Source organism: Homalodisca vitripennis, chromosome 4 (genome assembly GCF_021130785.1).
Source record: "Homalodisca vitripennis isolate AUS2020 chromosome 4, UT_GWSS_2.1, whole genome shotgun sequence".
Lineage (NCBI taxonomy): Eukaryota > Metazoa > Arthropoda > Insecta > Hemiptera > Cicadellidae > Homalodisca > Homalodisca vitripennis.
In genome coordinates, this window is record NC_060210.1 from 19,800,216 (window position 1) to 19,944,394 (window position 144,179).

The 144,179-nt window shown below is 34.1% G+C and overlaps 3 protein-coding genes across 3 annotated transcripts; all 3 read left to right on the forward strand.

The window, feature by feature from the left end:
* Positions 1–48,877: 48,877 nt before the first annotated feature.
* Positions 48,878–95,364, forward strand: LOC124359011. The gene is made up of 19 exons (XM_046811342.1): positions 48,878–48,964; positions 52,119–52,230; positions 53,143–53,237; positions 54,275–54,389; positions 54,507–54,604; positions 57,976–58,087; positions 60,342–60,436; positions 62,124–62,235; positions 63,400–63,503; positions 64,519–64,630; positions 67,393–67,484; positions 69,064–69,175; positions 73,201–73,316; positions 75,705–75,816; positions 77,419–77,537; positions 79,262–79,373; positions 82,534–82,661; positions 92,766–92,880; positions 94,645–95,364. Exons 1-19 carry the CDS (start codon positions 48,895–48,897, stop codon positions 94,988–94,990), a joined length of 2,277 nt encoding a protein of 758 aa, XP_046667298.1. The 5' UTR covers positions 48,878–48,894; the 3' UTR covers positions 94,991–95,364.
* Positions 95,365–103,214: 7,850 nt separating this feature from the next.
* Positions 103,215–115,186, forward strand: LOC124359012. Its single transcript, XM_046811343.1, has 5 exons — positions 103,215–103,362; positions 104,806–104,917; positions 107,696–107,820; positions 110,022–110,136; positions 115,032–115,186. Exons 1-5 carry the CDS (start codon positions 103,299–103,301, stop codon positions 115,135–115,137), a joined length of 522 nt encoding a protein of 173 aa, XP_046667299.1. The 5' UTR covers positions 103,215–103,298; the 3' UTR covers positions 115,138–115,186.
* Positions 115,187–135,293: 20,107 nt separating this feature from the next.
* LOC124361414 lies at positions 135,294–142,545 on the forward strand. Its single transcript, XM_046815464.1, has 4 exons — positions 135,294–135,456; positions 139,444–139,705; positions 140,639–140,763; positions 142,459–142,545. Coding segments are annotated over exons 1-4 (459 nt in total). The 5' UTR covers positions 135,294–135,386; the 3' UTR covers positions 142,461–142,545.
* Positions 142,546–144,179: the final 1,634 nt, after the last annotated feature.

Genomic DNA, 144,179 nt, shown 5'->3' on the forward strand with positions numbered 1-144,179 from the left:
TTATTGGTGTATAATGCTCAAGACAGAAAATTGGGAGGGAAAAGACTAAACAATATCAAAATAATCAGAGGATATCGTAATAACGTCTAAATACAATTTATGTTTGGTAAACAAAGTATTAGCAGTAATTAGTTTACAAATTTAAAATAAATTTAATGTGTTTTATATTATGTATAAGTACATGTATGTTTAAACATTATTTTAAAGTTTCACCCGGCCATATTTGGTATATAATTCTAAAGCTATGTTGGTATAAAACGAAAACCGCAATAAAAGATAAAATAGTAAATCCAACACAACATATAAAGACTGAATACGAAGAGATTGGTTACCGCAAACCACATGTTTGTTTTAAAACAAAGCCAATGTAACTCTTGGTGGTTTTCTCCGAACAAATATTTTCATATTACTCAAATAACTGCAACTTTCATTTACACACAAAACATTTTGTTTGTATAAGGCACTGAGGGGACAGTTAGTTTAAATAGTTATATATACTGTGTACACTATTTGGTGATAACTAGTTTTCAAAACATTTAAAGATATTTCAACCATATCTTTATTTGCTTATTATGTATACACTATTTTATGTAAACTAATTATTTTGGCACGTCATTTTAAACATTTTACTACATTTCCATATGTATATTGTATTTTGGTCCAATAAAAATGTAATTGAATGATTCTTAAATATTGCGATAATGCTTGTATGGGAATTTGTACTATAAAAATGTGATCGTATCAAATTAGGTAAAGGATAGCTAGTACTTTTTATACCTCAGATTTTCTTTTCAATCCCTGTTTTCTTTTATTTAGCAAGTCTTCCCTGCACCCCTTTATCTTCCTGCCACTATATGCTCCAACCATTACAAAAGTAGACGAAATGCTACCCAATGAGAAACAGGGATCAGGGAAAGTAGAGATTGTAAAGATGTACTGCTCATAGTTGGGTCTTGTTTCTATGAAAATCAACGTCAATCAAAATCCACTTAGTACCTGCAATATTACGTTTTACGCAGAATAGCGAAATAATTCTTATTAAACTGGGAGAATATTCTATGTTATGTGATAAATCAATCAGACAATTCTTTATACGTAAAAGACTCATTCAAAACCGGACTTTGAGACTGGGGCCACCGGTTCTTAAAAGTTTGGCAAAGCAGTGTTGAATAATATAGAACAGTCCAATAAAGGTTCAATACACGTACCATAAAAATTACCTATGAAAAAGGAATCTCGGTGTATATTCAGTCAAATCTTTATGTATCGTAATTTTATTAATACCGGGTGAGTTTTTTCAAGTGATCCAATAGCTAACTTTTTAATTACACGACTTAGCACCACACTTTAAATTTGGAACTTGCTCAATTTTAAGTTTCACTCAGGAATACACTTTCAAATTTTTTTAACACTTTCAATTTCATTTTTTCCAATATAGCAGCCAACTGTAAAATCTTTTATGGAACACCCTGTATTTTATGTTGTTTTTAGATTCTACTCTACAAAATAAGACATTTTTGCTTTTGAGAGTTTTTCAATATCTCTAATGGTTCAGGAGGTACATGGACTGGAAATTTTCGGATTTTTACGCACTGATGATGAAAACTTCCAGTTCACGTAGCTCCTGAACCATCAGAGATATAAGTAAAACGGTATATCTGCCAATTCAATTGCTTTATATATTTTAGTTTAACCTGTACATAACGCAGTACAATCGGTATTTGTTTCAGAACAATCTGTAAATGTCTCAATATAAACTATATACGTCACAGTACAATCGGAATATTTTAGTTTAATCTATATGAGAATTAGTAAATCGGGTATATTTCCCAGTATAACCTGTATATATCTTATTGTAATCGGTATATTTCCCAGTACAATAGGTACATAAAGGGGAGTTGACTCATATTTGTTATTTCCTCCACACTAAAAACTTAAGCATAAGTTTTATTTTATAATTGGAAACCATATTCTCATACACAACTCTTTAATTATCAATGGTTTTCATAGTATTAATCATCAAAATTAACAGGAATGACTAAATGATTAGCACTACACTAATACACATTTCATTCTACCAAATTGTGTAGAACGTGTAAATCTCGTACGTCCCAGTACAATATGTGTATACAACAGTATAATTGATATAGGTTCCAATACAATGGATGTTTCAAAGTATACTTTACTCATTGTTCTAGTTTCCTTCACACATACAAACACTAAATATTTGTGCTTATTTTATTTCATAACTAGAAACGATATTCTGAAACCGTTACATCGCCGCTCGCACACCCACAGCAAACCAACAGGGAAGCGCGCGCCCCATGGTGGCGGGCGCGAACGGGATGCCGGATCAAAACTAAACTAGGTTAAAAAAAAAGAACACCAGTGGTCAGCATACTCAGGTTCATTTACTAAGGACACAACATAGGCCTATCTAGTCAATATAAATATATAAGTATAGATTACTATAAATAAAAAAAAAATAAAAAATAAATAAAAAGTGCCTGCAGTAGTATATTCCTCAAACAATCCTTAATCAGGTGCACCTGCATACAAAAAATTAGAAACGCCATAATTTTGAAACAAGAAATGCCAATTCCACCCGGTATCCTTCGGCTAAGGGGGGCGGGCTCCTAATGAAATCCAAGAAATAACTAAATAATATCTAAAACTAACTTAAAATTAAATAACAAAATATAAAAACTATATAAATGGCAACAATAACAATAACAAATAAATAAAGAATATGAGCAGGGTATCACAGATTTGACTAGTAGCAATGTCCAATCATGGTGGCCGTCCTTCAGCAGAGCGCAAAAGCGAAGGTTCTCTGCGACCCACGCATGATGGAGAGATGACAGCAGAAAAATCAACTCATCTCCTGGACCTCATCAGTGAGGGGCCGTAAACTTAGCCGCACATGTCAGAAGGAAAACAGCTCAGCAAAACTAACAAAAACACTTAATTAAACAAAATTTTTTAAGCTGGAGCTACTCCTAACTTGTTACACCACGGCTCGGGAGTCTTTGCCACTCTACCGGAAAAAGCCAAACGCCTTCAAATGGTCAGTGGCCTCTGCAGCCAATAAACCACACACACATACACCTATATAAAACACACATGAGCCGGGGGAGATATAGGTATTGAACCGCTCAGACTCCCCCCCCCAAAAGGAGGAACTCCCCTCTGTTAATTTCTTCAAAATGAAGAACCAAACGAAATGCCTCTCCCCCCAATGGTTGAAGAATTATAAACCGGAAACCCTGAAGTCTGCAGAAGGTAAAACCAAGAAAATCCAGTTGGAGGCAAGAAATTCCCTCCAAGAGTTGCGTGGGTACAAAGAAGAAAACAGGAACCTTGATCAGGAAGAAGGAGCAGAGGTGATCAGGCCTCTGGACCTAAAACCCTCCCGCACAGACTAAAGAGAAATCACGGATGACTCCGGCAAGGCTTCAGATGGGATATGTGCGCCTTCCTGAAAATCTTCCCGGACTGAGGATCTCCCAGTCGGGCAGTCACCGGAGTCAGAAACTTCAAGATGCGGTGGGGACCAGTCCACCTGTAGCAAAGTTTAGCAGCTCTTCTATCCACAGCCGAACTGACTGGGTGAGCCTTGCAGTAAACTAGATCCCCCACCTGGAAGGGATTGGCAATACGACCTCGGTTGTACTTCCTCCTTACTAACTCCCTAGCCCGAATGAGATTCCGCCTGGCTGCCTCCCAAGTGGCTTTCACATTGGGAGTACCAGGAGGTGGCAGAAGATCGCTAATTTTCCAAAGGTTCGCCAAAGGGTTGTTTGGCGGAAAGCCAAATAATAACTCGAAAGGTACCGCCTTGTGACTTTCATGCTGGGCCGTATTAAAGGCAAATTGGATCCAAGGTAGTTGTTGATCCAGGTGGTCTGATTTTCCGCATGAAAGGCAATGAGAGCAGATCGAAGATTGCGATTAAACCGTTCGGCGTGAGAAGGCTGAGGATAGAAAGGGGAAGTAGTAGTCACATGGCGGATTCCGTGCCCAAAGCACATTCTTTTAAAGATATTGGAGACAAACTGTGAACCATTATCGGAAACTAAGGTGGCGGGGATTCCAAAGTGTTGAAAAAAAATGGTTACGAAGTGCTTGCACCGTGAGCTGCGCGGTAGCACTCCGCAATGGGAACAACCAAACAAACTTTGGAGAAGGCATCCACACAAACAAGTAGGAACTTATTTCCGGACTTGCTACGCGGGAGAGGCCCAACATAGTCAATGAAAACCTTCTCCAAAGGTTTTTCCGCCACCTCAGATGACAAAAGACCCAACTTGGTATTTTGAGCGGGTTTGCTTAGCGAGCACAGTTCACAAGAACGTACTCGAGCTGCAATATCCCGGTCCATACCTTTCCAGATGAACTGATCCCTAATCTTCGCGATGGTCTTATGAATTCCTAGATGTCCGCCCACAGGAGAAGAATGAAAAAAATACTGAAAGACCATCGGTTACAAGGAAAGCTTGGCAGCACTAACTTAGGTTTTCTCCGCTGCTTGTCACGGCAGCATAGAGCACCTCGGTACAGAAAATAAGGAGGGTGGGCACCTCCGTTTTTAAAGCTCATTGATGATAGCAGTCAGCTCGGGATCCTTAAGTTGGTGTGGAACAAGGTCCGAAAATGCCAGAGGAAAGTCTAGGAGCACGCCACAACATGGCGGCTCTGATAAATTCTGGTGGTCGTTGGGTAAGTGATACATGCGTGACAGAGTGTCCGCTATGATATTTTGGGTGCCTCGCACGTGCTGCACTGTGAACTTAAGGGCAGAAATTTGGACTACCCAGCGACCAATCTTCCCGAGCTGACGGGAGTGGGCAAGGAGTCAAGAAAGTGCCTGGTTGTCGGTTTCCAACAAAAATTCTTTATGTTTAGGTAACGCCTGAACTTATTAATTCCAAACACGACAGCCAAACATTCCAGCTCATAAACAGAACAACTCTTCTTCTCACAAGGGGTTAACGTGCGTGAAGCATAAGCTATGGGCTGCCGGATACCATCTACTTCTTGCGATAAAAACAGCAGCAACGGCTAAGGAGGAAGCATCAGTTTTGCAAGACGAACTTACGACTGAAATCAGGCATAGCCAAGGACTGGAGGCTGCATCACTGCCTCTTTCAGCTGCTCAAAAGCAGTCTGTTGCGCTTCACACCCCACTCAAACTTGGCACCCTTTTTCCTAAGAGAGTTCAGAGGGGCCGCCACTTCAGCAAACATTGGGGATGAAACGACGATAAAAATTTATCATTCCCACAAAACGGGCAATCCCTTGGCATCCTTAGGAGGAGGAAACTCCCTGATTGCCTGGGTTTCTCTCTGGATCAATACAAACACCTCGAGAAGAGACAAGATGACCCAGAAAACGATTATTTCAGGCTGAGCAAAACTCACCTTTTCAGGATTGACGGTAAGGCCAGACTCTTGCAGCCTAGTTAGAACTTCCTCTAGCGATGAGTCAAGTGCTCCTCATCATAACTCTCACTGTACACAAGCAGGTCATCCAGATAGTTGAACACGAACTTAAATTTGACATCATTGAAAGATAGAATCCAGAGTCTGGTGAGTGTCTGGGCCCCCACAGCCAAGCCCATTGGCACTCGGGTGAACTGGTACAAATTCCAAGGCACACAAAAGGCAGTGAGAGGTCGAGACTCGTGTTTTAGAGGAATCTGATGATATGCCTGATTAAGATCAAAAATGGAGAAATACTTGGCCTTACCAAACCAGTCGAAAAGCAGAATGCCAAATCGGGGAGAGGCACGGAGTCAATTTCTATATCTGAGCATTGAGCTTTCGATAATCCAGGACCAATCTGGACTTCCCCATTAGGTTTCGGCACTAGAAACGCTGGACTGGAAAAATTTGAGCAAGACGGCTCGATTACCCCACTCTTAAGTAAATCATCAATCATATTTCTCAGAATTTCCATCTTGGGCGGAGCAAGCTTATATGGATGGGAACGTACAGGACGGGTGTCTGTAAGACGAATCTCGTATTCAAGAGATTGGTCGTGTGCCCAGTTCGTCAGTTAGGACTTCAGGAAAACTGGAACAAATCTGCCTTATGTCCTCAGCCTCTTTCGGCGTAAGATGTCCTAGTTGGTCAGGAGGAGTCAAGCTCTTATCTTCCATCTCTAAGGCAGCAGTCCCACGAGACTCGACATCTGAAAAGGGAACGAGCACCCGCCTGGCGAAAGCAAAGAAAACATGACTGGAGGCCAAATCCAAAATCATGCCAGTTTTTCCGATAAAATCTGCTCCCAAGATGAAAAGGAAAAGTCAGGTCCTTAGCCACCAAAAAGCTCCAATCCCAAGAGAAATAATTAATTTTGATGGAATCTGGGCACTACAGATAATAGGTAAAGGTCGTGTGCGTGAAGCAGTCCAGCAGATAAGTGAACTAGGCTCAACCTGCCGTATTAGCCCAGAGGATTTTTAGATCTTCAAAAAACGACAAAGAAATCAGGCTTGCGTGCTGACCCAGAATCTCAACCAGGGCCTTCTGCACCACATTTCCCCACAAGTACATCCAGTTGTGGGCAGGTTGAGCGGGCAGCCCTTACTCCCTGCGCAGCCAGAGCAGCAACCTCCCTCTCGGCCAACGATGATAACTGTCCCCAAGCCTATTTCTTTCTGTTTCTGCATTAAACCAGCTACCCCTTTTACCATCAAAATCAGGTACATATTTGCCCTCAAAATTTACTTTATGGCACGAGGTCGGGCTTACTCGTCCGCAAGCTTAACTAGTTTTTTTTATTAAGTGGACAAAACGGTCTAATATGTCCCACTTGCTTGCAGCCATAACAGGTTAGGAGGCTGCCTACGGAAAGGAGCAGCTGCTGGCTCAGACTGCACCGGAGCATGGACCGGCCCCGGCAGGCAAGTGAGGAAGATGCCTCGACATGGCGTCCCTTTGATCATCCGCATCCTGAACCCCTCTAGAGATGATGGAGAGGCGGTCCAAATCCGCAAAAGATGCGGGACGGCTACAAAAAATCAAACGGGAGCGTTCTTCAGGTATAAATGCCCTCCAAAATAAGGCTCACCAACTCCGTTTCGCTCAAGCTCAAGCGCAAACACCCGGGCTACATCCCGTATCTCCCCGAACAAAAAATGGGCTCAACGTCTCGTCTGGTGCCTGAGGACGATAAACGGCGTTCTCCACCCGCAAGCGCTCCCTAACCCGAGCAGGTACAAAGAACTCCAAGATCTCGGCGTGGAACTGGTCAAAGGTGGCACCTCTCTTAAGGCAGTCTAGAAGACGATCAAAAAGCGGCCTTAAGGAAAACTGCGCTATAAAATCTGCATAAGCATGGCATCTGTCATACCAGGAAATTCTCTTAGCTTAAAAACTTCCAGAAGGAAATGGATAAGTAAATTAGTGTCAAGCCCATCAACTCTGGAGGAAGTGTTGTAAAACACTCCCCAAAGGATGGGACAGTTTGCCAAAGCTAGAAAAGGAAGGCACAACTATAGATGATGCCTCACCAGCCGCTTCTGGAGGGCCACTACCCATCGGAGACATAGTAACTCTGGGAGGCTCGAAAGAAAGAGCCGGAGGATGGTTAGCAAAAGTAATGGTAGTGGGAACCTCCGTTGGAGTGACAGCGGTAAATAGTACCACCATCTCTTTCACCGAGCGCACCTCACTCAAACCATCTAAGGCTTGTTTTAATTTGTTACTGGCCGAAAAGCCCAACTTTTAATATCAGAGTCTAAAACTAGGTGAGCTGACATAAGTAACACTATTCTGTCACGCCAAATGTAAAAGCTGAGATGCCAATCTAGCCTTTGCTGACCCGGACATGGGAAGTGACTCAAAATTAATATCGTCTTCTAATTCCTCCATTCGGGTTTTTACAAACTCAAATTCTGTGTTAATTTTGGAACTCTGCATTCCAGCTGCGGTCCAACGCTATACAAAGCCCGTAAATTGAGCCCTTAATGCCCTCCACATCTCCCTCGGGCTTCTGTCCTCTCGCCAGGACCTCAAAAACCAACTCGGGCTTTGCGTAGATGTTCAGGCACCAGGGAAAACGCCATACCAAACAATTAAGACAAATAAATACAACAATAAACAACAAAGCGTACGCAACAATTACTTAGTAACCTAAGTGGACTCAACTCACAAAAGGCTTACACTGACGAGGTCCAAGTGAAGAACTTAATTAACTGCTACCTAATAGAAGAATACCCTGCAAATATACACTAACCACAACCTACAAACACAGAAGCAATAAATATAACAAAACAACACATTGATAGGGGAGAAGTAGAGTACAGTTAGATAAATTTAGCGGTTTTTAAGCAAGCAATTTAGAGTCCCTTGCTCCCTGCAAAGGGTAAGTCTGCAGGAAGGCAAGACACTAAACCAATTCCACCCGGTATCCTGTGCTAGGGCGAGCTCCTAATGAAAAAAAAGTTGTGTACTCTAACCTCCCCCATAACCTAACACTAACCTACACCAACAAACAAAACCAGAACTGAGAGACAGCTGAGAGAGCAGCTAACCACGCTCTGCTACCATTGAAACCGTTACATCGCCGCTCGCACACCCACAGCAAACCAACAGGGAAGCGCGCGCCCATGGTGGCGAACGGGATGCCGGATCAAAAACTAAACTAGGTAAAAAAAAAGAACACCGTGGTCAGCATACTCAGGTTCATTTACTAAGACACAACATAGGCCTATCTAGTCAATATAAAATATAAGTATAGATACTATAAATTAAAAAAAAAAAAATAAATAAATAAAAAGTGCCTGCAGTATAGTATATTCCTCAAACAATCCTTATCAGGTGCACCTGCATACAAAAATTAGAAACGCCATAATTTGAAACAAGAAATGCCAATTCCACCCGGTATCCTTCGGCTAAGGGCGGGCTTCCTAATGAAATCCAAGAAAATAACTAAATAATATCTAAAACTAACTTAAAATTAAATAACAAAATATAAACTATATAAATGGCAACAATTAAACAATAACAAATTAAATAAAGAATATGAGCATGGTATCACAGATGTTGACTAGTAGCAATGTCCATCATGGTGGCCGTCCTTCAGCAGAGCCGCAAAGCGAAGGTTTTCTCTGCGACCACGCATGATGGAGAGATGACAGGAGAAAATCAACTCATCTCCTGGACCTCATCAGTGAGGGGCCGTAAACTTAGCCGCACATGTCAGAAGGAAAACAGCTCAGCAAAACTAACACAAAAACACTTAATTAAAACAAAATTTTAAGCTGGAGCTACTCCTAACTTGTACACCACGGCTCGGAGTCTTTTGCCACTCTACCGGAAAAGCCAAACGCCTTCAAATGGTCAGTGGCCTCTGCAGCCAATAAACCACTCACACCATACACTATTATAAAACACACATGGAGCCGGGGAGATATAGGTATTGAACCGGCTCAATTCTCAAACACAACTTTTTAACAATCAATGTTTACCATAGTGTTTCGTTGATTAACAGGAATGTCCAAGTTATTAAAACTACATTAAAAGAAATAACACTGCATAAAATATCAGTGGAAAGCAAGAGCTAATATAGCACTAAAAATTAAACCAGACATACGGAATATAATAAATCATTACGCTGTGAGCCGGAGAATTAGCCCTTGGAGAGAAATGAGTTGATTTATTTGCCTTTGCTGTTTGCTAAAACAGCAGCATGTTTCTGTCTTAGATAGTTATGTTAGTTTCAACCATGAATAAGTTATATTAAAATCCATCTCAATACGCGATAATTATAACACTTCTACTTTCTTATGTCGATTTTACGTAACGCATTTTTAATATTAGTGGTTTTATCGAATAAAAAATTATATTGCATTATATAACTCCTTTTTAAATTTTCAATCATATTGAATTTTCAACCCTCTAAAAATTGAATATATGAAAACTGCAATTATTACTTGAAATACTAGTATCATAGATATAAAAATACTAATATACTAATACTAAATAGGAATAACATTTTATATTTACTAATACTATTAGGAAGAAAAATTGAATTCAATCTTAAAACTATTGGAAACTTAAAAAATACTATAAAGCCTTATAAGAATCTGAATACAAAAAATATGTTCATTTCCAGAATTACAATGTTTGGTGTTGTAGGGATAATCTTTAATATTTTGTGAGTCCAAAAGTGACAGAAGGAGCTTTTATGATATTCTCAATGTTTTATTAAATATGAGACTCGAGAAATAATACATAACTTGTCAAATTCCAAGCTTTATGGGACCCATAAATGAGTGTAAATGTGCTCCGTGTGCAGGTAAGGATGGCTGTTGACGCGCCAAGGCCCCAAACTCAAGGTCAAATGCAGCAAGCGCGGATGAAGCTCGACAGTATCTATTCCACTTTATGACTACTGTCTGCAGCATTGATTAACTTATTTCTACTTTAATAACATGATTCGTGAGTATATTTTTAAATAAACGTTAACAAAACGTTTTCCAGGGCATTACAGTGTAGTTTACGTCAGTTATTTTACAAAATAATCTTAGTTTATTGTTAGGAATATATAATCTTAGTTTATTTTACTGTTAGGAATAAAATACTTTCGTATGATGTTTTTATTATATTAGGGCGTCATTATTTTGTATACATTCCAAGTTTAAATTAGGGTTTTCATTTAAAATCCTAAAAAACTGGAAGGTGAAACAAAATTTGATCACGAAATTGATCAAAACATCAAAAATATTGAAATGTATATAGGAAATGTATTTTTAGAGCTGCAATTGTTCTATAACTTACTATTTATTATGTGTGCATATTCGATCAAGAAAAATATACATTCTCAATCACTGGCATGAAACACAAATTCTTTCAATTGTTTTTATTGAATTCAACTACATTCTCTTAAAGCAAACCTTCTTTTAGAATTGCAATAATGTCATTTGCTCTCTTTGGAGTTTATAATTATATGGTGCAAATAATTTTCCTAACAAATCTATACAGCTTGCACTAACAGAGAAGTGTTTGTAACAATTATACCTAGGAAAACTAACCAAATTATTCGATAAGATTCATGAAACCCTTGGTCAATTCTTGAATCGTGAAGTTAACGGCAAAAATTAGAATATGTTACTTAATTATGAAAATGAAGAGCTTAAGATACCATAAATGTATTTTTAAAGAAAAGCTTTTGCTCCGGAGAGACACATCCTTGTCAGAGACGACTGACTGTTAATTAGAACAAGTAAAGGTAGACAGACGTCTGTGGAGACTTAAGTTTTCTGTAAAATTAAGATATGACATTCATCATTCATTAGTTTAGTATCTCATTACCGAGGACTTATATACGCTTTGTTAACGTATAACTGGATAAGTAACAGAGATCGGGATGTTTGATCTGTTGTGCTCAATAAATACGAGTATACTTATATAATTGTATTTATACAAATATACTAATACTTACAAGGTAGGATTACGCTCACCATGCTTTTAACTGGCTTCGTTGAGGTTATTTGCAAAATTTAAAATCCATAACTTGTTTCATTTTCGTTATATCCTGCGGGCAGATAGACAGACATGCAATCATACAGAAGAGAAATGTACAAAAAAAACTATGATCAGCCTAATTCCACGGTTGGAACCTTGTCTATGTATAAATAACATTTAAAGTCTCGATATATTTTGCAATCCGATACATTCACTGTTTGGTCATTGATTTAGTTTTTATAGCAGCGTTCAAATGATTGAAGTTCCATTTATGAGGATACTACAGTATAACGCAATTGTGTTCTGAAATAAAAATGATCACATAGCTTTAACATTGATTTTCCACTCTATTATTTTTTTATTTTTATTCTATGAGTAAATTTGTCATATTCCAACATCTCTTATGATTTGTACTCAGTTTGCTTCCATATTCCAATACTCAGATTGTACTGTGATTGGTTTCTACTTACGTTCTGACACAAAAAGATTTGATTTGAAAATTCTTTATAATTTTGAATTGATTATTTTAAATAATAGTACTTATTAACACAAAAGTAGGTTTTCAAATGGAACTGGAATGTAACTTATTATTATACATAAGGAAAATATATTAAATTGAAAACATTACAAACTGGAGCGTTATAAACAGTTAGGAATTGGAGTGTGAAAAATCCTATTCCGTCATAATGACTCCATCAGTATTACAGTATTTAAATGACAAAGTAAGCCTGATGTGTTGCAGATAGAACCAATAAACGAAAAATATGATCACTACCGACTATGTATTTATATGACAGTCTATATTGGTAGATCAATTACTTTATATTATATCACTACAATTTAAAGCCAAATGACAGCCCTTCTGTCTGTTCGTCTGTCCGTTTGTGTAATAATACTTGATACACGACCGTAGACACCTGAAACATGATACATAGTTTGCTGGTGGTACAAGGAAGAATCTCTTGATTTTAAGATCTAAAGGCAGTTATCTCTCGTCTACCCGTCTCTCTGTTCATCTGTCTGTCCGTCTGTCTGTCCGTCCTTCTGTCTGTCAGTAAGTCATTCTGTCCGTCCGTCTATTTGTCCGTCTGTATGTATGTCTATCTATCCGTCCTTCTGCCTGTCAGTTCGTCCTTCTGTACGTCCGTCTATTTGTCCGTCTGTACGTCTATCTATCTACCCGTCCTTCTGCCTGTCAGTACGTCCTTCTGTCCGTCCGTCTGTACGTCTGTCTATATATCCGTCCTTCTGCCTGTCAGTACGCCCTTCTGTCCGTCCGTCTATTTGTCCGTCTGTACGTCTATCTATCTACCCGTCCTTCTGCCTGTCAGTACGCCCTTCTGTCCGTCCGTCTGTACGTCTGTCTATATATCCGTCCTTCTGCCTGTCGGTACGCCCTTCTGTCCGTCCGTCTATTTGTCCGTCTGTACGTGTGCCTATCTATCCGTCCTTCTGCCTGTTATTAAGTCCTTCTGTCCGTCTGTCTATTTGTCCGTCTGTACGTCTGTCTATCTATCCGTCCTTCTGCCTGTCAGTACGTCCTTCTGTCCGTCCGTCTATTTGTGCGTCTGTACGTTTGTCTGTCTATCCGTCCTTCTGCCTGTCAGTTCGTCCTTCTGTCCGTCTGTCTATTTGTCCGTCTGTACGTTTGTCTATCTATCCGTACTTCTGTCTGTCAGTACGTCCTTCTGTCCGTCCGTCTGTACGTCTGTCTGTACGTCTATCTATCTATCCGTCCTTCTGCCTGTCAGTACGTCCTTCTGTCCGTACGTCTATTTGTCCGTCTGTACCTTTGTCTATCTATCCGTCCTTCTGTCTGTCATTACGTCCTTCTGTCCGTCCGTCTATTTGTCCGTCTGTACGTTTGTCTATCTATCCGTACTTCTGTCTGTCAGTACGTCCTTCTGTCCGTCCGTCTGTACGTCTGTCTGTACGTCTATCTATCTATCCGTCCCTCTGCCTGTTATTAAGTCATTCTGTCCGTACGTCTATTTGTCCGTCTGTACCTTTGTCTATCTATCCGTCCTTCTGTCTGTCATTACGTCCTTCTGTCCGCCCGTCTATTTGTCCGTCTGTCCGTCCGTATGTCCGTTTATGCGATAACACTTTATATAAACCATTTTACTGCGCTATTTTATAAAGCAAATCTTTTTTTTTATATGTCTAAAGTTTAAAACTTTATATAAGGGGTTAAATCTTTTACTAAACCGATTTACGTGTGCAATTAATACACAATAAGAGAATACATCTATAATCACAAACCAAACAAAAATACTGACACTAAAAATATTCAATGGATAAGTAACACAGATATGATATGACTGACACTGATAGCATTAACCCTCTAAGTGACAAGGCTTCGTGTCAGGTTGATACATCGACATTAGAGTACTTTAAACTCTTCAACGTCTGTTCACATTGAAATTAGTAAACGCGTCGATATCAGACTTTTAGATCACACTGTATTCATACTAAATAAATATGCACGTTGTATAAGCATGTGTAATACTAGCAGTAACCCACCACTTCACACGCTATTATTGAAATCCATGAGCGTAACCTACTTAATGAAAGCACTTATGATTTAATATTCTGGAGCATTGTAATATTTTTCAAACAGATTTAGAAATATATCAGGTATATATTATTTTAATATCAATGATTACTATATTATACAGCTAAATTCAGTTTTGTTTCTTTTTTAGGGTTTGTTGCATGGCAAGATTTATACAAATACGTTTAGAAACCTAATTCGACCAAAAACCGTTAACTTTTCGTTTTTATAAATTCCCTTTCTGTCTAAAATATTTCTAATGCGATAGTTGATATTTCCTTGGTGTCCGATAAAAAAAAATATATACCAATAAAAATAAACTTTGATCAAAAAGCTTCCATTTTCCGCTCTTTAAATTTACTTCATTTTTACAATATTTGAGGGTTATGGTTAGTTATAGTTTTCTATTTATTCCCAATGGTTTTATCTGTTATATTCTAGTCGAATATAAATTATATCATTTACTAGGATGTACCCTTGGCTTCGCCCGCAATTGCAACATTCCGTGTTTGATTAGGTTGAATAGCTCCCATAATATCAATAACACTTGATTACATGTAGATCAATGTAGGGGAACTCTAAAGACGAAGTTCATAGCTCTCTTAGCGAAAGCGCTTTGGTGCAATACGATAGGGCCCTATGATATTTTAAAATGAAATTAATCATATATCAAGATACAGGTAGGTGCCCATTTTTCATTGTTCATTATTAAGAGGGTCGGTGATTGTGAATAATTCTTATTTCGGATAATTTACTCATAAATCCAATGAATACTATTTCCAAAGAAACTTTGAGGTTGCTATTTTGTCCCAAGAATAAATTCAAGAATTATATATATATATATATATATATATATATATATATATATATATATAATTTAAATAAACATTGAATCACAAAAAGTAGCATATTCACCCGGCAAGTGAGAGATCCGGGTTCGACTCCCGGCGGAGCAAGTACTTTTTGTGATTCAATGTTTATTGAAATTAAATAAGGCAATTGCCATTTATACAATACAATTTAATATATATATATATACCTATATATATAGTTTTGTAACGATATTGGATTCAAAAGAGTACAGTTTTCTAAATTGAATGGATTTAAATATGTTAATCTAATTTATGTTGATGAAATAAAATTAAAATCAATATAAATAATACTAACACATTTTAATACCTACATTATAACAGTTGTAATCCATATATAAATGGCATACAATACATTACGTGTTATTGCTTCCTAATCCATGTTTTCAATATCATACTATTTCCTCGGTCCAGACTAGGAATGATATCAGTATATACATATATACCTAATCGGTATCGTATACCTTATCAGAGAAATAAATGCGATGTACCTCGACGAAAAATTGGCTATTTGTGTCTGAACACAATATTACTACGGACGTGTGGAATAAAGTTAATGAGCACAAATTTGACTAAATACGCAATCATAATTACTATATTTCACAAAATCTTTAAAAATTACTAATAAAATAATTAATAATAAATAAAAAGGTAGCGTGGAATTTTCAAACTAATACTTATTATTGAAGGAGGAGCTCTTCTTATTGGAATGCACTATTTATATTGTTTCAAATTGTTGACTCACACCTGACGATAGTATCTTTGATGTCATCCCAACAATAAGAAAGAGCTTTGTCTGGTACACGGATGGCTCGCTTATTAAGGGTAGAACTGGATATGGAGTGTTTAGTCAATCCCCTAGAACTGCCCTTTGCGGCAGTTTGGGTCGGAACTGCTCCATATTTCAAGCCGAAATCTATGGTATCCTAGCCTGTGCCAACCTAGGCCTCACCAGAGGGTACCAGGGAATGAACATCTGTATAATGTCAGACAGTCAGGCAGCTCTTAAAGCTGTTGACTCCAACAGCATTGGATCCAGGCTTGTGTGGGAGTGCTTTAACACTCTCTGCAAGCTTGGATCACGCAACTGTGTGCGTCTTGGTTGGGTACCGGGCCACACAGGCATAGGTGGCAACGAATGCGCCGACAGGCTTGCCAAAAGCGGAGCAAGCATGCCATACACCGGTCCAGAACCGAGTTGTGGTATAAGCAAGTCAGCCGCTTACCAAAGTATAAACAAATGGTCCAGGAAGACACACCGCTTGCGGTGGCAGAGTCACCAAGGACAAGCACTCGGCAAAAGACTGCTTGCCGATTCTAGCTCCGGCTTCACCAGATGGCTGATGGGGCTGGGCAGGGATCGGGTTAAGCAAGTGATTGCCTTGATCACTGGACACGGCCACTTCAGGAAACACCTAAACACTCTAGGTTTACGAAATGAGGACTCGGAGTGTAGACTCTGCAATAAGTCTGAAGAGACTGCAAAACACATAATACTGGACTGTGAGAGACTGGGAGCAAGGAGAAGGGCTCTTTTCGGTGATAAACAACCAGGCGACGAACCAGATGCTAGTATCGGGGAAAAGCTTCTTAGCCTAATTAAGGGCACAAAGATAGGCTTACCCCTCTAACATCAAAGGGGCACACAATAAGCTCAGGTTGACGTGTGAGGATCTATGAATCCACCCCAATATCCCAAAGCAAAAAAAAAAAATCTTTGATGTCGAAAGGCCTCGTGTATAAAAATAAAATTATCGGATAAATTTGACTTTTAGTTGATCAATTAATAGAACATAATACTTATTACTTTTTAATTCATTATTATTGTACACTGGTTTATTTATTTGTAACACGCATGTCTGTATAATATTTGAAGATAATATTTTCTAGTAGTTATTATATAAGTTGGTATCTTACGTACTACTGTTTAAAGCAATTAATATATTTAACTAAACTAATTTAAGTAAAATCTTTTTAAGGTGATATTAATTACTAAACTAATCGTATAAGCAAAGTTGTTGTTAGGTTATATGTTTCAAACAATTTATGATATGACCTAAAATATCATTATTATATTTACCGATCCACGTTTGTGTGAAAGAGAGCTTACTAAAATTCTCTAGAAACCGTAGGGGCGCGAAGGTTGTGGTTGCCTACAAAATGACAGTATCCAACATTAAACGGGACTTGAGATAAGCTTCCTACTGGAACCAACTTTGTCCTGTGAAACGTAACACAGAAGAGCAGCGTATATTGTTCAACCCCACTATGTCCTGTGAAACTTAACACAGAAGAGCAGCGTATATTGTTCAACCCCACTTTGTCCTGTGCAACGTAACACAGAAGAGCAGCGTATATTGTTCAACCCCACTTTGTCCTGTGAAACTTAACACAGAAGAGCAGCGTATATTGTTCAACCCCACTTTGTCCTGTGCAACGTAACACAGAAGAGCAGCGTATATTGTTCAACCCCACTTTGTCCTGTGAAACTTAACACAGAAGAGCAGCGTATATTGTTCAACCCCACTTTGTCCTGTGAAACGTAACACAGAAGAGCAGCGTATATTGTTCAACCCCACTTTTTCCTGTGAAACGTAACACAGAAGAGCAGCGTATATTGTTCAACCCCACTTTGTCCTGTGAAACGTAACACAGAAGAGCAGCGTATATTGTTCAACCCCACTTTGTCCTGTGAAACGTAACACAGAAGAGCAGCGTATATTGTTCAACCCCACTTTGTCCTGTGAAACGTAACACAGAAGAGCAGCGTATATTGTTCAACCCCACTTTGTCCTGTGAAACGTAACACAGAAGAGCAGCGTATATTGTTCAACCCCACTTTGTCCTGTGAAACGTAACACAGAAGAGCAGCGTATATTGTTCAACCCCACTTTGTCCTGTGAAACGTAACACAGAAGAGCAGCGTATATTGTTCAACCCCACTTTGTCCTGTGAAACGTAACACAGAAGAGCAGCGTATATTGTTCAACCCCACTTTGTCCTGTTAAACGTAACACAGAAGAGCAGCGTATATTGTTCAACCCCACTTTGTCTGTGAAACGTAACACAGAAGAGCAGAGTATATTGTTCAACCCCACTTTGTCCTGTGAAACGTAACACAGAAGAGTAGCGTATATTGTTCAACCCCACTTTGTCCTGTGAAACGTAACACAGAAGAGCAGCGTATATTGTTCAACCCCACTTTGTCCTGTGAAACGTAACACAGAAGAGCAGCGTATATTGTTCAACCCCTCCTCACCAACTGCATAAAACAAATGAGAGAGGATGGATGAAATGAGAAACACACGTCCTTTGTGGAGTCTAACTGTACGAGTGTTCAGTAAATGTTTGTGTGTGAGTCTTTTTGAACAAGTAACGTTTGAAGTCAACGTTCCTAGTCATGTAGAACCCCGTAATTACCTTTCTCAAGATGTTATAGCCTTATTACGTGCGGTACAAAGAACCTTTTCTAATTGTAAGGCTAATGACAAAGTATTACAGTTTTGAATATTGTGGAAAATAATTTAGTAGTTTGTAAATTTGGTGTTATCAATTGCATTCCAAATCCTATGGAACGTTTTAATGCCATAATAACAACACAATTTAAATATTAGTAATTAAATTATAACACGAGTAATATCCAAAATGCACTTGACACACCATAAGTTGGAATAATCAACCATCAAGGGAAACAATTTGAGTAAGGCAGTAGATTCGATCCTTGACGATTGCGGAGAGCAAATACCTTTGAAATTTAAAACATTTGTTCCTAAATGCGTTTTAGTAAATTAAATATGCCATTTTGGTTTATTTTATGTAAAATTTTTTATTTACGTAATTAAAACAAATTCTTTTAAACATGAAAATAATATGCACATGTGTTATTCAATTAAAAGGTACAATCACTGAGTTGAAGAGTTTAAAGTCAGGTAAAATAAGGAAGAGTTAACTTACTGGTAATGTGTTAATCTTGACAAATAAGTATGTGTTGCTCAGTGCGCAAGTTTCTTTCGTTTGTTTAGTACTAACTTATTGTTGAGTTTTTGTTTAATTTTTTGTAATAAAGTTTTTATTAAAAAACAATGTACAATCGAACCGAAACAGCGTAGCTTTGTGCGATGAGATACTGAATATGTAAAGATATTATAAAGGAGTGTAGTACAGGTTTTCGACCTTTATGTGGGGATATATTTAGTTGCCAAAGTAAACTGTATGAATAAACTCACTAAATGTCTCAAAATTAGACTTCACATTGTACAAAAAACTGAGATACAATACTTACACTAATATAAACAACAAAGAATGAATAGAAGAATTCCTATATATTCTATAAATACATATATACAGTCTAATATACCCATATAGGATAATCAAAATAACAATGAACACCTACTTGTCGTCAGAACTTTTCTGACAGTAACATAAGTACAATTAACCCTTGTAACCAAGAAAATAATAGGGTTGTCTCTTGGATCTAAAGGAATCTGTGTAAAAGCTTTCTAGGACTACCACAAGTTATGGCTCACAGTTATAGCTCAGACTGTCAGATAATTGTACGCAGGACCTGTCAGGTTCTTAGCAATAACAAGAATGGAGTTCAGACCTCTGTGTGAACAGATATTACATTTCCAAGGTAACACTCGGTAATCAGCTCACCTACAGCTATAATGCAGACTGACAGGCGGAATTTCAGACGATTGTAGAAAGGACCAGTCAATGTTTTAGCAGTAACAAGAATGGAGTTCAGGTTTGAGACCTCTGTGTGAACAGATATTACGTTTCCAAGGTAACACTCGGTAATCAACTCACCAACAGTTATAATGCAGACTGACAGGCGGAATGTCAGACAATTGTAGAAAGGACCAGTCAGGGTTTTAGCAATAACAAGAATGGAGTTCAGGTTTGAGACCTCTGTGTGAACAGATATTACGTTTCCAAGGTAACACTCGGTCACTCGGTAATCAACTCACCGACAGTTATAATGCAGACTGACAGGCGGAATGTCAGACAATTGTAGAAAGGACCAGTCAGGGTTTTAGCAATAGCAAGAATGGAGTTCAGGTTTGAGACCTCTGTGTGAACAGATATTACGTTTCCAAGGTAACACTCGGTAATCAACTCACCAACAGTTATAATGCAGACTGACAGGCGGAATGTCAGACAATTGTAGAAAGGACCAGTCAGGGTTTTAGCAATAACAAGAATGGAGTTCAGGTTTGAGACCTCTGTGTGAACAGATATTACGTTTCCAAGGTAACGCTCGGTCACTCGGTAATCAACTCACCGACAGTTATAATGCAGACTGACAGGCGGAATGTCAGACAATTGTAGAAAGGACCAGTCAGGGTTTTAGCAATAACAAGAATGGAGTTCAGGTTTGAGACCTCTGTGTGAACAGATATTACGTTTCCAAGGTAACACTCGGTAATCAGCTCACCTACAGCTATAATGCAGACTGACAGGCGGAATTTCAGACAATTGTAGAAAGGACCAGTCAGGGTTTTAGCAGTAACAAGAATGGAGTTCAGGTTTGAGACCTCTGTATGAACAGATATTACGTTTCCAAGGTAACACTCGGTAATCAACTCACCGACAGTTATAATGCAGACTGACAGGCGGAATGTCAGACAATTGTAGAAAGGACCAGTCAGGGTTTTAGCAGTAACAAGAATGGAGTTCAGGTTTGAGACCTCTGTGTTAACAGATATTACGTTTCCAAGGTAGCACTCGGTAATCAACTCACCGACAGCTATAATGCAGACTGACAGAGGCGAAATGTCAGACGATTGTAGGAAGGACCAGTCAGGGTTTTAGCAGTAACAAGAATGGAGTTCAGGTTTGAGACCTCTGTGTTAACAGATATTACGTTTCCAAGGTAACACTCGGTAATCAGCTCACCTACAGCTATAATGCAGACTGACAGGCGAAATGTCAGACGATTGTAGGAAGGACCAGTCAGGGTTTTAGCAGTAACAAGAATGGAGTTCAGGTTTGAGCCCTGTGTGTACAGATATTACGTTTCCAAGGTAACACTCGGTAATCGGTAATCAACTCACCGACAGTTATAATGCAGACTGACAGGCGGAATGTCAGACAATTGTAGAAAGGACCAGTCAGGGTTTTAGCAATAGCAAGAATGGAGTTCAGGTTTGAGACCTCTGTGTGAACAGATATTACGTTTCCAAGGTAACACTCGGTAATCAACTCACCAACAGTTATAATGCAGACTGACAGGCGGAATGTCAGACAATTGTAGAAAGGACCAGTCAGGGTTTTAGCAATAACAAGAATGGAGTTCAGGTTTGAGACCTCTGTGTGAACAGATATTACGTTTCCAAGGTAACGCTCGGTCACTCGGTAATCAACTCACCGACAGTTATAATGCAGACTGACAGGCGGAATGTCAGACAATTGTAGAAAGGACCAGTCAGGGTTTTAGCAAGTAACAAGAATGGAGTTCAGGTTTGAGACCTCTGTGTGAACAGATATTACGTTTCCAAGGTAACACTCGGTAATCAGCTCACCTACAGCTATAATGCAAACTGACAGGCGGAATTTCAGACAATTGTAGAAAGGACCAGTCAGGGTTTTAGCAGTAACAAGAATTGAGTTCAGGTTTGAGACCTCTGTATGAACAGATATTACGTTTCCAAGGTAACACTCGGTAATCAAACTCACCGACAGTTATAATGCAGACTGACAGGCGGAATGTCAGACAATTGTAGAAAGGACCAGTCAGGGTTTTAGCAGTAACAAGAATGGAGTTCAGGTTTGAGACCTCTGTGTTAACAGATATTACGTTTCCAAGGTAGCACTCGGTAATCAGCTCACCTACTCAGACTGACAGACAAGGCGTGAAATGTCAGACGATTGTAGGAAGGACCAGTCAGGGTTTTAGCAGTAACAAGAATGGAGTTCAGGTTTGAGACCTCTGTGTTAACAGATATTACGTTTCCAAGGTAGCACTCGGTAATCAGCTCACCTACAGCTATAATGCAGACTGACAGGCGGAATGTCAGACAATTGTAGAAAGGACCAGTCAGGGTTTTAGCAGTAACAAGAATGGAGTTCAGGTTTGAGACCTCTGTTTTAACAGATATTACGTTTCCAAGGTAACACTCGGTAATCAGCTCACCTACAGCTATAATGCAGACTGACAGGCGGAATGTCAGACAATTGTAGAAAGGACCAGTTAGGGTTTTAGCAGTAACAAGAATAGAGTTCAGGTTTGAGACCTCTGTTTTAACAGATATTACGTGTCCAAGGTAACACTCGGTAATCAACTCACCGACAGTTATAATGCAGACTGACAGGCGAAATGTCAGACGATTGTAGGAAGGACCAGTCAGGGTTTTAGCAGTAACAAAAATGGAGTTCAGGTTTGAGACCTCTGTGTGAACAGATATTACGTTTCCAAGGTAACACTCGGTAATCAACTCACCGACAATTATAATGCAGACTGACAGGCGGAATTTCAGACGATTGTAGGAAGGACCAGTCAGGGTTTTAGCAGTAACAAAAATGGAGTTCAGGTTTGAGACCTCTGTGTGAACAGATATTACGTTTCCAAGGTAACACTCGGTAATCAACTCACCGACAGTTATAATGCAGACTGACAGGCGGAATGTCAGACGATTGTAGGAAGGACCAGTCAGGTTCTTAGCAGTAACAAGAATGGAGTTCAGGTTTGAGACCTCTGTGTTAACAGATATTACGTTTCCAAGGTAGCACTCGGTAATCAGCTCACCTACAGCTATAATGCAGACTGACAGGCGGAATGTCAGACAATTGTAGAAAGGACCAGTCAGGGTTTTAGCAGTAACAAGAATGGAGTTCAGGTTTGAGACCTCTGTTTTAACAGATATTACGTTTCCAAGGTAACACTCGGTAATCAGCTCACCTACAGCTATAATGCAGACTGACAGGCGGAATGTCAGACAATTGTAGAAAGGACCAGTCAGGGTTTTAGCAGTAACAAGAATGGAGTTCAGGTTTGAGACCTCTGTTTTAACAGATATTACGTGTCCAAGGTAACACTCGGTAATCAACTCACCGACAGTTATAATGCAGACTGACAGGCGGAATGTCAGACGATTGTAGGAAGGACCAGTCAGGGTTTTAGCAGTAACAAAAATGGAGTTCAGGTTTGAGACCTCTGTGTGAACAGATATTACGTTTCCAAGGTAACACTCGGTAATCAACTCACCGACAGTTATAATGCAGACTGACAGGCGGAATGTCAGACGATTGTAGGAAGGACCAGTCAGGTTCTTAGCAATAACAAGAATGGAGATCAGGTTACGGAGAGGTACTGTATGTCGCAGCAACAGATAATGTATGTACGTGTATGTATATTTTCCTGCTTAGTGTAGAACGTCACATGTGCAGTACCATTAATTGCCGCTAATGGTACATCTGCTATGCTTAACTACCCCCGGCCATAGTAAACTGTGCAATAACATTAAACGCTACTTTGAGTTACTGGCTGTTGTATGGGCTCTGGAATGTGTTAGGTTGAACAATGTGGAGTTGCCGTTGTCACGACTGCTCGTGATCATTCCATTATACTACTTTTACCTACCGGAACAAATATAAATTTACAAAGCACATAAAATGAGGTTAAAAAAATTACGATCAATAGTTCATTATTACAAATAAAACTATGAGTATATGATGTTTATTTAATATTTTAATACTGATAGAACTTCTGATACATTCTATCGCCGAAAATGTATCACTCAAAAGGCAGCTATAATTTGGTTTCTGTCAGTCTGCTATCTATCTATCTGCAGAACAACTCGAGAATAAAAGTAACTAAGAATTAAAAGGATGAATTTATATTTTAACTATGTTAGAATACAAATCTGTTCAATGTTTAAGAGCGTAGTCTGCTTCAGAAGTATAAAACCGATATCACCCTCATAGAAAAAATTAACAACCCCAGATGTTGGAGATCTTGTTTGTTACTATACAGGGTGTACATAAAGTCCTGCACAGGTATAATATTTTCTGAACGATAACAGATAAATCAACAAGATTTGGTACATCAACACTACACCTAAAAATCTACTTTTTGAAGAAACTATCAGTTTTCTATAATATCATGGGGACGTCCCGCAAGGAGTCAGAAGGAAATCTTAAATTGGAGCATAGGTCAATATGCACATCATTTTAAAGGGCTTATCTAGCAGAGTTTAATGCCGCAAACCGCACTCAAAAAGTTGATCCAGTACAAAATGGCGGCTGTTCAAAGGTTTTATTTAAAAAAGATGTTTACTTTCCAAATGTTTTCAGAGTAAATGTTCGAATTGTTCACATCCGGTTATTTGACAGTTAGAAAGACGCACATAAAAACTATTAACAGAATTTTGCAGGGCAACTTGAGAATCGTCTGACATTGTTGAAGTATTCTTTGTCTCAGTTCATTTAAATTTTGAGGCTTTGTGTTGTAGACGTTGTCCTTAAGGTAACCCCAAACAAAATAGTGTAATGGAGACAGATCTGGTGAACGCGCTGGCCATTCTACAATCCCCCGTCTTCCAATCCACTGTTGCCAAAAAAGAGTGTTTAAATAGGCTCTTACGTCGATGCCGTAGTGTGGGGGTGCTCCGTCCTGTTGAAACCAGATATTCTGGAAATGTTCTCCAAACATGTTTCGAAGTGCTGGTGTAATTTCATTTTCCAGCAAACACGTTGGTATGATATTGCATTTAAATTTCCTTTAATAAAGAAAGGACCTATCAGCTGGGTACCTATCACACCAAGCCAGACATTCACCTTTAGTGGATACTGCGTATGTGCCTCCCACATCCAGTGAGGATTTTCGCTACTCCAGTAACTGCAATTGTGACTGTTTACGCTTCCATTCAGCATAAATGAACACTCGTCTGGAAACACAATATTGTTTACATCAATTTCGTTGCGATCTATTTTGGCCATCATAGTTTAACAAAATTCTATACGTCGATCGAAATCTTCGTTGAGTTCGTGCACCAAATGAACTTTATAAGGCTTAAAATTAAACCCTTTCAGAATTTTTTTAACAGACGTAACAGAGATGTCATGAGTTTGTGCTGCTGAACGTAGGGACTCTTGCGGGTTCTCAATAAATGACTGCAATAATCTAAAGAGTTGTCTTCGGTTGTCGCAGTAGCGGGCCTTCCTGACCTATGACGATCGGAAACACTTCCTGTTTCCATAAAGCGTTGAACAGTTCTCCCTACAGTTGTTCTAGAAATTGGCTGCCTCTCGTGAAAGTAGTCATTAAATAAATGGCATGCTTCCTCGTGTTATCGTCTGTTGTTTCCCCAACCAACTATCATAAGAAGTGTTATACGTTCACGTTCGTCAAGCGACATAGTGTAGTTGAAGAACTACAAGCAGTACGACAAACTCTTTTGTACTAAAGCGCACTGATAGAAAGGTTGGACAGCACTACTAAAACAAGAAAACTAGAATAGTCTACTATGAATAGACTGGCTAATAGGAAAGTCCAAACTGCAACCCAAAGATAAAGAGCTTTCTAATTGTTACTGTTATCAGGTTTTCACTGTTATCAATATATTATGACCAAATTTGTAACCCATGAGGATAACTAACGTCATAATTCACTTCTGTACAACTGACAAGCATAATGTAGTATTTAGCTGCAGTATTCGTTTGGTTGCAGTTTTGCTTTACTGGGGTTATGGCTACTAATAAAGTGTAACCAAGTAAAACATTTTAACAGCCGCCATTTTGTACTGGATCAATCGTTTTGAGTGCGGTTTGTGGCATTAAACTCTGCTAGATAAGCCCTTTAAAATGATTTGCATATTGACCTATGCTCCTATTTAAGATTTCCTTCTGACTCCTTGCGGGACGTCCCCATAATATTACAGAAAACTGATATTTCCTTCAAAAAGTAGATTTTTAGGTGTAGTGTTGATGTACCAAATCTTGTTGATTTATCAGTTATCGTTCAGAAAATATTATACCTGTGCAGGACTTTATGTACACCCTGTATACTATAGAAGAAAATTGAATTCATTAGAGAGCTATAAATTAATATATAATAAAAAATATTTTTACTATATAAGTATTCCTATGTACTGCCTAATATGCAACTCTTGTTTAAATCTAATAGCATGTTAAAATATAACAAAGATGTAAAGGATTTCTTCATTTGCATAACAGTATTCCCTGAGCGAGGAAGGGACTAGTGTCAGCAGTCCTAGTCTAACTTACATAATTAACTGGTCGGTACCGCTGTAAGTGATGCTGTTCTGGTTGTTCACTGCCTGTCCTAATTAGCATTACAACGTTCCCTGAGCAAGGAAGGGACTAGTGTCAGCAGTACTAGGCTAACATTCAATATTAACTGGTCGGTACCGCTGTAAATGATACTGTTCTGGTTGTTCACTGCTTGTCCTAATTAGCATTACAACGTTCCCTGAGCAAGGAAGGGACTAGTGTCAGCAGTACTAGGCTAACATTCAATATTAACTGGTCGGTACCGCTGTAAGTGATGCTGTTCTGGTTGTTCACTGCCTGTCCTAATTAGCATTACAACGTTCCCTGAGCAAGGAAGGGACTAGTGTCAGCAGTACTAGGCTAACATTCAATATTAACTGGTCGGTACCGCTGTAAATGATACTGTTCTGGTTGTTCACTGCTTGTCCTAATTAGCATTACAACGTTCCCTGAGCAAGGAAGGGACTAGTCTCAGCAGTACTAGGCTAACATTCAATATTAACTGGTCGGTACCGCTGTAAATGATACTGTTCTGGTTGTTCACTGCTTGTCCTAATTAGCATTACAACGTTCCCTGAGCAAGGAAGGGACTAGTGTCAGCAGTACTAGGCTAACATTCAATATTAACTGGTCGGTAACGCTGTAAATGATACTGTTCTGGTTGTTCACTGCCTGTCCTAATTAGCATTACAATGTTCCCTGAGCAAGGAAGGGACTAGTGTCAGCAGTACTAGGCTAACATTCAATATTAACTGGTCGGTAACGCTGTAAATGATACTGTTCTGGTTGTTCACTGCCTGTCCTAATTAGCATTACAACGTTCCCTGAGCAAGGAAAGGACTAGTCTCAACAGTACTAGGCTAACATTCAATATTAACTGGTCGGTACCGCTGTAAATGATACTGTTCTGGTTGTTCACATGCTTGTCCTAATTAGCATTACAACGTTCCCTGAGCAAGGAAGGGACTAGTGTCAGCAGTACTAGGCTAACGTTCAATATTAACTGGTCGGTACCGCTGTAAATGATACTGTTCTGGTTGTTCACTGCCTGTCCTAATTAGCATTACCAATGTTCCCTGAGCAAGGAAGGGACTAGTGTCAGCAGTACTAGGCTAACATTCTATATTAACTGGTCGGTAACGCTGTAAATGATACTGTTCTGGTTGTTCACTGCCTGTCCTAATTAGCATTACAATGTTCTCTGAGCAAGGAAGGGACTAGTGTCAGCAGTATTAGACTAACATTCAATATTAACTGGTCGGTACCGCTACAAATGATACTGTTCTGGTTGTTCACTGCCTGTCCTAATTAGCATTACAATGTTCTCTCTGAGCAAGGAAGGGACTAGTGTCAGCAGCACTAGGCTAACATTCAATATTAACTGGTCGGTAACGCTGTAAATGATACTGTTCTGGTTGTTCACTGCCTGTCCTAATTAGCATTACAATGTTCCCTGAGCAAGGAAGGGACTAGTGTCAGCAGTACTAGGCTAACATTCAATATTAACTGGTCGGTAACGCTGTAAATGATACTGTTCTGGTTGTTCACTGCCTGTCCTAATTAGCATTACAACGTTCCCTGAGCAAGGAAAGGACTAGTCTCAACAGTACTAGGCTAACATTCAATATCAACTGGTCGGTACCGCTGTAAATGATACTGTTCTGGTTGTTCACTGCTTGTCCTAATTAGCATTACAAACGTTTCCCTGAGCAAGGAAGGGACTAGTGTCAGCAGTACTAGGCTAACGTTCAATATTAACTGGTCGGTACCGCTGTAAATGATACTGTTCTGGTTGTTCACTGCCTGTCCTAATTAGCATTACAACGTTTCCCTGAGCAAGGAAGGGACTAGTGTCAGCAGTACTAGGCTAACATTCAATATTAACTGGTCGGTACGCTGTAAATGATACTGTTCTGGTTGTTCACTGCCTGTCCTAATTAGCATTACAATGTTCTCTGAGCAAGGAAGGGACTAGTGTCAGCAGTATTAGACTAACATTCAATTATAACTGGTCGTCGGTGCTACAAATGATACTGTTCTGGTTGTTCTCTGCCTGTCCTAATTAGCATTACAATGTTCTCTGAGCAAGGAAGGGACTAGTGTCAGCAGCACTAGGCTAACATTCAATATTAACTGGTCGGTAACGCTGTAAATGATACTGTTCTGGTTGTTCACTGCCTGTCCTAATTAGCATTACAATGTTCCCTGAGCAAGGAAGGGACTAGTGTCAGCAGTACTAGGCTAACATTCAATATTAACTGGTCGGTAACGCTGTAAATGATACTGTTCTGGTTGTTCACTGCCTGTCCTAATTAGCATTACAATGTTCTCTGAGCAAGGAAGGGACTAGTGTCAGCAGTACTAGGCTAACATTCAATATTAACTGGTCGGTAACGCTGTAACGCTGTAAATGATACTGTTCTGGTTGTTCACTGCCTGTCCTAATTAGCATTACAATGTTCCCTGAGCAAGGAAGGGACTAGTGTCAGCAGCACTGGGGTAACATACAACATTAATTTGTCTGGTAACGCTGTAAGTGATACTGTTCTGGTTACTAAAAGCCTGTCCTATTTAGCATTAAAAAGATCTCTGAGCAAGAACGGCTCTAGTATCAGCAGTACAAGGCTAATTTTTAATGTTGTTTTAATTAACAGTCTAACATCTAGTTTTTTAATTAGCATAACATTTCTCCGTCGTTGAACAATGTATTCCTTCTTCATACTGCATTTAAAATGACAATTACATAACTATTGTCCTACCTTAACTTTATATATTGCTAGTAACCAATTCATTCTTTTGGAAACATTAACTTTTTAATAAAAAGGAAATTTTTAAATATACTTTTAATATGTAGACACATGGTACTTCAAATTGCATTTACTGGTAAAGGGGCAAAATATTTCTCCAGTTGCTGAATTTAAAATGCGTGAGGTGGGATTGTCTTAAAAAAAGAGAACTAGGCACCACATAAAAGTCAGTAAAACAATGCGTGTATCATTAGATCGCAGTTAGCTCATGCAATTAGCAAAGAACAAAATATACTATTATTATTAGTTGTTAGACCATTATTGTACTGAAATATACATTACTTATCAATACATAAATGCATGTAAATCCTATACGTAATCAACGGGAACAGGAAAATATACTAAAACAGGGGTCTGAATCTAGGAAAATCATGCAGTTTAATTAGATTCTCATAACATTCCGAAGTAAAAAAACTATAATAAGAGGCAGACCATTAATGGTTTGGGAAAGCATACAGACAATATTATCTCTTTAGTAAAATTACATTTTCATTATTTTACTATATTAATCAAAATTCTTGTCTTCTTATAAAGAACATACTACCATACTGAACTATTTACAATTTGTTTTTAAATGCTGGAATAACTTGATAAAGGCTGTAACATAACTCACCTTAAATGTATCTTTGTCGTTGTAAATTATGATTAAATACCTTCATCTTACATACTACCTCTTTAGTCTTAGTTAAATATAAATCTTACGAGCTTCTCATCACACATTAAGCAGTTCTGTACAGACATATTTTGCTTCAATAATGCTCATATATTTTTTTCTCTATCAGAACTCAGGAATCCGACGCAATGCCTTTTAAAATTAAATATACGACTACTCGTAAGTAGACCTGTAAAGAGAAATATCCTCTAATGACCATTTCTTTTTCAGAATTGCTTTGGTTTGTCATTCCTAAAGATAAATGTATGACGCAGTCTTTATACCGCTGAGAATTACGAGCAAAAGTGCAGATAGCAAGTAATGGAACATTTTATAAAATTTTGCCTAACAAAACGAGCTATATACTGGAAATGCTCTACAATATCTCGATCAATCTTGGTTTAGTACATGGAATACCAAAGCAAACATTATAAGAAAGGTTAAGTTTACCAAATGATGGATGAGACACATTGATTTATTTTTTATATAGGATCATAAAAGTGCTTTGAATTTCTTTGATTACAAAGTGCTACAAAACAATAAATATACCACTGCTTAATCTGAAAGTGTACATATAAATTTTTTTAACAGAAGTTTTCTTAGTAAAAAAATATAGTGTATCATATCTGTCCAGAATGTCGCCGATTTAGATAAAAACTAGTCTTTTGTAATCTCTGTGTATCTTAATATCAACGCACTTAATCAAACTGGAGTTTCTTTATTATTATTTTGACCATATTTGAATTAATATCCCAAGTTGTTGCTTGGTAAATATAAGTAGCAAATTTAACAGAAACGTTTTCCAATTTTCCAAAGAATTTGACAGTGTCACGCGAAGGAACCCAGCAAGAACCTGTCACAAACAGGCCGTCTTACCAGGCCGTCTTAATTGCCATTCAAGTTTAGTCGAAATAACGTCCGTCAAATATAACCACCTGCACCAGAGAAATCGAAATTCTGTTTCAAATTGTAAAACCTCATTTTCGGATATTTCGCAACCAAAAACTTTTTTGCGTGTTAATTATGGTTAAATATTTCTTCCAGCCCAGTTGCATGAGGTATAGATTTCACGTATGGGCGTCATCAAGAAACTTCAAACTGAAGATTTAGTTAGATATTATTACTTTAGATGTTTGCTTAACACTAATGTTACAATAACTCTCATGTAAGAATATAATTGCCACACTTTCAAACATTTCGGAAGTTCATAACACAGAAACCTGATAAGGTGACAATTATGAAGATATAAATTCTTTGTTAAAACGTATAATTTATTAACTAAAATTAATTCAAAATTATGTTTGTAAACACACTCTCTTATAACGGTCTAATGTTTTCCACATCTTTAAACGGACCCCATCTTGAAACTTTAAAAGTAATAAAAAATAAATAATAATAAATTTTGCTTGAAATTGGTTATTTTTATTAAATCTATGTGTTTATGCTTTAAAATAATTGTAACAAAAAATACCCAGTTATAAATTCCGCCATCTTAAACGTTTTTCAGGTTAACAAAGCTACTTATCCAAACTAATTACAAATGCTGGCTCTGCACCAAATTCACAATTATTCACGCAATTTTGCATGGTTCTTAAAACTTTATACGCTAGCCATCTATAAATTTTATAAGATGTAAAAATCCATAAGACTAGAGTTATTGTAAGTAACCAGAGAATTTTTCTAAAAACTCCTTGCTAAAATACATAGTAACAGTTTTTATAAGACCAATAAACACCCCTTTCAGAAGTCTGATTGGTCGTCACCTTAAAACGTTACGAGATTTAAAATATTTCAAAACGTTAAAATATTTAAAGTTGTTATAATTCACTAATATATTCGAAATATTTTATCGTTTTGGGTTTATGTCAGGGATTAAAACTGTTCCTCGAAAGACAATGGCCGCCATCTTGAAATATATTATTAGGTCAAACTAAAACGAAATAATCTAAGCTATGTATAAATACTGAGCATGGACCAGGTTTGGTCTGAATTTATATAGTTTTTTATTTATACAGGGTGTTCACATAAGAGTGTCGTATATGTCTGTGGCTGATAGTACTCATCATTAAAAAAATGTTATGTTTGCATACGTCAAGAAATGTCTGGTTTAGCCATTAGCCGCCATTTTGTATTTTTATAAAATAATTATTATCTCTAAAACTATACCGAATATTGAGTTTAACTCCAGTTCACCTTCCTCTTTCGTGCAGCATCTAAAATATGATGCTGTTGCAGACTTGACTCCTGAAATCTGAAGTCATGTTCGTCTGAAGGGATCCAAAAACAGTCGGCGACGAAGAACGAAGAAGCTCAAAAGAATACCCCCCGCATCGTTTCGACATCAGAGACACCCAGATTACAAAAATAGTGCAATCTAGTTGAAGAGGTATTCTCATTGTCTCATCAGGTGCACAAGTGATATTTGAATCAACCCTCCCCACCACAGCTGTGTTATGCTCTAAAATTAGTTAATCTAAAGAAACCAAATTTGGCACTTCGATTTTAATGGATAAGAGGAACATTTATAAAAATAATTAATATAAAGCGTATAGATTAAAATTATTTATATAAATAATATAAGCAGATTTTTTGGATTTTTTTGTGTACCCTCGTCTATAAAACAATTTATGATGAACATTTTTCTGTTATACGTCGTTCAGGTTGAAAGTTATGGGTATTGTAAGCTGGGACGTCATGACAATTTATAAATGCCAGGAATTGCCCTGAAACACGTATATTTTGTATATTGTCCTCTACAATAAACTACAACTCGGAATGAGCGATTTTTTTTATTTGCGTCGTTTAAGTCGATTCCTAACTTTGAATATCAAATGGTTAGAAATGTGTATAAAAATTGTATCTTTTGTATGTCATTCTCTGTTATACAACTCAGGATGAACAACCCATGTAGGTCGTTCAAGTTGAGGTTGTGTGTGTAGTTGGAATGTCGTGACATGGGTAGGTTACGTATGCTAGTTGGAATGTCGTGACATGGGTAGGTTACGTATGCTAGTTGGAATGTCGTGACATGGGTAGGTTACGTATGCTAGTTGGAATTTCGTGACATGGGTAGGTTACGTATGCTAGTTGGAATGTCGTGACATGGGTAGGTTACGTATGCTAGTTGGAATGTCGTGACATGGGTAGGTTACGTATGCTAGTTGGAATGTCGTGACATGGGTAGGTTACGTATGCTAGTTGGAATTTCGTGACATGGGTAGGTTACGTATGCTAGTTGGAATTTCGTGACATGGGTAGGTTACGTATGCTAGTTGGAATTTCGTGACATGGGTAGGTTACTTATGCTAGTTGGAATGTCGTGACATGGGTAGGCTACGTATGCTAGTTGGAATGTCGTGACATGGGTAGGTTACGTATGCTAGTTGGAATGTCGTGACATGGGTAGGTTACGTATGCTAGTTGGAATGTCGTGACATGGGTAGGTTACGTATGCTAGTTGGAATTTCGTGACATGGGTAGGTTACGTATGCTAGTTGGAATGTCGTGACATGGGTAGGTTACGTATGCTAGTTGGAATTTCGTGACATGGGTAGGTTACGTATGCTAGTTGGAATTTCGTGACATGGGTAGGTTACGTATGCTAGTTGGAATTTCGTGACATGGGTAGGTTACGTATGCTAGTTGGAATTTCGTGACATGGGTAGGTTACGTATGCTAGTTGGAATGTCGTGACATGGGTAGGTTACGTATGCTAGTTTCTTTGAGGCCTCGTTTTGAGAATCTTTTAAGGCTAGAGTACCCATATATAAAGTAGGGATTTCCATAGCAATGTTAATCAGCATAATGACTTCTTCGATTACACAGAGGGGAAGGAGTTTGGTTGTGGAAAATGCATTTTAGAGTCCCCAGTCACAGGCTTCATATGAAACGGTTTGACTTCCTTAGCATGTTTGGTACCTAAGCTATTGCTAATGTAATTTGCTAAGAAACAGCTAAACTTATAATTAACAAGACTATCCATTTACTCATTACATTTTATAGAGCTTAATAAACGAATTTAGGCTTAATTTTATACCTCAAGTTTAGATCTCATAATATATAATATAATCTATATTTTTATCTATATTTTTACAAGTTTCAATGGTCAACTCTTACATTCATTAAGATCTAAAATTAAATATATAATTAAATATATGTATATATACATACATATATATTTATTTATATTTAATTTCAGATATATATATATAAACATATATATATATATATATATATATATATATATATAAGTAATAATATAGTATGACGTTTCTGCTCGTGAAAAGCAGTCGTGGGTATCAATTATTGCAGGCCTCGCTGTCACAATGTGTTCGTGCAACGCGAGTATGAAGCGTAATAAACAAAATTACCCCGTACTCGTAATTAGGTTTGCATCCTATGAGTGGAATTACACCGCAGTTCTAGTTTACATTTCAAACAATAATGATTGTTTGGAATAACAAACAATGGAGTCATATCATCTATCAGTATTATAGTTGTATGCTGGACAGTTAATTAATACAACATGACAATTATGTATAAGCGTGATATTTTACTGTGCATATTCATACGCATCTGCCATGTTTTGGTTGCAGTTAGAAATATATTATTGAAAGTTTTTTGTAACTGATGTTGTAAGGTTTCAACTTACTACTTGTTTATTAACTAATTTTAATTTGCTCTTAATTTTTGGCTCGAAATTTCCTTCCCTCGTAGGTCAATTTTAAAATTAGTGGGTTTCCGGTTAAACATGAATAATTGCTTTATATATATAATAATTTTGTATCCAAATTGTTTTTTTATCACCCTACACCCCCATGGCTAAATTACTTATAATGGAAGATATAAATTCAATATATCTATTTAGAAATAAATATTTCTGTCAAAAAGTAATATTAGTAGTAAACTGATAGTAGCTTAATTAACAAATGATTATAAGATTAATTAACATTTACAGAGTTTGAAGTAATAACATTGTTTTTTACTGTCAATTTAGTAGTTGTTGTTGCATTAATATTTACTCTAAATAAAAAAATGTTTTCTTGGAATTAATGCGTATTCTAGAGTTGGAAAACAATATTCAAAAGCATCTTTGATTTGTAAAGATATTATAAACGTACAATTTAGAATAAACTGTCAACACACATGGTTCAGTAACAAAATTAATTAATAAATTATTATAAAAAATAATTCTGTAAAACTACTGCAACATTTATAAAATTCAAAAGGGCCGATGAGTCTTCATTGAATTTAACATGTATTTCTGCCCATCCTGCTTCTCAAACCTAGCTATAGTTGAACCTATTATAGTTGAAATAATAAGAATAATTATTAATTACTCTTAGCCTAATAAGCATTGTCTTATAAGTAGAAATTAGAACTTCTGTATTAGTTTCAATTTTCCGGATTATTTTGAAGAAACACGACCAAAAGAGTTAGTTAGTTGTATATTATTGAAATTTGACTTGCATGTAATTTAATATAAAAATCCATTACATTGTTCTTCAGAATTGGAGTCTTCAAAAAGTTGTAAGCCGCAATAGTACAAAAACTACAGAGAATAGAGATTGAGATAAATTTTCATAGAAAAAATATCATTAATCCCTGGTTTTATATTTCTTTAACATTAAAAGTCTAAAAGAACCGGGTTTCCTACATTCACATTACAAAATAAAACATTTTATATCCATTAACTAATTCATGTGCCCGTGTTTTAAGTAAGTATTGGCCCATTAACACAACTTGTGACGAGGTAGAGATCTGATGAAAGGATCTATTTAAAACGAATTCAATGATTGCAGTGAAGTTTAGAGTATGATGATCTGAGGTCATTTCAACTTGGGTGTGAAAGAAGCAACGACAAGTGATGGTTCTGGCACGAAATTAATCCATGACATTATTTCATCTAATTAACCATTCATAATTCAAACAGGCAAATTTAACATTACTACCCTTTCTCTCACAGCGCGTGTTTAGACAAAAGCCGTTGTATTAGAAAAATACCATTACTAGTTTTTCTTTCTCTTAGGACAAGAAGCTTATTAAATTGCACTAATTCCTGTAAGAACATTAACGCTACTTCCGGAGTGACAGGAAATTCATGATGAGCAAGGTTAGGGGGTAGAGGCCGCCTCCTATCCAGATCCATGAGGAAGAATTAGGGCATTGCATCTCAAAGTCATGCCTCCCCGGAAGAAGGTAAGGCCAGCTCTAAACCAGCCTCTCCAGTCAAAGCAGGCAGGACGTGGCACACTCATGTTGAGGCTAGCAAGTACCTCTTATACTTAGGGAACGAACTCCACCAAACTCCAACAGTCATCTCCCGCAGGAGACTAGACCTATCGAATTGTCCTTCCACCCCAGAATCTCGAAATTTGCGGTTAGTGATGTGCCGCTCCTTGACATCCATAAGGTTGCTCAGATTTAAGTGACACATCGGTTTTTTTATGTGCCCGCTGGTGAATGGTAGGTTCAACTGGAAGGTATAAACCAGCCAGAAGTGATCCCTGCTGAGTGATCCATTACTGTTACTCGTCTAAAGAAACGTCTGTGAGTCCAGGGTACCTAGGACAAATCATTCCCGGCCAAATTTTATATGTACAACTTGTTCAGTTGTACCATATTTATGTAACTTATACCACACATGCAATTAAATCAAATTTTAAAATAATATTACATTTTGTTTTTCAATAGACCAAACTTGCATATATGTGACCATACCCTAACTAAAAATAAAAATCATCTGATATCTAAAACTTGTAAAATGTGAAAATGAAACTGATAATATTGATTTGTCCGTAAAAACAAAATTGTGCAATCTTTTGATTAAAGCGAACGGTGAACTTTAAAATTAAATACTTTTAACATATTTTGTTTGAAATAAAATTATTACATACGAATAAAACTACTACAATAAAACCTCATTATATGGTGTGATCAACGACATATATGTACATATTTTAAGATAATATGAAATGAAAATTAATATAAAACATTTACATATCTTCATCAGAACCTATCTTTAGCAACCAAACTGATCTCGACATTAAGTTAATAAGGGGGTTGAAGGAAGAAGGAGGAAGGTAAACCTACCACTGGGTACAGGAAAAACCGATGTGTCACTTAAATCTGGGAACTTTATAGATATCCAGGTGCAGCATATCACTAACCGCAAATGTCGAGATTCTGGGGTGCAAGGGTGATTGATAGGTATAGTCTACTGCGGGAGATGACTGTGGGAGTTTGCTGTGGTTTGTTCCCTATCTATCGAATTTTCTTGCTAGCCTCAACAAGGGTGCGCCACCCCCGGTTTGGTTTGACTGGAGAGGCTGGTTCAGAGCTGGCCTCCCCTTCAGGGAGAGACATGACTTTGAGATTACTGCCGTAATTCTTCCTCATGGACCTCGATATAAGGCGGCCCCTACCTCCTAACCTTACCCATCCAGAATATCCTGTCACTCCAGAAGCAGTACTAAGGTTCTTATAGGAATAAGTGCAATTTATAAGCTTCATTTCCTAAGAGAACATAAAAACACAACCAGGAGAGAGAAGAACAAAAACCAAGAGCGTTTCAACAAAGGAAAGACATCCGTATCAGCTGTTCGGTTCCCGATCTGACTCAAGCCTGCGCGGCAGACTTTCAAACCTTTCTCTCTACTTAGCCTGCACTAAATTCACGAGATCTGTTAAAAAAATCGAATACGTTTCTCCTTAATAAACTCAATATCTTAAACTTCTGTTCACATCCTACTTTCAGTAATAATTATAATTCCTTCATCATTATGATACATTGCTTATAAACAAAGCAGGTGCGGCTCTACCCACAAATTGGAGACGGCTTTCACTGAGAGAAGAAGTAAATACTCCTAGCGGTAACTGACTATGAAATATAGATCGGTAGTTACTGCAGTCCCATGATGAGGCAGAGTGAGTGCCTCTTCAATTTTCACGAGATATTAATGTAAAATCATTTGCAAAATCTTGCTAGCCGCTATAATAAAGGCTGCTATTATACTTGACTCAGTATCGTATAAAGAAAAGATTACGGAAACTTTAAATAATGGCCAATATACAGTTTTAAATAAAGGCCCAAATGATTCATTTTAACCCAAAGTAACAAGCAACGTAAGAAAACACACAGCAAATTGTTTAGATAAATTTAGATATAAATTAACTCCTTGCCATTCTAAAGTTCCCCGTGTGTATATCCTCCCCAAAATCCACAATCCTAGCATCCCTTTCCGGCCTATCATTAGTTCTCGTGATTCACCATGCAGGGAATTGTCTAAAGTCTTTTTGTACATTTTAACGCCATTAGTAGGAGAAACTGACTCTTTTATCAACACTTCCTGGGATTTTGTAGAGAAGACTAAATTCCCGAATTTGACTGAAACTGACAAACTAGTAGGTTTTTACGTTGTAAGTTTATTCACAAACGTATCAGTTCCATAAAATCGTTGTGTTTAAATCATTGAATCACTTCTCAAAGAAGACAAAACATTGAAGGAAAGAACTAAACTTCGCGTGCCAGTAATTATAGAACTGTTGCACTCAATTTATTTTGAGTTAGAGAGTCAAATTTACCGTCAAGGTGAGAGGATGGCAATGGGTTCTCCACTTTCCTATTTTCGCCAATATCTTTATGAAGGAATTTAAGCAAAAAGCCTTGGCTTCTTCAATCCGAAGAATTTTTGGAAGGTATGTTAATGATACCTTTGTTATTTTCCCTCATGGAGACACTAAATCTAATTAGTTTTTGAATCACGTGAAAAGTATTTCTCCTTTCATCCGCCTCACAATGGAAGTGGATGTTCAAACAAGTTTCCTTTTTGAAATTTTAAGAGTATTTTAATTATCAATCAAGACATCTAAAATCTGTCAAAGAATAAGTGTTCTACTCGTTATTTGGTAGAGTAAAGAGATTATGCTCAGATAAAGATGGATTAAAAGAGGAATTTAAGAAAGTTGAATCGTATCTTGGATGCAATGCATACCCTCTATTATTTATTTTTTTAGTTTGTTATTGACGATGGAAGGTTTGAAAGCATAACAGGATTTCGGACATCTGTCATCATAATACAGGGTCTGTGTAATAAGTAACCGGACTGACATCAGGAAATTTTTTATTGGCAAAATATGTACAATTTTTCTTTAGAAATCTTCAAAGTAGTTCCCATTGGAGTCGATAACACGCTGATACCGTATTTTCCAATCCCTGAACGCTCCCTGGAAGTCGGCAACCTCGATGTTGTCTAGAGCCCTCGTCGTAGCACGTTGAACGTTTTCCAGAGTCACGAACCGCGTCCCCTTAAGGTGTCTCTTGATCTTGGGGAAGAGAAAGAAGTCCGGTGGTGCCATATCCGGGCTGTAAGGAGGCTGTGGCAACGTTGCCCTCGACTGTTTTGCCAACTGGGGGGTTTTCGGTGACGAGCAGGCAGGTGTGCAACGGTGCATTGTCGTGATGGAGAATCCACGAATCGGCAATCTCCGGACGGACTCGGTGAACCCGGGCGGTTAGTCGACGGAGCACCTCTCTGTAGTACTGGCCGTTTACAGTTTGACCAGGTGGCACAAACTCTTTGTGAACAATGCCTTTTACGTCAAAGAAAGCAATGAGCATCGACTTCACCTTCGATTTGCTCATGCGCGCTTTTTTCGGTCGTGGTGATGCCGGTGTGTGCCACTCCGAACTCTGCCGCTTCGTCTCAGGATCGTATTCAAAAACCCACGTCTCGTCTCCTGTAATAACGTGGTTGAAAAACTCTGGTTCGGTTTGCATTCGATCAAGGATTTCCGAAGCGACAGCAACACGACGCTTCTTTTGCTCATCAGTCAGGTGTTTGGGTACCAGCTTCGCGCAGATCTTCCTCATGCCCAGATCGTTCTTAATATTGTTTTGAACGGTCATCTTATCAATTCCGACCTCATCTGCGATAGCCCGAATGCTCAGACGACGATCACTGTTCAACACATCACGCACTTTTTGCACATTTGTGTCCGTGTGACTTGTTGATGGAGGACCGACGCGCTGTTTGTCATGGACGTCATCACGGCCCTCCCGGAAATTTTTGTTCCACTGAAACACCCGAGTTGTGGACAGAGCATCCTCACCGTAAGCCTCTTGAATCATTTGAAGAGTTTCCGTGGCCGTTTTCTTCAGTTTGACACAAAATTTAATGCTAAATCGTTGCTCGATCGTACTCTCCATTTTCACTCCGACGGGGTAACTGAACATGCACTCCGCTCTCGCTCGATACTAACTCTCCAAGCGCTTGGAGGCAACCGCTGCAGCCCGGTTCCCTTTCACTAGACCCCCCACCACCACTACAGCACCAGATACCGGTTAGCAGACGCTTGGACGGAGCGGGGTAGGCTCAGTCCGGTTACTTATTATACAGAGCGTGTATATAATAGGTACCTTTTATATCCTATAACGATGGCCATTGTCGAAACACTGATACCCTCAAGTAATAGTAAATAAGTGCAAACGAACCAGATGAATCATTCTTTGAGTCAGAAAAACAGAATATTGATACATTTGCGTTTATTGAGAAAATTAGAAGAGTACGTAGAACGTTCAACATTAGAACCGCGATTAAAACCTACAATACTCTTAGACAAACTCTCGTCAAAACAAAACCCAAAAATGTCACATAGGATTCCAAAAACTGTGTTTACTGCATAAAATTAATTTGCACTAAGGAATGCATACAAAAAGACCGTTTAACTTAAGGAAAAGAACAAAAAGAAAACACGACAAAGTATCTAACAGAAAAGTCAAAATTTGCACATCATAGTTGGTCCGAGGGCCAATCCTGTATCTATACAACGTTTCATGCAGCAGATGGGGTTATAAAAATTAATTAAGACACAAAAATCATATACAACACTCTCCTTAGAATCAATGAACATGAGTATCGTCCTTATCATAAGCTACATTGTATCCCTCGGTCATGGCTAATAACATTGTCATTTTTATAACAGTAGTATTGTTGAATCAGGCATAAGATTGCGATATTTTACATTAGTCATTTTATAAATGCTAAAGGCAAAGCCAATCACTCGTGGGGCTGGACGTCTGTCTCTCTATCTTCATGATTGGATACACGATATCTAGACAACAAAATGACCTATAGACTTGAATTTGTAAATGAAGCTTCATTTCTATATCGCACTTCATAGGATTTGGCTGAACGTTATCTTTAATACTGGTATTACAGGTAACCGAGATGGCAAATAGAAATAGCAGAATAAATAAATTTGTAAACAAACTCAAAACACCTGTAACACCCGATATGAATTGGGATAAAGCCAACATAATACATCGGGAACTTATTTCTTTAAAAGCAAATTAATCGAGGTTTCAAACATTAAATTGGCAGAGCAACCTATCAGTCAACCATCAGTTGAGACTATGCCGCTTTGGTTGCCAATTCTGAAAAATGAACTAAAAAGAAAACCAAAAGTATCAAACATATTATATATTTATAATAAACCAGTGCGGACTCACAGTATGGATTTACCCATCAAATTACTAAATTGCGTTATCTACAGAAAAGGTCTTGTATATTTTTGAACTTTCTCGATTGGTTTGGCCGAAAAAAAAACGTGATTATGTGCAAATTTGTTTGTAATCTTCATATGAGAATTTTGCTTCTGAGCCCGATAGTGGCGAAATAATTGGTCGGAGGTCAAAACAAGCGAATATCAATATTTAGAAAATTACGTGCTCTACAAAAAATTCCAGTAACATTAAGCTCTATGTCCATCGGCTAAGCCGCAAAACGCGACTATGTGCAAAAGTTTTGTAATTATCGCGTTGAAATTTAGTTTCCGGGCTCGATCGCGGCCAAACCGTTGGTTGAGGCTCAAATCAAATTATAAATAATAATATTAAATGATGCGATCTACAAAAAATGTCCATTAAGACGTTAGCGAAACGTAAATAGTAGTAAGTGACTTATTAATAGTAGTAAGAGAATTTATTTACGTTAACACACACAACATTGACCATGTCTTGGTGGATGCAAGACACGCTGGAGCTGTTACACAAGTTAGAAGCCTGAGAGGAGCAGAACTAGGATCACATCACTATCTATTCAAAACCAATATTAGACAAAGAATAGAGATAGAAAAGAGGGAAAAAATAAAGTGGAAGGAAAGTTAATCTTTGAGAGACACAAGTGGTAGAGTACCAAATAGAGGTGAGTAATAGCTTTGCTGCACTACAAACAAAAGAAGTAGAACCTGAATACAATGACCGGGAAGGACAAGTAGAAGAAGTTTGGTCAAATTTCAAAACGGCTATATAAGAAGCAGCAAAGAAAATCTTTACTCAGAAGAAAAATCCAAAGAAACCATGGTTTAAAGAAGAATGCAGATTGTTAGTGGAAGAAAGAAGGAACATAAAGAAGAAGATGCTGACAAATCCAACAATCGAAAACAAAGAGGAGTATCAGGAGATCAACAGATGTGTTAACCGTACATTAAGAACAGAGAAAAGAAAATATATAAATAACACCCTCCAGAAAGCGGAAGAAGACCTCACTAACAGCAATACAAAAGATTTCTATAGAAGAATAAGATTCTTCCAAAAAGGTTTTAAACCAAAACCCCAGGGTGTTAAAGATGAAAGAGAAAGAATAATACATGAACCTAGAGAAGTACTCAAGGTCTGGGAAAACTATTTCAAAGATCTTTTAAATTCAGAAGAACAAGCAATATCAGAAACAGAAGAAGAGCAAGAGAAAGCGGAAACAGAAGAACAACAAGAAAGACCACCAGGTTATGACAAACAGATATCAGAACCTACATTAGAAGAAGTAAAGGATGTACTAAAAAGCTTAAAACAGGGAAAAGCACCAGGAGATGATGCAATACCAATAGAGTTAATAAGACATGGAATTGACTCACTTTTAGAATAACTCCAAAAAATGATAATAAAAATATGGAGAACGGAATTAACCCCGAAAGAATGGAAAGAGGCAGTTATTGTACCTATTCACAAAAAAGGCGACAAACTGGACTGTAAAAACTATAGAGGTATATCTCTACTCAACACAACCTACAAAATATTATCCAAGCTAATATTGAATAGACTCAAAGAGTATGCGGATAGAAACATTGAAGATCATCAAGCAGTCTTCATGAAAGAAAGATCTACAATAGACCAGATATTTATAATGAAAGAGCTAGCTTCTAAATACTATGAATACAATAAGGATCTGTATATAATATTTATAGACTTTAAAAAAGCATACGATAGTATCTCTAGAAGTAGTCTATGGAACATTTTGAAAAGGTTTAATATCCCAAATAAACTGATAAGTCTAGCAAGACTCTGTGTAAGCAGCTCCAAAGGAAAAGTACAGGTGGGAAAGGAGTACACAAACTTGTTTAATATAAATACAGGAGTGAGGCAAGGTGATGGAATATCACCAATTCTATTCAACTTTGCTCTGGAAGAAGCACTAAAAAAGATAAAGGGGATGCCTGAAGGAGTAAAATTAGGAGATAAGTTCAATATCCTGGCATTTGCAGATGATGTAGCCATTCTAGCTGAGAGAAAGAAGGACTTAAACAGACTAGTAGAAGCCTTTTTAGTTGAGGCTGCAAAAGTAGGATTACAAGTAAACGAAGACAAGACGCACTACATGAAAATAAGCAGAAGAATGGAACAGGAAGGAGAAAAGCTAGAAGTACTCAACCATGATTTCAAGGCTACAAAGGAATTTAAGTATTTAGGAGTGACGATAACACATGACAATAGAGAAGAAGTTGAAGTCCAATGTAGATTAGCAGCAGCAGATAGAACATACTGGAGCCTTGCAAAACTTCAAAAGCAAACTATTAATGAGGAAAGTTAAATTAAGAATTTACAAAACCATTATCTTACCAGTTTTGATGTACGGGTCAGAAGTATAGGCACTCACAAAGAAATCCCAAAAAAAGTTAATAACCTTTGAAAACAAAATACTAAGAAGAACTTTTGGACCAGTTCAAGAAGGAGACATATGGCGGATCAGCAAGAAGAGAACTAAGAGAAATATACCAAGATCCCGATGTGATTGCACTGATCAGGAGTAAAAGAATGAGATGGATGGGCCATGTTGCCCGTAGGGGAGAAGATAAATTGATAAAGAAGGTGTGGCGAGGGGAACCAGAGGGAGTGAGGCCATTGGGAAGACCCAGGATGCGATGGAGAGATCAGATGGAAAAGGATTTAAGAACGATTGGCGCTACACTGGAAGTGGCTCAAGATAGAGGAAGTTGGAGAGACATTGTTGGCGAGGTCAAAAACCATCTGGGTTTCGAGTGGCCACAGGAGTCTCTTACAGGAGAGTAAGTAAGTAACACACACAACATCCTCTAAAAGAGAACCACGTGTGTTGTAACACCCAGTAACATTAAACCTCCCCCACCCTGGAATTTCCCGGTATGACCAGATAAACCCCTGAGTAAATTAAACCCCCGGAAAATTCATAAAAACTGCCCAGTGCAGTCTTTTCTCCCAAGCTCGGTACCGTATAAACCAGAGATCTTAGCTAAATTCCGAGGGTTCAATCGAATTTTAAATCGGTTAAATTTCCGACAAGAAAGGTCCAGTCACTTTTTCTCTTATCTCTAACGGTTAATGTACAAGATGCCCTTAAAGTCAAAACTTTCGTTAAATCCTGAAAACTCAATTAAAATCTCCACTTTAAACTCCCAGATTCCTGATCTAACACTCGGACTTAACCTATTCCCGAATTCCACTTACCCCCGAAAATTTATTAACGTCCCAATTAGGGGCCTGGGGTAAGCCGCAGGTTAGTCTTCTACATACAAAGCAGCTACTGTTTTGAGCTTCGTCGTCGACTGTTATTGGATTCCTTCAGACAAACTATAGATTTCAGGAGTTAAGTTTGCAATAGCATCAGATTTCAGATGCTGTAGTAAGAGGAAGGTAACTGAAGTTATACTCTAGATACGCATTGAATCAGCCTTTCCTACCATAGCTGCTTAATGCGTACACTACTGTTAGCCTAATATATTCACTACACTACTGCAGCAAAGCAAATTTCAAAAAAACGTTAATTCATGATGTTTTTGTTCAATCCAGAAGTTGTATTGTTTTTCTCTACATACAATGGAAATTACAAAATAAATACAAATATAATAGTTCTACTTCAAACGAATCAGTTGATAAATGTAGGATAACATTTCACACATTTTTTAAATTTTTAAGCATTTTCTTACACTTACTGCTTTAAAAAGTGTCCAGCCATAGTACTGAATTTTTAATACCTAATATTATACTCAACTTCGAAGCGCGTTGGCTTCTCTTAACGTCTTACTTTTTTAATGGACCTAGTAATAATGGATGAGGTATCTTCTTAGAAATTCTTTAGCATATTATATATTTAAGATTGACTCTCTCTTCTTGGCTTTGCTATTCTTCTCACTAAATTATCTGTTTCATTTATTACCTGATACTGCGATAACTCTATTCAGTATTTCCTCCGACATTACTGAAATAGTACAATTAATTGATATACCAAGATCACAACTGCATTATTTGTGTTGTATTTATTTTCACAGAAATTAAAAATTAATAGCGACAATTATTAAGAAGAATTTTAAAATATTTACCTACCAAAACCAAATGTTTTTTCCTACGCAAACAAATATTTCATAATGGAAAAAGTTATTTTAGAAAGTTTTAAATAGGAAAATTATATATTTACTAAAAGGATTTTGACTTTTCCTACATCAACGTTTATTTGTAGGTACAAATATGACTTATTTAGTTCATATTTAAGCATATTTCGAAGCACTATCTTTTGTTTTTAATTATATTTCAAATTCAATATAATTTGGTATTTTGGATCAATTTTCATACCATTTCATTCAATATCACGCTTAGATATTATAAAAAGGGTAGTTTAGTTTGCTAGACTGTCTAAATTTGTTTTGGTACAGTGACTTATTTTAAAATAAGTTAAATCTCTTTTTTGAATCTTAGACCAATAATATAATAATAAGATCATTTTTTTTCAAATTCGGATAGTAAATAGCATTTATAGACAAAACCGTAGTTCTTCCAAGAAATTAAGCAGCCTATTTCTAATGCTGTTATACCATATAAGACTGTTATACTATAAGAATTCCATTACAATGCCTAGTTGAAAAGTTTTATGTGGTTACACCCAAAATCGGTGTAAGCAAACCACGACGTTATATATGTAGTGTTTGAATACAGCAACCCTTAGAAACTGAAATATGCACCAATTTTAAATAAGTAATTAGCATTATTTTACTTCTCATAAGCATATAAACATTCTTTAAAGTAGTTTGTATCCCAAGTCCTGTCCAGTTTCGTTCACCACATGACTTTCATTATTATTTTTCTAACTATTTCATGTACTGGAACATGTAATGAAAATAATCAGATACCAAAGAAGTTAACTAATGTTATTTTTATAACTATTTCATGTACTCGAACATGTAATGAAAATAATCAGATACCAAAGAAGTTAACTAATGTTATTTTTTATAAATATTTCATGTACTCGAACATGTAATGAAAATAATCAGATACCAAAGAAGTTAACTAATGTTATTTTTATAACTATTTCATGTACTCGAACATGTAATGAAAATAATCAGATACCAAAGAAGTTAACTAATGTTATTTTTATAACGATTTCATGTACTCGAACATGTAATGAAAATAATCAGATACCAAAGAAGTTAACTAATGTTATTTTTATAACGATTTTTTGTATTTTCATTCTTTCCAACTGAGCATACAACATTTAAATTGAGTCAGTTTAACTAATGTTTTATTTCCTTAAATAAATCAATGAATTGCCATGTGTAATGCCGTACCTCAATAGCGAATAGAGCAACAAAAGAGACAACTCCTATAATTGTCTGAGCTTCAACTTTTTGGCTAACTTTCACTGGATTTTAACTCAAGCTTTCAACCTATATGATCGTTCATCTGATTTTGGGATCTTCTACCCACTGGGAACCTCATGAATCTGGATTCATTCTGTTTCTGTAGCTAAGTTACCAAAAGGAGCCTTCAGATTGAATAACAATCTGGCAGTCAGCATATGGACTCACCTAAGCTACTTTTGGCCACTAAAATGCAATGCCCTTGCAAGTATGTAGTATCTGAATGTCAACTTCTCTTAGACTATCCTAATGTTTTCATGCCTCTAAATTCAATTAACTTTTATGAGCCAGTATCCATCACTCCATTTGCTTGAACTCAGAAAATCTGTAGTTTCAAGGCAATTCTGGATTATGCAATCTCTATGCTCTTCTCTTCTGTGAGGCCTTCCAAACTTTCTACGCACACCTGGCGCTCATCTGGGGAAAGCTCTCGATCAGCTTATGTTTTGGTTGATTAAAGCTCCCAGTTTATCAATGCTCTGATCTATGTCTGTGGATATCTCCCAATCTCAAAGATCTGTCCTCCGGCACCTCCAGGACTTATGGCTTTCCATCAGTTGCTCTGCCTTTGAGAAATATCTCGGATTAGGAATATCCAGTATCTCTCCACATATATTTCCTCTCTTTAGGTGATTCCGTACTGTAAAATCCTTTGGCACATGTGAGCTCTTTGTCTCTGAATCTCGATCTCAACATCCGAATTAAATAAGTCGTTTACTTAAAACGATATTTTCAATAATATCCTGTATCAAAATTAATTATGAGAGTAATGATTCAATTCAATACAATATTTTTTTATGGTCATTATTAAACAACTATACAAAATGCTTATATAAAATTATACAATATGCGTGAATAATCCTATTTTTCAGCCAATATGCTTCGTCATATATAAAACATTTAAAATTAAATTAACATTTGAAATAAATAATAATAATAGTAATAATAATAATGTATTCCATAAATTTCAAAACTATACATATACACATAATTTAAAATTTTCTTCGCACACCCTTCAGCTCTGACAACGTTGGTTGCTATGTTCCATAAACTCACCCACGGAATAAAATGTATTTGTTATTAAATATTCTTTCAACGACTTTGTGAATTTTTATTGGTATCTCCTGTATTTAATTTTTTTGGTAAATAATTAATAAATCTGACGCCCATCTGAGATGGAAGATGGCCATGAAGCTGTAGCTTGTGTTGAGCAACTCTGTAGTTTTCTCGAGATCTTGTATTATAACCATGGACATCCCTACCTTGCACCAACGTACAGCTGAAACGACAGGACATGCTCGTCTCAAACAAGTACATCGCAGGCAATGTCAGTAATTTGAGCTTCTTAAAGGATTCTCTACACGACAAGGTTATTGATTATGCGAACAGATTTTTTTGGTAATATAAATAATCTTTCAAAATACGAATTTGGACAAGTACTCCACAGACATGTGTGGGGAAATAAGTGCATCATAATAAGAGAGATTATACGCGAACTCTTACTGTCACTTTGGATATGCACAACTAGCCAAATCTTCAGGCTAAGTATCTTCTCTTGCCAGCTACACTTATTTGATCTAATGATGACTCACAACAAGACTGTTAATAAAATCTTCACTGTTTCTTCAAAACGGAATTAAAGTTCAATTTAAAATGCTAACTCTGAAGAGGGTTCCTCGTTATTATGAATATATTAAAATATACGTGGTAATGATCCTATAAAATTCTAGCAAATACAAAACAATATTTTTGTTATATTTTAAGTTTGCAATAACAGAACTAATAACCATCGAATTATAATTATTCTTACACGTTTAATGTAGTTAAAACAAGCTTCATAATGCAATCTTAATACACATAAACCATTTTTTAACAAAACCGTTTTTTCTTTTTAACAAAACCGTAAATTTATTATTTTGAAAGAAATTTCTGAGGGTCTTACCCTGCGAACCCGCAATAACGGAAGAACGCTCGCAACTGCGTTGAAATTCTTCCGATACCAGTCCCACATTTAAAGGCTTATATTCCAAATTAAAAGTAAGGCCGAACGCAATGTTGATTTCCACGAAGCAATATCCTTGTTTGACTTAATATATTATTTGGATTTTTGGGAAGACAATTATTTTACTTATTACGCTATATGTTTTACTACCACGAGTGTATTCATGTTATCGGTCTTGAACGACTTATTTGCACTTTTAAGATAAGTAAACCATACAAAACTTTCCACGTTATCGAATTATTTAGTAGCGTTACTAAGTTGTCAAAAGTAATTATGACCCGATGAGTTAATTTTTAGTTCATGCACGACACAAACAGGTTTATATAAGTATCAGGCAAGGCCTTGGCTCATTGTAGTGTCAAAATGTTTGTCTATCTCGTACTGTTAGTTCTTTCTTTAAGTACACTACCTACTGCTCTCACGAGCGAAGCAGGTAATCTTTAATTTTAGTATAAGAATCTTCTTGACTAGCACACAGTGTACTCGTTTAAGGATTACCGGCCTTTTAAATTAATGTTCTTTATATCATTATTGTAGTTGTAATCCAGAAATACAACGTAATTAACATACTTGATGCATGCATGCAATTTTGTAATGTTGACGCAATGAAGATTATTATTATTACTAAGAGATCAGGTGTTTGTGGAATGAGGTTGCATTATCCTTATATATATTATTATATTTGCATTTCAGCTTGACTATGCAGTCAATACCTGGTTTGTTCGGAATCCAAATTGAACTTTACGTCTCCTAATTTGTTTCTCTGGATTACTAATAAAACATCCTTTCTAACGATAGTTTACAACTTTACAAGTCTACACATTGTTTTATGTGTTATATAAGTCCTCTTACCGAATTTTTTCAAGCTGTATTTCTTAATTAACTGTAGAAAAGTAAAAACAATCTAAATTAACAGTGTTTACGAAAGAGGCTTTTTAACCATATATCGCACTAATTAAACTATTCAACACAAGCTGTATTAAAGTTTAAAATTAACCCATCTAATTTTTGGGTACATAAAAGAAATTGTCGTACAATACCGAAATATTTTTGATAAATGATTGAATTTCCTTCTGCTTAGCAAAAGAGGATGTTGCGTCAAGAGGATTTTTCAATGCTTTATCTTGAAATCTATTTATGTATTACGAAGGAAACCAACCAAAGTCTTGTGTCAGTAAAGAAAAAATGATTTTATGGAAGTTCAAAGCAATACAGTGAACTTTGCCATTATCTATTTATAAAAATAAATTTATCACAGCATAAGGATTTAGATACATTAACTTTGCTCGCCTTTATAGTCTGTAATCTTATTTGCAACATAACAATACGCCATAAAACGTGTCGTGTTAACAGCCTTCGCTAAAATTGCATGCAAAATATCAAATCTGTATCATTCTCAATTGATAAGTATCAATTACGCTCAGCCAATTTCCATGGTTTCACATTCAATTAATGCATCTTCAGGTGCTACTTTAGGGGTGAATAAATAACAGTAAAAAAGTAATTTAACCAAATTGATAAGTGTTTTTAAAACCCTGTTGGGTACATTTTTTACTTACTTTACGTGTCATTAATTTATATTGGTTAAAAGCCTTTTAAATATTAATTGTTTTGTTAAAACATCGTTGCTATTTAATAATACATCAGAATTAGTCTTACACGTTTATACATTTTAAAACATTTTTTGTTGGAAAAGTGGTTATTCTAGTTAATCGTGTTTTTAAATATGCATTGCCTCTGTGAGCTGTTGAGCAAGGTTAACACAATTAATATTGACCTAGAGTTACCTAAAATACAGCGTCAAGTTTAATTTTTTATCTACTTATTTTAGTATATATAGCGGAACCGTTTAGTTTCTAGTGTACTTATTGAGTCTCATAAATATTACAACAGTTTAGATGAGTATAGTTGTTTGGTAAAAATATTTTGTTTACCTCAAATAAAATATTGAAAAGTGTCAGCCCAGCTATGAAAGGAAAGCAATTTCATCAAAACATATCAAGCCGAAAATATCAACAATACATATCCGCTACTAACCAATAAGCAACCAATAAGAACCAACAGCGATAAAAATGACTTCTTTATTACAGACGAACCGCTTTTTGATAACTTTCCTACTACTTTGGTATTAACTAATTATACATGTTCTAGTTTGTAAATTGATTCCGCTGAGGCCTATTTATCATGTATCCTGAGTTCTAACGCAACTACGAATAAACTGAATGATAGCTGACACCATCTGCTGTTAAAATATACGAGTCCGTTTATAATAGAAACTGAAAATACTGTACAATATTAAACGAAAATGTTACTACAAAATATTAAAATTATGTTTTACTAAAACCTTTAAAAATTTTTTTAGTGTATATTATATTATACTAATAGTTTTTTTTTATTTTAGTTTTTTTTAAAGGAGAGACCGATCCCCTTTTAAAGCAATAATAATAATTAATTGATAATAAATTAATATAATTAATAATTAATAATGAATTTATTATTATGAATTATTATTTATTGATTTATCAGTATTTATCACCATTTTAACTATGACGTTGTTATATTAGTCCCATACTTCAAATTGAAGAATATATCCATATATGGAATGTTTATTTACGCTTTTAAGGCAGTGGGATTGTGCTCTAAGTTTAGTGCAAAATATTAGGACGTTTATTTGACAAGTTTCAGTCAGGCAGTTGTACAGTATCTTTTATACAGAATATATCATGTGAGAATCTTACCCAAATCCTTCGCTATCGGCTGACATGCAAATAGGCAATACAGTTACTATGAACTTATATGTCTTATGCTCCTTTGTTTGCCCCTGTCCGAATGTTCGCACCTCAACTGGGACAGGACTACCAAAACGTATTCAAATTACAGTTCTATAGTAAACAGTAGTTTTGCATTGTAAAAAGCTAAATGAAACTAAGGGTACAACATATACTAAATTTTAGTGGTTTAAGGTTGAAGGTTATGTAGCAAATTACACTTGTCCTAAGCACAAAAGAAGCTGATCAAAAACCATACAAATAGCTTAAAATTCAAAAATACCTTAAAATTCAAAAATACCACTAATTCGTTTTTATTTATGAACATGTACATACTGTTGTAATTAAACATCAGTTTCTTTGAATTATGTTTTTACACTATTATTTAAACCACTTTTTTTATTTCCTTCAAACCAGAGTTACAAATATTAGTTACAAAGATCTTATGTTTCGGGAAATTTTGTATTTTTTGCCATAGACATAAAATAAATAGAACCCATCAGAAGTTTGTTTTTGCTTTTCCCAACACAAACAATGAAAAATTTGCAGTTTATTTTTTTACTTATGTCAGTTCGTTATCGCGATATCGCGCGGACAGATAGGCAGAGATAAAAATTTCCCGTCGTCACAAAATTCGCTAAAGCTCAGCCAAAACGGACGCAAAAAGGGAATAAAGAAAATCCTTTACAAGGATCTGTTTGTTTGATATAAAGAATATGCTTATAAGTTTTGAATGGTTCAGATACTTGCATTGTTATCAGGAAAGATTACAGATACACTCGATAAGATAAAACCTTAGTGATAGCTTTGTTGTTCCAGAGTGTCTGTGTGAGTGGGAAGGTGTAAACTACGAGCCTGGAGAACAAATTCATATTCCAGGAGAATGTGTGGGAGCATTCTGTGAAGAAGATGGCAGCGTATCACAGATGGCGTAAACTCACTTTTTCTATTTCACTATTTCTATTTACACATATATATTTTACGTGTTGTCATTGTTCTTACATTCAGTTTAATCACTCATTTCTTAATTCTGTTGTTGTTTACGTTATAAAAATCGTTTAAAATTATGTTCTGTACACACCACCTACAAATCATTAGTTAATGTTACTAGTTAACTTGACTCGTATTACATTGAAAAACTTGATAAGGGGCACGAAACGTTAGCATCGTTACCGAATACCAACTCAAATACAGTAATGCTTTAAATTAACGTACGTTTTGCAATCAAATTATATGCACTAATATTCTCTTTAATTCTAACTGAGAAAATCAGAAAGTTCTGAACATAATTTTGTTATAGCAATATTCAAAGTTCAACACAAATAAGTTTTGTTTCCTTATAACAATTTTTTCTGTTACTAGACCAATGTAGTCTACGAGTACACCTAAACTATTTTAATATACTAAGTTGCAATGTACACATACATACAAATGAGACGTTACAACTTTGCCGAAGTAAGTTGATTAATTGTAAACAGTCAACACCTTTGAAGTGAGCTGGAAACTCCTGACAATGGAATCTACATTTACTTTAAAAGTCACTTTACACTGTTTCCACTTTTTGTAATAAGATCCACCGCACTTTATATCTCAGATATGGTATAAGTTAAATTATTTACAACAAAAGTATAATCATTTCAACGTATTGGGGGTTGAAGTACGCTAAAATTTAGTTTACTTTTTTATAGTAAAATCATCTTCGGCTTGCCGGGGGTTGTGCTCTTAGACCCGTTTGTCAATTTTTATTGTTACACTAAGGAAATAACTCTGCAGATAAATATTTGTCATTATTGCACTTTTATGACGTACTAAGTTTACTACATTGTTTTTACATATTTTATAGATGTGGCCTATTTGAAGTTCCATACGGATATTATGTTATTGAAGAAGACACAAGCAAGCCATATCCAGAATGCTGTACCAGGGCGATTCCTAGAGGTAAAAGACTGATATTTTTACGCACCTCAAGTAAATATTATCAAAGTATAATAATAAAAGCATTATATAATTAATTCGTGATTATATTACTTCCTTCATTAAACTTAAGTTATTTTACTATCCTAAAGTTATTTTCTTATTACTTTGGTACTTTCGACTAGAATAATTATATATTATTTTCAAGATATTTTTTTACAGGCAACCATTTATTTTATGGTACTTTATACCGCTTTTAATAAAAAACTAAATGATGATATAGTTGAACTAAATAATGCCAAATTTAGAGACTTGTTGTTAAAGCAGAAAGATAATTGTAATTTAATTTTAATGCTGAACCTAATTCAGTGTTATATATTACAGGTTATAGAAGCGGTATGTAGATTAATATGATTAGTTATTTTGAATTGTCAGAGATAAAAGTATGTGCAAAGTTTGTTATTGGCGATGGAAGGTTTGAAAGGATAACATGATTTCGGACATTTACAATCGTTATATTTTACACAAAGTTAAAACACAACGTTTCGAAGATTGGAATCTATCCTGTGGGTCTAATCGGGGAAGTATTAATACATAGAAATATAAATAACCGAAAGAGGAAAAGAAGGAAAAGAAAAGGGTTAAAACATACAAAAAACTGCTTGGAGTCCAGTCCAGGCGTTGTCACTGCACAGGATGCAAGGCTTGTGCTTGTGACGTGCTCAGGACTTGTATTATGTGCAGTGACAACACCTGGAACTCGACTCAAAGCAGTTTTTGCTATATTTAAACCCTTTTCTTGTCCTTCTTTCTGTTCTTTATTTTTGTATGTATTAATACCTCCCCCACATGACGAAGAAGATAGATTCCAATCCTCGAAACATTGTGTTATAACTTGTGTAACATACAACGATGGCAAAAGTCCGAAATCCTATATCCCTTTAAAAGTATATGAATTTCATTATTTAAAGCTATAAGTTTTAAGACTTCACTATCTAAATTTAATTTTAGCGACGTCACCACAGCACAATGGTTTAATATGAATGTTTTTTTTATTGCAGAAGACATATGCGAAGTGGATGGACAAATTTACTTTGTAGGAGATGTGTTTCTGATTGAAGGGGAATGCGCACGATATACATGTGAATGTAACAACACGATCTCGATCGTTGAAGAGTGAGTCATTGCAACTCTGTTATCAATATTTAATATAATTTACTAACTGCTGCGGCATTATTCAATTTAATTGAAGAAAGAAATCAATAACTTTTTTTGACGTCAATCTGTTGGCAGATGTCCATCATATGACTTGCCGGCCAGTTGGATAGTATCACCTGTCGACTACAATAGCACCTTCCCCTGCTGCTGTGGCTACCCCATCCCTAACCCAGGTCAGTAAATGGTCAATGTAATTCCAGACATATTGAATAATATTGAAGTAATCGAAAACATTTGTTCGACGAAATAGTAGCGAGCAGTGTTTGTGGTAGGATTACACTAAATTCCAATATTGTTAGGCCTTTTTACTTTTCACGTATACGTTTTAAAATGAAAAGTATTTAAAAACGGTAAAAAATTTAAAAAAAGAAGAATTAAGTACCAATACGTTTTGGGAATTAATAAAATTCAGAGACACACGAAATAGACGGCATGATAATCAACCATTCGCGCACAAGAAAAAAGTAATTTGTAAACATTTTTAATAAGTTGAATAATTAAAATAAGATGAAAAATAAAACAAATTCGAAACAAAAGTTTGCTTACACAACGAAACACGCACCCGGGAACGATTTGCATTATAAAATGTAAGGTGCTAGATGTATGTAGATCACCGTATGGACGTATATTGCTACAATAGTCAATTTCCTTAATTGCCTTCGCTTCTCTTCAGAAATTGTTATAATCTCTCCAGAAAATTTTGAATAATTCATTTTTTCGATGTATGTCATTTATAGAACCGTAAACTATTTGAGCGATCATTATGAAAATTTGTATGTGCATGTATTTTTCAACGGAGAAGATTTATATGCTATTATATTATATTATATGCCCATTGATGTAACTCACCACCAGGCGGCACTTACGAGACACATTTGTATATTAAATAGCCAAACACTATTTGAAGGCGCTAAGTTATGATGTATATTTGACTTAAAAAAAAACATAGTTTGAACTTAAAGCTTGAGGATTAGACCACTTTATAATAAACTACAAGTACATGTACAATGGCTATAAAAATACACTTTTGACAGACTTTCTTGATCGTGCCAAAAAATCAAAGTGGCAAACTCTACATCGCGTTGGAAATAATTCCCTTAAACCAGAAGCGCTTATACACGGGCAAAGATATTAAAAAACGTGCAAAACCGCGTGAAACAGCTAGTTGATAATAATAGGTCCAAAACTAAAAGGTTTGAGGTAGTTTAAGGGTTATAAGTTGCGCTTTGTTGATATCACCAAACTTGAAATCTCAAAAACAATAATACGCCTTTCGACAGCCAAACTGTTTTAATCAGACATTTACTAATAAAATTATCGATTAGTTATTATTAGACTATAGCATTAGACTATTTATTATTACAAGTTAATAATATATACCAATTGAATAACGGAAAGAAGCTCCATCTTCAAAAATATAACATACTCTGATAACACTTTTTTGTTCACACATAACTGTGCTTTAATTAACCTAACAATTTCAAAATTAGGTAACATAAACCCTAAGTAATACAAAAACCAAAATTATATCGACGTGAATCTTTGATTTTTGAAATTTTTTGAAATCTGGTCTAAACTGCACAACCCGTTTAAAATATACTATGAATAAGGGTTTCGTTATACCTTTGATCTATAAAATAATTTTACTGTGTGACTATTGCAATCAAAAGTTATAAGTGAATGACGGAAATCGACCCCAAATGAGTACAACAAAACTTAACATTGAAATTGATTTTGGGTAATGATTAAAATTTCTTTAAAACTCGGTGAAGATTTTTTATTAAGCAGCACTTGAAGGTGTAACTTTGCACTATTCTAACAGATATATCAAGCCGCAATAATTGTGTATACTGATTGCATATTGCAAGTAGGTATTGCGAGCTGGATAGTAGCAGGTACTATTTGCAGGAACAGAAGTTCTAACAGCAGGGAACGTGACAGATAGACCAAACCGTTATAAAATTATACCTATTGTACCGTTTTTATCCATCATATCGATTGCACATTACAGGTGGCTTCTGCGAGCTGAATGGCAACTACTATTTGCTGAACCGGAAGTTCCAACAGCTGGATCTTGACAGCCTGATCAAACTGTCAATGTAAGGGTAAACGCGCACTAGCACGGCCAAGACCAAGACCAAGACCACGACCAAGAACGTGCAGCCAGGACAACCTGAAATGATGTGGAGCAACGCGCACTAGTCAGACCAAGACACGACAAACGCAAGACAGACGCACGACCACAGCTGTACGCTCTGGCCGCACAGACCAAGCGCGAGACCAGCTTGACGTTGCGGCCAGACTTCCATGAGCTGTTATAGAACAACGCGCACTGCCTACGGCCAGTCTGCGACCAGGAATAGTTGAGAGAGTGAACAAGTTTAGTAGACAGTATTGTAAAATGGCAACAGAATCAGTGTTTGATACAGGAGGTAGGTAAAGGAAAGGCCTTGTTTGTGGTATTTTTCATCAGATGATAGAATAATGAAGAAGGAAAAAATGGGAAGAAATAACATTGCTATTCGGTGGCGATGTCTGTACAACAGTTTTTTTTTTTTTTTTTTTTTCGTTACCGACTTGTTTTGGATCCCTTCAGATGAACATGACTCCAGATTCCAGGAGTCAAGTATGTAACAGCGTCAGATACCAGACGCTGGGGTATGAGGAAGGTGAACCGGAACCTAACTGAACGTGCACTTTTTACTATAGCTACGCTTTGGTTTTTTTTTTTTTTTTTTCTAACATATTACATATTTACGGTACACGTACACGGCCACTGCTATTTCCTCGACATCCATTTTCAGACTGACTGTTTAGTACATTACAAAACTGTCTTGGTCTTGATCGAGGTTGTGGCCGTGCTGTTCCAGACCAGTACTGGTCTTGGTCTTGGTCGTGGTCTTGGTCTTGGCCGTGCTAGTGCACGTTTACCCTTATGACGATTCTAACGTTTCGATCCATCTTATATCGATTGCACATTGCAGGTGGCTTCTGCGAGCTGGATGGCAACTACTATTTGCCGAACCAGAAGTTCCAACAGCTGGATCTTGACAGCCTGATCAAACTGTCAATGTTATGACGATTCTAACGTTTCGATCCATCTTATATCGATTGCACATTGCAGGTGGCTTCTGCGAGCTGGATGGCAACTACTATTTGCCGAACCAGAAGTTCCAACAGCTGGATCTTGACAGCCTGATCAAACTGTCAATGTTATGACGATTCTAACGTTTCGATCCATCTTATATCGATTGCACATTGCAGGTGGCTTCTGCGAGCTGGATGGCAACTACTATTTGCCGAACCAGAAGTTCCAACAGCTGGATCTTGACAGCCTGATCAAACTGTCAATGTTATGACGATTCTAACGTTTCGATCCATCTTATATCGATTGCACATTGCAGGTGGCTTCTGCGAGCTGGATGGCAACTACTATTTGCCGAACCAGAAGTTCCAACAGCTGGATCTTGACAGCCTGATCAAACTGTCAATGTTATGACGATTCTAACGTTTTGATCCATCTTATATCGATTGCACATTGCAGGTGGCTTCTGCGAGCTGGATGGCAACTACTATTTGCCGAACCAGAAGTTTCAGCAGCAAGGGACGTGTGCTGAGATAACTTGTATGTGTGATGGTTCACTGGTGTCAGTAGGGTGAGTGAGATCCTACTTCGCTACCTATTTTCCAAACCAGAAAATAATTCAGCTCAAAACAAAATTGAATTAACAGCAGATTGTAGTGATACTACATTGAATTCCTTGTTACAATGAAACCATGTTAAATGTCTTGCTGTTTTACGCTCTTTTTCGTAATCATTGGGAGGTTTCTAATTTAAAAGATATAATTAATATTTTTCCAAACGCTTTTTAATTGTTTCGTTATTTTTATTGTTTACTAAGAAAAAAACATCAATATTTGTTCTAATTCATCGGTTGAATCTTCAAAACGTATTCACTCAGAAAGAAAAGTAAAAATTGTGTGATACATATAACTTACATGCTTAAAATGAGACATCTCCTACAACATTACGATAAAAATAAGATCGTAAAACTGTATGAGGATTACATTGTTCTTATGGGAAACAGGTTCAAGGTAATTTTAATACAGCTGGTTCATAAGAGCTGATTGTAGTAAAACGACCTAGACTTTTTCTCCGTAAGGACAACGTTAAACCTCATACACAATTAAGCCGTAATTTATATCGTAGCATAATGAGAGAGAGATATCTCGTTTTAAATATTAAAAAAACTAACACGCAAGTAAAAGCTCTTATATGTCGCAAAGTGTATAATATTTTAGTACTCAAACGACAAAAAGTACAACAAACAATATTGTTATAGAAATCCAATAAAATTTTATAGAATTAAAAAAGCGATTGATGCGTATTAATTATATCTCTGAATTAAAAAAGTCGTAAAATAAAGATGGCCGCCAGCATAACCTGGATCTTATGGGAATTTAATTCTATAAGATACACTTTTGGATATTCAGACATATTAGCACCCAAGCCTTGTACCATACTAAAAGTCTGCATTTCAGCATATTTTTCAAATACAATTAAACTTTGTACTTTTAATCATTTTTGTTGGCATTTTAATGAATAACACTTATAATCTTTATTTTATTTTCTCCAGAAATGTATTAGATTTGTAGTGTTAAAAACTTAAAAAATTAAAATATTTTAGAAAACTAAAACAATTCATAAATTTGCAATGAAGGAGGAGGAGCTCTTCTTATTGGAATATAAATTTTCTATTATTTCACAAAATTTTGTGAAATAATAGAAAATTCATAAATTTGTTTAATAATTATTCACAAAAAACGTGTTATCCCAAATGGGAATGTACTTGTTGAAAACAAACACTTTAACCACTTAAATAACAAATAATCTTATAAAACATGTATAACATGTTCCAAAGCCACATTTTCTTTATATTTTTAAACTAAAGTCTCTAATGAGCTCAGTGTAGTATTACGTATATTTCTTTCTGAACATGTCTTAGCCTACGCTTTATGTGATAAACCTATTTTTTCCATTATTTCCCCTAAGTTCGATAGGATTTTCATTTTCAAATTATCTTGCTTAATTTCGTTAGCCGACCAAAAATCGTTTCGAATTTGTTATTATGAGTAGCGTGAAGTTTCAAAAAGGTCATATTAAAATTATGAATACATGCGTTCAAGTTTCGGTAATACTTGCTTAGCTTGTCATTTTAATTAAAAAATTAAAAGTAAACGTAGAAATTTACGTTCCTGTTATTGTAACCAAGTTTTTGATCACATTTATTTAAATATAGAAAATTCCATAACAATAATGTGACGCATTATCGTGGGAATGTCAATAAAAGGGTAAAGCTAATATTCACCACTACTCCAGCTATTTAGAAATATTTGTTGGTAAAATCCTACTTAAGAAACATTTAATATTATTTAATTTATCATGGCCATATTCTATTTGTTTTATGCAAAAATTTTTTTGCATTATTATTGATAAGTTATTATTTAAATTACTATGCGTGGATTCCAATAATCATATAATTTAATAATAATTTTAATATAAGGATAATAATTTAATAAACAAATGAATGAAATATAATTATTTGTTTTATTAAATTATTTATTCATAAATTATAAATACATTTTAATATAAAAATTAATGTATAATGTATTATATTACAATAATAAATAAAATATATAATCACAAAGCTTTATTACTTATCAATTAAAATATTAATTTATTATTCTTAAATGATGTATTTAAATAACTAAAATATTTAAATATTGCACATTTTAAATGGTGCCCGAGTTATAGCCTATATGAGTTATGTATTGAGTAATAAAGGAATACGGTTTAAAATGTACACTTTTAAAGAGGTTTCGGAATAATTATTCTGATTTAACTAACAGGTGCCCTTCAATTTATGTAAATGAATCTGCTGGCTACGCCCTAACTGAAGAGGACCCCTGTAAGCCTTGGCCCTACTGCTGTCCTAAGGCTATATGTAAGCATATTTCTTTAATTAATTTTATTAGTGTAAATGCGAAATTGCATATTTCAGACATCAATACGTGAAATTGTAAAGAACACAGAACAAGGATGATAAGAGCTAAAATAATTAACTTCTTTGTTTCTTTCTGGTATTTAGACAAAAGAGAACGGTATCAAATGTCATTAAAACAAGGGAACTATGCTCACAATTTGGAGACAAAAGTATGGAATGTTTTATTTTTTTACAATCTCCTGCATAACAATGTCAGAAAGATGTTCTGCATACAACATAATTTTAAGCATATATTGTACATTACGTTGATCAATTGATAAGAAAATAATATAATTTTAGATATAACGCACAATCTATAAATAAATGTTATTCGTGAATTTGTTTCTTGCCACGTAATATAAGATTATTGAATTCCCACCACTTATATCTATATAAATTCATTATGCTATTATTTAATCCTCTTAAAATTATTTATTTCTTTTTCTGCTATACACCTTTTAATGTTATGGCGAAGATTCTTAAGCACTATTTCAGCTAAAATACTAAAAATAATTTATTAAATGATGTGTAAATGATCAAAACGAAAAAAATAGGGTGGAATGGATGTTTTGTTTGAAATTAGTAGCAAACTCATATTTTAAGGCTGTGCGAATAATGTTTAGTTAATAACATAGAAACCGCTAAAGATATGAATGTGAAGTTTTTTCTAATATGTGCACTAAATCTAATTCATAAATATGTTTTTATTGACAAAGCATTTTAATTTAATTACGTAATATCCATTTTAAAAGTATTTTATTATATTACACTTGGTTCAATAACGTAATTTACTTAAATCATAAATGAACAAAAATCTGTAATTTTCTGAAGTCGTAAATCATATACACATATACTAATAAAACAATTCCATTGGTATATCAGCCCTTTTAGTTATACAAAACCAGTTTATTTCGGTAGTACTTACGAAAAATCTCTGCAAAACTCCACCGAATGTGATTTTCAGATTTCACAAAAAGCATCTCCCATATTTAATTCTATATATAACGTATTGGAACAGTTGTTAAAAAAAATAACAAAACAAGTTGAAATTTCCTTTAACAAAAGTGATCTTTTATTCCATCCCGTTTCAACATAGCGGCCTTTCATATTTTAATTAAATCATAACTCCATAAGTTATTAACCTAGAGGAAATGCTTATAACATTTCCTAAAAATTGTGTTATACAATTTATAACACACAGTTTAGGAAAAGTTAAAATATTCCCGAACATTTTTATTTTTTCTCTATGTTAATAATTAATGTGGTAATAATTTTTTTTATTTGAATAACCCCAAGAAATCTGTCAAGATATTGAGTAAATGTAAATCCTATAAACATAAATTAATAATATTTAAATTTTTTCTAAATCTACCTACTTCCTCCGATTGAACCGGAAAAACCTCTTTTCTTGGGCCTTGTTACAAAGTTTCTACTATAAACACCTGTACATCCTAGTGGAGTAATTATTTTTGTATTCTGTCTTCAGAAGATTTACCTGCATGTACACGATTACCATAATTTTAAATTGAGGGTGCTTCTAGGGTTTAGGCTGGTAAAAATTAGTGAACGAGATTCAAAATCTATAGAACCTGCATATGGATCTCTTATGTGTAAATATACATACGTATTATATGTATTTATGTTACAGTCTTGGGCTGCAGTGTTGGTAAAAATAAATATCTGCCGGGAGAATGTTGGCAGCCTGAAGGTGAATGTGTAGCATATACTTGCACAGAACATTATAACATCAGTGAAACCGGGTAAGTTTGATCTTAACTCAAATCTCCTCTTTGTAATTCAATATTATTAACTTATTTCTTAATTTTAGTTGTTCGTAACAAGGTCCAATTATAAGATGTGTACATCCCATAGTATTACATAATTGATGCCAGCGTAATATAGTACCCCTGATCAATTTATAACAGGGTTGCGATTATATTTTCATTATTTTTAAACCATGGCCAAGTTAGAATTAACAGCAGTAAAATCGAGATCCGTTTTGGCAGAAAATTTTAAAAGGCACGATATCTTGTTATTGACTGAAAAATAACAATAAGTATCAAGTTGAAATGTGTATGCGTTTAGTAGTATCCTAGATTATAACACTGGTAATGCATACACACCTTTTCTGTTATCTCATCTTCATGTTTAATATTTAGACATTGTGAACTTAAATAAACATAATTATAGTAATAATGGTACAGTTAAAAACAATAACAAAATATAGAATTAAATCAAATGCATTACCTTTACAATGTAAACTGTATTGACAGGCTGCTTTTATTATCATATTTATTTTTAGTTATATCGATACGTACTATGAGAATTTATCGGTGAGTATTGGCATCAATAAATAGTTTTAGTTTACAACTAAGAACAAATCAGAAAACGTTCCAAAATTTTAAACACAATCCAACATTACGGAGGCATGCAATAAATAACAATGTAAGTATGTCTCATAGTTTTATATGTCTGTAGAGGAAACTATGAGTAAATATTAACAACACAAAGTTATATTTTTATTTCTTAGTTGTGTTTTTAGGAGTTCTTCTTTTCTCCCGAAAATGAATTGCTGGAAAGTAGAAAAGTTTTTCCTAGAATGTGTTTTCTCTGTGTAACTCCCTGATAATGTCTTATGTCATAAAATAAGGCGTCTTCATGTTGACCTTATCCAAAGTTGTGGTCTATCAAAGTGATTTCAAAACTAAAGAGATATATTTTACTGTTGGATAAATTGTTTTTCTAAAGGAACATGTATTATGTATTGTATGCTTTCTTCTTATATTTTGTGTATATTGTAGAGAAATATGTTCAACGTCCTTCCACTTATCAGGGTTTCGAACTCTACAGAAATTAATGCTATTTTTTACAAACAAACCCTCAGGATACTTAATTGTTACTTTAGCCACTTATGATGTTTGTAGGTGTCCCGTGTATGAATTACCAGCGAACGGATCTTTGACTCCGGTCGATCCCTCGAAGCCTTTCCCGGACTGCTGCGGCGTTCCTGTAACTCCTGCGCCCGAAGGTCCTGATCATAGAAATTATTCAAGATTCTTGGAGCTATTGGAAAAATTTTAAAACAGTACTTAATTTTAATAAAACAATACTTATCAAAATTTGTGGAGTCATCTGATGATGATACCTTTGCTTTCGAAAGGCCTCGTCCAAAAATAAACCATTCGGAAAAGTATTGTTTTACTAACGTTGAATACTTTATAGAAAATTATATTAACAAGTTTGATTGTTGAATATTTAAAACATAGTATGTATTATAATTTATATGAGCAGTTACATAGAAAAAACTTCAAATGACGTATGGTTAGTACTAAAATTATCAAAAAATGATCACTGACTTTTGCTGTTAAAAAGAATTAGAATCTGGCTGTACAGGGAAAAATAATTTAAATATAGCTGTACAGGGATGGGGCATATTACAGCCCCTCAAGAACACACTTTTACGACATAAATTCCCAGAATTATGGTAAATTATAATTTTAAAGATACGGTTAGTACTAAATCAAATGTTTTTTCATCGAAGAGATTATTGGTTATTCAGAAAGAAGTATGTATTTCCTAATGCAAATTCCTAGTAATGATTTTTAATAATCAAAAAGTATTATTTTATGAATTATTACTTAAGGCATTAATCAAACTTTTAAAAGTTATAAATCACTCATAATTCTTTGATTAAAAATAAGTTTTTAATGTTTTTAATATTGTTCTTATGGATTAAAAGGTCGTTACTCTATAATCGACTCTTATAATATAAGTTTATACACAAAGTAATACACATTATTCAATTGAAATTAAAAAATCTAATTTTCTAAATATTGTCAAATCTTTTACTTTCATACAATTTTTTAAAGAATATATTTGACTGGTTTTCCAATTTCTTCCATGCCATAAATAAATTAGCAGTTCTTCCCCTGAAACTTTCTTAATCTTTCTTATAAGAAACGTATGTATTAAGGTACAAATATTCACAAACTTGAACATTGAACGATGTAAATGTGACTAACAAATGTGTTATAATGTTCCAGCTTGCAAGTGTGAAGTGGACGGTTACTCCTACTGTGCTGGTCAGACCTTCCCGATCTCGGGCCAATGTGCTCAAGGAACATGTAACGACGACTGCAGCTACTCGGTCTTAGGGTACATAACTAAGTATCACTTTTACTTACAGTACTAAGTAATACCATTAATCAAGTAGTAATACTAAAGGAAGGAACGGGCCTGAGGGTTTTAAATTTTATACAGGGTGTAACAAAAAGGTTACACGCTGGCTATGCATTTTCAGATTCTATGTGTAATTATTTTTTTTCTAATTTCCACTACGTTTAGCATCTATACACCATTTTTTTCTTTATTAAAACAATTATATTCTTATCTTTTCGATTGTTACAAGACTTGGTAAACGGGTCCTTGTCAGAAGGCATTATATGAGAAAAGTTTTAAAACTTGTTTAATGCTCGTATTTTCAAAATGGCCGCCATTCAATTTTTGTTTTACGAAATATATATTAAAAACCACTGTTTTAATCAAAGTTTTGTCACAAAAATGTGTTTAAATAACCTTTCCATTCCAAATATATCTCAGTTTACACAGAAAAATAAATTCAATATCTTAAGCGACTAAAAGATCAAATATACTTTTTACCCAACCGATTTGCTCTTATAATCTTCTGAAAATATTTAAGGAATTATGTCTCAAATATTACTGTTAGCGCTATGTCCTATTCCTCCTCTTCATATTATTAAATTGTAATACTTTGAATACGTAAACAAAGCTGGTTCGATAATTGATTTATATTATTTTTGTATATTTGTATCATCTGAAATAACTTCTAAGAGCTCAGAAACTTTCACCGGTAAAATACTGTTATATTTTAACAGTGAAGGACTAAGGATGGATACTTTTTCAGTGTACGAATATGAATTTCTTGAGGATTTAGGCTTTTTATCTTCAGTGTAACAATGTTCATATTGTGTGTAACCATTTAAGGGTACATATATTGGACATTGAATGTTCTATGATTGGTTGTCAGGGCTACAGGAACTGCATGGAATAAATTCAGGCTTCGAGTGTGACACGAGGGAAATTTGGACTACCAGTCCATTGGCTCTTACCCTTTTACCCTATTAAACCTTTCTCGTTTTCCATTTCTATTCCCCCGAGTCCTTATCTTTTGCACTATACTGCTAAAATTAAAGGTAAAGTAAACTAACAATGCATACAAGTTGGATTTAAATAAAAATAAACTAAATAAAATATTTTTTTCATTAACAATACTAATGGCATAGAACATTGTCGTAATCGCATAATATTTATACAAACAATATTATATATAATATTATTTGTATATTCCGTTCCAAATTTAATCAGATCCTAAAAAATTAACATGGCTATTTAAAAATATAATTTAATATACGTAAGAGACAAGCCTCTCAAGAATTCCTCCCAGGTATAACAGGCTCTGTTCATGAAATAATTATTTAATCTTTTTATGAATATCGAAAGGGTTTCACTAGTTTTGATATAGTCTGGTAGAACATTAAAATACTTTGGCTCAAGATTTGGGGTTGTTCTTGCTTAACACTTTATGTTGATACATTGGCATCATAGGACATGTTTTGAATCGTGCAAAATAAGAATATATATGTACTGGAAAACATAACAGGTTTTTAAAAGTGAACACAAACATTGAATACATGAATAAAGATGAAAGAGTAAGGAGATGTTCTCGAGGGAATACTTCTCGGCAACTCTCCCGGCTCCCGAGACTACAAATAACCTTTACAACCATTGCAGTCTAAAAACTCGGTTAAAAGAGGATGACGATGAAGTTCCCCAAAATAGGATACAACATGATACCGATGTAAAACATAACCCTAATACGCCATTTTAAGAAATGATTTATTAAAGAATCCCCATAAGTATCTACGAGAGAAAATGCAGCTATTTAACTTTCTACATCTACTGATCAATGTCAATTGTTTCCATTAAAGTCAGGATCTATGTGGATCCCGAAAATAAACGAACGGAATTAGATACAAAACCCGCTGTCCCATTATTTACAGTGGCACAGTTTAGGATTTCAGTCGAAGTTCTATGTGATCGAAAATAATGTATGCTTGTTTTATCTACATTTAGAAACAAACTATGTCTTACAAAATACAGACTGCCAGTATTCATTAATACTGAGAGTAGAGAGTATCAAGTAATTGAGTAGTCTTTGCTTGCACAACAACACTTTTCATCAGTGTATTGCATCAAATGACCCTTTAAGTGGGTGTTCAGATCATTTTCATTTAGCAGAAACAAAAGTGGACCTATAATAGAACCTTGGGGAACGCCAGATATTATATGAAGAAACCTAGAACATTATTTTCTCAAATAATGCATAACCTTGACACATTGGGTTCTAACAAAGAGGTAGGAGTCAAACCATTGCAGTGAAAACCATAGACCTCCAATTTTCGTACAAGAAGTGGGTGGTTAATAATATCAAAAGCTCAACTCAGGTCCCAAAAGTACCCAGCAGAGAATTCCGCTCAATCCAGTACTGTGATTGTAGCAATAAGGAAGTTATTTATGGTATCCTTAGTTATAATAGTACTTTATTCCTTAAAAATCCAAGTAAGCTAGTTACATAAGATGATTTTCGCCAAGGAATTTAACCAATCTTTCATGAATTGGGATGTTCATAAACTGTTCTTAATAAAGGAAGATAGATATTGGTATATAATTGTAGGGAGAATTATTTGACCCCTTCTTAAATACAGATATAACTTTTGAATGTTTAAGACTCGATGGAAATTTACCCTCAATGTAAAGATGGATTAAGTGGATGAGTTTATTGCAAGCTTTACATGTATTGTATTGCAATATAAATGATCACGTATGGTTTGTTTCAGTTGTCCCCTCATATTCGTGAACCAGTCCGGCTACCATTTGACCGATGAAGACCTCAGCTTGCCTTATCCTCATTGCTGCCCTCAAGTCATATGTAAGTTGCTACACTTCTCTTATGAGTATCTGTATTTATTTATATACGAGTGGTTCTCCAAATTACAAAACTTATATAGTATATTAATATTAGCAACATCAAGAAAAAGCTATCCAGCAAAACCGACAAACACTGAATATTACATACAATGGTGGCAATAAAACATTCGAAGCAATTTTACAAAAACTCCTTTAATGATGTTATCTGGCTAACATGAGGAGGGCAATGAAATGTAAACAAATTAAAGTAATAACAGAGTAAACAATACAACAATTTTTTTTTATCAGTAACAAAAGAACACCTACATGAAAGGATATAACAAAATTATAATATATTATGTTTTACGCACTATTATAACCATGCACTATAAAGAGAACATTACGCCAAACCTCGTTTCATATATACTTTTGGAAAAAGTTCAAAACCAAAATCTTTGCTTTTGGTAATAAATATAATGGTATCCCTAATTTGTATACTTAAAAATATATAGCACAGATGTAATGAGTGGGGATATTTTAAGAAACATTTGTTGGTCATTATATCTGGAAATAGCTAAAAAACTATACAGGTAAAAGACTAAAATTTTATTAAAATTACGCATAGTATCTCGTTTATGAAACCGGAATAATTTTGGTGTACATTTGTGGTTTTAAGTGTATTGTAGACCACGTTTAATTTTCAAAGAAGGTTGAAAATTTTATATTGTACTAATTTACTCTTAATAAAATTAATGTGTTTCATTATACAGGGTGTAAATTAAGTCATGATACGCCTACTTTTATTCCAAATGGATTATCAGATATCGGTTTACAATCTTCACCATACTTATAAATATACATTTTTGGATGGTAACTACATTACGCTCCCCCTTTTTCAAAGATAGAAAGAAGTGGTAACATTAAATGTTCAAATCGCAGCCACTACCTTGTGAAAGACCTATTCGATAGAAACATAATGAGACAAAGAAAGCACCCCTACGCCGTTTCTAGCAAAAGTTATGGACAAATAACGCAAAAAATATTATCTGTAGAGAAAATGCCAATATCTTGCACATAACAACACAATGTATGCGTGATATCTTTCAGAAAGACTTTGGGGTCTCCATATTATCCCTTTACGTAGTATCTATTGGATTTTGTGTGCATAGGTTTAGTAAGAGGTGACTTTTTCTGTGGCATTACAATGTAAGGGGTTACTTTCCTATAACTTTTGCTAGGATCGTCGTAGAGATGTTTTGTTCATGTCATTATATTTATTTTGAATTTACCTCTCCAATGCCATGTCACAACATAGGGGTTGCAATTTCAAAATTTATAGTCACCCCCTCAACCCTCTTTTAAAAAGGGAGGGGAAAAAAGTCCAAACAAGTATTTTAAGGGGGTTAGGTATGCCCTATCCTTCCCATGTTAATTTGGCCAATTTTATGTACCTTTTTCTCAGAAACCTTTAAAGCTATCATCATCAAACTTTAGGACACTACTATTTAGACCTTTGTTAACATTTAGAGCGGAACATAGTTAAAAAAAAGAAGTTTTTATTTAATTTGTTGTACAACTAAATGTACACATGATTGTTGCAGTCGATGGATGCACATGCAATGATGTCGTGTATAACACGGGCGAGACCTGGCAGGTGCATGGGGAGTGCGTGGAGTACACCTGCTTATCGAATTATACCATCTGTAAAACTGAGTAAGTGTTGAAACTAAGGATTCTTCCATAAAGAGCTCTGGCTTTAAGATATTTTTTTGAGTAAAAAACTAAAACTGAATACATTAACTTGTTAATATAACTTCCGAGTTCAAGTTAGGTCCGATGGCATGCGTGTAACCTTTTCTACTTTGACCTTGAAATTCACTATGACTGCACGATAAGTTTCCACTTCCAATTCAACAACAACTTTTCGAATGCCTCCCTCAAGTTACTGATGTTTCTGAGTTTATTGGCACACAACAATGACTTTAGAAAACCCAAAATATGAAAGTCACAAGTAGTTAAGCCAAACGACCTCTGTGGCCATTGATGGTCGCTATTCCGATAAATGGTCGCTATTGCTCCTGGAACCGTTCACGGAAGAACACAATTGTTTCACGGGCAAGGTGGCAGAAAAACTTATCATGATATAATGTTTTATACCGTAAATAAAATCAGAAAGTTATATACGAACATTAAATTATAGAAGAACAATACTTTATAAGAAGACTGTTAATGTTGGTATGGTAGACAAAAGGTTAATTTCAAATCAAAATCAGGTCAGGCATTTCAACTGAAACCACTTTGCATTATGATAAACATTATTGGTTAAAAAATAAAAATTCATTGTATGTTTGGTCTGACATTTTATTACGAATTTTGAATTACGAATTATTAGTATATTCCAAAACTGCACTAAATTTTTAATGCTAACTTGTAATGACTTTATATTAAAAATATTGGATTTTTATATTCATATGACGCCGTATATAACTAAAATCCTAAATTGGTAAAAATAAAGTTTTACTCTGGTGGACATTGGTATCTCCATCAAACTTCATATAAACACGGATACCACTTTGCATTATGATTAACATTTTTGGTACAAACTATAATTATTATTCATTGCACGTTTGGTCTGACTTATTATATAAATCACTGATACATATGATTGATTTAATTTTGCCTTTTATAATTAATCCATCAGATGTTTTTTTGTGTATGTTTTTAAAAATGTGGTTCTGAAAATACAATTCAATGTTATGGCAGATTACAGTTTATTTCTTATTTTTATAAGTTTAGTAATTTAACAGTGGCGACGAGGTAAAAAGAAGGAGAAATGACTAAAGAAGAAGAAGAGTTACAAAAACTAAAAAAAGCTCGATCTATTATTAAGGGCCAATTTTCAAAGGGCAATGAACTTACGAGACTAGAAGAATGTGGAATCATAACAAAAGTAGATCATTCAGACTGGGGAACACCCATCGTACCTGTTGTCAAGCCGAACGGTCAAACACGGATTTGTGCTGACTATAAAGTGACTTTAAACAAAGTGATCAAAGACGAAAACCATCCATTACCCAGGATTGAAGAAATCTTCTCTCAAATGAACGGAGGAAAATTATTTTGTACCTTGGATATTTCTAATGCTTACCTCCACATGAAAATGGACGAAGAAAGTGCACACATGCAGACACTCAGCACCCATAAAGGTATGTACAAAGTAAATCGTTTGATGTTTGGGGTGAAGGTAGCACCATCTCTCTGGCAACAATTCATAGACAAAACCTTGCAGGGACTTTCTGGTGTACAATGTTTCTTTGACGATATTATCGTTCAGGGTAAAACAGCTGAAGAATTATTGGCTAGATTACGTAAAGTTCTAGAACGATTAAGAAACAATAACTTAAAGATGAACCGAGATAAATGCAAGTTTTTTCAAACGAGTATCCAATATCTTGGGCATGTCATTGATGCTCAAGGACTTCACAAAACCAAAGACAAAGTCTTGTCTATCATGAACAGCAAAAGACCGGAAAACATAAGTGAACTTAGAACATTTCTCGGTCTGGCAAACTATTACAACAAGTTCATCAAAGATTTAGCAACAATCCTCCACCCACTCAATAATTTACTGAAGAAAGGCAACCGTTATGTGTGGACTTCAAAATGTGAAGAAAGCTTTCAGAAGGTTAAGTCGGAAATAACCAGTAACAATGTACTTGTCCACTACAATCCAGAACTCCCATTAGTGCTTGCAACCGATGCGTCTCCAGTGGGCCTTGGAGCCTGTCTTTCACATCGATACAGCGATGGAAGTGAGAGGCCAATTAGTTTTGCCTCACGCACTTTGACCAAATGTGAACAAAAATATAGTCAAATTGATAAGGAAGCAACAGGTATTTACTGGGGACTCAAGACATTTTTCCCTTACTGCTACGGGCGAAAGTTCATTTTAGTGACTGACCATAAACCGTTAGTGTCAAATTCAGTCCCACCAAAACCCTTCCAACAATATCTGCTACAAGACTTTTCAATTATGCACACTTTTTATCAGGTTTTGACTACTCAATTGTATATAGAAGAACCTCTGACCATGCCAACTTTTTGTCTCGCTTTCCTACTGAACATAGCACTACAAACTTTGTGGACGATTGCAGCCTTTTTCAACTTAATCAACTTGATTCATTGCAGATTGACAGTATGCTTATATCCAGAACAACTGCTCAAGATAAATATTTACAACCAGTACTACATGCCCTTGAAACAGGAGAGGCGGTCGAACCTTTTGGTTTCCACGACAACGAACTAACACTACAAAATGGTTGCATATTCAAGGGCTACAGGATAATGATTCCAGAAGCTTTACAACACTCAGTGTTAAATGAACTACATGTTGGACATCTGGGCATGGAGAAGATGAAAATCATTGCTAGAAGTTTTTGCACGTGGAAAAGTATTGACAGAGATATTGAGCAAATGGTACGTACATGTAAACAATGTCGACTAAAACAAAATCAACCTGCAAAAGGACCGAATCATCCATGGCTGACCCCTCAAGGACCATGGGAGAGATTACACATAGATTTTGCTGGCCCGATACAAGGTCAGTGGTATTTCATTGTTGTGGACGCCTTTACCAAGTGGGTTGAAGTAATCCCTACTAAAAACACGTCAGCAGAATGGTGTATGAAGGAGCTAAGAAAAATGTTTTCTACATTCGGCCTTCCTTTGGTCTTAGTTTCAGACAATGGAAGCCAATTTACATCTACAATATTTCGCCAGTTCTTATCTGCTAATGGTGTTGTACACAAAACTACAGCTCCCTACCATCCTTCGTCTAATGGACAAGCTGAGCGTTATGTCCAAACAGTAAAAAAATCACTGAGGGCAATGGAAGATGAGGGGGGAAAGATTGAGCTAAAACTATATAGGCTTTTGATGCAACTTCGACAATCTCCAAACACAACTGGCTCAAACTCATACAACTTAATGTTTGGAAGAAGTGTTCGAACTCACTTGAGCCTATTACTACCAGATAGCAAAAATGCACAAGAAGTTACACGAATCGTACGCAGACAATTTCAGGTGGGAGACAGAGTACAGGCTCGAGATTACACCAACTCAAGATACAAGTGGAGTTTTGGAACAATTATGGAAAAAGAAAGTTCGCTACTGTACAAAGTTAAAATGGACGATGGAAGTGTTTGGAGGAGGCATGTTGACCAGCTATTGAAATGTGAAGTTTAGGGGGGGAGAATTGATACATATGATTGATTTAATTTTGCCTTTTATAATTAATCCATCAGATGTTTTTTTGTTTATGTTTTTAAAAATGTGGTTCTGAAAATACAATTCAATGTTATGGCAGATTACAGTTTATTTCTTATTTTTATAAGTTTAGTAATTTAACAATCACAAATTATTAGTATTTTCCAAATGTTTGCATTAAATGTGTAATACTACCTTGTAATGATTTTATATTAAAAATATCGGGATTTTATATCCCGCTCTATATAACGAAAATTCTAAGTTTTAGTTTGGTTGAACATTGCTATCTCCATCAAACTTCATATAAGCTATATTATAAATTTAAACAGTAAAATAAAGTAAACATGATAACCATAAAAAAAGGAATATAATAACAGGCATGTGAAAGTTTTTTAACTTTTGACTATACCTTTTAAACTTGCATCTTTTTATGTGGCATTTTTAAATGGAAGTTAAACACGTTTTGCTCTTAGATGTCCCTGTTACGAAGGAGAGACATTAACACCTGTGGATCTTTCCCTCCCTTTCCCACACTGCTGCGGCAAGCCAATAGACACCATTACAACTACAACTGAAGAACCTGTGGAAGGTATATCAGCGAATTATCAACATTTTATCATCAAATGTAACTAAGGTTAAATACTCGTAAGTTTTGGTATTGTGTACTATGTGCAAAAGTCTGTGTAATCCCTACAGGATCCTAATTATTTAAGAAAATATTGATATATTTAACTCAGTCTTAAACGGTGATATTGGAATAAGTGTTTGTTTGCTATAGATGTTATTCCAAAATGAAAAAAGCCATTATTTAAATAGGATAAATACTCAAATATAATGTGTAATTCTGATATACATCTCCAAGTTGGAGAATTAATTTCAATCAGATCTTCCGCAAATGCTTGAAGTGAATTGTCATACAACCCAAAAACCTGTGCTGAGCTCAGGTTCTTTAGGCTGTGAAACGAGAGCTACTTTCAAAATCATTTGTAATTAATTATGTTGATAAGTTTATCCACAGCAAGAGAGTCACATCTGTATTGTTAGTTTTAAATGGCATTTAACTATCACCATAATTAATTCATTTGAGTATAAAGCAGATAATGGCATTTATCAAAAATGCTAAACAAATTAGTAAATTAAGATTAGAATATTTATAATGAACTTTAAATATTTCAATGCATATGCGGTATATACAGGTGTGCTGAAAAGTCTTAAAACGGCCTGATATATTCTGTAAACTTACAAACATAAAACTTTGTACAGTGACCAAAGGCACAAAATTTAACTTTGTGATGCACTCAGTAGCTCTTCTCCACCTCAGGGGGATGGCCCGTAAGGAGTCGGTGGAAAATCTTAAAAGTGAGCATAGGTGTATGTGCATACAATCTTTAAGGTCTTAATTAGTAGAGCATAATGCTGAAAAATAAACCTAAGAAGGTCAATTCTAAACAAATTGCCGTGCTTGCAAGTTTCCAATACTGATCTTATGTGCAAGTTCAAGTAGAGCTCAATTTATTGTACAAAACTTCACACATGATTTTTCACCGACTCCTTATGGGCCGGGTGTGTGTATATAAATATACACACATTATATATATATATATATATATATATATATATATATATATATATATATATATATATATATATACAGGGTGATTCATGAAGTTCTCCCCCCACTTCTACAGCACATTGTACTAGTAAAAATAATGAAAAACTGTTATATAAACATAGGTCCGAAAACGCTTCGTTAGCGAGTTACAGCTAGCCAAAGATTTCGCCTGAATTCCTGGGTAAAGAGTAAAATAAAGCCATACTGAACTTTTGGAAAGGTTAATTAAGTAAGAAAAATCGTGGATTCTTATGTACAATTATTTTGTACTTGGCCGTATCTGTCACATATGCGTTTAAATAAGCAAACTAACATATGATCGGAAGACCAAATACCTTTCAAACGACTTTTTATTTACATTAAATTGTATAAATGGCAATAGCGTTATTTAATTTCAATAAACATTGAATCGCAAAAAGTACTTGCTCCGCCGGGAGTCAGATACGGTCAAATATGTGACAGATACGGCCAAGTACAAAATAATTGAATCGGAAAAAGTAAGCGCTCTGTGGTGTAATGGTAGCACATTCACCCGGCAAGTGAGAGATCCGGGTTCGACTCCCGGCGGAGCAAGTACTTTATATATATATATATATATATATATATATATATATATATATATATATATATATATATATATATATATTGTGTGTAAATAATGTATACATACTCACATTTGTACGAATACCTATATATTTATTACGTAGCGTCTCTATATACCGCATTTTAACCAACTCCCTTGCACCTTTTCTTTCGCAAGAATTAAATTAAATGGTGAAACAAGACTACAGGAAGGGGTCTTTGAAAATATTAGTTTTAAACACTACATGGTGTTTGATTGACATTTAATTTCCTCTTAAAGAATAAATCTTTTCCTAAATAATTCCTTTGCTAAAATATTCAATATCTTTGGTGAAGGGGGAGATAATTGTAGTATGGCCTCCATAATTTGTGGATATTATCGAACAAAATATCTATCTAATATAATAAATATAATATTAATAACAAATAATGTGTTCTAGAGATAAATTGTGATGGAAATACCCTTCAAACACATGCTTTTGTTCTCTAGTTAAACATAACAGGACGGTCAAGTACGGTTGATCGCTTATTTGCGTTTCCAAACTTGCTTTAACCACATCAGTGCTTGCGAACCAAAAAGCAAAATTATTCATCAATATAGGCCATTTTTTTCGTTCAGAGTTCCTTAAGCAAATATAGACTTCCTTTGATTTAACCAAGAGTGATAAACTTTCCTTCAAATTGGTAAATATCTCTAAATAAAATAACATAGGCTTGTATACATATACCTGATAAAGTATTAAGGCTGTACAATTATTAACTAATACTTTGTTTTGTGTAAAGAGGTATGCTGTTATGACGGAGATGACAGTTATTACCCTGGTGATACTTGGAAATATAAAGGCAAGTGTGTCAGGGCCAGCTGTACAGACGAAGGAACCATCAACCAATTAGAGTGAGTTGATAAATAATTGTTTTAAACTTTTACAAGTAAATTCTATGTTTCATATATTGGTTCTTTTCCGTTAATTCACTACCACGCGATTCTTGCCCGCTGCGCAGCGCTTTGCGCTGCTTGCTCTTAAAAAAAAAAATTAACTCGAGCTTGCAAAGACCAAGCCCAGATCAACTCACAAAACTCAGATAGAACTAACGCAGGTTTCATTACAGGCAAAAGATAAGCGGCGCGCGTTTATCACTGATAAGATAAGACGAGTTGGTTCTTTTCCGTTAAATCACTTCATTCCAGGTATTTACTATTATTAACTGACACAATTGGCTAAAGAAAACCTAAATTTAATGTAATTTAAGTACAAACATCATTGGTAGTGAATTAACGGAATTCCAGACCTTAAAACTAATGGTAGTGAATTAACGGAAAAGAACCCATATATTTTCTATCGTTATATGCTACGAAAAATTGAACACGTAACTCAAGACTGGTATATGTATTTCAGGTTGAACATAAGATGAACTATGAAAAAAGATAAAATGAAGTAAAACTCTGCTATTCAACGCTAGAACCATTTTCTACATTAATAATAACCACTACGAATCAATTTTACGACGCTATCAGTTAAACTATCAAACGCCTTATCGCTCTAAAGATAACGAAATTGAACCTGGTCAGTCCAGTCTCGATCTAAAAAAGTTTTATTGCTGTAAAATACATTTTTGCAAATGAAATTATGATATTTGACTAGCTCTCTTACAGTAACATTTCTGATCAGACCCTCTACAATTTTATTCTGTTACGTGTAGGCAGGTGCTGCCTCTGGCAGATGAATTGGTGTCAGATCTGAAACTACCGAAATAGTAATGAAGACCAAGGAAACATTCTATATTATTATTTGAACAAGATTAGAGGGTATGGGGGTAGGTTAGTTGCCGCTTTTGTTGATAAGAGAATGTTATCTGCATTGTCTGAGACAGATACAATTAGAGCGATAACTATACCGCGAGACAACAAAACAGACAGATCAGCTTTCCTATCTACTTCATAAACTGTCCAGGAAATTCAAATGCCGTTTTATAGTGTTGAGTACTTCTAGGGACAGTTTACGAGTTCGTGATGATAGGGAGAAAAGCGTACTTAACAACATAAAGGTTGTAAGTAAAAGTAATTCATGGAAAAACTGTAAAAAGAAAATAAAATTATCCAAATATCACTTAAGGACAAAGAGGATGAGATGTACAGATTCAAAATGTTATGAAAAAAAGTTTTTACACTTACACTTTATTTGAGCTAAACAGGCAACAGAACTATTTTAAATAGTATTAAGGCCTATCCCCTGAATAGTGTCCTACATTTAAATACTATAATTACTTTGCATGTTTGGTTGCAAGTTTAGATTTGACTGAAAATAGAGTTCTTTTTTTAACAAACAAAGTTCTCATAATGTTTAATGTATGTTCATGTAATTTTCAATTAATCATGAAAGTATTTATAATAAAATAACCTTCTCATATATAGTTGGCATTATATACATTGTTAGGTAAGAATTATATCCCATTTCGTCATAAATATTATCTTCAAAAATCCTCTTATTCTTTTCAGATGCCCCCGTATACTACTACCTCTACCAGATGGCTGCAAAGTGGTAACCGACTCTTCAAAACCGTTCCCCGGGTGTTGCCCAAAAACCGAATGTCCCCCTACTGAGGAGCCACCAACGGGTAAATTACCAACAGTTCTGCCAAATTTGCGTAAATTATGCTTACTGTATGAACAGTTCATGAGTTTTAATAAGGCTAATTCCAATGTCTTAAGAGGGAACTCAAGTGAATTCCGATGACGGGCGCACATCTGATGTTTCATTTAGACGTCGGGCTAAACGCAGCTATGAAGGGAAGGGTCGATCCAATGTGAAAAAAGAGTTTAGCTCCAGTTCACTTTCCACTTAGTACAGCGTCTGGAATCTGACTCTGTGACAGTCTTTACTTCTGGAATCTGAGTCTTGTTCATCTGAAGAGTTCCAAACAGTAGATTTCTCCAACATTCACTTGGGGCTAAAGTTATAAAATTTGTTATAATAGGAACTCGACTCAAATATTCATAAATGTTTTTCTTGCAAAACCTAAATTGTAATATCTCAATGGTAACGAATTATTCCAAATACGACTGTTAATATTACTTGTTTATATTTTATATTCAGTACGGTATAGATTTTTCACGAAAAAACTATTTTCTTATGGCACAAAAATCAAGACGTCCATCAGTATAGCCTTAACTTGTAACTAATATCACTTGTAAAATAAATTCTCCATTCACTACGGGAGTCAATTTATGGACAAAACTTCACAACTACGTGGCATATTTTTGCCAATTGCACTAAAGTTGTCAATTAATAAGAAAGTTAAGCAATATCGCTTGGGGGGTTTATTTTCGGTAGATTTTCTACTCGAAAACGGCCTATTACATGAAACTTTTTCATAACATCATCGAACATGAACCGTAGTTAAACACCCAACCACCCCCAGTACATATATAACGCGACTTGAGGAAACAATAAATGAAAAGCAAAATTTAAAATATCTACACTCCGTTAGTTATAGACCCGCAGAAAAAGGTTGTTGGACGTATATATCACATCTTAACATGTTTGTCACAATCAATCTTACTGTATCTAGATATATTTCAGGGATATCTACTGGATATAATTTTATTAGAATATTTCCATTACTGAGAACTGACGTATCACAAAATGGTATGTTTTAAATGTTTTTGTTAAGACACAGCCCTACTAGAGCAATCTCGAACACTTTTACGACTTTATTTTTAGTCGCTGAATTATGCTAAAAGGGTCATTTTAAAAATAAAATTGACACGCTCATAAATGCTTAATGTAATTGTTTTGACTATTTTATATTTTATTGATGTACATTTTAAGATTTTTAATATTTTATCGACTAAATATTCAAAAAATATACATTTAAAAACCTGAAAAGGCGTTTGGGTGCGTAACAATTATATCTGTAAAGTGAGATATGTCCCAAATGGTATAGTAGAAAACTAGATTTTAACATCGGTCTTTTACTACATTTTATCAATGGTCTTTTATTACAAATCATTGGATAGCATGTTTATCCGTTCCGCTCCAGTATGGGGGGTATCGCTGAAAAATTTCAAAAATTCATAATTCTGTTATTTTTTGCCTATAGAATGTTGTTTACAAATACAAATCCCTCATTTTTTAAATAAACAATAATAATATTTCAGGTGTCTCAAAATCTACCCACTTCTTTCGACTGAACAGGAAAAACTATTTTAGTCTATAAATTGGCCCCATAAACTTAGTATGGAATTATATGTGTTACGTGCCGATATTGTTTCGTTATATATACAATTCCTATTGTACAAAATATATAGTTTAGTGGTTATCTGATGATAATAATTTCAGTATGCACTTGTACGATTGGAAACCTGACCATCATGGAGGGAAAATCAGCACGTCCTCCTGGCTTGTGCATGCTGGCTATCTGTAAAAGTAATGGCAACTTAGAACTGCTTGAGTGAGTATTAGTAGCACCAACTAAGCCTAGGTTATGACAATATTGTAGATTATTACAGTATTTTGTTCACATTCGCCACTGAAAATATTTGACCAGTCATGGTAAATGCGGGAAAATATTTTTTTTACCTACCCAAAATGAAGTCAGAGCAACCAAAAAGGTTGTACAAGGTTGCCCAGGTAACTCCACTGCCAGATTTGATGACGTCATAACTGTGACAACAATTGTTGTCAGCCGCACCTGGCGCCTTAGTCACTACCGCATGACTCTGGGTCTGTTACTCGCGAATGGCACTGTCACTCGCGGAAGACATTGTCAATTGCACAAATAGTGAAAAACTGTTTTGTGTAAAAAATTGAAAACAGTCCATAAACATGGCCTGAACTCACGTCGGCAGAACTCTCTGAGCTTGAATCGGAATCGTTCTGTTCATTCACAAAGTCTTCCACTAGTTCATTTTCATCCTCTATATTGGCTAAATACAATAATAAACACACATACTCCGTCACCTTACACTACACACTATACACAATGCAGCACAGCCAGCGAACGAAATTGCGAATAAAGAACGTGTGAAACAGGCACAAAACGCGGCAACTGCACAACGTTCCACGGCACCTGCTAGGCTCACACTACGCAATAGCGGCCAAGCGAGCAGATGTCTGTTATTGTTGTCATTGGCATGGCGCGTTAGTATTGCATGACAACAATAATAATTGTCTCCCGCAGCGAGTGTTCTAAAATCCCACTGATATGCTCAGATGAAACTTGGGAGATGAATCTGTGTTATGATAATGTGTCCTATATGCTTAAATGCTCAATCTTCACTAAACAAAAATTAACTTAGATATAGTATCATGCTTCTATTATTTTCTCAAATATTAAATTTAATTACTACCACCTTTTCTCGATATATGTTTAAACTATTCTTGTAGTTCCCATAAGAAAGACGGAAATATTTGCTTTCCTCTTTTACAAAATTTAATTTCAAGGAAATCAAAAGAACATTTCATGGGTGATAAAACATCATTTATTTACCTAAAATCAAATATAACTATGTAAGAAGAATGTAAGTATAGAGGCGTTTTCGTATTTTAATATAAGAGTTATTTACGAGCTAATACTGAAGAATCTACAAAATTACTTTTTCATTTAAACTTAACCCTTTCAGGGCCAGGACCAAATATGAGATGTTGCAAAATTTTTTCACATATCTATCCCCTTGTGACTAGTCAAAAGTGCCAGGCTAAAATTGCGATTTTGCAGTCTCTTAGATTAAAAATTTATAACTTTTCATAAACATTAGAGAATGACCTAAAAGTTGCACCAAATTACTCGTATAGATATATACTATCAACAAAAAAATATATAGATGTAGTTTTAAGTAATTTAAAATTTAAAAAAAATAATGTTTTAATGGATTACATAAAAAAAATTTAATTTTTTAATTTTTTTTCGTAAATAACTAAAAAAGGAAAAATAATTTTACTGTAGAAAGCTATGTTATTATATTGTACATTTATAAAGGAACAACCATACAAAATTTTGTGTTATTTCCTCTCATAAATAAATTTTTTATGACACATTTTGTATAAATACGCATAATTGTACTTCGCAACAAGTGATAAAGCAACTGACTCTTAACTGCAAGAAACTTAAAATAAATATTCACATTACGGATGTACCGGTAAACAGATGATTGTAGGATCCATAAGCAGTTTCAATACAGTTAAAAACACTATTTACCAAGAAATATTTACACAATTTTATTTTGAAATTTATTTACACTTTTTCTATTTATAAATATGCTACTTACAATTTCACTCCCGTGAGATCGCAAAATTGTCAGTCATTGTAACTACTACACACAATAGCTAAGCAGGTAACACTACTAATATTTACAACCACAAAATAAAATAATGAAGAAGAATCCAGCATACAATGGTACGATTGCACTAAAGCATAAAGAATTAACAACAATAGATCGAGTCACCTGATAATGTCACGTGACAATTACGAAACAAAAATGCATAGACCTCCAAAATAAAAATTATATTCATATAAAATATCTACAAATATACTAGGGAATAAAAAAACATAAAACTTTAATCATTTGATGTCGTATTTTTTTAAAGAAAATTACGAATATCAAGGCGGCCTGGCCCGGAAAGGGTTAAACAGACAATGCAATTTGAAAAAATTAAACAGTTTCCCTTTTTTTCGACACTAAGAAAATGTACTTTTTAAACTAACCAAAGAGTAGCATCAAGTTATAAAAATGTTTTAACTTAAACAGACAATGCAATTTGAAAAAAGTAAACAGTTTCTCTTTTTTTTCGACACTAAGAAAATATACTTTTTAAACTAACCAAAGAGTAGCATCAAGTTATAAAAATGTTTTAAGAGTCACAAAAGTGTTATACTAAAAGAAAATTAAATTATTTATCTACCTATGGGCAAAATATCTTTGATCATGTTTTAATGTCAAACCCAAGCATTTGGAAAGTTCACGTGGAAGTTATAAAGTAAGTTCATTAAGTAAATAAGCTACATTGTTGAAACAAATTTTGTAACAAATCGTATAATTCTAACAATTGAGAACAAATCAACAATTAAAAATATTATCCTGCGAAGTAGATAGGAGTAGTCTATACCGTAAAGTTATTTGTGTTGTGGTCTATGTTATTTATATTTATTGTATTTATATTTTACAAGTGTGTTATGGATTTCATGATTTTCCTACAATCACGTTATGGAATTTACTAAGTGTCTCCTCCAACACGTTAAGATGGTTAGGTTGAATTTCGAGTCAGAACTGAGTCAAGCACTGCAGATTTGAAAATAATTCGGGTAAAGAATTCAGAGTCGGCTTAACTCAGTCTAACTCAGCGGTGTCGGTAGAATAGGAATGATTCAGATGATTCGATTCATAAATTGAGTTGGCAAAGTATTAGACTCACCCCATCACTAATTGGAACAATTACGAGTACTAAATTTACGTCATTCACAATATCTTCTTATCTTCAGCACATTAATTTGTAAATAGGTTTACAAAGTTATCATTTTACATTTCATTAAATGTATCCAATTTTATGCCACCCAAACCCGCTACATTGTCAGATACGTGGAACTATGACCCAAACTGTTTAATGTGTTACAGCTGTCCCATGGCTTGGCTTCCTCCTTCAATGACCTACGGAGAACCGGATCTTAGCAGGCCTTTCCCGGACTGCTGCCCTAAAGTGGAACACGTCCTGCCACCCAAATATGAACCCGTTGGAACTACAAGTAAGTTGTTAAGTTATTAATTAACTAATATAAATCAAATCAAATTTATTTCAGAATTTACGAGCAAATATAGTACTTTATATACACGAAATTAGTCCCACATGGGCCACAGAGGCTTGTGCGTGGTGACGAGTCTATTTATTGTTGCTGTACACAGTGGTATTATAATAGTTAACATATTAATAATAATAAACCGTTTTTATATTGTTAAAACAGTTACTATACATCAAACTTAAAATAAAAATAGACAACTGTAATTTGTTGGCCACAGACCTCATAAATTATGCCACTATACTGAAGAGTCTAATTTTATTTTGATATACAATCATAAAAAATAAATAATGTATGTTATTTGCTCATGGAATTGAACATAATTAATAACTAACGTTAATTAAAGTTAAATTTAGGTTATTAGAGGTGTTTAAAACAAATCGGAGATAGGAGACGAAAAAGCCTAAGACGGCCATAGCAAAACAGTAGAACAGTTTGTTATGTGTAATAATGTAAGTTAGTCCAGTAAACAGTTGTGATCATATATATTCAGGAGCGGCTTTAGGTTAGGGCGTGGTTGGGCGACAGTCCAGGGGCGCCGGACGAAAAGGGGTTTCTTAGCGTTTTTTTCGTGTGTAATTGAATTGCAGTTAGGGGGCGCCGAAGAAATCTCGCCCAGGGCGCTATTAATTCTAATACCGGCACTGTATATATTAGTCTAGTATATAGATGAGAGCAGCGACTCAGCGTGTTCAGCGCCGACCTCCAATAAACAGTTCATGTTCTATAGCACCATAACTGTATCTATATATATAAAAATGAAACTGTTCGTGTGTAACAGCATCACTCACAAACGGCTGGACGGATTCGCCTAATTTTTTTTTTAATTTGTTCGTCTTGATCTGTAGAAGGTTATAGGATACTTTTTATCCCTTTCTCGATTCAGGATTCCGCCCCACTGGTTACAGAAATACCCGTAAGAAATGCATTGCAGCAAACATATGTTATTAAGTGAAAGAGTCTTTTCAAATTTTTAATCAGCTGTTCTTTGTAAACATATATAATGCGACAAAAAATATATTTATATATAATTTAATTACTACAATTATAGTTTTAAAGCATAGTAATATATATAAATGAATGTTTGTGGGTTTCTCCTTTATAGACTCAGAAAACTATTGGACCGATCACTATGAAAATTTGTATTTATTTGTATTTTTCTATGTAGAAGGTTTATATGCAATGCCCATTGATGTAACTCACCACCAGGCTGTACTGCAAGATATAAAAGTTATCAAAGCGCCTGCACATTATAAACTGCAATTACGACACAGTTACGTATATTAAATAGCCAAACACTATTTGAAGGCAAAGAAATATACGGGCAAAGCTTAAGAGACGCGTACGAAGCCGCGGGAAACAGCTAGTAATTAACTAAAATAAGGTGTCTTACCTTGTCAAAACTCTCCGAAAGTTGTAAGTTCCACTGAATCTTTCCATCTCCAGGTAGTGAAAAAGAGTTAAAAGTGGTTTTCAAAAGCTATAAGACACATTCACGAAAGCGACAAAATAAATAAGGTTATACGACAAACAAACGGGGATCTTCTGCGAATACACGATCACGAACAAGCGGACAGTGTAGACAGATCGAATTGTGCAGCTGCTACCTACCTCACTCCCGTTCCTTGAACATTCTGTCCAGGTGTGGTTTATCAGCTGATGATAAGATAAACTGTCCGAGATTATTGATAAAAGTAGAATGCGGAGTAAACAGAAGTTTCTAGTTAAAAATAATACAGTTTGATTTAAGTTGTTTTAAAATGTTTATAAATTTCATACTCTTCAAGACTTACAGCCTTTCTTGCATTTATGTCAAATTTCTGAACTGATAATAATTCCACCCCTCACCCCTCCCATATTGTGACTGTTGTCTATAAGATAGTTCCAATAATATTTCAAATTAAAGAGTAGCTAATCAAATTCTGAAACAACATTATTATTTACAATGTGTATGAAAGAAAGTGCTTACGTACGTGTAAAATTCCCACTACAATCGTGTCCTTGCCTATCCGTATATACCTCTGTGTGATAGTGATATGCAACAGTAAGGTCAAAGTGATTTGAATCTCGTTGCATGGCTTCCTTTTGGTCCAACGAAGGATTTTATTGAGCTTGAGGCCGTAAGCAGGCTACTCTACCTGCCTGTCTACTCACCTGTATGACAACTCTTGATATAATATCCTATAAACAATTGGAACTTGGTACTTAGGTTCCTCTTAGTCCAATTGGAACCCCTACTAATATTTGGGCCATAATTTCAGATGGACAGTTCGGCCGTTTTTGCAATTACTGTAAGAGGTCGTAGGAACTTGAAGCTGCGTATATTTGTTCCTATTGGTACACAAAATAACCCTTTTGTGGTCATAAGGTAAAAGACATCCATCTGTCTGTCCGTTCTATCAACTACCAATAGTAAACCACCAATCCTTAGAATCTACGTCTAACATGCTGCAAATGCCATAGATGAATTTGATTTTTCATAAAAATGAAAAAATACATATTCACGTACAACTAAAAAGTTACTACGGTCAAAAAGTGTCAACTGTTAGAAATCATTTCCTGTCACATTTATTTACGGTTTCATAGTTGAGTTTGCGCTGTATCCACAACAAAGAAAATATATACATACGCAAGTCTAGGAAAGCAATTTAGATAAAAAAAGGCCCTACTTCTGGTCTAAATTGTGTTGTAGCTATAGTTGTTTTTGATTGTTTACCCCGATCATGAAAATACTCGTATATGTGTACGTAAACTTACAGGTACTATTTTTGAAGCCAAGCGTTTGCTTCCTTCGATTCTGCTCCGCTTCGGGTATGAATGGAATATGAAAAGTCCTTCAAACTAAGTTCTTTCCACACTTAAAAATAATCGCTTATAATAAGTTTTGCGTGATTGAAGTCTTGATATTTTTCGGACTTCAGTCTGGGAAAGAAAGTCTCACTGGTCCATGTTTGTGTTCACCTCGCTGTTTATTCTTAAAGCACTCTAACAATGCCATACGCACACTCAAGGCATCTATCGAGTTACGGTTTCCCTTGTGTGCAAACATTCACAGCTTTGTTAATTAAGATGGGTTTAATAAAATAAATGTAATAGTATCTTGTAAACCAATGTTTCTGCCTCTTGGGATAACTTAAGCAGAAATTGTCAATATCAGTTTAAATTTGGATAATTTTTAGTTAATATTATTATTATTTTTCAGAACTCTAAAATATTTCAGAATTTTCTTTTTCGATTTTTCTTCATAAAGACATTTCTCGAACTTAGATTCGAAAATTAACTAGATCCGTACAGCTATTTCCGAGATTAGCGTTTATAAACACATTTTCATTTTTATCCATAAGAAGATAATAATTAATATCTTAAATATTATGCATGTTTATTTACATCAATATGTCGGGTATAATGTTAATGTGTAGTACATATAACCATTAATATAGTATTTACGAGTGATGCAAGATTTTAAGATCAGGTTTGGAATTTTACTAACGACAATTATTATAAATGATAACGAAACAAAATTGTAAAACTAGCAAATAAAATTCAATTATCTCCTCCTATTGTTTTCTATAACTTTAAATTGTGCACGAACTTCGAACACTTTTCTGAGCAAACAAAGTTGTCAGGATTCCACGAAAGTGTTTGCCTGTAAGAACACTCATCTTTTCCAACTGTGATTGGAAATTTTGAGTTTAGCGTTTTAGAATAATGTGCATGTGTTCAACTCAATCAACTATTCTTAGTTACTTACAGCATATTACTCCTACTATAAAACTGCGCCTAAGATATATTATATACTCTTAACTTGTGTAGTTATAGTACTGAAGTAAATATTTTGGTAACATGTTCTTTTAATAATATGTTCATTTTACCCAAAAACTTTTAGCAACAAAGGCATCCGTATATGTTACATGTAATTTGGAATCAATAAAGTAATACAACCTTCTAGAAGGTTAATAGTTTAATTCCCGAGTAATTACTGTAGGTTGTCATTTTGACTTCGTATGTTAGATTTATATAATGCTTTCTAAATATATTGGATTAATAACTTTTCAATTTATGGAGGGAGAGCTTTGAGTTATAAACCATGAAATAGTAAAAACTTTTTCAACCATGCTCTCTTTATATGTACTAATATTACACAAGTGCCTGTGTAATAAAACAAAAGTTTTCAAAATCAAATATATATGATTAGTGTTTCCTGGAGCAATTCAAGCAAATATCATTATAAAAATATATTGTTAATTTACCATTGTACCGTAATAGATTGCTTCGAGGAAGCACACAGTAAGTTATGGGTGAGATGCAAAAGAATAACAATCAATCAGCTGATTTCAAAGTATCTAATTGTGTAACTACGCAAAGAAATGACATATTTATACTGATCACATAGAACGTATCTAAAATTGCGATTAAATTTGGTTTCATTTCTCAAACATATAATGTTTTCGGGTAAAAATATATTTTGTAAAATTCTCCACGATTCGTTGTAAATAAGGTGTTTAATAATGAATCAATGGAATTCTCATACCACATCAAAATAAAATGTTATGATAAATTCGTTTAAATTGTAAAAGTATTAAATCCTATGTAAGCAAGGAATTTTAGTACGTTTTAGAAAACTATAGAATGAATCTCATTTCAATTACACACGTATTTAGTAAAAGGATAAAAATTGTCTTGTAAAAATAAAATATCTGTTTTGACAAGACTCTTTTACTTCAGTAATACACTATTTAAAGTATGTTTTCCGTATTGAGTGAATCTGAACTTCTTTTCTTTACGAGTTATTTGTGCCTTTGATTTCTTACAACAATGAGTTAAAATAAACAACTGCCTGTTTTTTGTAACTCAACAACCGTTGAGGTCACTCGTGTGATTAAATTATTTTTTAATATTAAAAAAGTAGTAAAATCTTTATATGTCTTCAATTTTGCTTACTACCTGATTTTTATCATTTTACAAAATACAAGTCTGGTTATATAATATAAATTGTGATAATATGAAACGCTTCTGATGCACACAAGCTGTTCAATATAAACAAATGTGTTGTAATACATTAAATTTAAGAATTTGACAACTTGTGTAAATTCCATATTCAATTATAACGAGATGTGGATGACCACATGTAATTTATATTATCAAGAATCAAGAATCTTTATTTCCAAAGTACATTACAATCATTTGTTCACACAAAAATTCCATAAAAAAGTAGATAAAAGTACAATGGATAGGCGCACCTCTGAGCTATTAGCTGAGTCGAGGTTGCCATCACTAATTAATTTAAGGCAGATGGGCCTGGCAGCTCCTCTTTCCGAGTAAAATATACATTATTAGAGTAATGAATAAACCATACCAATATTTAAAACAAGCACATAATTAAGTTTTATTTCATAATGAAATGAAATACATTACTTTACGAAAACAAATAAAAATAATGAAATTACTAAATAAATTCACATACCTACACACACACACACACACACACACACACACACACACACACACACACACACACACACACACACACACACACACACACACACACACACACATACACATACATATATACACATACATACATACAAATACACACATATAAACATAAATTTACAAACACATACATTACTCAAACATATATACATACATACAAACACACTACAAAGATACTTAGCCACAATAGATAAAGATGTAACCATTACACACTCATACAATAAAAAAAGTCTTTGACAAAATATCTAATTTATGAGTCGCTCTACATCAATAATTGAAAAAAGCCAGCATTTCAAACTTCGTATGAACGTACCCAATGTTTTCGGCGAGGACATAGCGAAAGGTAAGCTTCGGAGCTATGAATGTATAAAAACGCTTGTGAAATTCTAATTTAGGAAAAGGGATAGTTACTCGGTTTAAAATTTGTAGCCTAATCGAGTGAACATTTACATTTCCCAGTGTGTGGCCGCCTCTTGAGAAAAATATCCTGAGTACCCTATAAATGTACAAATATCTAAGCGGAAGTATTCCAAGCTGAATATAAAGAGGAAAAGAAGAATCACTCCGATTAGCTCTGACAATAACCCTAATGATCTTGTTTTGATTTATAATAATAGGTCGAATAACAGAATAATAGGCCCCTCCCCAACATGAAATACCATATTGCAATTTAGAGTTAATTATAGAATAGTAAGTAGTTTTCAAGATAGATATTGGACATAAATACCGAAAAAAATAAAACTTCCTCAACGAAGTGTTTAAATAGTTTTTCTCATTCAAAATGTGTTACCACCAACTACACCTTTTACCCAGAATAACCACCAGATACTTTATTTGTTCCACCCTCTCAATTTTAACACAATTCTTACATGGATTTCTCTCGAGAATTAAGCATTGCTTGCATTTAAAAAGATATCCCGTTGTATGGCTTTTCTATTTCTTGGAGAAAAATTCATAAACTTGGTCTTTACGCTCAAGACCATCCTATTTCTAGCAAACCACATTTTCAATTTGTCAAGGTCTTCTTGCATTACGCTATACAGTATTTGGTTATTTATAGAGGAATAGAAAAGGGCAGTGTCATCTGCAAAACAAGTTAAGGAACCCTTAAATTTCCATTACACAAGCTATTAATATAGACCAAAAATAGTATTGGGCCCAAAACAGACCCTTGTGGCACTCCAAATTTAATCGGGAGAGTTGAACTGACGGAGTCCAGAAATTTTACACATTGAGATCGGTTTGTTAGATAGCTCTTAAACCATTCATAAGGGATACCTCTAACTCCAGCTGCTACCCAAATATAGTCTAGTAAAATTTTGTGATCCACGGCATGAAATGCCTTAGTTATATCAATAAATATTCCACTGACAAATTTACCACTGTTAATTCCTTCATAAACGTCTGATCAGAACTTTAAGAGAGCATCTTCAGTAGATTTTCTGCCCATAAACCCAAATTTATTTGCACAAAAAAATGTATTAGAATCTAAAAACTGAACCAACCTGACTTTCATAATATTTTCCATTATTTTAGAGACAACAGATAAAAGTAAAATCGGTCGATAGTTATTGAGATCTTTATTGGAACGTTCTTTGTGAAGTGGGGCAACTAGTGCAGTTTTTAAATAGATAGGAAAGATACCAGTTACGAAACTAAGGTTAATTAGAAATGCCAACACAGGAGACAAGAAATGACCCATTTTTTCATTACATGCGCTGAAATACCATCAATACCAGGAGACTTGCTAGACTTTAAACTGTTAATAACAACTAGAACTTCTTCAAAACTATTAGGATAGCAAAAAAATGAATTATCCGAATATTTAGCACGAAAACATTGGGTGTACATATGATAATCAAAGCCATCAAAACTGTCAGAGTCATTCATTAGGTTTTCAACTGCATTAACAAAAAAAGATTAAACTCATTGGTGACAGCTTGACAATCTGAGATAAGTTCTTCAGGCCTGGATAGAAAATAAACACCTGGAATGCGATGTTTCTTCTTTAGCGAACCAAGCATTTTATTAATTGTTTCCCATTGCTTCCTGATATCAAATTTATTTTCTTCAAAAATATTCTGGTAATAATACTTTTTGTTCGAAAATATCTTTTTTCAACTATTTCCTATAATTTTGAAAAAAACGTTGAAATTTTGGGTCGTTCAATCTTTTTTTTATTTTTTATACAGTGAGTTACTAAACCGCTGACGTTTGCAAAGATCAATAGTCATCCAAGCCCTTAACAAACTTATATTTAGAGGTGATTTTGACTTTATACATTGAATATGTCGTTCACAGCCTGTCTCAATACATCAGCAAACAATGAAAACGATACATTGGTATTTCTTTCTTCACAAATAACTGACCAGTTGTACGTGCTAAGAAAACTTGTCGTTTTGACCAAATCTGTTTTATTTTTAAATTCAGGAGAAAGAGTATCTTTCTTTTTTGACAAATTTGGAAATAAAATATTACAAACTACCGCTCAGCGTCTGACTCATAACTGTGTTATTTAATGGTATAAAATATCATAAAACAAGGAGTTCGTGACTAGGGTTTTTTCTAGTGTGATAACTAAAACCGTATATAGCCGAAGAAAAATGTATACATTTAATTTATGTATTTAGAACTATGCACTTTATTGCTTGTATACTATTTTTAACTACCAATGATACTTACTTTACACAATTTTTATTCTGTACTTGCCAGTTTTCAGTTTGCACCCAGCATTATTTTTATGGACCTAATACTCTACTAAGTCTCCTTGTATTATATACAGTTTCAGTAAGAATCGCAAAGTCTTACAAGGTCTGCATGATTTCTCATTATATTTTACCATAAGTTCAAAGCATTATCTTTATGGATCTTATACTCTATTAAGCTTCCTTGTATTAAATACAGTTTCAGTAAGAATCGCAAAGTCTAACAAGGTCTGCATGATTTCTCATTAGAGTTTACCATAAGTTCAAAGCATTATCTTTATGGATCTTATACTCTATTAAGCTTCCTTGTATTATATACAGTTTCAGTAAGAATCGCAAAGTCTTACAAGGTCTGCATGATTTCTCATTAGAGTTTACCATAAGTTCAAAGCATTATCTTTATGGATCTTATACTCTATTAAGCTTCCTTGTATTATATACAGTTTCAGTAAGATTCGCAAAGTCTTACAAGGTCTGCATGATTTCTCATTAGCGTTTACCATAAGTTCAAAGCATTATCTTTATGGATCTTATACTCTATTAAGCTTCCTTGTATTAAATACAGTTTCAGTAAGAATCGCAAAGTCTAACAAGGTCTGCATGATTTCTCATTAGAGTTTACCATAAGTTCAAAGCATTATCTTTACGGATCTTATACTCTATTAAGCTTCCTTGTATTATATACAGTTTCAGTAAGAATCGCAAAGTCTTACAAGGTCTGCATGATTTCTCATTAGAGTTTACCATAAGTTCAAAGCATTATCTTTATGGATCTTATACTCTATTAAGCTTCCTTGTATTATATACAGTTTCAGTAAGATTCGCAAAGTCTTACAAGGTCTGCATGATTTCTCATTAGCGTTTACCATAAGTTCAAAGCATTATCTTTATGGATCTTATACTCTATTAAGCTTCCTTGTATTATATACAGTTTCAGTAAGAATCGCGAAGTCTTACAAGGTCTGCATGATTTCTCATTAGAGTTTACCATAAGTTCAAAGCATTATCTTTATGGAACTAATACTCTACTACACCTCCTTGTATTATAAACAGTTTCAGTAAGAATCGTAAAGTCTTACAAGGTCTGCATGCTCTCTCATTACAGTTTCCCTTAATTTCAAAGCATTATCTTTATGTAACTAATACTCTACTACACCTCCTTGTATTATAAACAGTTTCAGTAAGATTCGCAAAGTCTTACAAGGTCTGCATGATTTCTCATTAGAGTTTACCATAAGTTCAAAGCATTATCTTTATGGAACTAATACTCTACTACACCTCCTTGTATTATATACAGTTTCAGTAAGAATCGCAAAGTCTTACAAGGTCTGCATGCTCTCTCATTACAGTTTCCCATAATTTCAAAGCATTATCTTTATGGAACTAATACTCTACTACACCTCCTTGTATTATATACAGTTTCAGTAAGAATCGCAAAGTCTTACAAGGTCTGCATGCTCTCTCATTACAGTTTCCCATAATTTCAAAGCATTATCTTTATGGAACTAATACTCTACTACACCTCCTTGTATTATATACAGTTTCAGTAAGAATCGCAAAGTCTTACAAGGTCTGCATGCTCTCTCATTACAGTTTCCCATAATTTCAAAGCATTATCTTTATGGAACTAATACTCTACTATACCTCCTTGTATTATATACAGTTTCAGTAAGAATCTCAAAGTCTGAAAGCCTTACAAAGTCTGCATGCTCTATCATTAGAGTTTCCAATAAGTTCAAACCATTATGTTTGAAGACGTAATTAATAGTCTATTAAGCCTCCTTGTATTAGATACAGTTTCAGTAAGAATCTCAGTCTCAAAGCTTAACCAAGTCTGCACCCTGTTTTGTTACAGTTTCTCCAATGTGCTTCCACGAAGGCAAGCAGTACTGTGCGGGGGATCAAGTTGAAGTAGACGGTCATTGTGGATATTACGAGTGCGAAGGGAACAACGAGTGGGTAGAAATCAAGTAAGTATATTGAAGCACCTTCGATAATAATGTATTTCGTGTACCCTAACTTAAACATTGCGTGATAGAACTAACATTGTGCAATGTTACATTATCCTTGAATCACGAACACAACATCATTGAATATAAACTGTCTTATTCTGTTTCTTGTTTTACTAGTTACACCTTCATGAATTTTAGATCACACCCTATACTTGATCAGGTGAATTCGTAATAATTAATTTGAATTGTAAACTAATTTAAAATTAAGAGAAAGGGTACAACAATCAAATGCTTAGTAATTGCTTTAAGAAAGATCTCACAAAAGCACTCCGAGCTAGTGTGGCATAAACTTTGTGGGGCTATCATAATTTTTTAGTTTTACATACATTTATTTGATTTCATTTAGGATAATCTTCAGTACCTGTTTTGGAATCATTTACAGTCAGGTATTAACAGAAATCTCAAAAATCCGAAGATCATCGTATGAATGAATTGTGATTAAGATAATAGCTTTCATAATACGCCATGATCTTTATTTTTCTAAAATGACACTATTTAAGCCTTCAAATATTAAATTAGAAGACCAACTACACTACCAAAAGTCATTTAAAAACTTTGTTGATAAAGCCAAAAATATAAACCACAAAAACAACAATACAATAACAACAACAAAACAAAAACAATCAAACAAAGACCAACAGAACAACTACAAACAAGCAACAGAACAACAAAACAACTGCAATGAAACAATAATAACAAACAACAATAATAATGACAAAAATGATAATGATTGTTGTTATGACAATGTTGTTGTTGTCATTTAACAATTAAATATGACAGAAAGTTCATATAAATGATGATTTACAATATGGTCTTAAACCGTTGAACTAACCGATGTTTACCATTAGTCTCGCAGCCACTGTTATCTCGTTTAGGAGTGGTTATAGGCCACTCGTCAGTTGTCACTGGTTGGTTGTCGCGTGCAGAGACGCATTACGTGTATTCTTTAATTCAGACTATAATAATTAGTATTCGTCTCATCAAGTGTATGTTTTGAAAATATTGTGTATGGATTTGACGCACTATATGGTATAACTATATGGTATAATATAACTTCGCATGGTATAATGAATTTATATGATTTGCTAGCTTCTAGACTATTCATTAGGTTAGTTATTCAATTGAAGAAGAGATCAGAATGCAGGTGTATAAAAATATAATATTACTGTTTTTTCACTCAACAATTAAATAAAAATAAATCTAAATGGTTAAAAAAAGAGCTAATTGTTATAAAAATCAATTAATCTTTTACCATGTCTGGTTTTTAAATTAGTATGAAGATGCCCACAAATCTTCATCAGTGTCGCAATGCTTTTTTCAATGCTAGAGTTTAAGTTCGTTTGTAATATGTTAGTTAGAGAGGCAGTTAAGCTTAATTCCTTTTCTCCAAAGAGAGCTAAAACAAACTTAAGAATGGAATTTACCAAAAATTACGGGTTTTTTAAATAATACCCATAACCCATAAGAATGTTGACGGTTATATACTTTATCAAAGTCAGTTCAGAAAGTAATGCTTTTGCCAAAATATTAAGGAAAACAACATCATACTTACTAAACAAAGTAAAATTGGTAAACAATTTCCATTCAGATTATTTTCATGGTAGGTTGCTAGTAACACATGTTAAAAGAGAATTACTCATTTGATCACATATCATCCATTTGTTTTATAAAATACCTATTTACTGAATTATATTATTTACTAGAATTACAATTTTGCTTCAGATGTCATGAGGTGTCCGTCCCCGATGGATGGACTCTTAGTCCCGAAGATCTCAGTGAATCATTCCCTCGTTGCTGTCCAAAGGCAGTTCCAATGCGTCATGAAAACAGTTGGTGGAGAGGGTGTGATTGGTGGAAGAAAAATGGATACGGGGATAGTGAAGAATCAAGTGAAGAAGATCATAGCGGTCATGATGACGATGATGACGACGACGATGATGATGACGACGATAGTGATGACGATGATGACGATAGTGATGAAGACAAATGCGAGGATTATGATTATAAAAATGACAATTATGGGGGCAATAACATTTTCGTAAAGATTTTCAGCTTTTTAAATATTTAAGAAGTATTGGTGAAACATTATATATGTATTTTGAACGTTGATAGTTTATTTTATTAATCTACATTTTTTTCATGACCATATTGGAAATAAGAGTGTATACAGAGTATTTAAATAATCTTAGAGCGCTGAGAAATTCATCCCGCAACAGAGATAATTAAAATTAATGTTTAAATACAATGCAAAAGTCGAATGTGTGTTTATTGCATCATGAAAGTTGCGTGATGAGCTACTTCACTGTGATTCTTTCAATAAATTATGGTTTTAAAAGATATTTACATTAATTTTTCGAATAATTAAAATAAATACTGATATCAAACAAGTACTTCATCAGTATGAATCACATAATGTAAATAAATCTAATGTTTTTGATTGCATTTTTTGTAAATATTCATATTTTTGTCATTCCTTTTCAAATATTCAAGGTTATAAGGTCAAAAGGGGTATAACATTTATTTTAATTAGAATAATCATAAATAATAACTTGTGGAATCCAAAGAAATAGTATTTTGATTATATTTTACTACAATACTAATGTTATTATGAAATCTGAGGCAATACATCGTGTAAACTGTCAAAACTATAAATGTTTAAAACGTAAGTAAACCGGACCTTTTGATCATAGGGTCCATTTACTTACTATATCAACTTCAATTGTAAAACTATATAGGGTTCTGCACATAAAGCAGCTAAGGCGGGAAGGACTGATTCGATGTGAATGTTGAGTTTAGCTCCAGTTTACCTTCATCTTACTTGCAGCATCTGAAATATGATGCTGTTGCAGACAAGACTCATGAAATCTTGAGTTATGTTCGTTTGAAGGGGTCCAAAAATAGTCTGTGACGAAGAATGAAAACGTTCAAAACGAACCTCCCGCATAGTTTCGACATCAAAGACACTCAGACTGCAAAAGTAGTAGAATCTAGGTGGAGGTATTCTCATTCTCTCATCAGGTGCACAATTGCATAACCTCATATATATATGAGGTTATGTTTATGTATATACATATATATATGAGGCTGGCCTGTTTAAGCCACAAAGAGATCCAAGACAGTATACTATTTTTAATCTGCCACCTATTGAAAAATACCAAAACAATTTCTTGACAAAAAACTATTTTTTACCTTCATAAACTGAATTCTTTTAAACTTATTTTTTCCTCTTTATAATTTTTCTTGATATCTCATCGTATATGTAAAACTTGGCAGTAACGTGTAAAGTCGCATATTTAAAGTTATTTTTAACCTGAGTTATTGGGTGAAACTTTTACTACATGGATACAAATAACGCCATAATATCAACATAAATGGTTTAACTTTTACTCCGAATATTCTGCACTTTTATTTAAGCGTTTGACTAGTGCGCTATTCAATTTATGATTTTTTTTGCTTTTTCACTTTTAACGCTGGATTTATTTAAGACATATCAGTTATTGGTGTGGATAAATATAATTCTCTCACTTTTTTAAATAGATAATTCCAGTTGTTTGGCTTTCTGAGTTAGTGAAAGTAGCTAATATTTTTCGATTTCTATAACCACGTGTTATTTTCAATATCAAATTACTTATAATTAATTCCAAAAGAAGTTCATAACTGTCGTTAATTTTTATTTAATTATTGTCAAGTTTATTAAGTTTTAAAGGATGTACCCAATAAAGCTCTTGAGTGGATGATATAAATTAGTTTCAGTGGATTAGTTTAAAACAACTTTGATGAAGTGGCATTGTTTCCTGCGGCCAGAGACCCGGAGCCCTGGAGATAGCCAAGTTTGCAGGTAGCTACAAGTCCCAGCTTGTTCTCATTACCATGACAAGACTCACTGTTGAATCTGTGTTGTTACTCAGTAACATTTCCACATCAATTACAACTAAAACTCCCTGAGCACATTCCATTTTAATAAAGTTTATACAAATAGTGCTTTCGTTTACTTGGCTCAAAAACACCACTTGTTATATACTTGGCTCAACATTATTCAAAATTTGTTTACTTCGCTCAAAAGTAATCCTCACTTGTTTTTACTTGGTTTAAAAGTAACCACCTCTTGTTGTTTACTTGACTCAAAAGTAATCACCACTTGTTGTTTACTTGGCTCAAAAGTAATCCTCACTTGTTGTTTACTTGGCTCAAAAGTAATCACAACTTGTTGTTTACTTGGCTCAAAAGTAATCCTCACTTGTTGTTTACTTGGCTCAAAAGTAATCATCACTTGTTGTTTACTTGGCTCAAAAGTAATCCTCACTTGTTGTTTACTTGGCTCAAAAGTAATCATCACTTGTTGTTTACTTGGCTCAAAAGTAATCATCACTTGTTGTTTACTTGGCTCAAAAGTAATCCTCACTTGTTGTTTACTTGGCTGAAAAGTAATCCTTACTTGTTGTTTACTTGGCCAAAAGTAAACCTAACTTTTTGTTTACTTGGCTCAGATTCAATAACCACTTCGGAATGGTACTGAATCCCAAAAACATCGATTTTTTGTCAAACATTACTCTTCATGTTATTGCTGTTATCGTTAGAGTCCTGTTTTAATAAAGGAAAGTGAAGAATGCCAATTAATTATGTTGTTACTTCCTGAACAATTAATTCCCGCTTAGTAAATGTTACTAAATAAGTAAAATTATATATGCTACTTTCTTACAAGACTAAAATAAAACGTTGGGTCATAACTATAACAAAGTGAATGCAAGTACATTTTCTTGATAAATTGTATTCGTATGAGACGTTATGAACGCCATTTAAACTACTTATCCAGCTATAAAATTAAAAAGCAGCCGGTTTTCTTTTGTTTCGTGTTAATACCTACCCAATAGTATTATTATTACAGTGCTAACTTTGTACCGAAATACCTAGGTCTATACAAGTCAGGAACAATATTTATTGCGCATTAAACTCCTGTTTGCTTGACGCTTATGTAGTTTCAAGATTAATCTAGCTCAATATTTAGTACTATATTTTTATCATTAAAATATTAGTTACACTACATCAAACTTTGCCTTGTCAAGAACTACTAACTTTGTAATTCTACAGTTTTGAGTAGAAATTTACTGGATATTTATTAATCATTTTGGACTAAAGCGTTTCTTTTTCTCACGCTTCCTGCTGGCCTGATAATATAAAGTAGTCTGGCTAGTCTTTTACTTAATAAATTTGAAATATAACTATTGAAATTATGATATTACTTACGAAAATAAAGTTTCTAAATAATTGAGATTTTTTATATAATTAGGCCACTAATTATAAAGCTAAATACTTAATTTCAACTCAATACAACAATCCATTCTTTAATTAAATATAATTAAGCATAAAATATGAAATTGCGGCTATTTGGGTAATTAATGAGTTTTAGAAAATGTTTCGTTTTGGATTGTTTTTTAGATCAGGAATAATAACTGAAAATATTGGTAGAGAGTTCTGGGACACCCTGTATAATGCAGATAAACAATCCCGGAATTATCAAATAATTTAAAATTTAATATACGAGACCTTTTAGTGGTGATAGCATATTTTTGATGTTGAAAAACTTTGTGCATCGAATTCTTTGACACATGTGGATTACCTTTTACTGCAATAAATATAATGGTACGTATACAAAATGAAGATATTTTGTTTTAGATATTTTACAGAATTAAAGAAGCGTTATAACAAAAACAATATATTTGCTAAAATTTAAAACTATGAATAACCTTTAATTTATGTCTAGCAATGTGATTGTAAAACCTGATTTCCTGTAATATAATCACAATTTAAGAAATAAACAGAAACGATGAATCAGCTGTAACAATTGAGGGCTGTTATTGTGTGCGTACTTTCCAGTGTGCGTTTTATACAGTTATGGTATTAATATATACAAAAATAAGGAACAAAAAGAACAAAAGAAGGGAAAGAATCGGGTTCAAACATTCTAGGAGTCCAGTCCAGGCGTTGTCATTGCACAGGATGCAAGTCCCGAGCACAATTCACGAGTACGTGAATCACAATCACACATCACACTAGCACAAGCTAAAGTGGGATACTGCTGGATCGATTCCAACCCTCGAAACGTTGTATTATACCTTTTGTAACATGTAACGATGGCAAATGTTCAAAATCCTGTTATCCTTTCGAATATTAAATAAAGGGTCAATAACAAACTTTAAGCAAAGAGTTTAGCATTGATATAATTGTACGTCCAGTGATAATTCATAAATCTTTCGTTGGTGTATTCCTAACATTAGGCCTTCAATAATCTTAGTAATGTTTAGTAAGTCCTGATAAAGTATAAATAATGGGACAGTTAAATTTTATAAAACCATTCTGAGTGAAATATTCAATGTATGTATAAAAACTTATCATTTTGTTGCTGTAGCTCATCAATATTGAAATGTTAAGTGATAAGAAGGCTGAATGCAAACAACCACTGCAACTCGGTTATTCTAATCCTGGTCAGAGGTCCTTATGTGCCATTGTTGAGAGAAGAGTAGCGAAACGGGTGCTCTTATCTGTATTGTATTGTATTGTATTGTGATGTGGTATGCTGGGCTTCCCTTAGGTGGCTTTATACACTCTGGATATCAGCCAAACAACAATACACCAAGCCCAACCCACTCTAGAGTAGAAGAGCTCTCATTTTAAAACTCCTTCTTGGATAAACAAGATCAAAACTGAAGTCGTTTATACAGGGTGTTAATTAAGTCTTAGGACAACTGTATAACTTTTAAACGACAAGAGATGTCATAACAAAATTTTGCAACCGTTATTGGTAATGTTACGCTATTTGTCTGTGTACATAGTAATCGGATATAACTTTTGGAGGACGGCCATTCGGAATTAAAAAGAATATCTTTAATGTCAGCCTATGTTGAGTTGTACATAATTTTATAGATTTGGAGGTTAATATTAAAGAGTTTCTTATTACCTACAGGCCGCGGCCCAATGCAAAATTCAGTTATGATATATCTTATTGCATAAAAGTCTTCCTAATACCTAATTTTCACCCTGAATATTATTTGCAACTATTTTATCAAAGTGGTTGACATAGATTCCTGACAGAGCAAGTTTGATATAAGCCTTACTCTTTGAAGCGCTTTTGTAATTTCTTTACATAAATAAGATTATGAATAATATGTTATTTACTATTCTAAACTAAAATCAAACTTTATAAAATCATCATATACGTCTATAACATGAGAAAATGCATGTAACTTTAAACATTTTAAAAATTAAGAGAATAAGCAAATAGTATTTTACGAAGCTAAAATAATAGCCTATGTAACTCTTTGAAATAGAATACAAACAAACAAGTAAGAACTTTTTTTAAACATCAGGATAATATAATTTTTAGAAATCTAGGCTGGGATATGATAGAAATTTAGAGTTGCGAGTTTATGACGTTTAAAGCTGTATGTCACCCAAATATGGTTATTAGAATTAACCTAGGTCTGCTATGTTGCTGCATATGTTAAAAGTAATGTTTGACTTAAATGGTAGTGTTGAAGAATACATCTTATCTCTATGTTTTTAAGACGTAAACGAATACGAATTGTTACTATTAACTGTTTTTATAGTTATGATAACGGTAAATGTACAATTATAAGGTTTTCAATTATTATTTCCATGAAACTGTGAAACCTGAGTTCCTGAGAAAAATTAACTAAATTATTGGGATTATTATGAAAATCAGGCAAAATTTCAGATTCTTGAGGGTTATAATAAATGATAATGATGATAGAAGTTAAAAACTTTTCTGCCATTTAGTTTTACCTAATTGATGTCACATTATTTGTATTAACGGGATGCCCTTCAACCTTCATTACACGTGCGAAAGTTTCTATAGCTGACCTTAAGCTTCATAGTAATTATTCCTACAAGTAGCTAAGATGCTAGGCCAAGCAATTATCTAGAGATTCCAGCTTTGGAGCTACTTGCTGAGCGGTCTAAGGCATCGGAATTTGGATCTAAGTTAGAGATAGGGTATGTTTGGATCCTGTCAGTGACCTTTGAACTTTTTATAAGTGATGCGGACCTTGAATCCTACTAACTTTCCCAGTTGTTCTCTCTGATGAGATCCTCACCAGGCCCGGCCCATGAGGATGACCAGAATAAGATTAACATGTACCGGTTTATCCTTAATATATCTCAGCATGAACTCTATCCTATTGAACGACAAAACCGCTCTCCAATAGGCAATATACTGTGACAAGATGATATTGATCTCATCACTAACAAAGAGAGCCACACCACCCATAATAAGCGTAATATTCTCAACTTTGGTGCACTTTAACGACGTGCAGAACTCTCATCACCTTGCAGGCAGTTACCATCGGAGTGTCAAATGCAACTTTATGCTCTTAGACCCCCGTTATGGGGTAAAAAACCACTGATATCGTTCACAATGGACGTCGGCAAAAGATACAGCCACCGTCAGGTTTGCATCGTCATGAGATTTGATGAAGCTGCAATCGATTGCTTAGTGCAAACTTTGAAATATGAAATGTGAATGGCAGTTTTCAACACATGACAAGCATCTCGGCAGTGAATATCCAGTTATCACCTTCCTATTCCCACGTTAATTCTTTTCTCTTTTAGATGCTGCTCAATAAACGGAACGTAATCTTGACCGAAACTGTCAGGGAAATCACTTCAGGCAGTTACGGCCTCTCAGGAGGACACCTGTGAAGTTCTCTTTTTCCACCTTCTAACGACAATTCTACCCACCACTTGTGAAGTTCATGACCTCTTAAAGGGCAAAAATAGAGCTTAATACTCTGCCATCAATGGTACAGGAGAACTATTTTTTTATTTATTTATTTTTTTTATTTATTTATTTATTTTTTTTTTTTTTTAAGGAGAAGCCGATCTCCTTTTATGCCTTATTCTGCCCGTCCTCATGGGCCACTGGCCTGTGCGAGAATCTTATCAAACAGAATAAGGAGGAGAGTCGATACAGTACAAGGTCGATGGCACTGATAAAAAGTGCAAAGGTCACAAACAGGATTCGAACCTGCGCTATCTCTAGCTCAGACTCAAGTCCAACGTCTTAGACCACTCGGCCATCGGCACTTTCTTACAATCTGGTCACATTACTTAGAAATTCATTTTACATATCTGTTTGCATCCTTGTAAAAGCTTTTGGACTCATCCATATTGTCAATACATCAGTGTCTTTTTTGTGGGTTAGCAGAGATATCACACTTTTGGTCAGCGTGGTTCATCAGTCTAAGAATTTTTGTAAAATTATCCAAAACACCGCTTATCTTTTTGCCAATCAAGGACATTTAAGTATATCAGCAGAACGAGAATTAATGTTAAGATAATTGTTAAGGATGCATCTAGAGATTAAGGACCTCCATAGTGATTGGGCAATGAAGAATGATGATATCTGCAGTTTCACGTGATGATCTACAATAGCAACCACCCCCATATTGTTGCCTTAACGATGCCTCGATGCGATCAAGATGCCAAAATTTCTCAACCTCATCAATAGTACACATAGGAACTCCCTCAATAAGCACGTTCCTGTGGAAAATCCTTATCCAACCTCAAGCAGAACTTCTGGAGAGTTTAAACCCTTTCGCATGATCTGATCTTTCATCCACCTCAACCAGTTATCAGGAATGAAATCAGGCAATCTTAATTCTGTAGTTCCAGGCACAAAAGTTGTATACGAAAGGTATTAGATAGGAATACATTGTGGGGTGAGGGGTGGGAAGGAATGTCGATGAAGAAACCAACTGCAGTGCGAAATACCCCTAGATTGTTATATTTCTCCATTTTACAAGACATTACTGCAATCGAAATCCATCCATCCTACTATCACCTCTTTTTTTCTTACATTAAATACACTGCAACGACAAATTCCTAATCACTTGGAGCAACGATTGAAGCAAGTATTTTAAAACACATTTCTTCATTTGAGTTCCAGGAATTCGAAACCGTTTGATAGTTACCATAGAGCATTGAAATTCGTGCAGAGTTGCAACTAGAACTGTAATGAGAAGTCATCATTTTTTGATAGCCATGAACACTAATCAATGCCATGTGGAAGACACTGCAGAGTTGGTTAAATAGTAAGGCCAATTTTAGGGTTAACAACACCTCATGGTGCTGCTAGTCTTTTCAATTTTAAATACAGACTCTTATGTAAACAATGCATTGCTCATTATGTACACGTATACACTTGTCGACACAAATTCATATGGATCAAACTAATTAAACTTGTTCACACAAGCGGACAATTGGGCTCAAATTGTATTGTGACGAGACGCAGTACGTGATTAGTAACAATTAGGTATTTAAACACCTGAAATGCAGGATACATAGAAGTATCTGGCAGCAACATGCTTAGTTATGGCACGGTAGCTGTCTTGATCCTCGGTGCTGCATTTGCGGTTCCCAACTCAGGTAGGAATGGTTAACACCACTTTCATACTTTTTATTAAATATAATTAAAATGTTTGCATTAGTTAAAAATTCTATGTTCTTGGCCACTGAGGTCTAATTCATGAAAACCCTACAAATAACACTCTTAGCATATTTAATGTAGTTAAGTTTTTCAAATTGCTTTTATTATTCAGCGAATTTATTGAATAATCTGCTTATGACTGAATGTTTTTAGGTTTATATAAATCAAAGGATTTGAATATATCGCAAGATGTCATTGTGAACTCCCTTCCATTCAATGATTTCCTTTTAAAGTTTTGATGTATTATTGTTCCCAAAATATGCAAAAAAAAGGCAAAGTTGGAAGTTTAACAGTATAAATGAAAATGCTCATCACTTAAACATTTAATTTCTGTATGTCTAGTCTTTAAGACAGAACTGGGCACGAAGCTTCATTTCTAATGAGCAACACTGGGTTCAATTATGGTCCATGTCACTTTATGGCATTTGGCTCAGCGTTAGCGAATATTTTTATATTGGTATTATTTATAGAGAAAATAGGAGAGTAAATCAAATTTTAAATTAACTCAGTACATTCACATTTTAACGCGTGACATATTAACAAATGTAGCCTAACCATCCCAATATATACATAATTTTGTGGTATCTTGGTGTGTTAGCTTTATTATTTAAACACTAATATGAATTCGAGAGTTTATGTATGAAAATGAATTTATCATTTGGCTAGATGTCTTGAGAAATATATCATCTGCAGGCTTGAAATTTTGGATAAAATTTCATTACTTAGAAAGACATGCAAAAAAATTTGTTCCACCATGTTGCATCTCCAACCATGGAATTTGGCTGAGCGTCGTTTAAGCGTTAATATTCAGTAGGCTGACATATTTTCTCTTTGTTTGCAGTATATTTAAAATTTTCTTTGTCGTATGATTGCCTGACGTTATATCTGTCAATAATTAGATTGTTAATAACAGTGAAATTTTTCATTTAACCTCAGCGAAGCCTTTTGGTTAATGCAACAAAATCCCAAACTTGCTTCTACTTTATCGTTTAGATGTTTGAAAAGAATCCGTTTAACAAAACATCTCCATATAATAATACGGTGATATAATAGTCCAACATAACCACAGATAACTCTCACCTCATATTGATTTTGAATATGAGGAAACACTTATCATTTTATATCCTTGGATTGTTTAAATGATCGATGGCTAACAGTCAGTATTTTAAGAGTCAACTGGAAATAACGATCGAAATACAAGCAGTGTTTGATGACGTCCCCAACGATGTGTGTGTGTGTGTGTGTGTGTGTGTGTGTGTGTGTGTGTGGTGTGTGTGTGTGTGTGTGTGTGTGTTGTGTGTGTGTGTGTGTGTGTGTGTGTGTGTGTGTGTGTGATGGTAGAACACTTTGGTAAATGTATAATTCGTGTCCCTTGCTTACAGAGGAAGTCTGCGTGACCAATGGAAACATTTACGAGAAAGGAGACAAATGGCAGCCTGTCGGTGAATGTGCTGAAGCCACTTGCAAGGGCAATGACGAATACACGAAATTAGGGTATGTAACTTTGAGTTACTTATTTTATAAACGCAACTGACCAAAATTCTATTTATTAAAATTATAAATAAATTTTGTTTTATTTTTGTATCCATTAAAAAAATACTATCTTTATAAACGTAGAACTTTTATATTCTCTTTCATATATTTATCGAAGGGAAAAGTTAAACCGTTATAGATTTACAAGAAAATAAATATTTTGTGAAGGATTCATCTAAATATGTGTGAACGTTTTGTAAATCCGAATAATTGCTGTGCAGTTTTAAAATAAATTTGTACACATCAAATACAATCATATGGTTTTTAAGTATAAAGTATAAGACTACTTTTATGTATAAAACAATATATTATCAACCTCACACCTTTATTGCTTCAATACGTTCTGTGTTTTTATTTAGGGAATGATAGTTTAGAACCAAAATGTAGCACTTAATGATTAATAAAAATGGCACATTTGAATTCACAAAAGAAAAATCCAACTATATTCTCTTTTATGTGAATAATTTACTTACTTGTTTCTTGGTCATGTGTGACTCTTTCAGTCGGTCCTTTTAAGTGTCAATAATGATGGACATAATGTTGAGCTATATAAGGCTGTTCTAAGTATATATTTTTGGCAGAGAAGGGATCATGGTAGATTAATCGTTTCTAAGTATTCTACCAACGAGTAGAAACTGTAATGGATTAAAAAGTAATGAATGGATTAAAGGTATCCAAAAGGAGAGATGGGATGGTGTAGAACTTGACAAAATATTTTTAAAGGCAGTGACTGAGTGTAACCGATAACATTGGTAGACTTCCGTATCGAGATATTCATACTTCTTCACGTTGAAATCAACTGATTTCCCACAATAATCTACAGAAGAATGTACGTTACGGAAACTACAGTTTGATCCTTCGTAACCACAGAAATCTCAGTGCTGGCAATAAGCTGTGTGATCCAGTTTGTCACTTGGAGACCATAACTTTTTCTGATCATTTCAGTATTGTGACGCTGAATTTTATTGTTCTAGGACACTATTTTGAACTGGTATTCTTTGGAAAAGAGTCATTTATCTCATTAATACTAAAGTAAATTGAGTAAAGAGTGGTGAATGGAATTAGAATTATCATGCTATGAAAGTAGGCATTAAGGAAAGGTTGACTTCAAAAATGTATTATAATGCTTATGGTTGGTTCAATGTGCATGTTAAATTTAGCTCCAGTTCGCCTTTCTCATTGTGCAGCATCTGAAAGATGAAGCTCTCAGAGACTTTAATCCTAGAATGTTCCTCTGAAGAGATAAAACAAATCTGTCATCGAAAAAACTCAAAATAAACTCTTTACATCGTTTCCACACCAAAAACCTAGACTACAAAATATAGTGTAATCTAGATGAAGAGGTATTCTCATTGTCTTATCAGATGCACAATTGAGTGCACTACGATGTTTTAGACATGATCTCTAAACACGGCGGTGCAACCGAGTATTCGACACATAACTTATGGTAGGGTTTGGTTTAATGTGAATGTTAAATGTAGCTCCAGTTCACCTTCCTCTTGGGACCCTGTCTGAAATCTGACGTTCTAACAGATTTTTTTGGAACTCATCTTCGGCTTTTTTAATCTGTTCAGACAAACATCACTCCAGATTCCAAAAGTCAAAGATGTGACAGGGTCAGATTCCAGACGCCGCACCAAGAACAAGGTGAACTTAAGCAAAACTTAACATTCGCAAAAATTGACTTATTCGTAAATAGAATTTTAAAGCCGACATCGTCTTTTAGCCATTCGCGATCAAGACCGAGACCAGAAGAAGATTTTGGTGGTTTTCAAACACCGAATATTTTGTAAATTTGGATCTTACATATTAACTGAGTAGGAGACACTCAAAAAGGTTCTTCAGTGAAATTAATGCTATAGGGAGTCAGGTATTATTTCACATTTTACATATGTCAGTATCTAAGGTGAATTAAAGTGGGTAAAAGTTGTGGACTCAAATATCTATTAATCCTATTTATCGCTCTTGAATTTTGAATCGATATGTCTGTTCTATTGTTGAAAACTATACAAACTATTCAAGTCCTCCTAAGTCCTAACGCCACTATGTCTCCAGGCCATTCCCATAGGATTTACTGGAAGATTTAATAGAATGGCACATTAAGGTCTTTGGTCCGGTTTTGGCCCACTCAAGATATGAGGAAAATTACGAATGTCTTCTGGTGTTGTTCGTGGATATTTTTCAAGTATGAGAAAGTTTAATTATATTAAATGAAATGAAATTAAATGGATGAAATTAAATGAATTAAATAAATTACATAAATGCATTAAATAAAACGAAATGAATAAAATGAAAGAAATGAAATTAAATCAAACTAACGAAATGAAATTAAAGAAATAATGAAATGAATGATTAAAACGAATGAATGACATTTTAAAAATTGAAATTTAAAACATTTTAAAAATGAAACTTGATATGAATGAAATTAATAAACAAAATTCAATAAATGAAATGACCCTAACCCCCGTCCCGAAGGTGTAGGACCGTGCACGGTCCTCAATACATCTGATATCATCAGGGAAAGCGTTCAACAAAGACGACAAGTTTCAACAGAATAAAGGACCTATTAAAAATTGATGATCGATGAATTTGAATTGATAGTAATGTGTCTGTTTTTGTAGGTCATTAACTAATATCAAAGGTAAAGTTGAAATGATCGGACAGATAAACATTATATTTGGTTTTGATGAGTAAATGTAGAATAGAAAATTATGTGCATCCTCAATTTGACTGTTTCAGCTGTGCTCTCATACGAGTAGATGAATCAGCAGGATGGACCCTGACAGAGGAGGACCCCAGCAAGTCGTACCCTGAATGTTGCCCGCAACCAGTTCCTCCTGCATCCACCACTGAGGACCCCTCCTGTGAGTGACCCCGAAACTGGGTTTTTTCTATGAAATGTTCGAGAAACATTAATTCATTTACCATCATTACATATTACAAAATGTAATTTCACGTTATAAGAAGTCCAAAATCCTGTTATCCTTTCAAACCATTGTCAATAAACAACCTTTAATCAAAAAATTCATTCATTCCTTTGATTTTACCAATTTATCTTCAGGAAAAAGTATCATTACAACGCAATTCATATTTCCAGGTCTAGGTATTCTACTAATAGTATCATAATCTTTATCCTACGGTTAGATTTTGGAATCAATAAGTGACTGGACCCATATTCATCGAACTTAAAACTGTGAAGGGAACAAGATTTTTCCGGAAATTGACTTTCGTTCAGTAACACTACGTTTTTGATCTCTTCTTAAGGTAAATAACTAACTTAACACATAATTACAAACTATGTTAAAATAAACAAATCATACCAGAGCGTTGTGACACGCCTAAGGCAGGAATCACAACCACCATGTTGTGTGTCAACTTCACTAACAGTAATTCCTGACTTAGGCGTGTCACAACGCTCTTGTATGATTTGTTTATTTTAACATAGTTTCTAATTATGTGTTAGGTTAGTTTTTACCTGAAGAAGAGATCAGATTGCAGATCTCGAAACGTAGTGTTACTGATTTTTTGTATCACTGAACGATGGAAAATGTCCGCAAAAATCCTATTTCTTCACAGATTTATTGATAGGTAATTACAATTTGGTCTGCCTTCATATATTGAGTCAAAAGTTTCGATTCGTTTTTTTTTCCTTTGTTTTTCCTCTGTTTTTATGCTATTGTTTAATGGATTCGTTATAGCAAAATACACAATTCTCCACCACTATGGACTCCACCCCTCAGAGGATATACCACGGGAATTCGATAACTATTACTAAAAAGAAGCTTCACATAATTTCAAAAATATTGACAATAATATAAACATGAACTATCCTAAAAGATTACTTACTTTTATAACGGTTTTATTGAATTCTGTCCCAAGAAGAACTTCTTACGTTTACAAAAACGTTTTTGATACGGTACAGTTGTTATTATATTTTAAATATTGAATAAATATAATGGCCAATGAATAAATACTGTGGCTAGTTAGTAAATTAAAAAAACAACAAATATACATTTATGAGAGTCTAGCATCTTAGATTACTTTAATCCACCATTTTTGTATCTAGTAAAAATATTTATGCAATATCACAAGTCAGAAAATAAATTATATACATTAAACAACAGAAATAAACGATACACCACAAATACATAAACAAATATAAATAACAATAAATACTAATAAATATCAATAAATACTAATAAAAAATTATAAGAAGCAATGTGCAAGATATACTAAGATCATGAAACTCTAGTGTCTTACACCCTATGACATCACAGTGCTTAAAAAGCCAATGTATTGCTGCAAAATAAGCCAAATAATTACTTGTTGACAAAATATTTTAAAATTTTGAATATTTTTAATGTGTACTGGAATGTGATTAAAACACTTTGGTCCCAAATGCTGAAAATAATGACTAAAAATAGATTTATTTACGTTTGGTAGTCAAGAATTGTGTCCATTTACATAACTAGTACAATAATGTATATTGTACGTTGAGATTTATTTACGTTGGGTAGTCAAAGATTATGTCCATTTACATAACTAGTAGAATAATGTATATTGTCATTGCCTATACATTCCCACTGTTAATACAAAACAATCTTAGGATTTTGTACACAAAAATATGTTGAACAGGTTTAAGAAGAATAAGAAGAATAAGAAGAATAAGAATGTATTTATTCCACCATCAAATAACAAAGGTGGTTAATACCTATGAGGGGAAGGGAACTTTCCCTTTTTAGTTCTTTTAAAATGACACGTAACAAGTAGTTTTGGGTGGTTCTTAATTTGTCTATCAAATACGTATTATATTTGAAAGACAATCAAATTAATACAACATATTATAAAATATTGCAGTATAGAGTTTATTAAGCCTAAAAGTTATAATGAAAGATTTTAATTTTTTATTCAAACTATTAATATGTAGTTCAAAACTCATTTTTTCGTCCAAAATAATCCTCAGATACTTACAATGGTTTACTCTTTCCAAAGGTTACAATACAATATGCTAACTGTAATACGCCTTACATTTACAGACTTTTACAGTCTCTGTTCCTGTATTTAGTGCGTTTGCCTTGCTTTGAGGACGGTAAAATCTACGAGGTAGGACAGCAACGAGACATTCCTGGCTATTGTGGGCTTAACGTTTGCGCCGGGAACGACAAATGGACTCAAGCAGCGTAAGTAATGCTTTACGGTTGCTTCTTCCAACAACTTTTAGTTTCATGAAACTTACATCAAGTCTTACCATTGTATAGTAATAATTTAATGTAACATTGTTCGTTGTTTCCTCAACAGTAAACGTGTTTCCATTTTGGTTCATCATTTGCTATTTGAAAGGAATTGGTTTAGATTTATACGCCGTACATTCCAATTTAAGTTTGTTAAAGTAAACACGATTTTCATACATTTTCCAAGTAATAAACGAGTGTAAAGGGTACAGAATAATCATTCCTGAGTTACTAAATCAGAATAGAAATAAACCTACGTTTATGTTAATCTCTTATGTGCCGTTATTTATAGAGAAAATTAGGTTATTAGGTAGAAATGAAACTTTTTAAACACATAACACTTTTACTTACAGTCTCGCATAAACAAAAACCAAAAAAAGTCACACAGATACCAAAAACTGTGATTACATTATAAATTTTAGTTTAAAATAAAACACATAGGTGAGACAAATAGACTAAGAAACTTTAGGATTATACACTATAAAGGTAAAACAAACAATCGGCTAACAGAAAAGCCAACATTGTACATCATCGTACGAATTGGGATTAACGCAGCATAATACATCTGGAACCTCATTTCTTTAAAAGGAAATTAATGGAGGCTTCGTTCATCCAACAAGTCAGTCAACCATCAGTCGAAATTAGACTACTCTTTTGATTGTCAATTCTAATAAATGAAATAGCAAGAAATCCTGAAATATGGAAATATTAAATATGTAAAGTTCACTCCTGTTTCCTGCTTTACCACCGTCTTATTTTTGCCTTGAAGATCACCAATTATTATTTTCTCAGGTCGGATCTCTGTGGTTGATTGTTACGTGCATCTATCTATTGCGACCTGTATTCTCTAGTTCGGAATAATAATGAGCGTTTTGTTTGTAGACAGATAGTGTCCCTGGAGTTGACACACAACATGAATGTTGTGATTCCTGACTTATGCGTGTCTCGAAGCTCTGGTATTTGTTTATTTTATCCCAGATTTGTATGTGTTAGTTATCCACCTGAGAAAGAGATTAGACTGCAGATCTCGAAACGTGGTGTTCTCTGCACCACATTTTGTTCCAGATATTCTCGAGATAAGTATTAACAGCCGTCTGAGTCATAGGTTTTTTAATGCTTAGCCAAGAGCATTGATTTATAAGAAAGACATATTTGCTAATGCCAAGATGAATATCAAAATAGTGTATTGAAATTTCGAGTGATTTTAGCGTTGAAAATGCTATGTTCTTACTGGAATTTATAATTTTCTTGACATAATATATAGGACTATCTTACATTTACGGCCTAATTTACCAATCTAAATTTTGTGTAGCAGTGACTGACTGACTCTCTTATATTTATACAAATTTTACTCTTAAATTTTTATATGGGTGAACAGACTAAATAACATGATAAATATCTTTAGTTTTACTTTCTTTAACAAAAAAGCTGCGTTTTGTTCATTATTAATTTATCTAAGCAATTACATTGCCTTTCTTATATTCCAATTTACTATTCCAATCATCTGTATAATACAGAATAATTTTACAGAATTTAATTAAAGCGTGTATACTATATTACTAGCAGTGTAAAACAGAGGTAAAATTTATGAACAGAATAAAATTTCCTCGTATTAACTTGTTTTAAATATTTTGTATTAAATAACACCTAGCTAATTACTAAGGAGACAAATTGAAGGAATAGTAGTAAATGTAACAGAAAAATTACTGAATACTCTTATAAAAATAGTTATACTTTAATATTGCCGATCAATGGGTACATTTTTGTGAATTTATTTGGTAACATATTTTAAGTATAATTGTTTAATAAATTCTAATGAAACCTTACTTACTTTTACTCTACTTTATATCTAACTGTCTTAAGATGTTTAGTGCAATTTTACTTCAAATAATGACTGTGATACAGTTATAAAATCAAAATTTGCAAATAGAACTGGTTATATAAAGCAAATTTTTAATACAAAACTGTTTCTAAATTATGTAATATTAAAACTAATAATATATTTTCTTGATATATTTATATTTTTTTTTAATTTGCAATTTTTTTTACCACCAACAGTTTGAATGTTGGGATTTGTTGTTATTTTGTTAGGCTACTTTGAATCTGAAGTGTTAGGAGATTAGTAGAACGACGATAATCGATTTAAACACAGTACTGTATATGGCTAATTAATTGTAACCGTGATCACTGTATTGTCTCATAATGATGTCCGTAATTATAACTATATACAGCCACAAACAGTTAGCTCTGTGACAGGAAAACCAGTAGGCACTGAATTAAATTATATTTTGTCAACAATACTCATTAATCATATTCAAATATATGAGTATCGTTACCATAACTTGTGTTTAATTGGTTAATGATTTTATCGAGTTATATGTAATGTAGTAACGTTATATGTTCTTTGTTTACGAGTTATGTAACAACAACAAAGCGTTCGAGAATTAGTCAACTGAGTACACATTTCTACCTTAATCAAATAGTATAATATAGATAGGATTTCGAATACTTTGCGACGTAATTTGTTACACAAAGGTATAACATAACGTTTCGAGGATTGATATCTAGTATCTTCTTCAGGTGTGAAATTTTTAATCAGATGAGGCTTATTATCACATGGAATTGTTGTGCAGTCCACACTAGACAAACATTTCGATCTAACAGTCCGGTAGCCCAGGGTCTTGAATTGTATTAGCAACCTCGTTTTTCTTATAGTCGATAAATATCTTTGTCTATTTTATTTATTTATTTCATTTAAGTTCAGTGTACGCTATTCCCCTTGTAATGAGATGCCTTGATAGTGAAATAAACCTTAGGCCTATCTTGTATAATAACTTAACATAATTACAATCATTATAATAACAAGGTAGGAGTAGGCGACTAAGTGCGGCCTAACAGGTTTTGCTAAGATTCGACGCAATATTTCAAGTCTGTAGCTCATTTCACTATCAATAGATAGATATAACGGCAATCATACGGAAAAGAATTTTTTATATCTCTTGGCAATCAAAAGATAAATTATTTCATATTGCTTAGTAATAGGCTTCAACAAAGCTCAGCCAAATTCCATGTTTCAAGCCTAAATATGTAATATTTTTGGACATATCTTGCTAAATGATACATTCACATTTATTTATCATTAAACTGGATTTCGTAAGAGTGTCTAAATAATAAAAGTCTACACACCAAGTCACCACAAAGTTATGAACGTGTTTTTCAAGTGAGTGTACTGAGTTTGTATACAGAAATATGTAATATTTTTGGACATATCTTGCTAAATGATACATTCACATTTATTTATCATTAAACTGGATTTCGTAAGAGTGTCTAAATAATAAAAGTCTACACACCAAGTCACCACAAAGTTATGAACGTGTTTTTCAAGTGAGTGTACTGAGTTTGTATACAGAAATATGTAATATTTTTGGACATATCTTGCTAAATGATACATTCACATTTATTTATCATTAAACTGGATTTCGTAAGAGTGTCTAAATAATAAAAGTCTACACACCAAGTCACCACAAAGTTATGAACGTGTTTTTCAAGTGAGTGTACTGAGTTTGTATACAGAAATATGTAATATTTTTGGACATATCTTGCTAAATGATACATTCACATTTATTTATCATTAAACTGGATTTCGTAAGAGTGTCTAAATAATAAAAGTCTACACACCAAGTCACCACAAAGTTATGAACGTGTTTTTCAAGTGAGTGTACTGAGTTTGTATACAGATTTATTTATTCTGCTGCACCCATAATACCAATGTAAACATATTTACAAATCCCATGGAATGATGACATGCACTAGCTTCGAAATCGGTATTTCTGATATAGGAATGAAGTTTCGTGCATACTTTCAAGCCTATAAGAAATGCAGACTAATATTAAAACAAAGATTGGTAGAAATTAAACTATCCAGTCCCTCGAGTAATAGGCTTTGCTAAGGAGTGGTGCTTCGTCATTTATAATTGTTATGTTTTAGATTTTTTAGAAATTGTTATACAAATTATAACTATAATTATATTATTATAAGTGTTATCACGTACTCATAAACATAATTTCTTTATTAGCGCAAGAGTACAAGGTTGAACAGGCCCACATAGCCCTTCCTTCATTTAACCTCAACAAATTCTCACTACTAAACAAATAGATAACTCCAGTAGATAAATTGATCAAATTGAAATTATTAAAAAATTTAAATTAAAAAACTAATAATACTCTTCATAATAATATACAGTATGACAATAAGACCTGTTGAACCCATACTTTGAAATTAGTTCCCTCAAATAAGTATTTCCTTCAACTTGTAACAGGTACGGTACAATTTACTATGTACAAAGTATTAAACATTTTACAAACTTTAAACAACAATTTCTTCCGAATGGATCAACCTTTTGAAAGCCAGTTAGCGGCATTTTTTTCAGTTTAACTAAACTCAACGTAGGCTATCATTAAAGATTTTCTTCTTACCCCCGACAGGCCGTCCCCCAAAGGTGACATCCGATCACCATGTACACAGAAGAGTAGTTTACTATTACTAGTTACGGTATGCCAGGTTTTGCTGTGGTATCTGTTGATGTGTAATTGTTATAAAGTCCTCCTAAGGCTTAATTATCACCATTTATACGTTAATGTAGTACGTTACCAAGAAAATATATTTTCGAACTCATTAACTCAGTCATTCATTCCATGTGATTTATAACTGTATACCACATCTATTTAAATAATAATCATTATTAATCTCATAACTATATCATGCTTGCGTATTATCTGACTCTGGCAATAAGGAAATAAATGGTAAGAGTAGTCAGTAGTTTATAATCTTATATTGTGTTGTAGGTGTGGACTGGTTGCATTACCAGAAGGTTACACGCTGTCTCCTGAAGATCCTAGCAAGCCATACCCGGACTGCTGTTCCAAAGCTGTCCCACCCAAGAAGAATTAATCAATTATGACTTATAACAAATTAAAAATACATATAATTTTAAGTTCAATATATTAATTATATTATAAAACCCAAATTTTTTAAATCTCTTGCATGAATAATATTTTGTTTTGCTATTTTAAAGATAGTTAAAAAGCTAACGAAAATAAATCAATAAAATGTTAGGTTAATCTTTTGCCTAATTCTTGAAAGTAAAATAAAAGTAACATGGAGAGCAGTTTAAACTATTAAAGAATCAGGAAAAATAACTATCAAAATAATTATATATATATATATATATATATATATATACTAGCTGTTTCCCGCGGCTTCGCACGCTTTTCGTAAGTTTTGCCCGCGTATGAGCATTTCTGGTTGAAGTAAATTATATTTCCAACCCCGATGTAGATTTTACCTTGATGTCACGATCAAGAAAATATGTCAAAAATGTATTGTACATGCATAATGTATTTTATTACAAAGTGGTCTACCACTCAACCTTTAAGTTCAACCAAAAATTTAGTTTAGACAATTATACATCATAACTTAGCGCCTTCAAATAGTGTTTCACTGTTTAATATACGTATCTATCTCGTAATTGCAGGTTATAATGTGCAGGCGCTTTGAAAACTTTTCTTCATTTTATTCGTTTATATTCACGACATAAGCGAATAATTCAGATAATAACTATCCTATCTTCTAAGTTAGACTAAATTACGGATACATGTGAAATTTGATTGAAATTGGTTCAGTCGTTTTGGAGTTTATTGGCAACATACATCGTGACTCAAGATTTTTATATATATACAGATATATAAGATATAATTGTATAAATGACAATAGCCTTATTTAATTTCAATAAACATTGAATCACAAAAAGTACTTGCTCCGCCGGGAGCAATTATATATATATATATATTGTATATATATATATATATATATATATATATATATATATATATATATAATATATATATATATATATATATATATATAATGTACATAATATATAAATGTAAATAAAAGTCGTTTGACAGGTATTTGGTCTTCCGATCATATGTTTAGTTTGCTTATTTAAACGCATATGTGACAGATACGGCCAAATACAAAATAATTGAATCGGAAAAAGTAAGCGCTCTGTGGTGTAATGGTAGCACATTCACCCGGCAAGTGAGAGATCCGGGTTCGACTCCCGGCGGAGCAAGTACTTTTTGCGATTCAACGTTTATTGAAATTAAATAAGGCTATTGCCATTTATACAATTTAATGTAAATAAAAGTCGTTTGACAGGTATTTGGTCTTCCGATCATATGTTAGTTTGCTTATTTAAACGCATATGTGACAGATACGGCCAAATACAAAATAATTGAATCGGAAAAAGTAAGCGCTCTGTGGTGTAATGGTAGCACATTCACCCGGCAAGTGAGAGATCCGGGTTCGACTCCCGGCGGAGCAAGTACTTTTTGCGATTCAACGTTTATTGAAATTAAATAAGGCTATTGCCATTTATACAATTTAATGTAAATAAAAGTCGTTTGACAGGTATTTGGTCTTCCGATCATATGTTAGTTTGCTTATTTAAACGCATATGTGACAGATACGGCCAAATACAAAATAATTGAATCGGAAAAAGTAAGCGCTCTGTGGTGTAATGGTAGCACATTCACCCGGCAAGTGAGAGATCCGGGTTCGACTCCCGGCGGAGCAAGTACTTTTTGCGATTCAACGTTTATTGAAATTAAATAAGGCTATTGCCATTTATACAATTTAATGTAAATAAAAGTCGTTTGACAGGTATTTGGTCTTCCGATCATATGTTAGTTTGCTTATTTAAACGCATATGTGACAGATACGGCCAAATACAAAATAATTGAATCGGAAAAAGTAAGCGCTCTGTGGTGTAATGGTAGCACATTCACCCGGCAAGTGAGAGATCCGGGTTCGACTCCCGGCGGAGCAAGTACTTTTTGCGATTCAACGTTTATTGAAATTAAATAAGGCTATTGCCATTTATACAATTTAATGTAAATAAAAGTCGTTTGACAGGTATTTGGTCTTCCGATCATATGTTAGTTTGCTTATTTAAACGCATATGTGACAGATACGGCCAAATACAAAATAATTGAATCGGAAAAAGTAAGCGCTCTGTGGTGTAATGGTAGCACATTCACCCGGCAAGTGAGAGATCCGGGTTCGACTCCCGGCGGAGCAAGTACTTTTTGCGATTCAACGTTTATTGAAATTAAATAAGGCTATTGCCATTTATACAATTTAATGTAAATAAAAGTCGTTTGACAGGTATTTGGTCTTCCGATCATATGTTAGTTTGCTTATTTAAACGCATATGTGACAGATACGGCCAAATACAAAATAATTGAATCGGAAAAAGTAAGCGCTCTGTGGTGTAATGGTAGCACATTCACCCGGCAAGTGAGAGATCCGGGTTCGACTCCCGGCGGAGCAAGTACTTTTTGCGATTCAACGTTTATTGAAATTAAATAAGGCTATTGCCATTTATACAATTTAATGTAAATAAAAGTCGTTTGACAGGTATTTGGTCTTCCGATCATATGTTAGTTTGCTTATTTAAACGCATATGTGACAGATACGGCCAAATACAAAATAATTGAATCGGAAAAAGTAAGCGCTCTGTGGTGTAATGGTAGCACATTCACCCGGCAAGTGAGAGATCCGGGTTCGACTCCCGGCGGAGCAAGTACTTTTTGCGATTCAACGTTTATTGAAATTAAATAAGGCTATTGCCATTTATACAATTTAATGTAAATAAAAGTCGTTTGACAGGTATTTGGTCTTCCGATCATATGTTAGTTTGCTTATTTAAACGCATATGTGACAGATACGGCCAAATACAAAATAATTGAATCGGAAAAAGTAAGCGCTCTGTGGTGTAATGGTAGCACATTCACCCGGCAAGTGAGAGATCCGGGTTCGACTCCCGGCGGAGCAAGTACTTTTTGCGATTCAACGTTTATTGAAATTAAATAAGGATATTGCCATTTATACAATTTAATGTAAATAAAAGTCGTTTGACAGGTATTTGGTCTTCCGATCATATGTTAGTTTGCTTATTTAAACGCATATGTGACAGATACGGCCAAATACAAAATAATTGAATCGGAAAAAGTAAGCGCTCTGTGGTGTAATGGTAGCACATTCACCCGGCAAGTGAGAGATCCGGGTTCGACTCCCGGCGGAGCAAGTACTTTTTGCGATTCAACGTTTATTGAAATTAAATAAGGCTATTGCCATTTATACAATTTAATGTAAATAAAAGTCGTTTGACAGGTATTTGGTCTTCCGATCATATGTTAGTTTGCTTATTTAAAACGCATATGTGACAGATACGGCCAAATACAAAATAATTGAATCGGAAAAAGTAAGCGCTCTGTGGTGTAATGGTAGCACATTCACCCGGCAAGTGAGAGATCCGGGTTCGACTCCCGGCGGAGCAAGTACTTTTTGCGATTCAACGTTTATTGAAATTAAATAAGGCTATTGCCATTTATACAATTTAATGTATATATATATATATATATATGTGTGTGTGTGTGTGTGTGTGTGTATATTCAATGGTGGGAACGTAAGTAACTTTAGATTTGTAATGGGCGTGCGTGGGCGTGCGCGCGCACGTGTGTGTGTCTGTGTAAAGCGAATTATTTGGCAAATCCGATTCTATTCATGTTTCGCTACTGTGAATGTGACAAAGACAAAAGAAAAGGATTTTAGTAACACGTCTTTGATGTATCCTGTGTCAAATATACAGTATATTTATTTAACTTTCAAACAAACCTTTATCATTACACACCAAATATATTTAATTTTTTATGTCAAAAAATATTGTATCCAATGTGAACAACCGAAAGTAAGTGTAGTTATTGATTATGTGTAGTACCAAGAAAATATTAAGCAAATGCTTTAGCATTTATTTGAAAATGTGGTTAGCAATTTACATGAATAAATTACCATATTTCTATCAGTTTGTACGCATGTATGTATTATTCCAGGAGCTAACAGCCAATTTTTCGTAAAATCGGTAGAAAAATGTCCCCTAAGAACAAAATTGATCGTCAGTCGCGATCATTTTGGTGGATGTCAAATTATTCTGTATTTAAAGGTTAATAATAAATTACAATTAGTTCTCCAAATTATATTTTTCTTCACTTGTAACAATTTAAACTGTTAAACACAAAAATAAATGTTAAATTGGTGGTAGCTAACCATATATACTACACTACACTAAGTGGGGGCTTCCGGTCGCTTTGTCTGATTGTCTGTCGGCAATATAACTAATAATTATTTCTGTGTCTGACAGTCGGAGTCGGTTTAAATTGTATCAATTTATGATACAGAATATAAATACAACCTGGGAAAAATTATCTTTTGATCTTTTTTACCCTTTTGATAACCTTCCACTTCGACCTTCAACAAATCTAGTATAGCTGACGACGGATTTCTCTCTTAAGTAAAATGCCTCTTTCGATTTCAAAAAAAAACCAGTTAGCTTGTTTGTACATTGTAAATTGGTTCTCTACTCCTAAATTATATGTTCAAATTAAATTTCTGTGATTTTAAACTGATTTTTATAACATTACTTAGTTTTTAAGCATAAAATATTCTTGTGATAATATAAACTTCTAAAGTTTCAATGGTACTATTAAATCAGAAACAAGATATTGTATATATTGATCATTATTTGTTTAAGCTGTTTGTTTTCTTTTTATATTGGGAAGACAAGAGCGATTTCAGTTTGTACTTCATAAAAACAAAATAAATCTGAATATGTTATAAACGAGTAATAGTGAATCCAAAAGAAAATACTAACAATTTCGGGAGTACTGCCAGCATTTATCTTACAATGCACTTAGGAAACAGCTTAAGTTGAGCGGATAAAGAGTGCAAGGTATTTACAGTACATGGAAAATATGTAGTTTCCTTTGAAGTGGCTGAATACTTTTGAATATTCAAAGTGTTCAAAGTTACTTCCCGACGTAGATCTAACTGTTACCTTAAAGTGAAGTAAAGAAAACTTTAACTTTGTCTGAAAAAATATTAATGTTACGGGTCCGCTTGGATAAAAACTTTACGAATATAAAATCCACTAAATATTTATTATATTATAAATAAATCTGTAGCTAGAAACCTAAAAATAGGCTTTAAATAAATAATTGTTTACAAAACTGTCACTAATTTATACAATCACAGTACCACTATTCAATACTCTGTCTATCTACTGTATTTACTCACGAGTCTATTAACACTTACACAGTGAAGAATTATTGATATAGTTCCAACTATCACGATTACGAGTATTACCACTAATTTTGACACTTAACTAGTTTACTTCTTGGGCTCATACATACATACATACGTACAGCTCATTATAAGGTTATTAGCACTTCGAGAACTTACTAGACAAGTCGTGAAGTCACAGTGCCCACACACTTCTCATGTAAGAAGAGACGGAGCGGGCCAGATAAAGAAACTGACCCAACCCATGGAGCGCTCTCTCTCCAACGACGCTATTCATGTAATACCCCCCTTGCTATTGTCATCGACCTCGCTTGTTTGGTCACATTCCTCTGTATCAGAGGTTTACCTTTTTATTATCTGGAACATTCTCCCTCATTCTCTTAATATTTAGAAAATAAAAAAAGAAAATTCAGTGATTTATCTAGTTTTTAATCTAATAGATTGCTACCTATTTTACAACATTTACGTTATATCAGATACAGATAAATCTATCTTCGTAAATAAGAAAGAGAACATTTCACAGTAAAAACTATTCCATAGTATTTTCATTATATCGGTCGCCGTTTTACGTAATAACATGAACATTATTATTCAACGCTGATCTATAAAAACACCGGTTGCTACCACAATATTTTATTGAATCTCTAACAGCGCGTGTTTTAATTAAATTGCCGTAGTGACGAATGTCACACTGTAATCCAGTTATTGTAATGGCTGTTTGAAATGTTTATCTCGTCCCTGCACGATCAAATCGGTTTAAATAAGGCTGAAAAATGAGGTAGGCTAGTAAAATATGTTATGGTAGTTAACCCAATTGCATGATGGAAATGATTAAACTACAAAATATATCAACTTTTCTACTCCAAATCTCTAGGCACATTCTGTAAATAGACCTACACTTTACCTTTACTTTATGAACTTAACTTATTAACTTTAGATAATTTTAGTATACAAGCATACATTTTATAAGAAAAAGGAGTCTTCAGTAGCACACATAATTTTAGCAACTTTGAGGAAAAAAAACTGTATAGTTTAAATATGCGTCTGCCTTTAATTCGTATATTGTGAGATGTGAAATTTATTATAAGGTACCATCTTAAGATTTGATACTAGTAGGATTCTGCCATTAAAATTTTCTTCTTAAAGGTTATCTTGAAATGTCTTAACATGTTAGCTTATTTAACAAAATTAAGAATTTAGTCACATCTTTTGAGGTATCTAAAACGCATGTATCCCTCTCTCTCTCTCTCTCTCTCTCTCTCCTCTCTCTCTCTCTCCTCTCTCTCTCTCTCTCTCTCTCTCTCTCTCTCTCTCTCTCTCTCTCTCTCTCTCTCTCTCTCTCTCTCTCTCTCTCTCTCTCTCTCTCTCACCTCTCTCTCTCTCTCTCTCTCTCTCTCTCTCTCTCTCTCTCTCTCTCTCTCCTCTCTCTCTCTCTCTCTCTCTCTCTCTCTCTCTCCTCTCTCTCTCTCTCTCTCTCTCTCCTCTCTCTCTCTCTCTCTCTCTCTCCTCCTCTCTCTCCTCTCTCTCTCTCTCTCTCTCTCTCTCTCTCTCTCTCTCTCCTCTCTCTCTCTCTCCTCTCTCTCTCTCTCTCTCCTCTCTCTCTCTCTCTCTCTCTCTCTCTCTCTCTCTCTCTCTCTCTCTCTCTCTCTCTCTCTCTCTCTCTCTCTCTCTCTCTCTCTCTCTCTCTCTCTCTCTCTCTCTCTCTCTCTCTCTCTCTCTCTCTCTCTCTCTCTCTCTCTCTCTCTCTCTCTCTCTCTCTCTCTCTCTCTCTCTCTCTCTCTCTCTCTCTCTCTCTCTCTCTCTCTCTCTCTCCTCTCTCTCTCTCTCTCCTCTCTCTTCTCTCTCTCTCTCTCTCTCTCTCTCTCTCTCTCTCTCTCTTCTCTCTCTCTCTCTCTCTCTCTCTCTCTCTCTCTCTCTCTCTCTCTCTCTCTCTCTCTCTCTCCTCTTCTCTCCTCTCTCTCTCTCTCTCTCTCTCTCCTCTCTCTCTCTCTCTCTCTCTCTCTCTCTCTCTCTCTCTCTCTCTCTCTCTCTCTCTCTCTCTCTCTCTCTCTCTCTCTCTCTCTCTCTCTCTCTCTCTCTCTCTCTCTCTCTCTCTCTCTCTCTCTCTCTCTCTCTCTCTCTCCTCTCTCTCTCTCTCTCTCTCTCTCTCTCTCTCTCTCTCTCTCTCTCTCTCTCTCTCTCTCTCTCTCTCTCTCTCTCTCTCTCTCTCTCTCTCTCTCTCTCTCTCTCCTCTCTCTCTCTCTTCTCTCTCTCTCTCTCTCTCTCTCTCTCTCTCTCTCTCTCTCTCTCTCTTGTGCTCTCTCCACAGTTGTGCTTGAGCTGCGGTGGCGTGTGGAGCAGACGATCCTTGCTGTGTATTGGTAACATAACCTATATCTTGTTACTTTCACTGAACTTTGTTTAAGAAATTTCCAGGCATTCTTAAAGTTTTTGAGGACTTGTTAGTAATTAGTACTATATTTTTTCTTCTTGTTTTCGTTTGAAGCAATATGAACTGTCAAAGCTGTTCCGAAAAAATAGAGCGATTTCAGAACGATTTTATTACTTGCTCTGAGTGCTGTAATCATTTTCATTTCATCTGCATATCAAGTATGACAGTCGATGAATGTAAATTTATTGTATCAACTAATTCTCACTGGAAGTGTGATATATGTAGTAAGAAGAAGTCTACCAGAGGTGACAACACCCCCATAAAACCGTCCATTGATAAAATTAGGTCTAAAAATAATGATTCCGATTCCGACACAAACAGAAGTAACAATTCCAAAATAGTCTGTTTTAAGTGCACAAAGGGTTTCTCATATAACTCTTATAGAGCTATTTGTTGCAAATGTGAAGGGAATTATCATTTTAAGTGTGCCAGTATCACCAAAGATGATTATTTAAAACAGCAAACGCAGTGGGTTTGCTTTTCCTGCATTGACAGGAACGTTTGTGATAGTCCCAATCAGTCCAATGAGCTCAGTCCGCTTGGCTTATCTGATAATGTTGATAAGATAATGACGGGTGCTGAAAGTCATGCAACAATGAAGCAGTCTAGAACGGTAGATAAGATAGTAGAATTTCAAGCAACAATGAAGCACTCTGGAACTGCAGATAAGATATCGGCGGTCCCTCCACCGGCGCTCGGTCTGGGACTGGGTGATGTAACAATGCAACAGCTGTTTATTGAAATTTCTAATTTGCGAAGTGAGATTAAGCAGTCTAACGCTGAGATTACTACGTCAATGAATAAATATGGCGAATGGATGGTTGAGAACGGTAAAAGAATGGAGGAATTGAGTAATGTGTTAATTAAAACTGCAGCAGATATTGAAAATTTGCAGCAGGAAAACAACAATTTAAAAAAATCTAACTCTGAACTTACCGCAAAAGTTAACGCCCTAGAGCAGGCCACTAAAGAAAATGTTGTTGAGATCTTTGGTGTCCCATTTAAACAACAAGAAAGTCTGTTTGATATCATAAGCAAATTATCGCAGGTTATCGGTTTCAATTTTAACCAAAATATGATAGATAACTGTTATCGTTTCAAGTCATCGTCAGGACTTTTTGGCCCAATTGTTGTTAAATTTGTCCGCAAATTGGATATGGAGGCGTTTATGGACTTAAGAAGGAAAAAGAGAAACGTTAATTCACGGGACCTGGGTTACATGGACGGAGAATCCTCGCAGATATACGTCAATGAGTGTCTTACTAAGGCCAAAAGACTACTATTGAATGCTGCGCGTCAAGTAAAAACAGACAGACATTACGCTTTCCTGTGGGTGAAGAACGGGAAAATATTTATGAGGAAAAATCAAGGGGATCGTTGTGTCGTAATTAACTGTGAGGCTGACCTTGGCAAATTAATCTGACAGTCCTTATTCTACAATACACTGTTTATTTGTTATATGTTCATTGTCGAGTTGTATGTTGTAAAATTGTTTTTTATCAATACAATCCAATTGTCACACCGTTTAAATATATGTAAAATACTCTATTTGTACAATTATTATAAGATGAATGCATGTTTTCATTGTGATGTAAGTGTCTTTGTTATTTATGGAAACAAATAATATTATAATACGTGGAAATTGGGGCCCTTTAAGTGAACTAAAAAAAATATTTTTTGAGTCAAAAAAAAACTTTAAAAATATCACATGTGAACGTTGAAAATTTAAGAGCACACAGAGAAGCCTTTCTTAAAGTATTCAGTGATGGTATTTTTGATGTTATAGTAGTAACTGAAACCTTTTTGGACCCGGCTTTGCTATCTGTACCATATATGATTGATGGTTATTGTATCATAAGGCATGATAGGGAAGGAAAGGAGGGGGGAGGTATAGCTGTATACTTTAGAAATAGTCTAAACTGTAAACTAATAACATCATCCAATCCTAGATATAGTAAGAGAGTTGAATATGTAATATTAGAGGTGACATGTGTATGGAAACTATTATTGTGTGCAGTCTATCGACCGCCTAAAGCAGGAGGGCTTGTAGAGTTGTTCGATGTTTTGGCAAACCTATTACCTATGTATGACAACTTTGTATTATTAGGGGATCTCAATACAGATCTTAGTACTAATAGAATGTTTGCTGACAAAATTACATTATTAAATTCTGTTGAAACTCTAAATTTAAATGTTTTACCACTGGATACAACTTACCATTTACCAAATAGTGATACTTTGTTGGACCTAATTATTGTAAATAATCTAAACCGAGTGAAGCGGCATGGACAATATCCCATATCTGGTATTTCATACCATGATTTAATTAATTTGGAATTAAATTTAAGGGTTAAGTTACATGTAAATAAAAATAGAATAGTCGTTAGGGATTTTAAAAATGTAAATAACAAAGATTTGCAAAATGAATGTTTAAACACGAATTGGAATGATGTATATAGTAGTAACTCTGTAGATGATATGGTTAACATGTTGGAGGAGAGATCGTTATATTTATTTAATAAATTTGTACCTGAAAGAATCATTCACAAGAGAAGAACGCCATGCCCTTGGATAACTAATGAATTAAAGGCATTAATGATACAAAGAGACTCTAAGTATAGGCATTATGTAAGGACAAAAAATAATGTAGTCTGGGAGGAGTATAGACAATTAAGAAATAGAGTTAAGAGACTGCTTAGAGATGCTAGGAATCGACACTTCACTGTATTCTTAGAGGAACACAAATCTGGTAAAAATGTATGGAGAGTTTTGAATAACCAAGGCGCTGGTAAAGAACAGAAGAATGTATCAGATCCCACTATAGATATAAATGAATTGAACAATTATTTTTGTGGTATTAATCATGTCATAGATGATAACTTAATTGACTATTATAGGAGTAAGAAAGGACTAGGGGAGTTTCAGAATTCATTTGTTTTCACTGATGTTAATGTAGATATGATCTGTAAGGAAATCAACGATATCTCCTCCAATGCAATGGGCAATGATGGAATTCCTTTAAAATTTTTAAAATTAGTTTATAATGAAATAAAGCATGTTCTATGTTTTGTTTTTAATTTCTCACTCACCAGTGGTATATATCCGAGTCGTTGGAAGAGATCATTGATTTTACCTTTGCCTAAGATTCAAAATCCTTTAGAATGTAAACACTACAGGTCCATAAATATTTTGTGCGTTTTAGCAAAAGTACTTGATAAGATAGTTTATAAGCAGGTCAGTGCATATGTTGGTGCAAATAATATTTTGTATAAATTCCAATCAGGTTACAGACCCTATTTCAGTACTCAGACTGCCTTGTTGAGAGTAACAGATGATATTAGACACGCCATAGATCAGAGAAAATTAACAATATTGATGCTCCTGGATTTTAGTAGAGCTTTTGAGTGTGTAAACCATAAACTCTTATTATCTGTACTCGAATCTTACAACTTTGGAGACATTGTAATTAGTTGGTTTAGTTCTTATTTGACTAATAGACTTCAACAAGTAAAAACTTGCAGTGGAGGGCTATCTGAATGGCAACATAACCCTGTTGGGGTGCCTCAGGGGTCAACTATGTCATCTTTGTTGTTTACCCTGTATATCAACCGAATTGATGAACCTGTAAATTTTTGTAGGACAATGCTCTATGCCGATGACATGCAAATGTACATTCACTGCTCCTTAGATACTATTGATAACGCTGTGAACCAGATAAATGCAGACTTAGTTATGTTATGTAAGTGGTGCAAAGATCATGGGCTAAGTCTGAACGCATCTAAATGCAAACCAATAGTATTAGGAACATCAAGGATGTTATCTAATGTGAATTTGAATGTTATTTTACCTGTAACAATAAATGGTATGGTACTTGATTATGAGCAATCAGTTGTTAATTTAGGTATAAGAATGTGTAGCACAATGGCATGGACAGAACAAGTCAATTACATCCATAGAAAGGTTTACCAAAGTTTATATAGACTTAAAAGGCTGTGTTTTAAACCTAATGTATATATAAAGAAATTGTTAGTATCTACGCTTATTTTTCCTTTTTTTGATTATGCAAATGCTGTATATTGTGATATTAATGATGAATTGTTGCAAAAATTGCAAAGGGCACAAAATGCATGTATAAGATATATTTTTAATGTACCAATAGATGCACACATTACCAGATATTATAAAGAGTTAGGTTGGTTAAAAATTAATGAAAGAATGGAATATAATATTTTATTACAAATGCACAAGATTATTATGTTTGGAAAACCTGATTACCTATTTAATCAATATATCATGATGAACCATGTACATGCAAGGGAAACAAGGTTTGGTAATGTGACCTTACAATTTTCACTACATAGAACAGTTATATATAATAAATCATTTCATGTGAAGAGTATAAGACTGTTAAATGGCCTTCATAGCACAATTAAACATGCACCAAGTATAAATTTATTTAAAAAACGGTTAAAAACTGATTTGTTGAAAAGATATGAGTAATGTTGTTTTTTGCTTGTAATGTTATTAATGGTTTGTGTCGTGGTTGTTATATTTAATGAAAATATTATGTTAGAGTGTGATAAAATTATTGTATTGTTATTGTGGTTGGATTGTATTAGTTTGTTAACTCAGATTGTTGTTTAATTTTTATAGTTTAATGATGTTTAATTTTCAAAGTGTATTGTAGTAAAAAAAAAAAAAGTAGATATGTATATATATATATATAAAGAAAAATAAAAAAATGGATAAAATTATGTATAAATTTGCTTAAAAGTACTAAAGGCACATTTAAATCTTATTGTATGGTATATCTTTTGAGAGTTAGGAAGTACAAAAAAAAAAAATGTTACCAATACTAGTTTAAGTAAAACAAAAAAGTGTATTAGTTTGTTGCTCATATTGTTGTTAATTTTTTTATAGTTTATTTATGTTGAATATTTATAGTATATTGATGTTTAACTTCAAAGTTTATTGAACTGTAATATCTGATGTAAGTGTAAATGTTAATAGTTATTGAGTAAACGTAAACATGATTTCTGTAACATATAGTTTAAGGCACAACTGAATATTGTAGTTAAAACTTTGTATAAATTTTGGAGCCTGTCCTGGTGGAAGAGTGGACCATTGGTCTAAACCAGGGCAGGAAAAATAAAGAAATTATCAAATTATCTCTCTCTCTCTCTCTCTCTCTCTCTCTCTCTCTCTCTCTCTCTCTCTCTCTCTCTCTCTATCTCATCTCTTAATCTTTTAATACTAGGAACGGTAACTAATACACATTTGAACATTAATTTCAGGCATGATTTTAGAGAGTAGTGGAGGCACTTACGTCACTAGGATATCACTTGTGTTCTTGGAAGATCTTTCTTTTGAGTCAAGCCCTCCAGTATTTACTGTTATTTTTATTTTACGCATCCACAGATGGCGCATCGGCTGACGTTAGTAATGCGATGTTTATTTACGGTCACTATAAGATGACGTGACGTACACCGCGACAAAACTTGTTCTACTTTTAACGCTCAACAACTGTGTTAGTTTATATCTATCCTCTGCGCCCTGTCCTAAGGTTTCTCCAGCATTTCTTGTATTAAATTTAATACCTCGAAAGATTTCAATAACAGGAACTATTTTACACCAATGAAGAGGAACCTACAATTCGAGGACAGTATCTTTCTTAGTGAAAGTACCTTTGAGGTAATACGATGGAGTCCTATGATACTTTTGAAACTCAAGTACTCTTATGTAATGTATAAGGTATTGATTTTTAATGTTCACAGTAAACATGTTGAGACGTTAATTAAGGTCTTTCCTTCCAGAGCCAGATTATATATATTCCGAAGCCAAATTTGAGTATAATAAAAGCCTATATTATATATTATTTGAGGTGAGGTTGGATTCAAATCAGTACAGCTCTCTGAATATAATTGATATAGATATTTTGATTGAAAATAAAACTGTTTAACTAAAATGAACAGCAATTATTACAGGATTTAATACCTGCTGTTCGTTCGTTCAAAGAAAAAAAAGATCAGTAACACTACATTTTATTAAGTGCATGTTATAGAGTTAGTGACAATGGTGGTTGTGATTCCTGACTTGAGCGTGTCACAACGCTCTGGTATGATTAGCTTATTTTAGCCTAGTTTGCAATTATGTTTTAGGTTAGTTATTTATCGGAAGAAGAGATCAGATTGCAGATCTTGAAACGAAGTGTTACTCATCTTTTATTTCACTGAACGATGGCAAATGTCCGGAAAATCCTGTTTCTTTCATATATGATATAATTATTAAAAATTTATTTTTCTATTTACACTATTCGTTTTGGTGAAAGAACTCAAACACGCAATGAAATAGTCAAAACTTCACTGATTGTATTTACTTACTGTGACGAATTCAAAACATTTTTTGTTGTTTCGTGTACGTGAGAAGAATTTATTTTGGGAATTTTGCTTTATTTGGACAACTGTAATCTGTCCTGTTAAAACACAGTTTTGTACACTGATTTGTTCAATGACAACAGATATTTCAGTCAGAACTCTGACACTAATAAAAAACTCCACGTGGATGATCTACAAACGTGCCATTCTATCTCGTCCAATCTTTCCTGGCATTCTTCCATCGCCAAGTACTCTCGCTTGCTTTATCTTTTCGCTTAATTTCACTGTTCCCTCTCTTTCTCGTTTATTTTATACACTGATCTTCCTAAATACACTCATACGTATGTATACGCGCTCATATTACAGTCACACTTGATCACCACTACATTATGTAGTGTAACTTATTGTACTTAATTGATCTTCCATACATACATGTTGAAATAACTATCTATATCTTTTCTTCCAAACACTGATAAATAGTTCATTAAAGTATAACATTTTCAGACTCCAGTGAGTTTCTTATGTATGTGAGAGGTGTTTTATAAAGCAATTTCTCAGAAAACTAGTTTATTTTATATATTGCTGTATAAAATAAATCGTAATTATCCTTAAAATAACGATTTCGTAAGTCGTAAGTTTTTTGTGTCAGGAATCTATAACGACTTGGATTGTAGATATTAATATTGCAGAATATTAATATATAAATTATCAATGAAACATACAAGACAGTATAAAATATTTTTTTTATTAGTAAGCTCCGAGTGAATATTCGGTATAATTTATTACTAAATTGTTAACTATTAAATATTATCTGGTTTGTCTAAAATAAAAATCACAGTTCCAAATAAAAATAATGAATTTATTTTACACTGGCAAAGTAATAAGTTCAAAGTTTCAGAATTTTCATCACTCTATTTTCCACAAAGAATTGACAAACCGTTTAGTAATTTTAAAAGGTCCTTTGGCAAGATATCAAAATAATAGTCGAATATATCAAACTAAAAATCAGAGCTCTCTTCTGAAATAAAATAATAAAGTTTTCAAATAAAAATCAAATACCACTTGGAAATGAATAAAATTAAAATTTTCACTTCTAAGTTCACTCAAAATTCAAAAAATAAAAATTTAAACTTCTCTTTCCACTAATTAAACCTTAACTTTTAACTCTTTGCAATTCAGATTACATCTCTCTCAAACAATTATTAAAGTTCGATTAATTATTCACTATAAAACACTTCCAATTAAATATTAATAAATTACTACATTTCCAAATTTCAATTAAAGTTAATAAAAAGTTAAATTTTAATACCCTTTTCTTGCAAGTTTGAACCAAATGTAACTTGTATGATTCTATTATGCTCTATTGTTCATCTATAATTAATTATGCAGATTGCTCTGTAGTTTCTATGAATTTAAATTTTTCCTATAAAAAAGACAACAAAATTAATTTAATATCAGATCTCGAAGACTATTTCAATATAACGTACAATAAATTTGGTGCTTACCCCAAAATCCCTCGCGGAAAATAATTAGAAACACGGTGCACTATAATTAACTTAATTCACGATAATTACCAAAAGAAGGGCGAAAATTATGAGCTGGCGGTTATATACTTCCCCTTCCCACCAATTCTGATGGACATCCGCGGTGTTCTCTCATTGGCCCAGCCGTATCTAACTAGGAGAACAATAGCCTTGTCAGATCTAACGTAACTGCAGAACAAGACGAGTTCTGATAAATTCAAGGATGTGAACCGCCTTCCTAATAATTTACAATTACCATCAGTAACTTGCCAAAGGATTACATATTCGTTTTTATCCTAGCTTCTCACAATCTAATTTAAAATTAAATCCCAATGTTTATTTCCCAAAATTTTCATTTAATTTAAGTTTTACTTTTTTTAATTAGCCAATGTAGCTTTAAAAACGCTACAGACTTATACTTAAATTTGTTTTTTATTAAGTCACGAGGGGCCTACTTTAATAGAATAATAATATGACGCCATGGTATCTACGAGATTATTATCATTCATAGAATTTATCTCGTCCTCTTGGATACTACAGGTACGCAATATAGATTAAATTTGGTTTATAAACTTATAGAAAACATCTATTGGAATTTATTTTTCTTAAATGGGTTATAAACTATGTTTGATTGACCTATCACGATAATTAATCAATTTTTCTATCACTATAATCTCTAATTATACCGATTTTTGTTTTTAAAAGCAAAGATTCCAAATTTTAAATTGGGCGCCTTTCTTTATTTGTCGAATAACACTTCTCTGTATTTTCTGAACAATATAATAACCAACGTTTCGAGATACGTTAACTGATCTCTTCCTCAGGCGAATAACTAACTAACATGCAATATAACTACAATCTAGGTTAAAACAAACAAATTATACTAGAGCGTTTAAGACACATAAGTCAGGAATCACAACATCTATGTTTTGTGTCCACTCCATGCAGACTAACTCTAAAACTTGCAATTAACAAAAACACATCACTAATTATTAAAACTGAGCTACAAAATAAATATAACACGTAGTTATTGTAGGAAGGGTTCATTAAATATCTAGGTTAATTAAGATGCAGTTCACGGTTTTTTCCGGACATTTGCCATCGTTAAGTGAAACAAGAAAACAGTAACACTACGTTTCGAGATCTGCAATCTGATCTCTTCTTCAGGTAAAGAACTAACCTAATACATAATTACAAACTAGGTTAAAATAAACAAACACTTTTTTTATTAAGTGCATGTCTTTAGTGTTAGTGAAGTTAACATACAACATGTAGGTTGTGATTCCTGACTCAGGCGTGCCACAACGCTTTAGTAAGTTTTGTTTATTTTAACCTAGTTTGTAATTATGTATTAGGTTAGTTCTTTACCTGAAGAAGAGATCAGATTGCAGATCTCGAAACGTAGTGTTACTGTTTTCTTGTTTCACTTAACGATGGCAAATGTCCGGAAAAATCCTGTTTCCTTCACAATCCTTCCATCGTCAAAAATAACCTTCAAACAAAGGATGCAGTTCACCTCCCTTTTAAATCAGCGTCTCGTATCTGCCGCTGTCTCATACTTCATTCTTCGAGTCTGGAGTCATGTTCGTCTGAAGAGGTACAAAGAAAGTCGGCGACGAAGAAGCTCAAAACGAACCAGAGACACCTATAAATAGGTGAATTTGCTGTCTCATTGTCTCATCAGGTGTACAATTGAGTGCACTGCTATTTTTCTGACACGATTTATAAGCCCGGTGGAGCAACCGAGTTTTCTACATATAACGTAGTTATGGTAGGAAGGATTGATGTAATTTTAATATTAATTTACCTCCAGTTCACCTTCCTGTTATTGCAGCGTCTGGTATATATTCATCTCGATGGAGTTTTCCAAATTCGACGCGTTACGGGTGTGTGACTCCTATGTAACAAAGCCTGCTGATAGTAAGATGTGGAGCGGATGTTGGCTGGAATGTACGCGCTCAGTAATGCGATCTTGGCCCCCTGAGACTTTTCCGCTGTTCCCATGGCAACTGTGAGTTTACCACATCACATCTTTCCAACCTACATTTTTTCAGTGAACCTCAAAACTTATGAAACCTTCATATATACAGTACTAAAACACTCTTTTATCTTTAATTCGATAATAAATTAAATATATAAATGTATATATGTCTAGCTATCATAGTTTAAACTCATTATTAAAAAACCTTGTAAATAAGTTAATTAATGGAGACCTTGATGTTAAAAATCATATTGTTTTTAAATTTTAATACATCAAAACTGAGTTCATTGATTTCTCATCTATGTATTCCAGGATTATTCTTCTAATGTAATACACCAATTGATTCCACCATATATGTATCATACTTCCCTGTGTGAGGTACGACTGTTGAATTTATTTTTGAGCTTGATAAAAATTCGAGTGAATTTTATTTCTGATGCCAATGTTGACTATGCCTTCTTCCCACGATCAAGAAAATATGTTGAACAGTTGATATTTATTGTGACGGTAATTTACTCATATCTTAGTATTTTGTTTGTTGCATAGCTGAATTTTTACCTCTTTCCAGATAACATTCTGCATATAAACTCTTTTGAGCAAGAGATTGTTTTTTGGTAGTCAAAATGCAAGCAAAATCTTCTTAAATTCAAACTTAATGTTAATTAATTGCAATAACCCACTCCTCCTAAAATATCAAAATATCGATTATAAAGTTTAGATTTTCTGTAAGTAATTTTCTAAATATAATTTAATAAATCAAAGAGCCATCTTATTGTGAGTCACAACAGAGCAAATGATATTAACTCGACCACTTCTCTATTGTAATTCTGATCTAAGCCCTTTGTGTTTAACCTCATGTGCATTGTTGAGAACGGGGGACTATCCCTGAAGCTCTCTGTTGTATTGTGTATTGTTATGTGATAGGGTGAACAGCCCTTTCGAAGCCTTCATGCATTTCCGTATGTATGCATCACCAACAAAAAACTAGATGCGTCCCCTTGTACTTCGTCCAAGAATATTCATTTCAGTTTCTCTTTTCAAGCAACTTAGGCAAAAAAGTATAATATAGTTTCCATTTCTTTAAAGGAATACTACACCTGTAAGACTTAATCTAACGATTTTAATCAATCCAAGTATTTTCTACGTGTAAACAGAAATTTTCCATTAAATGTTTTACAAAGGCTAAATTGTTATGTATTTTATAAAACTAGATAAATATTGTTATTTTACCGAATACATAAAAATTTACAATGCTATTATTCATCATGAGCCGAGAGTCAATTTGCATTGTATAAGCACGTAACCTAAAAATCAATTATACCAAGTAAAGAAACCTCAACCAAAAATTTGTACACACACCATGGCACTAAGGTCTAGGACTAAAACATAGGACCCGAAGCGGCTTACCTTTATCTCTTCCTCCTCTTGACCATCGCCTTCCTGCCCCATTGTTTCAGATGACACGACGCGGGACAAAAGAAAGAGCCGACATCGACATTCTTGTTAGTATCCCTACTTTAGCCTGTGCTGGTGTAATGTGTGATGGCGATTGTGTTTCTCGTACTCCTTACTTGAGCTCGGGACTTGCATTCTTTGCAGTGACAACGCCTAGACTAGACTCCAAGCAGCTTTTGGGTATGTTTGAACCCTTTTCTTTCTCTTTTTTCATCTTTCTGTTCCTTTTTTTTGTATTTGATAATATCTCTCCCACCTGACAAAGAGGATAGATTCTATTCCTCGAAACGTTGTGTTAAACCTTTTGTAACCACAACGATAGCAAATGTCCGAAATCCTTTTATCTTGGTACATAACTAGTTTTTAGTGAAACCGATAGACACATTTTCTTTAAGAAATAAATCTTCTGCTCCATTAGTCATGATGTGGGCTCAAAACGGGAGAGTATGGAAAGGGTTAAAACTAACAAACAATTTTTTCTTGATCTACTAGTTTGATGTACTTAAAATACGGGGAGACACAATAATATTAGCTAAATCAGTGTCAGACTACGAAGCAAAGAGAAGAAAGTCGTCACATTCTATCAAAACGTCGTTCTTTATAAGGATAGTTGAATCTATTTTAACATTAACTTTCTTGGCTAATGCTAGGTTTTGCTCAATGTTTCAATCTAAAAGATGTGACTAGAAAAAGCTTACTGTTTTATTGGCTTAACCCTTCAATAGCCTCTAATTTTGGCCTGCCGAAACTAATGAGTGTGATGATTAATTATGTTTTTATAAGAAGTAAATTTATCAAAACTAAGCTTTATAATTATAAAATTCAAATTTTTCCTTACTTTCTGGATTATTCATTTTTAACTAACATTCATAACTACGTTTTCATACTCTTCATATCGATTTGTTATCTTGTTTTTAGTTTTTCTGAAGTAATACAATAATTTTTCATCGCCATTTCTTACTTACTAATATTAGGACTAGACATAACCGTCCAAAAAGCAAAGCGCAACGGGGCAAAGAGTCATGCTCTTTTATTCAAAGATATACAAATGCGTTACTCAATGTTTACAACCAATCACTTGATAACAACAAGCGTCTGATTGGTCTCGCTTGTTGAACCTGTTCACACATGCTGTCAATCAGTATCGTATTGTGGTACCGTCGTGATACAATATGCTCAGTTAGGTACTTAAACATCAGACACCTGGTGAACTTGGTAACTAATGTACTAGCGAGATGTTCGGTCACCTCACGATAGCCGTTATATTCATCGGTGGCGGTGTTGCTGTTGCAATTTCTAATCCAGGTATGTAATTAAAAATAGTCACTCAATATTTTATCTGGAAAACCCCTTTAGTACCATCGTCCTGAGCTACTCGTCACTATTTAAGTCATACTTACAGCCTACATGAGTTTCAGGGACTCTAAAGGGTTAACAACACGAAATAACTCTGAAGAAATGAAAAGAAAATTAAATAATACACTTTTATTTTAATTTTTACTTATTTATAACATTTTTAAAACTTAATATTTTATAATCGATTGGATTTTAACAAATGGTATACCAGAAGTAGTATTTATCATAATAATTCTTATAGGACCAAATTATTATGCAATCAAAATCCACCAAAGATGGAGCAAATTTAAACCAACACTATAATATTAATCAATATATTTGCTAGTTGGTATTCGGTACACCTTATTGGATCCTTGATCGTACCGGTTTTGAAGGCAGTTTTTTGGGCGTGAACAACTTACTACGGTGTAAGTAGGCTAACTGCTTACGAAGCCATTGAAAAGTTATTTAAAGGCAAGCAAAGAAATTTGATTTGGACAGATATTTGGTAAAAAAAAACTCATTAAAGATACCAAAATTTGGTGGATGAGTTAGCTAATGGAACATAGCTTTGAAACAAGTAAGTTCTCTCAATATTGCATTTGGACACCAAGAAATATTTGCATCCTCTCGGGATCACCACTGAAGACCCTGTCGTATGACCCTGAAGTATGATCTGAGGAGACCAATTTAAATTTGATTTATGATAGGCGATTAGGAGAAAGATTATGTTTAAAATAGTTCAGTCAGGTAGTGAATTTGATGCCATGATGGGCAGAAATTCCTAGATGATTTCAGGTATGGGATCGTACATGCCTTACTAACAGGATCTGGAGTGATCAATAAGTTAGGTAGACGCGTTAAAAACTAGGATTCTGTATTAATCTACATCTCTTTTACCTCTTTTTAATCTAATCTAATCTATGGGTAGCAGTCGCTTTTCGAGATCAGTGAATCGTTCAGACAGATGGGGAAACAAGTAAATATTTTGCTACATGCAATGGTAAACGACTATCTAGGCAAAATTATATTCGGTACTTGAGAATGAAATGAAGTGAAACCTGGTTTTATTACATAAATATATACCCAAAAACGTTTCTTATGTCGAGGGAATACTTTCAATCATCTGAGTGTGCAGTCTCGTCTATCGATTATCTCACAAGCACAAAGTATGTTAATATGAGAATGGCTAATCAAAGTGTGGCGTATGGCTTCTTTGGTGTGTTACTTCAAAATGCTAGAAGAGAGAGGGAGGGAGAGAAAGAGAGAGAGTCTGATGATCTGTTGTCCCATTTCTTTCCACCAGACTATGGAAATGACTGAATGCACAATAGCACTAACCAAAAGGAATCTGTAAAAGATTTGTTCAGAGATGAGTGCTTTTATTATGCAAGGCTCCTAGTATTAATTCCATTAAAATAACCCTTAATGTTGAATTAGGACTCATTTATGATGCACTGTTTATTTTACCGAAATTCTATATTCTACTTAAGGTTTCAAGATTTTATTGATCATGACTATTTTTGTTCCAAGTAAAAAAAAAACACTCATAGTCAAGAGGACTAGCCTTTTTATACAAAGACAGCCTTGTAGTATCTACTTTTTCTTATACAGTAGTAAAAAGTATCATCTACTCACAAAGTAGTATCTACTCACACAGTATAATAAAGTATCATCTACTCACACAGTAGTATAAGTATCATGTACCCACGCAGTAGTATAAAATATCATCTACTCACACAGTAGTATAAGTATCATGTACCCACACAGTAGTATAAAATATCATCTACTCACACAGTAGTATAAGTATCATGTACCCACACAGTAGTATAAAATATCATCTACTCTCACAGTAGTATAAAGTATCATGTACCCACACAGTAGTATAAAATATCATCTACTCACACAGTAGTATAAAGTATCATGTACCCACACAGTAGTATAAAATATAATCTACTCACACAGTAGTATAAAGTATCGTCTACTCACACAGTAGTATAAGTATCATGTACCCACGCAGTAGTATAAAATATCATCTACTCACACAGTAGTATAAGTATCATGTACCCACACAGTAGTATAAAAATATCATCTACTCACACAGTAGTATAAAGTATCATGTACCCACACAGTAGTATAAAATATAATCTACTCACACAGTAGTATAAAGTATCGTCTACTCACACAGTAGTATAAGTATCATGTACCCACGCAGTAGTATAAAATATCATCTACTCACACAGTAGTATAAGTATCATGTACCCACACAGTAGTATAAAATATCATCTACTCACACAGTAGTATAAGTATCATGTACCCACACAGTAGTATAAAATATCATCTACTCACACAGTAGTATAAGTATCATGTACCCACACAGTAGTATAAAATATAATCTACTCACACAGTAGTATAAAATATCATCTATTCACACATTAGTATAAAGTATCATGTACCCACACAGTAGTATAAAATATAATCTACTCACACAGTAGTATAAAGTATCGTCTACTCACACAGTAGGCTAGTATAAAGTATCATGATACGATAATAGATATCTGTTATATCCAGTATGTTCAAGTTATGACGTACTATTCCGCAAATGAATCACAAGGATGGCATTGCTCTCAGAACAAGAGTTTCAAATCGGCGTTGCCATTTCATTCCTATCGCTGTTGATAGAGAGGTCATCATTTACGCAGTTTCGTTAATCTCTTTCGTTTAATCGGTTTCCTAGTTGCACAAACCACTTTTTCTACTTATGTGAAACACATAGTACACAATTATATTGGTAGAGGAATCTGAACACTATCGATGTTCGTTTGTAAAGACTTAGTTCTGGACAAATACATAATTCATTTATAAGCTACGAGTAACACAAAATAGGTTTTTGACAACCACCATTTCCTCAAACTAGAAAATTGTAAAAGATTACACTGTAAAAATTCGTTCACTATCAAAAAGACTTATTGTAATTAAAATTGCTTTTTGAAATTACAAATAAGAGTAGATAACACCTTACGCTCAAACCAGTATACAAAAATTATTACTGTCGTAATAAATTACTACTGCTTCCGAAATAAACGAAAATAGTTCATACATAATTTGTCAAACTCCCAGTGACAAAGACAAAGATCTGTAAGTAGATGTCTCATTAGATATAGTGGGAATATCATGAAAGCCTGATCAATTCCTAAAAGTGCAGTAACCCACACTGACTGAAGTAAAGAGAATTGTAGTGTTTACTATAAACTTCTCACTATATTAGATTGTGTTGCGCCCAAAATAAAAAAAACTGCTATTGATAAAAATTGTATGAACGGAAATGAGGTTGCTAACAATACAGAAGTTACAATGTATGACCTGTGCCTATTTTAATAATATTTCAACATTTTCAGGAAATAAAAGTAACTATTGTCCTTAATTGGTTTCTATACTTCTGTTTTCCACCAACTTATATGGCTAACTCAAACATTACAACCGATTAATATGAGAACGCAAGTTTCACCTCATAAAAATGTATCTGTATTGTGTGTGCTGTGTAGACAGTTTTTAAATTACTACGCAATTACTAAAACTTAAAATTAATATAAAAAGAAAATACTATAATGTTACATTGTGTATAGTTATTTGTATTTGTATTGCACTGTATTACAAGGGGGACTTGCGTGACCAATTGGCATATTTACGAGAAAGGAAACAAATGGCAGCCCTTGGGTGAATATGCTGAAGCTACTTGTACAGGAAATAATGATTATTCTAAATTACGGTTGGTGTATTGCTCATTTGTATTGCACTGTATTACAGAGGAGACCTGCGTGACCAATGGTCATATTTACGAGAAGGGAGACAAATGGCAACCCTTGGGTGAATGTGCTGAAGCTACTTGTACAGGAAATAATGATTATTCTAAATTACGGTTGGTGTATTGCTCATTTGTATTGCACTGTATTACAGAGGAGACCTGCGTGACCAATGGGCATATTTACGAGAAGGGAGACAAATGGCAACCCTTGGGTGAATGTGCTGAAGCTACTTGTACAGGAAATAATGATTATTCTAAATTACGGTTGGTGTATTGCTCATTTGTATTGCACTGTATTACAGAGGAGACCTGCGTGACCAATGGGCATATTTACGAGAAGGGAGACAAATGGCAACCCTTGGGTGAATGTGCTGAAGCTACTTGTACAGGAAATAATGATTATTCTAAATTAGGGTAAGTATATACTTACTTTTAGATATCGTTCGTTCCTTACTTTCACATTTGACGTGTTATCTTGAAATGTATAATTTTTTATCAAATCTTTTAAAAAGTAAATTTTAGGGGAATAGAATTATAAAGTTGTATATTGCATCCTGGTAAATTCTAACTTATGTATGATCACAATAAGCACTTATAATAAAACGTTAATTTTACATACCAGTTCGTACATTGTAATAAAGCAATTCCTCGATTATTTTAGATTGTTGAATATATCTGTATTAACGTACTATTTATATATTCTCTTTGTACATACAGTAATTTATATTGTAAATTTTAGCTATATTCCATTTGTTATTAGAAAGAATTTGTATATCCAGGCATAGCAAGATAAATATCTTTTAAGTAACCTCCGAAATTTTTGTTCTGATGTCTACTGTAAAACTCTATCGTAGAACCGGTAACTTGCACTAACTTTTGTAAGAAATCTAGATTGGAAGTACTTGTAATTTTTAAATGCATTATTTGTGGCATGGGAAATGATGAAATTATCCAAGAGTAAATATGTTTCAAAGTAAGCAATTGTGGTAATCCTATTTATATTAATGCAAGGTTAACTCTTTCCATGCACTTGCTATGAAGGTTTAAAATACTACACGCTACAACTGCATTACCTGTAGGTAAAGGTTTTCCTACAAAATGCCCATTCCGATAACAATGCTCAAATATAGATGACAGAACGTTTTCGCATAGTTCATCAATCTGTTAACCTGGCATAAGATTTGGTCGCAGAGCTCTTGAATGTTCATGGCAAGTTCCAAATAAATTCTCGGCAACATGCCAAAGAACTTTTCTGACAAAATTGTAACTGTTTGTGTTCCAGTAGCCTGTATATTTTAAGAACGTTCATGAATACTACATTGACTTATTAGTACTCGGTTATTTCAGCTGCCCTAAGATCGCAGTTGATAAAAAAGCAGGATGGACCTTAAGCAAGGAGGATCCTAGCCAATCCTATCCAGCCTGCTGTCCGCAACCAGTTCCTCCTAAGAATGGCAACAAAAAGACTTCATGTAAGTGACTTTTCACAACAGAAGAGCAGACAATTCTAAGCAAATTGAAGGTTCTCCTAAAAGAATGGTTACCACAGAAATTGATTGTAACGTTAAGAATTTTAAAATCCATGGAAATCATTTTTGAATTTCTGTTCTAAATGTGGCCATCTTAGTAAAGTTAGTATATAGGTTCAAAATATCAAGTAACCTATCACAATGTATCAAATTTACATTTACATTTACAAAGATACTCATATTTTATTTCTGTGAATTATGGTAAAGTATCCTTAAACAACCATATGTATATATGTATACATTATACATATATATATATATATATATATATGTTGTATGTATATATGTTGTTGTATATACATATATATTGTATGTATTATATTATATGTATATATTATTTTTAGTTAAAATTACGGATTAAAATTTTTTCATTGCATTTTATATTCTTGAAGAAAAAACAGTACCTCCTTTCACCACAATTATCTTAATATTTAAAAGACCTAAAGAGATGCAGTATTTTTATAACCATAATATTGTGTAATGCATTGTTTATTATCATCGAAATATATCACTTTCATAATATAATTATTTAGGAATCATTAAAAACCATCTCATTCCTTTAAAAATCATTCATATTTGTAGAGTATGAATGTATATTTTTCTCTATAGTTTTTATTTGGCCCTAATTACAAAATTGTTTAAATCCTCTAATTCCTCTTAGACTTTTATAGCTTTTTCTGACTCACGGAAAGCAACTTTGTAATACAAAAATCCAACAAATTACCAATTGCAGCAACATATGGTCCTTCTAATCCTTCCAAGAAGTTTTGGCAAGGTTATTACAAAATGATCTTACTAATTGGGTTAGTAATGCCAGGAAAAATGTATATATTTTATTTGAGCTCTCAAACCTTAGTAAAGTGGAAATTTCCGGCCAAGTTAAAATTTGAACAAACATCTTATATGGAAGAAATTAAGCACGTTTTACTCCTGAAATATATGTGTGGATTATTTACAAAATTATTGATAATTTGGGAAAATATTGATGGAATTATAGATACTTTAGTAAGATTAGTAGCTAATGATCACCTATAGAGTTCGCTAGTGGCCAATTTTAGTTGGGTGCAGAACGGTACCTATCAAAAACCATATGAATTGCATACTTTCAATTGTGTAAAAAGGTTTTAGTAACTAAAAAACGGTAAAAAAAATTTGGAAACAGAAAAAGTAAATTACTACCGTAATATGCAGAAACAGTAATTTTACATGGCCATTGGAACTCACTTTTATAGTTGTAATACTTGAATTTTCATTTCAATTTTTCAGTGTGGGTCACATCATTTTCACAACCAAAGCTAATAGTCAATATTGTCTACGTTAGCTAACTTCATTCACTGTGACTCTTTAAACCTCATCCAAAACGAAATTTGCTTTATATGATATCGGTGGCTAATTAAAGCGTCAAGTATTATGTATTACTATGAATTTCAAAATATTTGAAACAGAGGCATGGATAATAGAGGAGAGAGGTTAGAAAATAATATAATGCTAAATCCAAAATTTTTAAGAAAGATTCATCTATACCAATAGGCACTCAAAATACATGTTTATATAAAAAATAATCAAATGGTGTATTCAACTTTTGAATTAGTAGTATGTGTTTATGCATTAATTCATCTTGCTTAATGCTTGTTTCAGAGAAATATCCTGAATCCTTTCCGGATGGCACGCCAAAATGGTTGCCCAAGATAATAGTCAAAGAAATTAAATTTTAATTTCAGTTCATTTCTATTCTTTTATTCCAAACCCTCAATATCGTTCACTGATTTTACATCTTTATTTACAATTCATCTGGAAATAGTTTTAAAATTTTTTGTTTTTACTATAAAAATAATTTAAACACACTTTTTGTTAAAGTTTATAAATAGGAAGGAGTTATGTTTCAGTTAGTACTAACTGAAATAACAACTACACTATGGATGTAAATAAATCACAAATCGTATGATATAATAGTCTAACTCCATTATGTAATAACATTTTTTTAATATTTTATAAGATTCGTAGTGTATGAAGTAGAAAAACTTAAATATGTTTTCCTACTTATCTTTGAACTTTTTCCTACTTAAATTTATTACTAGGAGTCCAGAATATTCGTAATATGCATTACTTGTTGTGTATTTAAACAATTATAGAGTTTTATAAGTGTGTTTAGCCACAGATATGAGCTATTACTCTTGCTATAGTAGCTTTTTAATTACTGATCACTTTTCACTAACTAATATATTTTATACTTTGCTACTGCTCACCTAATAAAACATCTCCATTGTAATTTTCAGACTTAAAATAGTCAAAAAATATTACAGAACTGTTATAGTTACCATACTCTAATATTTTACACACATTACATTTAATTAGTTATATTTTGACATAAAAAATGTGTCCATTATCATTCAAATGCTGTTTTATAGAAACACCACCTGCTACCACAATATTTTATTGAATCTCTAACCGCGCGTGTTTTAATTAAATTGCCGTAGTGACGAATGTCACACTGTAATCCAGTTATTGTAATGGCTGTTTGAAATGTTTATCTCGTCCCTGCACGTTCAAATCGGAAATGAGGCTGATAAATCAGAAATAATTAACAAACTCTCAGGATGCTAATGTTTCAACATATTTTATATCGCTAAAACACACTAGGAAAACAATATTACTGTCAAATAGTGGCATTTATTGTTCATTATCAATATAAATTCTATATGAATTTACAATTTACCATGCAAATTAGATATTAGGCGTATTTTATTGTATGATATACCACTTGAATATCCGTAACTTGTTTGCAATTTTTGTACATGTAATGTACTTTTAAAACATCAGATATTCCTGAATTCAAAACTCTCAATAGAAACTTAATGGATAGGTAACTTAAAAACGGGTTCGCTATAAAGTAACACACATATATATATATATATATATATATATATATATATATATATATAAGTATACATTTGATTAATAATGTAGACAGATAATTCAACGGAACATCGATACATATAGGCTTCCGATATTTTTGGCCCTACAAAGGCACAATACTGGTATACCAAACTGATTTCCAACCATATTTTTTTCTACATATGTTAGAAGAAAGGTTTAAATTAAGTTGTGTAAAAGAACGATATTTGTAAAACTGAGCTAGGACTGTTTATTATTGTATGCAATACAATTGACAGTTTTAATTCGTAATAATATGTTTGGGTATAGAATTGGGTAAACTGTAGTGTATTGGGTAGTTTCTGCGTAATATTTCGCATTTCGCTTACAGAGGTTGTTTAATATACGATTAACTAGGTAGGAGTAGGCCAGACGATGTGTTGCGTAACTGGCATCATTAAGGATTCATTGAAGGACACCCTATA

Bases quoted from the DNA above. Each gene is read 5' to 3' on its own strand.
- LOC124361414 (XM_046815464.1), top strand. From the start codon at position 135,387: ATGTTCGGTCACCTCACGATAGCCGTTATATTCATCGGTGGCGGTGTT. The intron at 135,457-139,443 runs GTATGTAATTAA...ACTGTATTACAG, and splicing joins TGTTGCAATTTCTAATCCAG to AGGAGACCTGCGTGACCAAT. The intron at 139,706-140,638 runs GTAAGTATATAC...CGGTTATTTCAG, and splicing joins AATGATTATTCTAAATTAGG to CTGCCCTAAGATCGCAGTTG.
- LOC124359012 (XM_046811343.1), top strand. From the start codon at position 103,299: ATGCTTAGTTATGGCACGGTAGCTGTCTTGATCCTCGGTGCTGCATTT. The intron at 104,918-107,695 runs GTATGTAACTTT...TGACTGTTTCAG, and splicing joins GACGAATACACGAAATTAGG to CTGTGCTCTCATACGAGTAG. The intron at 107,821-110,021 runs GTGAGTGACCCC...TCCTGTATTTAG, and splicing joins CACCACTGAGGACCCCTCCT to TGCGTTTGCCTTGCTTTGAG.
- LOC124359011 (XM_046811342.1), top strand. From the start codon at position 48,895: ATGTTTGTCTATCTCGTACTGTTAGTTCTTTCTTTAAGTACACTACCT. The intron at 75,817-77,418 runs GTGAGTTGATAA...TATTCTTTTCAG, and splicing joins GGAACCATCAACCAATTAGA to ATGCCCCCGTATACTACTAC. The intron at 92,881-94,644 runs GTAAGTATATTG...ATTTTGCTTCAG, and splicing joins AACGAGTGGGTAGAAATCAA to ATGTCATGAGGTGTCCGTCC.